The sequence below is a fragment of the Lytechinus variegatus genome, chromosome 11 (assembly GCF_018143015.1).
Source record: "Lytechinus variegatus isolate NC3 chromosome 11, Lvar_3.0, whole genome shotgun sequence".
NCBI classification, from domain to species: Eukaryota; Metazoa; Echinodermata; class Echinoidea; order Temnopleuroida; family Toxopneustidae; genus Lytechinus; species Lytechinus variegatus.
In genome coordinates, this window is record NC_054750.1 from 7,461,215 (window position 1) to 7,601,991 (window position 140,777).

Genomic DNA, 140,777 nt, shown 5'->3' on the forward strand with positions numbered 1-140,777 from the left:
GTCCAGCGTGATAGTGGTATAAAAACATATTGGATTTCATATTATTCCTATGGTAGTCACATCCCAATGATATGAAAAAAAATAAATAAAGATTAAAGGCAAAGTCTACCTAACTTCAATTAATTTCAATCTAATAATATCTAGACCAAGCAGAACTTCGCAGCAAACTTCATGAATTTTTTTTACAGGCATTACCGTTTACTAGTAATCCACAGGTTACTGATATTTTAAAGCGAAAATCAAACGTTCAATATTAAAGAAAAGATTGGTATGCTCTTGCCCCGGCGGGTAACCCCCCCCCCCCTCTCAAAAAAACCTTTTTTTTAGTAGCGTGTGATTTAGTCTGATGATCTGAGTATTCATCATATTCATAGACCAAGTACATCATGTACATACAGACCTATTACGTGAATATAAACAATAGTGGCTGCTACAGACGGTTGACATCATCTACGATCTTGATCTACTATTTTGCATTTCAGATGAGAATTGTATAAAATAGAAATCCGTACTGATGTTGAAATGACATCGCACTGAGATCATAACGTAAACCGCGTAGAAAAAGGATGAAAATAAGAAGAGAAGAAATACAAAGAGCTAATGAGCATTAAACAGTCCAGATTTTGTTCAATGAAAACTCATTTGCACATTGGTTAAAGGTGAGATAAGAATGATAAAAAATGGGATCCTTATCGGGATTAAAAGTGCTTTATACAAAATTATAGGCCATCACAAGCCACATTATAAACTTATGGGAAAAAACGATGGAAATAGTACATTGATGCAAATTCAGTGACATGAAAATATTACAGAAAGGAAATATTTTGAATAATATGAGAGATTATGTATATTTTGGGAGATGGTGCAACATTCAAAAATTTGAGCCAATTTCATACATGAAATATCTATTAGATTGTTATGGAATGAATGTGATTTAAAGTCTCATATAATCACGATAAACCAATAAAATTGTAAAGTTTGTGGGAAATATTACTGCCCTTACTCTCCTCTTTTTTAATGATTTTATGTCATCCCCTTACTTCGACAAGAAATTGATGCCCCTTCCTTTCAGGTCGATTTGGCGCCAAATTGATCTCAAGTGGATCAATATTGTGCCATTAAGGACAAGTCCACCCCAACAAAAACTTAAATGCATTTTAAAGTTTCGCTTATTTTCAACAAAATAGTTATATGAACGAGCCAGTTACATCCAAATGAGAGAGTTGATGACATCACTCGCTCACTATTTCTTTTGTATTTTAATATATGAAATATTTTTATTTTCTCGTCATTGTCATGTGAAACGAAGTTTCATTCCTCCCTGATCACGTGGAATTCCATTATTTTAACATTTTGTGCTTCAGGCAAGGAGGTCCTAATCGTCAAATTTGTAAAAATTAAAATTTTGTTAAATTCAAACAATAAAAAAAAAAAATAGTGAGTGACATCATCGAATCTCTCATTTGGATGCAACTGGCTCGTTCATATGACTATTTTGTTGAAAATAAGCGAAACTTTGAAATGTCATAAGTTTCTTATAGTTTCCGGCTTATTTTACATCCGATTTGGATGAAATTTTCAGCATTGTGCTTGTCTGATTTTTCTTTATTGATTCAAGTCAACATTTTTCTGAGGTGGACTTGACCATTAAGTTCAAGGTCAGTTGATTATTTTTGCGCCCCCGTGTTAAACTTCCATTCTGCTCACCCTTAAAGGTTAAGATTTTAAAAATTCAGATTTGTTTCCTTTCCTCCCTCTCTCTATCTCCTTCTTCCTCCTCTCCCTATCTTTAGATTTCGTTTCTAGTCTATCTTTATTTTTTTCGTTTAAGTAATTTCCTTCCCCCTTTCCTCATTCTTCTTGTCTTTTTTTCTCTCTCCCCCCATTCTATTTAATTCTTTCTCTCTACCTCTCCCTACGATCCGTTCCTCTTCTTTTCTCTATCTTTTCTTTTTATTTATTTCTCATCTCTCTTTATTACCCTTCCGCATTCCCTTCTCATTTTCTCTCTTTCTCCCCATTTCTAGTGCCCCTTCACTTACCCCGGTGGGGAGCATGGCCCCCAAAAGCCCCCCCCCCTCCCCTCCCAGTCTCCCCTGGATACACGCAAAAATAAGAAGACTGAGGAGGATGGGACAGAATTAGAAGTTATAGAAAATGTAGAAGTAGTACAGAAGAAGTAGTAGTAGTAGTGGTGGTAGTAGGTAGTAGTAGAAGTAGTAGTAGTAGTAGTAGAAGTAGTAGTAGTAGTAGTAGTATAGTAGCAGTAGTAGTAGTAGTAGTAGTCGTGGTGAAAATATAAATCCTAATTTTAGTATTTTGAAGAAGAATAAGAAATACAAGGAGTAGCAGTAAAAAAAGGGATAACATACAAGAAGTAGTAGTAGTAGTAGAAGTAGTAGTAGTTGTTGTTGTAGTAATAGTAGTAGAAGTAGTAGTAGTAGTAGTAGTAGTAGTAGTAGTAATTGGTAGTAGTAGTATTAGTAGTAGTAGTAGTGAAAATATAAATCCTTCTAATTTTAGTATTTGAAGAAGAATAAGAAATACAAGGAGTAGCAGTAAAAAAGGGATATCTTAGGTCTAGGACTCTATCATTTACATTGCCTGACATATGTACATCCATGTATTTTGTTTTATTATCCGATAGAAATTGAAACTTAAAGCCAAAATTGTAATCATATACCTTTCCATAATGGAAATTACCGTTTGCGTCTATGTGAAGCCTTGATCCTTCCAATAAAGGTAAAGTATGGACCTTTACCTTCAGTTGTGTAGCAAGCTCTTGAGCGAACTGTTGGGTTACCTCACATCCCAGCAGTCCGACCGAATGAATATCCCCCTTTGTGGATTTCAAGACATGGGCCAGCTTGCTTGCTCCACCAGCGTTGCTAAACAGTCCATACCCCGTCTGGGGAGTCGAATGTTCAAGAAGCAATACCTCATTGTTTTGCTTTAGTATTTTCATAGCTTTTCCCGCCGCACTATCACAAAATGCTGATTTAGATGTGATTTTAACCCACTTTCCTTCCATTTGAAGACGATCCGCGATAACAGCAGCGCGTTGTGTCTCCCATGCATGTTTGGTTGATTCGGTGACACTGACTGTGCTACCGGTGCGGGCATTCGGATTGTCGGCTCGGTTACTATTCCACTTCCATTTGCCAAAGGTGCTGCTTTGTTGAGGAGGCACTATTAGCTTCCCTGTGCCGACTTGTTTGTAAGCCTGATACTCCATCGAATCTTTCGGTAGTGTCTTGACTTCTTGAGCAGTCAGTCCAGTTTGTTCGTACAACCGCTGCTGGGCTTTAAGTTTAGCGGCGTTCTGCCCTGCAGTTACACCCGTGGTTATCCCCTGCAGGAGCCCCTGTCCAAGAATATCCCCAAAATCTGGCAGAGGGACAAAAACATCCTTCTCGTCCTTCTTTGAATAGATTGCATAAGATTTACGAGTCTTGTTGTCACATCTGATCTCGACAAATCTATATCCGGCAGCCTCCATCTTTCGTCTTGTAGCTCCAGAATTGATTTCTTTCGAGATCAATCCAGATCCAATACCTGCAATTGTTCCCGAAGCTACGGCCAATGTGGCAGCTCGTTTTACACCGATTGTTCCTGCATTCACTAAAGAACCTGTGCCCTTCACAGTCCCAAGGGTCAAGAGCGAAATACCAACATTGAGTCCCACATTGCCCCACTCCTCTCCATGATCTATTCTCTCCTGCTCCGGACTCAATTCCTCACCGAAATCTTTTCTGATTTCGTTTTCAACCAGTTTGCCCGTGTAGGGTATGATCCCACCGCTACTCACAGCACCTTTAGCTAGTCCAACTGCAGTTTCTTTTCCCAACTTGTCCCCTTCCCCTTCTTTCGCACCTTTATCGATGACTTTGTTCATGCCTGCAGCACCTTCATTGAGGGCACCTGAAACTGGATTAGGGATACCAAGGGTAGCAATCTGGACACCAATACCCCCGACTTGGCATGCGGCAGACATCGTTGTAGCTCCAAGTTTTTCCCCCTTTTCACCAGCTTTTTCAATTAAGTTGGAAGCGAGTTCAGTTTGACCGACCATAGCGGTGGCCCCGGAAGCAACAGAGTCCCACAGTTTGACCAGCAGTTCCAAGAACGCTGTCATCCGCCCAGTTCCTCCATCTATCTCTCGCTCGTTCAGGGTTTCCAGTGACAGCATCACCGAGTGACTGAACACTTCTCACTACTTCATCTAAGATTGGAATTTTAAACATGTTCCCCTGGTAGTTTATACCGAATTCAGATCTAACAAATATCTGCGTAGGGCTACGAATTTGTGACAAATTGGAAGCTTATATCTGGATATATATATAGTTTTCTATTCGATCGAGCGAATAGTCACAAAGACTGTCTATTGAAAGGACCAATTCATTATTCAAACGGGGGGGGGGGGTTAATGGTTGGTGTATTCTATTATATCATTTACATCCCTGACCACTTTGCACCATCATTACGCTCTTTATTGTCAAGTAGAATTAATGAAATTGTAATGGGTATATGGATCACTGAAGTATTCTGTAACATTACATAATATTATTGCAGAAGAAGACGAGTTTTAATGTTACAGAATACTTGAGTGATCATTACCCATTACAATTTACCCTGTCCGTTCTCCACTTACCAGACTTATCCCTTCCTCACCACGCAAGAAATAACATGTACTTACTTATTCTGTAATTCTTGCACAAAATGCCCCTCTCTCTCGCACAGCCTTATGCATTGGAACTAAACATTTTCTGGAATAGATGTCTACATTACATTCAAATTAAGTACAGCTCTATACTCTGTGGGTCTCAGAAACGGATGGAGGATACAGAAGAATAATAATAAAAATGCCAAGATCATGTACTTCTTTATCTAATAAATGACCCCCAAAATTTCAAAATGGAAGCGCCCAACTTGATACATTGTTGCTTCATTTTCTGATTGGCTATACAAGAGGCGGAGCTCCCTGTTAAACCGCCCCTTGAGTGCAACTTACTTTATGCCGTTCAAAAGCATGACTGCAGTTTAACCCGAAAGAGAAAGCAATTTTAGAGCCCAAATACAAGTGTTATTTTATTGATGCACTCGACCCACTTAAAAAGTTTGTTGTACTCGCCTAATATTTTTTTCCGAGGTGACACAATATTGAAAATATTGGACGACTAGAAGGGGAATCCCCGAAGTTTGTACAGCAGAGTCAGAGTCCCAGGGCGGGAGGGTAAGTTAAAAATTATTTGCTAAAATTGTCTGTATAAACAATAATCATAATACTGGATGTCCCATTTTTCGGTCAATACAAGGAAATATAGGACTCGCTTTGCAAAATATTGGACTCGTCTTCGACTCGTCCAATATTTATGCAAAGCTCGTCCAATACTTCCTTGTATTAACCTCAAGGCCATCCAATATTATATAAAGGTGTTCCTTTACAAAGAAAATCCCAACAATTATAGTACCAGTTCCTGAGAAATACTTGTACTTTTTTGCCATTTTCCCCAAATAAATGCATCCACAATCTCGATGATACGGATGGAACGCATATAAATGAATTTCGATCACGGAATGGGTTCATGTGATAGGTGTATATGGCATGAACATGATGAAAATACAGTTTTTCACAATCATGAAATGTTACTCCTTTTAGGTGAAGCTTGCAGCCTCGCAAGTTAAAGCTGGATTTTTCATGGCATATTAATTTAGAGTTTAATTCATTAAAAAAAATCTTCCCTATCAAATTTTTTTTTGGAAAATTGGGGTTTTGGGTATTTATAGCTCTAGTCCACTGTATGACCGAACTGGTGACGGGCGACAATTGCTTCGGAGTTATTTTATAAGATACAGGCCTATGGGTAGGGTTAGATTGAAATGGGGTTTTATGAAGGTATAGGCCCATATTCTGAAGTCAGGTTTAACTTAGACCACGGTCTAACACTGTGCTAAAATTATGGGAAGCCAAAAGTGTCAAAATTTTTATTAAGTTGTATGTTTCTTATGCTTACTGTGCTCTTTCCTGATTCATCGATGGTGAATACAATCATCTATTTATACTTCCTAGGCAATTATGAATGATTTGAGAGCCAAATTGAGCTGAAATATGATATCTCTACTGTTAGTGATTTGTGTAACAATTGGCTGTCCATACTTAAATCACAACTTTAAACCTGAGTTTAAGTTAAACCTGACTTCAGAATACGCGCCTTAGGGTTGAAGTTGGTTATTCCATCCGCGCATGTGTGTAATTAACAGCGGACCAATTGTCGTCTAAGCAAACTGTCACCGCTTGGACTACCCACATGTTCGCCGTCTGAACACACTCTTAATCAATGGACAAGTCCACCCCTAGAAAAGGTTGATTTGAATAAAAGAAGAAAAATCCAACAAGCATATTAATGAAAATTTCATCAAAATCGGATGTAAAAAAGGAGAAAGTTATGACATTTCAAGTTATGCTTAATTTCATAAAACAATTATATGCACATCCTGGTCAGTATGCAAATGATGAGATTGATGACGTCATCCACTCCATCCACTAGAGGTCGTGTGGTCTAGTGGTTAAAGCATATGGATCAGCCAAGTTATTTATTGTCAAGTCCTTATTTTCAAATCTGGAAAAAATTAAATAATGTATAATGAAAGAAAAAGAAACAAAACATATGTTGGGTGGATGACATCATAGACTGTCTCATTTTGCATGCCCCTGAATGGTGCATATCACTGTTTGGTGAGAAATAAACGAAACTTCAAAAAGGTCATAACTTTCTTCTCTATTTATTCAAATCGACATTTTTCTGGGGTGGACTTTAAAGGCGAATGAAACCCTTAGAGCATTTTAGCTTGCATGAAAACAGAAAAGGGGAAAGAAACCAGTCAATGAAAGTTTTAGAAATATTAAACAAATAACAAGACAGTTATGAGCGTTGAATGTTGAGATTACTAAGACCTGAGGATATCATGTCAGTGACAACGCGACCAACATGTATGATATCACATAATTCAACTCCTCAATTATGTTACTATATTTTACTTAAATAGTCTATTTTATCGATTGTATTCACAGATTGGGTGCATTTTTCATGGGATAACATGTAATAGATGTTCCATAAAATACATTATGGACAACATTCGTACTGTCATTGCAATGGCCATGAATATGTGTTCTCGGACCCGTTGCAGAAAGAGTTGCGTTTGAACGCAAGCCAAAAAATCAATCGCAATTAATGTGCGCTGTTGATTGGTTGAAAATCAAGTTGCGCCTAAATTTTTAGAGTTGCGATTGAATGCAACTCTTTCTGCAACCGGCCCATGGGGTATATATATTTTCGGTGCGCCAATGGGAAAGTTCTACTTCTGTGACACAAAATTTCAGTCGCATTGCCAATGTGAAGATGTCCACACCAAACATGTTCTGAAAGGTCAAGTCCACCTCAGAAAAATTTTGATTTTAATCAATAGAGAAAAATCAGACAAGCACAATGCTGAAAATTTCATCAAAATCGGATGTAAAATAAGAAAGTTATGACATTTCAAAGTTTCGCTTATTTTTAATAAAATAGTTATATGAACGAGCCAGTTACATCCAAATGAGAGAGTTGATGATGTTACTCACTCACTATTTCTTTTGTTTTTATTGTCTGAATTATACAATATTTCATTTTATTACGAATTTGACGATTAGGACCTCCTTGCCTGAAGCACAAAATGTTAAAATAATGGAATTTCACGTGTTCAGGGAAGAATGAAACTTCATTACACATGTTAATGACGAGAAAATAAAAATATTTCATGTTTCATATACTAAAATACAAAAGAAATAGTGAGTGAGTGATGTCATCAGTTCCCTCATTTGCATACCGACCGAGATGTGCAAATAACTGTTTTGTGAAAATAAGACCAAACGTTAAAATGTCATAACTTTCTCAATTTACATCCGATTTTGATGAAATTTTCAGCGTTATGCTTGTTGAATTTTTCTTTTTTATTCAAATCAAGTTTTTGTTGGGGTGGACTTGTCCTTTAATAAAGAGAAGATGACAGGAACAGGATGCCAATATGTAGCAGGCGAGATTTAAGTGGGTGAAGTAGGTTGAGGGTTCACACGTCAACAGAACATTTAGCTCCGGTCCCCGCATTCTTTCTTCCTGAGCGAATGATCACTTATATACGTATGAAGTCCAGAACGGACAGTATTAGTATTCATTCAGTAAAAAACTGACCCATCAATCATTTTTCATGAAGTCCAGAACGGACAAATTAATCATAAATTCTAAAAATTAATCAACTTTCGGCTATCAATCATGTCATCAACCCTCGATCAGTAAACCAATTCATAAATCAATTTCATCAATCTAATATATAGTCACTCACTATTCAGCTATTTCCAATGAATTATTTCATAAATCAATCAAAATCAGTCATTTTTTTAGTATTAATTCAATTAAAAAAAACTGACCCATCAATCATCTGTTACTCGGACGTAGAGTTTTGATTACATCCAGGAAGTGAGAGGGTGTGTGCGTTCATGAGAGAAAGAAAGAGAGAGAGAGGGGGAGGGATGAGTACATATGACTTGTAAAAGAACAAAAAAAATAATGTCCTGTTAAAGGAGAATGAAACCCTTGGAATAAATTAACTTATATGAAAAGAGAAAAATCTATGAAACGAATCAATGAAAGTATTTAGATAAAGTGAACAAATAACAAGAAGTTAGGATCCTTAAAAATGTGAAATCACTAATGCTATGCTATGGGACCCCCCCCCCCTCCCATTGACAATGCGACCGAGGTTTGTGATGCAACGGAAGTACAACTCTCCCCTCTATGCACTGAAATGTACCTCCACAAGTCAATTTTCCCTCATTATATACAGTAAACCTCTCCATGCTATATTTCCATGATATATTATATGAAACTTCTATTAGATTACATTACATAGCTTATAAAAAAAAATTTACTCACAATTTGCGCTCGCATTAATAGTCAAAAATATATTAACTAATGCATCCTATTTATAATTACAAAAAGTGTCCAGTTTTCAGGCCATAATATCATCAAATTTCGCGCCCTCATTAGGCATTAATGAATAAGATATTAATTCAATAATTGTCATTTTTTTCATCTCGCGCTTAGCGCAAGAGGAATAGGAAGTGCTTGAAATATAGAGCTGAAATTGACTCTTTTTTCAGATCAGAATATCAAATAGTTTGAGCTCGCGCTTCGCGCTCGCTTTGATTTTCATGATAAAAGATTATTTAGAATGGCTGGATTCTAGGTCTAAATATGAAACACGCGCGCACGTTTATTCAGATATTCAACTTGTTCTCTATTTATATCATTATCCAGTTCAGATCACAAAAAACGAAACAAAAAATCTGCTCGCACTATTTGTGCTCGCATTGTTCATGTAGGAAGATGCCCTATTATTCATTCTTTTCATGATTTACAAATCATTAATGAAGTGTCCCGTTTTTATGTCTAAATCTCGATCGGGTGTGTATGTGTTTATGTGAGAAAGAAAGAGAGAGAGAGGGAGGGATGAGTACATAGGCGGATCCAGCTTTTGGCGAAAGGGGGGGCGCACTGCCGAGCGGCGCACATATTTTTGCACTTCACCGGCGCCATAAAAGAAAATGTTGAAAAAGAAAAAGGGGTAATGCCTGACCCTGTCAAAACACGCACACACACACACACACACACATGCATATATATATATATGACTCATATCATATAGATATACATGACTCATGAGATAGAGATACATATTTCACCGACAAATTAATGCGAGCGCGAAGCGCGAGCTGAAATTTTTAAAGTATACTGACCTGAAAACAGGAAAAAGGTGCCTGTTTAGGACTGTTTGTAGTAACTCATGAGGAGGATACATATCTCACTACACAGATAATGCGAGTGCCGAGGGCGAGCTGAAATTTACTTATATTCTGACCAGAAAGCTTGATATTCTAAGCATTCTTGGTACCAATGATTAAGATGGGTATCTAAAAAAAATGCGAGCGCGAAGCGCGAGCTTAAAATTTTGATATTTCGATCTGAAAACATTACAGTTTAATGTACGTTTTAATAAAGAACAAGATTATATCCAACAAAAGATTATTGCAAATCGAAGCGGGAGTTCTTTTGAGGTTCAGAACTAAAAACGGGACATTCTATTCACCTATTTAATCATGAAAAGTATGGGGTTTTGCTACAGAAATGATGCGAGCGCGAAGCGCGAGCTGAAAATTTTTATGTTCCAATCTGATAATTTGAGCACGATTTTTAATAAAGAACGAGTTGTGTAGCTCAATCTCGTTTGCTGATTTCTGTGTAACATTACCATCTTATTGTTTTTGCACATGCGGAATTATTGGGGGAGGGCAAAACGATCATTCTTGGCCGCGGCGCCGATCTAGATTTGGTTAGCAATAGGCCCTTCTTCATTATTCTACCGGCGCTTATTTATTGAAATCAGGGGACGCTGATCATTCTTGACCGGCGCCGATTTAAATTTAGGTGGCGCCGGTTAAGACAAAGGCAGCGCCGATTTGTCTTGACCGGCGCCGATTTAAACAAGTAGTACTGATTATTTTTACCGACGTTACGTAAGATTCAGGCAGCGGCAATCCATAATCGACTGGCGCCGATCTAGAACCAGGAGGCGCCGATTATTCTTGACTGGCGCCGATTTTTAACCAGGTGGTGCTGATTATTCTTGACCAGCCCCGATTTAGATATAGGTGGCGCTGATTATCCTTGATCGGCGCCGGTTAAGAACTCAGGCAGCGCCGATTTTTCTTTACCGGCGCCGATTTATAACCAGATGATGCCGATTGTTCTTGTCCAGCGTCGATTTAGATTTAGGTGGCGCTAATTATCCTTGATCGGCGCCGGTTAAGACTCTGGCAGTGCCGATTTTTCTTGACTGGCGCCGATTTATAACTAAATAGCGCTGATTATTCTTGTCCGGCGCCGATTTAGATTAAGGTGGCGCTGATTATTCTTGATTGGCGCCAGTTATATGCAGGCAGCGCACTGCTACCGGCGAAGTTGTTGGGAAAAGGGTAGTTAAAAGAAAAAATAAGGAAGATGATATGATTACGCTTTGCTGGGGATAGTCTTTCCTTTACTGTTGCTGTTATATCAGTGTATAATTTTTTTTTAAGCAGCACCTTTTCCCTTTCTTTCCTTTATTTTTAATTTTTCAAGCGGCGCCTATTCTTTCTTTTACTTTTTTTTATTTTCTTTATTTTGAGCGGCGCCTTCGGCGCCGCTCAAATATTAGGGGGGGCGCGCGCACCCTGCGCACCCCCCCTGGATCCGCCAATGGATGAGTACATGACTTATAAAAGAACAAGAATAATAACGTTTTTTAAAGGAGAATGAAACCCCTGGAATAAATTAACTTCTATGAAAAGAGAAAAAAATTATGAAACAAATCAATGAAAGTGTTTAGATAAAGTGAACAAATAACAAGAAGTTAGGATCATTAAAAATGTGAAATCACTAATGCTACATGGGACCCCCCCCCCCCCCCATTGACAATGCGACCGAGGTTTGTGATGTAACGGAAGTACAACTCTCCCCTCTATGCACTGAAATGTACCTCCAAAAGTCAATTTTTCCTCATTCTATACATGCTCTATTTCCATGATATATTATATGAAACCTTTATTAGACCCTCCCATGAAAAAAAAACACCTGATCTATGCATGCATCAAATGTCAATTTAATAACTCAAGAAATCGAAACTGATCACAATTGATCGTTTCAATTTTTCCTAACACCTTTAACTTTGCAAGTTCCAAAGGACTCGCCTCTCTCTCTCTTAAAAAAAATGGAAAGCTTATTCCTCGCGTAGCTTCTGAAGGTTTCTATGGCGAAGAAGAATAGTGCAGTAGGTTTCACGGAACCCCATATATGTTATTCCTCCAGATACTATCTTATACCTCCCCAGTCTATGGAATCTTAAAAGTGCCACCGTGATGTTGAGATAATGATCTTGGGAAGTCGACATCTTGATAGCAAAAGATCAGATGACGAGATCCTGGATCTCATCATGTCAACATCTTTTAGAAGAGATGATGAGATGACAAGATCCAGGATCTCATCTTGTCAATATCTTTTAGAAGAGATTATCAGATGACAAGAGCCAGGATCTCATCATGTCGACATCTTTTAAAAGAGATTATCAGATGACAAGAGCAAGGATCTCGTCATGTCGACATCTTTTAGAAGAGATGATCAGATGACAAGAGCCAGGATCTCATCATGTCGACATCTTTTAAAAGAGATTATCAGATGACAAGAGCAAGGATCTCGTCATGTCGACATCTTTTAGAAGAAATGGTCAGATGACAAGATCTTCGATCCATGATCATGTCATCTAATCATCTCTCCTTAAAGATGTAGACATGACGAGTTACGAGATCATATGACATCTGATCATCTCTTCCACTGGATGTAGACATGATGAGATCCAGGATCTTGTCATCTCATCATCTCTTCTACAAGATGTCAACATGATGAGATCCGGGATCTTGTAATCTCATCATCTCTTCTAAAAGATGTTGACATGATGAGATCCGGGATCTTGTCATCTCATCATCTCTTCTAAAAGATGTTGACATGATGAGATCCGGGATCTTGTCATCTCATCATCTCTTCTAAAAGATGTTGACATGATGAGATTCGGGATCTTGTCATCTCATCATCTCTTCTTAAAGATGTCGACATGATGAGATCCGGGATCTCGTCATCTTATCTTTTGCTATCAAGATGTCGACTTCCCGAGATAATTATCTCAACATCTCGGTGGCACTTTTAAGCTTCCATACCAATTTAATGTTCATACCCTTTATGTGAGTGAACAGTGCTCATTTAAACTTCAATAGTTTCCCAACTTTTTTGTGTCATTTAAAGGTCGAGTTTATCAGGGAAGTGTCATTTATATTTTATAGAAATAAGATAAGTTCTTTTCTTGCAACCCTCTTTCAGTTTTAGTTTCGCTTGAAGGAGAACAATTCATATTATTTTTGAATCGGTAAAGCGTAATCAACTGAAAAGAAATGACATTTTGTTTCGTGAATAGAGCGGTATGCTATTATCCATGCAGGAATTAGCTCTAGTTTCGTTTCATTTTGTTTTCAAATAAGTAGAACAAAGGTGTCAAATTTTGAATTACTGACTTGCGACCAACTGCAAAAATATTTCGCATTCGTGAAGGAAAGGCATGCCAATTACCATGCTTGTACAGATTTTATTTTCAGTTTCAGTTTTTTTTCCATTGTTTACAGAACAGTGACTTGGGCAAGATATTTAGTTTTGATTGTTTGTTATATTCATTTATTTTTAGATTGGAAAAAAAAATAGATTAAAACGAATTGAAACTGGAACTAAAATCAAAAGAGTTACATGATACCCGATATTCAGCACTCTTTAGTGATCTTAATGAAATACACATCGGCTTTGAGATAATGTTGATTCGTTTGGGCACGAATCAAATTTTCCATTAATTCGACATTACTGTTTGATTCAACCAATGGTAAACATAAAAGCATAATACTCTATAAAGAGTACAGTATAATGCAGTCTTTTGAGATCTGAATTACAACGTCTAATCAATTCCTTGAATGCATTGTGCGCTAAGCTATTACATGTTTGAAGAAACCGAATGATAACGAGAGAGACGTAGCTGGCGATGTTTAGTTTCCTTTTATTGGTGCGAGTGTTAAGCCATGCATGCTAGCATTTATCAGACCTATACAAACACACCCGAACATAATTAAATAACTTGAATGGAAATAAGGCTTGAATAAGACTTTTACATATTGATCAAGTTATTTTGATTTGAAGTATAAAATACAAAACATGGGATGATCAACGTCAGATATCCAATTGCAAAGAGAAAAGTGATCCTACCCTGTTTTCTTTATATATTTGTTTTTATTTTTTGTTTACTTTATTATTTTTTTATTATTTCACTTTGGCTGACATGTCATTTTCTGTGCACAAGGTCTATTTTTAGGGTCGTCAAAATAATTTTATTATAATTATATTTTTCAATCATTTTATGCATGCCAAGCACCCTCACCTTTTAAAATCTATTGACATCAAATCGAAAGTATTACAAGCAGAATTTAGTTTTATATAAAAGTACACACATATTCAAATCATAATAAACAGTACTATAGTTAAAAAAAAAAAAACTTCCTCGTTGGTCCATGGTATATCATCAGGAAAAAGGCAAACTCGTTAATAACAGCTTTAGCAGGCTTTTGCGGTGATTACGCGAATTTATCAAAATTCCTATGTTAAAAATATATGCTCTTTTGCATGCAAGTAAATCATTACGTTAGATTCGTGTTCACACGGTATCAAAATAAAAGTTAAGATTAAGACTGAACTGTCATTTTCTGATCACTAAATAAACAAATGGTGATTGTCACTGCACCGTCTTCTAATGAAGATGTGAAAGTACTGGGGCCCGTTTCATATAGAGTTACAGTTTGTAACTTTACTATTAACTGTAAGTTGTAACTCTTTATGAAATGGGCTCTATAGGGTTCCGTCTTATACAGAATTACGATTGATCCGATCAACAATATGGAAAGCCGGCAACGTCAAAATGTAGAATGCATGTTTGCTAATATTGTTTTTATAACTATGATGTGTATTATACATGCATCGTTTCCTTGACAATTCAGTGTGATCCTCTTCGTTTACAAAGGACATTGCGCAAATTTCCTGTAAGCAAGCTTGGCCAGGGCCCTGGGTCATGGGAACAATTATTTTAGCTGGGGTGGGGCTGGTTAGGAAGAAAAAAATTACAAGCAAGAAAAAAAAAGGATTTTTATAGTAAAATAAAGGGGAATTGAGGGGATTTTTTGGTAATCAAGAACAGAATGAGTATCTAAACATTTTATGCGAGAGCTTAGCGCGAGCTGAAAACTTTTGATATTCTGACCCAAAACCTGAGATTCTAAAGCACTTTTTGTGAACATGAATGGAATGGGTATTTATCTAAACATTGATGCAAGCGCAAGGTCCGAGCTGAAAAATATTGATATTCTGACCTAAAAAGAATGGGTATCTAAGTAATCAGTTTATGCGAGCTGAAAATTACTGTTTTTACAAGCCAAAACTGGACATTCCAAGCACTTTTGTGACCATTAACAAGATGGTTATTTGTCTAAACATTTCATGCGAGCGCGAAGCAGGAGCTAAATTTTTTTGATATTCTGACCCAAACCTTAAGATTCTAAAGCAGTTTTGGGGCCATGAACAGGATGGTTATCTATCAAAAATAATTGATGGGAGCGCGAAGCACAAGCTGAAATTATTTGGTATTCTGACCTAAAATTTGGAAATTGTAAGCACTTTTGGTAATCATGGTAATCATGAACAGAATAGCTATGTACCTAAACATTTTATGCGAGCGGGAAGCGCGAGCTGAAAATTTGATATTCTGACCTAAACCTTGAGATTCTGAAGCTCTTTTTGCGACCATGAACGCGATTGGTATCTAGATGCCAGCGCGAAGCGAGCAGAAAAATTGATATTCTGACCCAAAAGCTCGGATTCTAAGCACTTTTTGAATGGATGGTCATTTAAATAAACAATCGATGCGATCGAGGAGCGAGATAAAAAAGAGTGATAATCTGACTTGAAACGGTAACATTTGAATTACTGCATTATGAAGGAAATTAAATAAATCCCGTTCGCCCTGGGAAGCATGGGTGCAGAGCCGCCGCCAAGATGTTTTTTTTAAATTGGGTTCTAATTAATTAAGGAGAGATTTTACCTAAATCTCCTTCATTTTGGAGCGAAAAAAATTTGTTTTTTGGTTGTCAAGTTTTTCTGAACAAAATCGCATTGGGAATGAGTTTCAAATTTGTGTATTTTCCTAAGTAAAAACTGCCATTGTTGACTATTCTATATAATAATAAAAATAATAATAATATGTCCATTTATATAGCGCAGTTACTATGTGCATAATAATCAACTGCGCTTTGATACTTGGTGTCATTATTACCCCGGCTGTAGCTGAGCCGCCATACTAATAGGCGCTAAAGCGTTCAAGGAAAAATCCTACCGGGTACCCATTCACCTCTCCTGGGTCGAGTGCAGCACAATGTGGATAAATTTCTTGCTGAAGAAAATTATGCCATGGCTGGGATCCGAACCCACGACCCTCTTTTTCAAAGTTCGGAAACTAATCCACTGGGCCACAACGCTCCACGTATAGGTTTTGATATTTCTTGTTTCAGTTGTTCAGTTTACTTGTTATCTTTTTCTTCTTCTTTTCTTTCTTTTTTTCTTTTTTTTCTTCCTTCCTTCCTTCCTTTTTTTTTCTTTCTTTCTCTCTTTTGTTTTAGGGGGTACTGTCCCCTACTCCTGAAATTTAGGCGGGACTTGTCCCCCCCCCCTTGCCCCCCACCCCGCTTCTGCCGCCTATGCTCTTCCTGAGGGCGAGATGAAGCTTGTCGATATTTCATTCTGAAAAGGGGAACAATTTAATCAGGAATTCATGAAATGTTTCTGTTCTGTTCTGTTTATGTTTCTGTTTCTGTTTGTGGTAACTCCCGTAGAAACTCGGCAGGACAGCCTTTTTTGCTTGGAAACATTTTACGTGTAGGTTAATCAGCGATAGTGGCTGACATTAATAGACAACAGATATCACTCTTGGGCCTCTTTATCAAAGTGGAGACAATGGCAGAGTTGGGATTCGAACTCACAACCTTGCAATTATGAGTCCAATGCTCAAACCACTGGACCACACGACCTGTTATTTTCTCAATAATAATTATTAATCTAATATGTCTAATGAGAGCGTGGAATATTTTGATTTCAAGGCCTGAAAACTGGAAATTTAAAGCAATTTATTATAAATATCATAGCATGTACATGGGTTGATATATAATGCGAGCGCAAATCGCGAAATACGTATAATTGATATAGAGGTTATACCGGGGGGGGGGGGCACTCAGTATATATTGCATTGTGGGTATGTGCCGCGGAGGGGCCCCCATTTTTACACTCAAATTTCCGTTCCAAGGCATAGCATTTTTGTCTTCTTGAAAAAAAGAACAAAGAAAGCCGCTCCAAGGCATAGCATTTTCTTCTTATCGAGAAAAAAAAAAGAGAAGAAAGAAATCCGCTCCAAAGCTTCGCACATTTTTCGTCACGCCGTTCCGGTCGCATTGATCCGCTACAATTTTGGTGAAAATCGGCCGCAGAACACCGTCCGACAATTGCCTCTGCGCGAGCGCACCTGGCGGCCGTGCCGCCTGGCTGGCCGCATCGAATCCATGACACATGCTCCGGCGACGATTGCTCCGGTGACAAATGCTCCCCAAAATGCGACATTTGGTCCGCGACATTTGCTCCTCGACATTTGCTCCGCCGACATTTGCTCCGCCGACATTTGCTCCGCCGATATTTGCTCCGCCGACTGTTGCTCCGCCGAAATTTGCTCCGCCGACTGTTGCTCCGCCGACATTTGCTCCGCCGACAGTTGCTCCGCCGACAGTTGCTCCGCCGACAGTTACTCCGCCGACAGTTGCTCCACCGACAATTGCTCCACATTTAGCGACAAATGCTCCGGCGACAAATGCTACCTGAACGACACATGCTCCGGCGACAATTGCTCCGCCAATATTTGCTCCGCATGTAGGGACAAATGCTCCGCCAATAATTGCTCCGTCCACAATTGCTCCATCGACAGTTTCTCGGCATGTTGCTTTAAAAAATAAATATAAGACCTAAAAAAATACCTGCGACAAATGCTCCTCGAATAACAATTGCTCTGCTCACGATTGCTCTACCGACAGTTACTAGGCCTAAAAGAAGACAAGACACTTGCTCTGACGAAAATATTTGTTACATCCTTTTGCGTTACATACTTTTTTGTATTGTTTTGTTTTTCCATTCAAGTTGTTGTGCCACTTTATATCATAGGCGGATCCAGGGGCGAGGGGCCCGGGTCCCCCCTATTGGCGGAGCAAAAAAAAGAGAATAAGGGGGAAAAGAAGAAAAAAAAACAGGGAAAAGAGAGAAAAAAGAAGAGGAAGACAAGTGAAAGACTTGGAAAATAAAAAGAATCTTTCATATTTCACTATATAAAATTTTCGCTCGCACTTCGTGCTCGCATTGCCTGTTTGATTTTCATAATTATCTTGTTCAATATGGAGCTTAAATATCACGTTTGGAAGTCAATATGTAAAAGATATTTCGCCGCGGATATCGAACTTTCATTATTTTGTTTGATTTACAAATTGATTGTTTTAAAGTGATTTTAAAAAATGTTAGTTTTACGATCTGAACATTAATATTTTCTTCTCGTGCTGCACGCTTGCAAATGTTAACTTATCAGTTACCTTTATTAATTTCGTGTATTCCATACAGTTTTCAAAGTATCCCTTTGCAGGTCTGATAGTCAAAACGTATCAGCTAGCGCTGCACGCTCGCATTTTTATTGGCAAGTAATGTATGTCTCAATATTGATTATACAACAAGCTTCTTAAAATCCACATTTTGTGATAGTCTATCAAAAGTTTCGGCTCGCGATTTGCGCTTGCATTAATTGTTAAAATGTGTTCACTCATTCATCTTATTCATAATTACCAAAGTTCTTGAAATGTCCGGTTTTCAGGCCATGATTTCGTGCCCTACTTAGGCATATTAGCTTAAGAGATAGGAGAAGATGGGAGAGGTTGTAAAAGAAATAAGGAACAGAAGTCATGAATGTAGAGAGAGAAAAAAAAAAATTAGTACAGGAGGAGAGAGGGACGGGGGAGAAAGTGGTTTTCAAGGAAAGAAAGGGAGAAATAATCGAGATAAAAGTGCTGATGGGAAATTTAAGTTCAGCCAAACTATTTCTTTTCGCTGAGCAATTCAATTAGGAATGTTAAAAAAGTATAGAATAATGATAAAAACCATACAGCTTTGGAAAAGAAGCGTTGTTAGTTTTACAAAAAAAAAAAATTCAGTGGATAGCATTTCGGCAGAGCTATTATCAGAGGAGCATTTGTCCCTACATGCGGAGCAAATGTCGGCGGAGCAACTGTCCCTACATGCGGAGCAAATATTGGCGGAGCAATTGTCGCCGGAGCATGTGTCGTTCGGTAGCATTTATCGCCGGAGCATTTGTCGCTAAATGTGGAGCAATTGTCTGTGGGGCAACTGTCGACGGAGCAAGTGTCGAGGAGCAAATGTCGCGGAGCAAATGTCGCATTTTGGGGAGCATTTGTTACCGGAGCAATCGTCGGCGGAGCATGTGTCGGGTTACCGGCCGCATCATACACGTATACCCGTTCCATAGGGATGCATACGCACTCACACGCTGGCGATCCGTTCCAAGGACCCCCGTTTTCACAAACATTTGTAGTTCCGAAGCCCGTTACGAGGACCCTCCTTTTTACGATAAGCCCGCTCCGAGGCCCCCGTTTTTTTGTCTCGCCCGCTGCAAACCTCCACCACTTTTTTGGTCGAGTGCCCCCCCCCGGGGTTATACATGAACCAACCAATCACAATGCGAGCGCGAAACGCTAGCTGATATGCCTACGTTTAGGCAATCACACCTCTTAAGGGGATATTTTATAACTTTATGGAATACACGAAGGTATACTTAGCTACTTAACTACTACTACAACCAGTGGCGTACCGTGGGTCACGGCATTGGGGGGGGGGGCACCAGCAAAAATTTTGAGTCACCTAGTGTGCGCGCGAAGCGCGCTCAGTTGCTAGGTATGCTGACCTAATAGAGACATTTTAAGGACAGTGTCATTAAGCGGATATGTCACTGATCACATAATGCGAGCGCGAAGCGCGAGCTGAAAATTTTTGATATTCAGACCTAAAAATGGACATTATAAGCAAATTTTTGTAATCATGATAAGTACCTGTCTCGCTAAACAAACAATGCGAGCGCGAAGCGCGAGCAGAAATTTTCGTATATATTGACCCCAAACGGACATTTAAGGACTATATTTTAGGAATCTATTAAGAGTATACAAATCTCACCATAGTAATCTAATGCCAGTGCCAAGCGCTTGCTGATTTTCTTAGAATTATGTGAATCCAAACGCATACAGTGTAAAGCACTTGTAGTCATTGTAATCATGATTAACATGTGCATCTCACTAATCAAATATTGCGAGCGCGAAGTGCGAGCTGAAATTTTTGTATATATTGACCCCAAACATGGATATTTTAAGGACTATTTTTAAAAAGAATCCATTAAGAGTACACATATTTCACCATAGTCATCTATTGCCAGTGCCAAGCGCATGCTGGTTTTGTTAGATTTACACTTAAATAGACATACTTTTTTTAGTCATTGTAGTCACGATTATCATACCCATCTCACTAGTCAAATATTTCGAGCGCGAAGCGCGAGCTGAAAAATAAGGAAATTCACACCTGAAGAGGGGCATTCTAAGGCTTGTTTGTAGGAATTCACGTAGACCATGCGTATTTCACTAACCAAATGATGCGAGCGCAAGCTGAAATTTTGATATTCAGATTTTAGGAAATCATGAAGAGCAGACATATCTCGCTAATCCACTAATGCGAACGTAAGCACGGACGGGAATGTTTTATAAAATAATATGTCACTACATAAAACAATAATAATTCGAAGTGCGAGGAAATATATTTGGTGTATGTTGACTTGAAAATGGAGGTTTTAGTACAACAGGATTCTATATCTCGTTAAACCGGCAATGCGAGTATAAGGAACAATGGAGACATAGACCCTGAGCAAATTATGTTTCATAAAGTTATATATTTTTTTATTGTTATGTAATATAACATAACATAATTATAATATAACATAATTAACAATAATTTCTTCCTTCCCATTACGTTTCTTTCACTTTCTCCCTCTTTTTCTCTTTTTCCCCGTTTTTTTTTTTTGGGGGGGCCAGCCGATTGGGGGGGCACGTGCCCCCCATGCCCCCCCCCGTAGTTACGCCACTGACTACAACTGAGCAAAAACTGTGGTGTAACCGGTGTACATAGAGGACCACATATATTTTACACTGGTGTTAAATTGGTGGTGTTAGTTTTACACCTAAAGGTGTTAGTACAACATATATGGTTGTTACATTTACACTCTTTGGTGTTATGTTCAATCTCTAGGGTGTTATTTTAACACCGCAGGGTGTGGTCCTCTGTTAACACCAGTTGGTGTCAGTTTTAACAGGTTTTACAGTGTAGTACTACTACTACTACTACTACTACTACTACTACTACTACTACTACTACTACTACTACTACTACTACTTCTACTACTACTTCTATTATTATTTCCCCTGATGGAATTTGGTCATTCAACCTACGTATGCTAGCGCTACAGCCAGCACAACCTTTGCTCTGTAGCTACTAGCAGCGCGGGCGCATAGTGCTGCACGCACACATAGTATTCGTGATTGCAGGAGTTCACGCCCAGCAAGTTCCTGATAATGTTTACTTTTTGTCACGCGACCTGAGGATAAATCCGATAACGTAAGTTTTTCCGTTGTTGATGCACTGAGTGATATGCTATGTTGAACTGGTGAAGTCTAATTAGATCTCAGTTAATGTTAATAGTACGGTAATATGACAACTTCCTTCTCGCTTGACCTCTGCGTTGCTCTTTCGGCTGCGGAGCCCGCTGGTGGTGACTGCCAGCGCCAGGGCCAGCGGGGCCGGGGTGGCATCGATCGTGAACTGGGAATGCGGCAGCAAGGGTCAGTTCCAGGTAGACTCTACAGCAGTCAGACAGACACTGTATATTATTGACTAACTTTACGTTAGATCTAATGTAATGTAGATAACATGAGTCATGAATTGTGATATAATGGTAATTGTTTGTGAATGTCATCATAGCAGTTCACTAATTCACATCAATGATCAATGATCAAGTTCGATATGCCCTCCACTTTTCCGAGCATCGCAATCTGTGTGCATGGTGTGTGCGTATACTGCAAACCGGCTTCAAATCACCAATTTTTAAACGTTAACAAGCAGTAGAGGCGCTGGTCCAAAAATTGAGATTGTCCCAGAATACAAGGATATCCTCATAAGGACGAATAGTGTCTTGATATTGAAATTGAGACTGTCCTTGTGTATGGAGATGTTTTTTTTTTTTTTTCACTTACCCCTACGGGACAAAGACATCAATTACGGGATTTGAGAGTGCTAAAAACAGATTCAGTGACCTCGATTCCCCCGAGTTTACCTTCTATTTTTCATGACTTACCGTCTTCGAATCTTCTTATGAAACCTGATATGTTTACATTTACTAGCGCACTTGATTGGTGTCGGCACTTAACAGATGAATGAACTTTACTAGATTTCTTGTGTGAAGAAATCTTTAAAATCTGAGACAGTCCCTGTAAACTGGAACGATCCCAATTTTCTGACCAGCGCCAGGCGCGTAGTCAGAGGGGGGCTGTGGGGGCGGTCGCCCCCCCAAAAAAAGAAGGGAAAAAGAGAGGAGAAAAGGAAAAGGGAAGGAAGGGAAGGGAAGAAAGGTAGCTTTGTGTTTTTTCCATTTTATTCTTTTTTTTTCTCAAAAGAGAAACTCCTTCATTCTCGCTCTGTATTTTTATATGAATTTTGATTCCGCGCTGTGCGCGGTTAAATGACAATGTTGAAGTTCTCCATTGTTTCCCCCACCCTTCTAACCCTATTTTCCACCTCAGCTATATGTGTTTCTTGCCAGTTAAAGTTCAAATGTATATTGGGCATGGATTTAAAGTAATGTTAGGCCGAAGTATAGTTACCCTTTTTTTTTTATTGATCACGCAACTTCTGGTTGGGTCGGCTCCAGGCGGGTAAAATCTTTATATCAGTTTCTGCCGTCACCTCCATAAAGTCAACTTCTGCTTTTCAGCTCATTACTAAACAACCATAATTTTGGGGCAAACAGGTTCCTAATTTAAAAAGAGGAAGGTATAAAATTTGTGTCATTTTGAATAAAAAAAGTACAATATTTTTTATCAAATTCTATTAAATTTCATGTCATTTCCCTGCACATTCATCTCCTGTCCTGTTATGTGCCCTCAGTTTTAAATTTTGAATGATTTACGTTTCTTGATTCAAAATGAAGCGCTTCAGGATAAGTCATAGAAATTAGGCATCCTTTTTTATATGATTTCAATAAATCACAGAAGTTTCAACTTTTTGCGCACTATTTTCCTTGTAATGAGGTTCAATAATCGTAGAAAATCAATTGAAATAGAGCCGATGGGGTACAAGATACCTGCATTTGATGAAACGTCCGCCCTTTGAAATGTCAGAGTTTCATTGCTTTGCACGGGAAGGAATATCTTCCTCCCGACAAACACATTTCTTCTCTTCTGTTTTGCGAGTTAAAGATATGCGCTGTCGCTAAATTGTTTGTAATCAATTCTGATCTTTCCAAGAGAAGTATTCAATATATCTTTGAGAATACCCTTTTCTTGGGACCCTTTCCATGGAAAAAAAATGATAAAACGCTTTAGCTTCCGCGCTTTGCGCGGGGTTATTAGTATTTTAATTTCCTCCATTGTATTCCTTTTTTGTGCGTTCACAATCACTTTGAAAACAAGGTTCAAAACCGTCAACTGAATTGGAGCTGATATAGGTACTAGAGACAAGAGAGATGGCTCCTTTTCATTTTAATTTATGAATCACCAAAAGCTTCGCGCTTCGTGCGGGATGGGGAAACTCCACCTCCCTGCACCCACCCCCTAGGGAGCGCGCTTCGCGCGCTCCGTAAGTGTTGGCACGCTTCGCGTGCATTTACCACCCCCTCCAAAATGAAATCCTGGCTACGCGGTTGACCAGCTCCTCTATTGACAAGAAAGAGCACAGAGTGAGTCTGTGTCCGATAGTAAGTTTAGTCACTGTAGAGTACGCTTAATGTCTTTTTTTTATACGACATACCGGTATTGCCTTTTTTAACCAAAAAGTGACACAGTTTGTCACTTGTTTTTTAGGGTGAGTATCATTCGGGTAGGTGTAGCGGGGCGTAGCGGTAGTGAAGTGTAGTGGAGCCTCCATGAACCATCACCTGAGGTGAATTTACTGTACATATCCAGCTACATGTACATGTAGCAAGATGCACTTGTAAGTTGTTCTTCACCTCGACGTCATCATTCAAATTCTCAGACATCGCATCGATTGGCTTCACCATAATTTTGATATGGACTGAAGTAAGCTACCAAAATTATGCGAACATGCAATAAACAAACTGGTGAACTGCCGCAGGCAAATCTTTTGGTTGCTTAATTCAGTCCATATCAAATTACTGCGAAGCCAAGCGAAGTAATGTCTGACTGAGAATTTGAATGATAATGTCAAGATCGAAGCCTAGGATTAATAGGATTAATAGGATTAATGTTATTAATTCTATATGTGATGTAGTATTTATTACTTCTTGTACAACTCAGATACCAAGATGGATTTCTTGAATAAGCCTGTTGCAGAGGTGTGGAGGGCAACTAAAAGAACCTTGGCAGAAATAATGGACAGCAATGAAGGTGCGAGGAGCCCTGGTACATCCATGCAGCGGAGCAGTTATGATCAGGAAATGAAGAGGGATTCGGAACCGTCTGGCTCATCTTCAAGGTCACCAAACTCCGGCAGAAAATCCAGGTCAAGTTTTGGTTACATCAAAGGGCGCCGTCGATCTCATGAAGGCAATCTGAACATGGAAGACCATGTAACAGAACGAGAGAATAGACCCATGGATTGCAATGAGGGAACAGAAATGGGAAGTGGTCAGCAGAGTGCATCAAATGATTCTTTAGACTTTGCAGAGGTCCAGACGAGCCCCCCGCAGCCAGTGATGCCCAAGATCAAAGGCAAGGACAAACAGAGAGAGGACAGAGAGAGGACCAAGACAGCTTGGACCAAATTCAGGTTAGGCTACCTGGGTAAGAATTCAAGTTCAACCGATGTGGATGATGGTGAGGTAGGTAGTGCAGAGAAGTCATCAGTTTTGCCCTCACTCATGGACAAGTCCTCACCAACATATAGTAGTCCAGGAAAGACTAAGCCATCAAGTAGGACTTCAAGAAGGTCCCGTGGGGAAATTAACACCAAAGGTTTTGATTTCCGATCTCGCTTTCGCAGCAATTCTAGTGACCGGGCGACAATGAGGAGGAGGGAGCGTGAAGAGAGGGAAAGGACAAGACGGTCATCATATTCCAGATCAACATCCTTTGATGCCAATGACGAGGTTGAGGATGAGGGAAATACTGCCAGTGATGACGCAGGAGATGACCAGTCCGAGAAGGTCAAAACCAAGCTGCTCTCCATGTGGAACAATGTGAAGTATGGTAGGTACTAGTGCTTTTTGCTAGCTATTCAGTGCTTGTTGACACTTGCATGGTTTTCAATGAATATTTGATATATAATAGCACAGATGCGAGGATTGCTGGTGGGTGTTTCATGAAGATGATTCTAAAATTATGAACGGCTTTATTCACAACTGGAACATGTCAGGTGCTTAGTCAACTAAATTGGGATATACATATAATACTTTCAGAATGGAAGGCGTCACTAGTTGTGTGTAAGGTCATTCATTACATACGAAAAGATTTATGACTCACCCACAGGTCTTTGTGATAGTAGGGTGTTTTTTCGCATCGCAACACAGAACACAGTCAGGAACACAATAAATGTATTGAAAATGGAAGTCAAATCACAATGAACACAGCTGGGAGGTCTTTGTCAAATATTGGTGAATCGGAACAGCAGTTTTGGAGCTGATGAAAAATTGCTAATCTGTTGTTTTTCCAGAATCCAAGGTGAATCTGCTGTTTTGATTCATCCGTAGAGACTTCTTAGTTTGTCTTTGTTAATATGACTTGCATTTGACAATGTATTTTCAGTATCAGTATGTTCTTGAAAGTGTTCTGCATCACAGTGCAAAAACTCTCTATTGTCGGTTCATAAAGACAATGCTGATAGCATTTGGATAGTTCAACATCAATGGGCATCTACCCCATCATGACAGTACCCCATCTTCGTGCAAAATGTCTGGATGAAAGTGAAATCAGTATTGAATCGCACATTAATAATCTCTATTCGAGCATTGTAAAGTGCCAAGTTTGCAGGATTCACTATCAAAGTTCTTTTTTTTCCATTCACCTTCTGGTGAATATCCCTTAAGGAGCATCCTTTCAAGTGATGTTAATTGCTGTGTAGATCAAGTTTTATATGACACCAATTTTTGCAGGTGTCAAATACAATTGTGGGAAAGATTGAAGATGCACAACCTACCTAAATTGCTAAAATTCTATTAAGATTAGAGAAATAAACAAAAGAAATAAATTTGCAACAGAAAGGTGTCATCAATTGTGTTTTTCCCTCATCGAGCATAATGTACTTTGTTATGTACGTAACTTGTTAGTGACAAGATGTGCTAAATTCACTTTTACATACATTTACATGGCCCATGTGAACTTTGAAAATTAACCATTTTGCCTTTGAAATACATGTACTGTAACTCATTCATAATACATAATTCTGCATGGATCATTTCATTTTTACACCAAAGTTATCTTTTTGACCCAAAACATTTTTGTTAAAAACTTTAAATGCCATTTCAGTTTTGTAGACTAGAGAGAGCTTTACTATATCTAAACATATATCTAAACATATTGAGGGAGTGACATCTCTATATTTTTTCTCATGTTGTGCCTACCCACCACACAATTCAGCACCATAAATGTACAAGTGTTCAAGGGGGAAAAATGAAGACCTGTACTTCTAAACTAATTGTCCCCATTTGAAAAAATGTCAAACTTGTTCAGGATTTGAGCATTTCCGTATGTACCTTTGTACAGACTCAGATTGTATTGTTTTGGTAAGTCAGTGCAATTATTTTGATCATTGGCTTTCCCTACACTCATCCACTCCAAGCTCCTATATATACTGTCAGGTAAAAGTAGTGAGTCACAAGAGAAGGGCTCTACCCCATGACTATCCTGGTTGCAAAGATCCTTCCGATATAGACCTATTCTCGTCTAGTTATGACCTTGACTTGCTCCATGCAGTTCACTCGTCTACAAGATGCAGCCTATTAATGCTTGTCAACAACTCAAGAGAATTGTTGGTTGGGTTGGCTCCTTGTAGGTAATTTGCAAGACAGAGTCCTTGAAAATAATTTGAGAGTTGATTTAAACTTCCCAAGTACAAGCACATGTTTCAAGGACAACATCCTTTATGTTCCCACCAATTCTGAACAGTATTGTCTTATTGGACATTTCATCTTTGATGGCCCACAGATTGAGTACTGTATTGCAGATCGAAATATATTCTGCAATCTTGTTCATTGTAACATTACCTCAAAGTTAGATCATTCACTATCTATGAAATAGAAAGATGTGTTTTTAGAGTGAATAGAATGACTTTGATAGAACAAGTGCCTCAACGATACTGACAGAAGGAGCAACATATCATGCAAGACGTGAGGTCAAAGTTTTGAGGAAGATTAAAAAAGCGATCCAATGATATGTGTACATGTACAGTATACGATGTGATTCACATGAATAATGTAGAGAGCATCCCCAACCCACTTTGGAATTACATGTACATGTGTGTCCCAACAGCTGTATACATGTAGATATGAAAGCATTTCGGTTACACAAAAACATGCAGGCACTACATGTATGTCTGTGTTATGGGACAGAGCCAAAAGTCACATCACCACAACAGGATGGAATTTGATGAATTTCATCATAATCATTTAGTTGCCATGGCAATATCACTTTGTTAGCTCCATGGGACAAGATTGCCAGACATGTTTGCTTGTTCTTATTGAGGTTAATTGCAATAAGGACTGATCTTTGCAGTGAAGGGAAAATACATCCCCACTCCTTTGTCAAGTACGTTGTATGCTATATGTTTCTGTCTGATTTTGTTATAAAGCTTGTACATGTATAATAAAGTCTGTCTGGTTCTTTATTGGTGCTATAGCGCATGTTTGACCCTGTTCACAGTTAATGTAGTAGTACATGTACTTCCTGAACTGGCTCCAAATAAAACCAATTCAGTAGGAATAGGTTCAGCATGACTGAAAACTCTAGATAGTCTCAGCGATCTTGTAGATCTGTCTTGTCAGTTGTTTTATAATTGGTACAGTAATCTAAACTGCTTTGCTTTGTGAACCAGTTTACTTTGCATTTTTCTGTACCAAAAATCATTCTTGAGGTGATCTTTATAAGTATGTGTAGGCCTATGTTATCATGTACATTTAGGCTTACATGTATGTCTAACAATGTATAATTTTGATTGATGTGCCAAGCTCTGACCCCTATGCCCAGCACTAGAGTATTCTGTACAGTACAGGACATGTAAGCCTTTGGCTAATGGCTATGCTGCATTGGATTCCTACAATTTACTTTCAACTCAGAAGAGTTACCACCGACAAGTTCACTCAGAGAATATATTGAAGGACAGTCTTCAAATCTTCCCTTGTCTGACTATTCTACCATGATTGAATGCTAATAATGGGATTTTGACTGGTGGTTGAACACTATTGTTCCAACTTGTATGGAGAGTACCCCCGGGGGACCACTTCCATTGACGAGTGGATACCATGCGCGACCATGGGGTCTCGAAAAGCACCCTAAACACGTAATTTCCATATTCTGAAAATGCACCCCTTAACAAGTATTGGCGTGTGAAACCCTACCCTTAACAAGTATTGGAAACAAAACGATACTCTTGGCAAATATTCCCTGAAATGAACCCCTAAACAAGTACAGGAATGTTTTATTGTTACGGGTCCTTTGGTTGTCGGCTTTACCTTATTTGGTTAAGTACGACCCCACCTTCCTCGCGCAAATAGGACTCTAAACACGTAGTGTTGGGGCAAAAAAGACATCCTTTATAAAACATTTTAATTTTGTTTTATCATCCCCGCAAATTCGACCCTCAACACGTAATTTTCCTAGCGAAATAGATACCCTTTTTTCATTATTTTTGTGTTTTTGACACCCTTTTCACGTTACGTACGTAACGTGCCCTATCGTGAAAAGGACATCCTTTTTACGTGTTTTTTTGGTCGCGCATGGTATCCACTCGTCAATGTAAGTGGCCCCCCCGGGAGAGTACCATGTACTGTACAATCAGGGAGTTCTCTACTCCTGCAACTCCCATGTTCATGTACATTACATACTTACTAGGACTATCTAGGGCTACTTACATGTACATGTATTACATCCTGAATTTACAGGGGGGGGATTATAATTTTCTTGTCTTTTACCCTGTTGAAGCTTTTGTTTCTTTTTTCCTTGATAATTTTATATGTACAGCACATTGAAGGGATTAGGAATTGCTTCTTATACATAATTTATTTATCAAAATCATCAATATTTCTATAATGTATTTACATCAACTTGTATTTAAGTGTGATTGAAGGCTAGACCTCAGAAAAGATCAAGCTCATGGAATAACATCCCATATGATTCCCATTCAATCATGCAGTATATTAATGTACATGTAAATGATATATTGCTACAAATATTGCCATTATTTTTAATATCAATTACCCTTTATATTTAATTGTTTTTTTTTTCACATTCATGAAGGCCTTCACCATTGTGCATTTTAACAACATAATTCAGGAATATTGGATTTATAAAATCAATATTATATGTACATGTAGTACGATGATACACCAGTCGTTGGACAGCACTTTATCAGAAGAAGAATAAGAATAGGCCTACACATTAAATCACAAAAAAATATAGTAATATTGATGGTAAGCTACATATGATACGCAAGGAAGCAAATCAATACAATGTTGGGCATACAGTATGAAGTGTGAATTATGTTACCTTGAGCCACGGATTAATCAATTCTTAATTTGTAAACAACTTGTTGAAACTCTGCTAGTTAACCTGCTGAAAACTAGGGCAGCATATATTTTATCTCAGCTGCAAAAATTATAAATAGAAACAAAAATCAGGATTAGAAACATGATAACGAGGAAAAGTAATGATGTACATGCACATGCTTTACCTTGGCAAGTCAAGGAAGTTTAGTGTGTAATTTTGGATTTATTTGTCCATTTTGAACTTGGTATCATGTCCCTTTAAAAAGTTGAAAGTTGGGGTAGGACTATTGTTGATTTACTGGGAAATAATATTTAAAAGGTATTGGAAAAGTGTAACCAATTTCATTATATAAAAGAAATTCACATATTTGTTACATATTTCCCCAGTTTTTGTCTAGCCTGCATAGCAGAGCGTGACTATAGGCTAAGCGCCGCTTTTTCTGTGGCCCGGCGGCATCATCTACATTGAAATCTTAACCAAGGTTAAACTTTTGAAATGTCATCTTAATTTAGAAAGTATAGTTTATGAAATTTGAACACATAAGGGTAATCAAGTATTACTGAATATCCTGCCTGATTTTCAGGTCACATGACCAAGGTGAAAGGTCAGTTTAGGGTCAGTGAACTTAAAAGTTCAGGATGCAGTTCATGAATTAACAAGATTCTTATTAAGAGAATGAAAGTAAATACTGGTATTTTAAAATTAAAATGTAGATAATGATTAATTATATATTAAGATTTTGATTAAGTGAGTAGTAAATATATGAAATTATTAGATGAGTAGAATCGATAAAAGGGAAAAATGGGGGGAAATAGATGCTCTTTATGTATTTGTCTCGCCTGAACAAATTTCAGCAGAGACCTAGTGAGTCTGTTGGTCTGTTACAAAAATGTTCAAGTTTTTATTGGAATTGCTCCCATTTTTTTTTGCGCAAGTATTTTCATACTCATATATGATCCTTGGGTAGTACCACATGTGTGCCCATGAGGATGATGGGGTCAAAGGTCATCTACATGTAGTGTCAAAAGGTCAAATGATATGAGGTTACAACCTTAAAAAAAAGGATGGACATAAATGTCCTTGAAGTTTTTGTTCAAATACATGTACCTCTCATTGCTTTATTTCTTCATCAATTTTAATCACACCTGGCTCAGATGATCCTTGGGTAATACCACATGTGTGCCCATGAGGATGATGGGGTCATAGGTCATCTAGGGGTCAAAAGGTGAAGTTTTGCTCAAATTTCATTTATTTCTTTATTTCTGCATCAATGCACTTGGTACAAATGATCTTTAGGTTCATGTTATAGGACATGTGTGTTCATCAGGAAGATAAGGTCAAAGGTCATCTAGGGGTCAAAAGATCATACTGTATTGCATATGAAATCAGGCTAGACTTTTGGTTAGCAAACCACCGTGTATTTAAATGAATGAAACTAATGGATGAAAATAAATAATGAAAAGATAAAAACAGTACCGGTACATATAAGATATTTTGCAGTTGAGATGAATAAATACTTACATGTACAGTGTGAATTAATTTCAAATGGATCGTCTTGATTAATTAAAAAATAGAAAATTAGTACAGTAAAAAGAACACCCCTCAGAAAATATATGATGATGTTGTTGCAAATTACATTTTAGGAATTTAAGTTTTGAAGTAACTTTTAGGTGTGCAAATACATGTTATAGAGGCTGGATGTAGGCTCACACATTCAGAGCAACGTGTTTATAACTCCTAACTGATTGAGCCATTATGACTAGCTCTGACTAGTAAATTGGATAATTACGATGAAACCTAGTTCTAGATCGTTTTTTTTTCTTGTTAAATCCAGATCAGGGATATGAATCATCTCTCTATGAAATTGATGGCATTCCCCCATTCTGGGTTGAAGTGGGCTTGTTGTATTACCAAAGGGCAGAGTATGATTGTTGATTGGTAGTAATGAGCAATCATAAAGGTTTAGAGATCTAATGATGGTGAATAATGAGCTTCCTCGTATTTACTGTGTCAAAAAATCTACGTATAGGCCTGAAAAGTATAATACATGTAGTGTGATGAACCAATTTTTTTCATGGCAGATGAAATATTGTACAACGCCTACATTGTACTTAGCTTGTTGTAGGTGAGCAAATGGGAGACTGAATGTCTAAAGCATCCTGGTTTATTCATGTTATGTAATATTGCACACCATGCTGGTTTGTGACTATTGAAAATAAGTATATATCTGTTGTAATTTGTAAGTGTTGGTAAAATATTGGACACTAATACTGCTTGGATTATGGCATTATTTCCCTAAATGAATTTGTATTTTTTTTTATTCCAACTCTTTAGGATGGACAGTAAAAACCAAGACCAATTTCAGTATCCACAAACCGATATGGTTCCTTGGCAAGTGCTACCACCAAAGGCCTGAAGGTTTGTACCCTATCTTAATAGTTTTGCTGCAAAGCGTTACATGATGAACTTTGTTGATATTCAGATGTTTTCTAAATGTACAATGACAGCTTCAAGATTTTATAAATGCTAGGGCCATGAGGGGACCCAGAAAGATTATTGTTGACAGACACCAAAAGTTACATCATGCCCCCAAATAATACATATTGGTATACCTATACATTTGCTATGTTCCAAAATATATATGACAAGTAAAAAGGATAGATCAAGAACATGTATTAAAAGTGCTTCATCATCCATTTTATCTGTCACTTTGTAGTATGTGATCAGCATATGTTTGACATATGACTTTATTTGACACCTTCCTTTGGCAGCTTGCCTTCTATTTAATTCAAGCTACACATGCATGAGAAACAAATATTGCAGTGAATAATGGTCACCTATAAAACATGTTGCTGAATCCATGGAAAAGAAGATTTGCTCAATGATACAAAGTTCAGTATTTTTACAAAGCCCTTTTGCCTAAATCATTTATACAAATAAATACTGCAAATGTCATTATATTTTTTTTGCCTGATGCATAATGTTGACAATGGATATGTGAAGCGATGAAATCCCTGATATTCTATGGCATACATTTGTTTATAATTTGTTTATGTTGTACTCTCATACCTGGAGAGGGGGTCAATAGAGTGAATAAAATCTTATCTTTATAAGGCCAGGTCACACCGCTTGAATTTTCTTGGAGCATTCCTTGAATGGTAGGGAGAGGGGGCTGAATTTTGACAATGCTCATCACAGTGCAGTTGAAAGGAAGCGATCGTTGGTTTACATGTAGCTGTGATGTGAGCATTGATAGAGCGGCGTTTTGCGCATGTGGGCATTGGCTCGGCGGGGGATTAAAGTTGGTTTAGCAGCATACCACTTTTGAATATGGAGCTGAACGGATCTCTTTGATAGAAGTTCTGATAGATTTCAAAAGGGCTCCTTTTCCATTTCCCCTCGTATGTATAGCCAAATGCTGGTCCCGCCCCGACACCTCCATACCAACGCCAAACCAAAGTTCATTACCGCAATGGATCGCTGCTTCAACACCCGACACCGTTCGAACAATCCCTTGTCCACTCGTAAAATGCTTACAACTGCACCACCAAAGTTTGTGCAATGATTAATCACCACCCGGGTCAAGCTGGCAAAGCAGTGGTGACCAGCATTCAAGAATTTTGCATTGGCCTAGCGGACCCAAGCGTCCATGAACTTGCATCTAGCCGTGCAAAACGTTGACTGGGCTTTGTTGGAGCGGTGGTGAACTTTGCCGGAACAGAAAATTGCCCGCTCCTCATCGCTCGCAAGATTTTGTGCATCTCAAAACTTTTGGAGCGGTAGGAGGGACCATCAGCGGTGGCCGAACGTATATGGCATAACGGAAGCCAACTTCTTCTAAACGGTGGTGAACTGTAACAAGCAGTGATGACTTTTTTTCACCGCTCCAGGAACGCTCCAACAAAGTTCTGGCGGTGTGACCAGGCCTTTATTTGGGATATAATATATGGGGAAATATTATAATTTTACAAAATGATTCTACAGATGAAAAATAATGCATCTAAAATCTTGATTGATGGTGTGAAACAAAAAAATTCTGGATATACCTAACTATAAAAAGGACACTTTGAACACAGACAAGTATCTTACAAGTTTACTGATTGAATAGAAAGGTACCGGTACACACAAAGATCACATTCTTAAATTTTCAGCACATTTCATGCATACAAAGTGGTGTTGTACATGTAAATTATTAAAGGACAAGTCCACCCCAACAAAAACTTGATTTGAATAAAAAGAGAAAAATTCAACAAGCATAACACTGAAAATTTCATCAAAATCGGATGTAAAATAAGAAAGTTATGGCATTTTAAAGTTTCGCTTTTTTTCAACAAAATAGTTATATGAACGAGCCAGTTACATCCAAATGAGAGAGTTGATGACATCACTATTTCTTTTGTATTTATTATATGAAATATGAATATTTTTATTTTCTCGTCATTGTCATGTGAAATGAAGTTTCATTCCTCCCTGAACACGTGGAATTCCATTATTTTAACATTTTGTGTTTGAGGCAATGAGGTCCTAATCATCAAATTCGTAAAAATTGAAAAATTGTATAATTCAAACAATAAAAAACAAATGAAATAGTGAGTGAGTGACGTCATCGACTCTCTCATTTGGACGTAACTGGCTCGTTCATATAACTATTTTGTTGAAAATAAGCGAAACTTTGAAATGTCATAACTTTCTTATTTTACATCCGATTTTGATGAAATTTTCAGCATTATGCTTGTCTGATTTTTCTCTATTGATTCAAATCAACATTTTTCTGAGGTGGACTTGACCTTTAAGAAAGAAAAATTACACAAATGTATTTTTATTCTGATCTGGTCACCCGGTCAAAATAAACATATTTTTATTTCATATTAATTATCAACATCATAACAGTTTAAGAACATATATAGCAGTTAATGATCAGGAACAATAACAGCCACTTCTGGGGGGATTTACCAAAATTTGCAGTGGTTTTATGTGTTGTAAAGTGTTGCCATTGTTTCTCTGGTGTATGTTGGCAAGTTGTTTGCCGTTGTCTTGCTGCAGTACTCTGATTCCTCCATAGGAGTATTCAGACTGACTCGGAAGTTCAAGTATACCAGGGCCTTGTCTTACAAAGAGTTACGATTGATCTGATCAATTGTAACTCTATGGAAATCCATCAGTGTCATAATTTTTTCTACGAAAAATATGCACAATGAACTTTGTACATGTACATGTATGCAAAGAGAAGGGCAGTGAATTTTTAAGAAAACAATGAATGCATGAATATACATCATAGCTTGAAAATATTTTGAACAAACATGCATAATAGATGTTGACGTTGCTGGCCGTCCGTAGTTGCGATTGATCAGATCACTTGTAATTCTTTGTAAGACGGGGCTCTGGTATTCTCTGATCTGAAAGTCTATCGTGATCTACACCGATCAGAAAATTCCTGGTATTAATTGAAGTGTGAAGCAAATTACTTGTATTATCCTGAAATGAAGGAACTGCTAAAAAGTAGGTATGTGTCAAAATTACAACAACTTTCGCAGGGATTTTGCGAAGTCACAGGTTTTCTTGCAGTGTGAAAGCAAATTGCGAGTACTTTCTCCGCCCAGCGAGTAGTAAGGTACAGGGCTGGGACTCAGGGTTGAGAACTGAGAACTTTCCCCCCGAATCGGTCTGCTCTGGGTTGGGTCGATTGGGTGAATGTGGAAATAATTGTCAAGTATTTTTTAGCCTGAAAAGGTCCATTATTTATTAAATGAGTATTCTGATGATCGAGTCGGTCTGAATATATATATACCACAAAATTTCAGAAGAATCTTCTGTGTACACCGGAAGTGTTTTCCTCCTGTCTGTATGCTGGCTACCCTTTTTTGTCTCCTTGTCCAAATTACATGAGTTTGTATGTTTTTCTTGTCTGGTAAATTGCAAATACTACAAAAAATAGATAATAATGTATTCATGGAAAAACATTGATGGTTTAACCTATTAAAGCCTATTCCGGGAAAGGTTGGTTTGGTTCTCAGGAATTTTTTGAACATTGGTTTCACTTCCTTTTCTTTCTTGTCATTATTATCCTGTTTAATAATTTTAATTATTCACATTTTTAGCGATTATCAACAGGACTATCGATAAAGACGTCATCGACGATAACAGCCCTATTGGATTCACATACATGTCAGTGAATGGGGATTGGTGTACTATTTTTATTTCCAGGGCGCTGTTCAGCATTTTGTTATGTTTGATTTATCCCTGATACGTACATGTACATACAATTTACAGTTTCCTGACTGAGATCAATATCAGCAAATCACCTCCAGATTGAATTGTACGCTGTGGCTAGAAATCACATTATGTAAAATGATAATCTGCTTTACAAAGTAGCGTACAGCCCATTTCATGCATGTACCAAAAAAATGATGAATGTCGTTCACAAAAGATAATTTGTTTTGCATGTAAAACTTTCTTTTCATTTCTTTATATCTTGTTTTTCACTATTACATTTTGTAATTAATTTGGGTACATGTAGCCTGTGTACAACTCTTGTATGTAGAGTACAAGTTGAACACTGTTCACTTCCCATATGATATTGGTGTAGTATTGTAGACCTGCTCATGAGAACCAGATGTTTGAGGTTTACTCATTTCCTCTAAACTTGGTGACTGAGAACTGACATATTATAGGGATAGCTTTGACTCACGGTGTACAGTAGTAGTATACAGACATACCTTTATTATGGCCACTGAGTGTCAGGATTAAAGACTATTACCTCCATATTCTTTATTGTTTTCAATAAATTAAAACAAAAATCTCAACTTGGTACATGTAGCAAGACTGATGGTAAGGACAACTTCATACATGTACACAGTTTTGTTGGTATAAATGAAAGCCAATGCAGGCTCTAAAATTTTATAGTATACTCAACAAAAAAAAGTAAGTCCCTGTTGAAGAAACATTCATGATTTCCGAACCACTAGGAGTTTTTTAATTTTTCATGAGCATGTAAGTAATTTTATAATATGCATGCCCTCTGGGTGAATATTACAGACATAGTTCTTCATGCCCCAGTGAGCAATGCTAGATAAATTGTCACTTTTTACATGTCACGAGCCTGATATCATGACTTTGATTGCATTTTATTGGAACAAATTCCACATTCTCACCATGAAAATGTTCAGAAGGCTTGTAAAAGGTACTTCCTGAAGACGGTCCAACTTTATTGCCAAATTTCATTGTTGAATAACCATGACTCAAAATTTGCTAGAATTTGATTTTCTACACATTTCTATGGGTAAAAATTATGTATATGATGACATTTATTTGTGGGAAGAGTATCTTCAATAATATTCATCATTTCATGGTTCAGTGGACATTACACTGTAAATAAAAAAAATTGTGATTTTCAAATTTCCTATTAAGCAAATATTATTCTGTTTTGAGCATAGAAATCATCTCATCAACTTTTTTTTGGGGGGGGGTTTGCTTGGAATATTGCTACAGATATTTGTCATTAACCTTCTTGCATAGTTCATTTGACTACCGGTAGATTTATGTGAAAATCCTGATGTCTAGTGCTTTAGTGATCACAAAATATTCGAAAATTAGGCAAATGATAAGAAAGTTCTAGGCCTTGGCCCCACTCTGTTCCACATTGAATGATTATTTTGGTGTGCATGCCTTTTGGATAGTGACTCTCTGAAGTCATACATGTATGGGTGCGAAGTTTCATGAAAATCTGGGTGCGAAGTTTCATGAAAATGTGTGGTCAGAAGTAACAAAAATCGTCCATGACACAAACCCTCACTCCACTTTTGTTAAAATTTTGATTTCCCCTCTAGTCTCATGGACATATTGTACAATATGAGTGCATAAAGAATAAGTAGCCCCTTATTCATTATGGTGGAATTTTTTTTTAAATGTCTACAGTAATATCTTTTGGCAGTACATGTAGACCTATAATGTTTATCAATGGTCAACCTATGGGTAGAATTCTGAGCAAAAATGAAATTTGATGTTTTATGGATGAGTGAGCACCCATCAAAGGGGGAAAAATGGCAATTTCAAAGTCACAGACTCATTTTCAAGGGTTGCAGAATTAATATTGGGGCAAATTCTGTTTCAACTGTGACTTCATTGCTGTTGCTGTAATCATCCATTATTTTATCACCACACACTATCTCTAAACTTTTTACAGTTAAGTGAGGATAGTTGAAAACTGAGGAATGAAAACTCTTTATATTGTGTTGCATTCTTTTCTAACAATTTCTCATGATCAGTTGAATTTATTGACAAATCAGTGGTGGATCGGAATTTGAATGGGGAGGGGGGGCCAAAACATTTGCCAAATTGAACATTTTTTTTTCAAGTCATAGAGGGCACTACCGTACACCCCATATGATGATACGTCACAAAAGAAAAATATTGCTCACTGAAACATGAACATACATGTACATTATTGTTTGGAGTGGTTAGAAGATAGATTGTAAAACAGCATATGGGCAATTCCACGGTTACTCATGTTACATTTGGAGACACCTTGACTAATACTTCGAGCTGTATTGATAGGAACTAAACATCTCCTTATCACAACAAAGTACACAGTCTGACTATCCTTTGTATAAAAACAAAACTTGGGAAATTCTGTTATGCTCCTGGCAAATCTTTGGAATGTGTCGGTTACTCACGTTACATGATTTGGACATGCATAAAATGAAAAGTCGACATAAGTGAAAAGTCTCCTCATACATTGTACAAGGCTTTTATGAAAGTTGATTATATCCATTTCAAAGAAGTATATTAGGGAGACAAACTTTGTATATAATTTAAAAAATAAAGAACACATGGTTTTTACTTGGGGTGCAGATAATATGGTTACTCACGTTACGGTTACTCACGTTACATTTTGTCCATGTATGGTTAACAACACACATGTCATTAAAAATTCAATAATGTGTGTAAAATTCATTGCTAGGAACATCTAAAAGAGATTTTATACCAAAAATTGGAACAATTGGAGCTTTATTAGGGAGTAGGAGGGAAAAGTATGATTTCGCTTACTAATTATGCATAAATTAGCATAATCGCTTAATACCAATTTGCATGAAATAAATTACTGTATAGTATTGTAGATTATGTCCAAGACAACCTGCACACAAATTTTCGGCGTGATCGTGCGGCCAATGGCCGAGATCTCAAGGGGGGCCTGGGAGCCCCCCGCCCCTTCCCCCACCCCCCGGGCCATATCAACTCCCAAAATACCCCGGCCTAGATAGGGTTACAGGTAAGGGCATTCAATGTGTTGTTCAAACACTCTTTAAAGTTTGGTTAATCAAAACCAAGTCTTACTAATGCACTCTCGCATTGTGAATACTTCTACTAATATTCAATTTTTTTGTGTGATTGTATGACCACTGATATTTTGATGAACAAAGAGTCGCATCAAAGAGATGTACCCTCATTTTGCTTTTAATTAATCAAAAATAACTTCACAACTAACCATGAGACTTAAAACTTGACATCCCACAGAAAATGTTACCGAACTGAATAATTTTTACTGGTTACATTACATGATGGTTATTCACGTTACAAAGTTACTCACGTTACAGTTTTTCTTCATCAATTTTATAAAGAAATTGTACTATTTAATGATTTTGATAGTCATCACTGTGTCAAAGATTGTTTGAAGGAAGAGAACTTAAAATCCCACCAATTAACTGTGAAGAATTTTTCTCTCAGAAAACAAAGTCAGTTTTTTCGGTTACTCACGTTACATCACCTGAGCAGGTTGCAATATTTATTTTTGAATGAGTACTACAAATTTACTTGAAAAGCGGTTGTGTATTTTAAGTAATTTGACTCTTCTAAACTTCAGAAATATATAAAGTGGTATGTTGTTGCAACAGCAAAATGGCAATAAGGCATATTTCATTTTTCACTATTTTTCTTGTATTTTGGTACACAATGGAAGACACAACTTTTGACCATTTTTTTCCAAAGTATACATATGAAAATAAACTTTTTATGTCTTGTTCCTGAAACTATCATGTATGAAGGACTTAAAGTATTAAAAAATTCAAGAAAAATATTGAATTTGAATTTTCAAGCTCATGTCCACCAACCTGTGGAATTGCCCATATGCATCATAAAATTGGCCAAAAATAAACTTCACCCAGCTCTTCTACACAATCCAGAAAATGACTTTTGTTACTTTCAAAAAATGGTCATGTTTACTTTGATTACTCATGCATGACTCAATCGATCAATCTCATTTTTTCACAGGAGTTGCTTAATGAGTGTAGAAAACCGTCTGCGAAATATTATTTCTCAAAATTATTGCATTCATAAGTTACAGCATTTTGATTTTAAAGGGGGGGGACTAATACTTTTTTATTGAGTATATTTTGGGTAATTATGAAGGCCATTGTTATATCTAGGGCACATTTTGTATATGATATGGTGAAATGATAAAAAAGAGCACCAGAAAAATATTTCAAGCCAATGAGAGGGACATTGAGGCCAATCAACAGGCTATTCAATGCCATGACTTTGGATGGCCTTGAAAGTCAATAGCTCAAGCAAATTAGGTGGAAATATCTAGTATAAAGTAATATGAAATTAAAGAAATGCACTTCATATTTTATTTTTATAATTCATATTGTAACGATGCTTAGTTTTTTAATTCAAAATTTCTATTCATTAATTTTATAAAATGTTGAATGAATTGCAAGAGCAATAAGTTATTCAAAAGATTCAACATAGATGCCTATTTTTAGATATAGTATTTCTCTCATGTTCATCATTCAGAAATATTCTTGTGAGCCAAAAATTGTTTAAAAAATTTCTGGCAAAAGGGCTTGATATTTCATCATGCACACAAGTTGTCTTGTGTCAAACTGAGTATTAAAGATCAATGCATTTTCACTTGTCACTTGTGAATTGCTTGCCGCAGTTGACTCCCACTCGTCATGAGAATTGTTTTGTAAAGTCCGAGACTGGTTGATCATTTCCTTTCTCTGTTCAGTGTGGATGAGTGGGCTTTAGTTACTCATCCAACTTCCTATATCTTTATAGGCCATTGACATATTCATCTCGCACCTTCAACAGTAGTTCAGATGGATCGAGTACTTGAACTCATTATGTAACTTCAGTATTACATGATATAAACACATGTATTTCCTGTATTGTGTGCATATCCACATTCCACATTCACTGAGTTCTATGTCCATGTAACAGGTTGACAATAGTCTACTGTGAAGACCCTTCAATCGAGTTAAGGGGTCTGAATGCAAAGCCTACATAATGACTTGTGTACTGATATATGCTAGTCTTTGTGTGAAGACTATTCCTGTTATTGATAACCTTTATCACTAGTCTTGTCGAAAATAGCATGTTTTTTGCCACTTACAGATATCGATTACCTTTCTTTCATTGTTGATAATACCTGCTATTATGTAGGGACATGACAGTGATTTTCTGAGGCTGCGGAAAACGGACGGCATTCACAGAAACGGCCTTTCGAAAGTGGCTTTCAAACAGAAAATCCCAGAAAACTTATTTTTCCACAAAAATGCACTGGACAGCAACAGAAATTACTCCAAAATCTTAACAAAATATGAATACTTACTAACAACATGATCTCACTTCACTATAATCATGACAATCCAAACGTCGTGAATGCACTTGACTCCATTCGATCGTATTACATTTACAAGCAGCGCAAGCTTAATATTAGTGACCAACTAGTGTAGAAGGCAGCACACGGCCATGTGTTGCTACCATCTACGTTCGAAGATGTACAGCACGATATCAAAATGGCGTATAGGCGGAAGTCTGACTGCTCAGAACAAGGTCCAAAAAGCCCCAAAATTATCAATAAAACTTCCCTAAACCCTAAAATAATGCTAATAACGTGAAAGATGAGGATATATTTATGCTAAATATGTTTATTAAAAGATGTTATGCGATCGTCTACATTCGATGAACGCAGATTTTAAAGCAATCTTGGTACAGTGGCAGATACAAATTTTGACCAACGCGAGTATTGTGACATCGCTAATCCATATTGATTATGTTCTTTTGTCGATAGTCATACATATATATCAGTAAGAAAATTTTAGGGATATATCGACAGAGAATTCTCCTACCGATAACAGCACTGGTAAAGACCCACTTGTTGATAAAAGTTTCAATCAGGGTCTGTGCCTGCAGAGTAGGTGAATAAATGTATACATAAATATTTTCTCAATGAAGTCCAGACAAGAACCAAGCAACATGTTAGGTTAATTTACAACCATGCATTGCATATTGGCAAGTGAACATTTGATTTAAAGTTACTTTTGCCGGCCATAACTCCATGAATTTGATTTGGCCGTTGACCATCATTACCGTTATCATTGTATGGCCAAGTTACAAAGTAATGTTTGTGCAACAGGCCCCTTTGTTGATTTTGTTTCAAGATGAAATCAGTTATTTTGATAGTTGCTACTTTTATTGATATTTTGTATTGGCGATAATTTTAAAGGTTATCATCTTAAGTGTTTAATATTATCTACATTTGGCCATTGCCCATTCTATCGTCCAGATCCAGACCCAGAACGACCACCAGGAATGGATTCCGTCCGCTCCATGGTGATCGAGATGTTCAAGCAAGACTTCAGCTCCCGTCTGTGGATGACCTATCGTAGGGAATTCCCCACCCTAGCGGGGTCTAACTTTACCAGTGACTGTGGGTGGGGCTGTATGCTGAGGAGCGGTCAGATGCTACTTGCCCATAGTCTTATACTACATTTTCTAGGCAGGGGTGAGTTGATACAGTATTTGAATCTTCTCTCTATTACGTGAAATGTAACACAATTATGGTAAATTTTCATTCATGAATAGTACTGTGGTAAGTGCTGATCAAAATAAAGTTTACCATAGATGTCACCATAGACAGAAAATTTTACCATAAGAAGAATAAGTTTAATACAACAGAAACATGAAATGAAAATCATCATATTTGATAGTTCTCATTGATTTCTTGCATTTATCCCTCCCCCACCCCACACTTATTTGTCAGTGTCGGGGGGGGGGGGGTAATGCACAGCTCTTTGGGTCACTTTGTCCCTGAAATGTTCAAAACATCGGTGGAATATAAATTAGCCCTAGAAAATTCCCATTCATTGGAGGGTTAGAGATTTATGCAGGACAGTGTAGGTTGTTTTAAAGTAGCCCTAAAAAATTGAAAAAACAAAATAAGATTTGGCCGGGCCTGAAGTAAAAAAACTAATACTCGGGCTAGAATTGCATAAAAGTGTGTGATATTACTGTTTAAGATTTGAAAGCAGAGTTCTGAATGAATGTCTTTGGCCCGTATTCTGAAGTCGGGTTGAACTTAAAGTCAGGTTTAAAGTTGTGGTTTAAGTATGGATAGCCAGTTGTTACATAAATCACTAACTGTAGAGATATCATATTTCAGCTCATTTGGCTCTTAAATCATTCATAATTGTGTGGGAAGTATAAATAGATGATTGACTTCTCAATCGATGAATCAGGAAAGAGCACAGTAAACAGAAGAAACATACAACTTAATAAAAATTGTGACACTTTTGGCTATCCATAATTTTAGCACAGAGTTAGACCAAGGTCTAAGTTAAACCTGATTTCAGAATACGGGCCTTTGAGTTTGCAGCTTCCTGGGCACCATCATAACCCTGGGTCAAGAAAGAGCACTTTTGGATAAGTGCCTTGCATCAAGATAGAGGTGTGGCACCATACATGTAGCTCAAATCTTGACAAGTACATGACTCTGTGCAACTTCTTCATGCCCTTCAGTCAAACATTCTGGACAAGGATATCTCACTCTTCCACTGGAACTTGCCTAATTGGGGAAGCACGTCGTTTGATTCTCTTTTCAATGAGAAATATGCCGAGTGTTCAAGTCACATGCTTCCACCTCGGTCTCTTGGGAAAACTCAACCACCTTTTTTAAGCATGACCTTCCAGCGCAAGATCCCAAGAATTGCGCAGCGAAAACATCGTGAATCATGCTCCCATTTCCTCACTTCAGGAAGCTATTGATGTTAGTGTGTGGGAAGACCCTTTTCCTTCATTATTTCCCAGTTTACTTTCATATTTACAATGTGTAGGCATGCACATGGTGTGTATTGGAGCACCTGTACTGCATGTGTATGACCTCTATTAAGTCTCCGTGATTGCCCGGAAGACTCAATGAAGTTAACACATAAAACAACATTTAACTTCTTCTTAGTTTTTAAATTGATTAACTCCTTTGCTTTGGGCTTAATTGAGAAAACTCTCACTGCTTTTTGAGCGTTCCCCCTAAATACTATCACATTATAGTGCAACATTGTGCCAGTATTTATAGAAGTTATTGTACACCTAGCACTGAACTTGGAATAATATTGCTGTATTTTAACAATGATTGTAGTATTTTTAACTCCTGAATTACTGTCATAATAAACTTTTTTATTATTATGCAGGATGGAACATATACAAACCACAAACTCAAGAGATGCTCCAGTTCCATCGTCAGATTGTCCGTTGGTTTGGTGACCAGCCGCTGGACATGAGTCCTTTCTCTGTCCATCGGTTGGTGGGTATCGGTCAGACTAACGGGAAGAAGGTCGGTGACTGGTACGGTCCTTCATCAGTTGCGCACATCTTGAAGTAAGTAGATCGGTATTGCTGATTGAACTACAGTTACTGCTTCTTCTACTATCTGTTTGGTCTCAACCCAAATGGTCTTATTCTCCTTTGTCTCCGTCCAGGGAAGCGTTTCATCAACATTTTCGTCCACTTTCCTTGATTCTGATTGGCTGAAAAGCACCATGGTACAGTTACCATGGTAACTGTCGGATAAGACATGACTTGTCGGATAAAACGTCTGACAAGTCCTTTCATGAAACGCTCCCCCGTTTAACATTTTGGTCTCATTACCATTTGTCCAATTCTGGTTCTAAAGGCAGATTACTCATTTTTGTCTCATGTCTTTAATTGGTCTGTCAGTCTGTATATGTGTGTTGAAATGACCTGCTTATGAATTTCGTTTTCATTTCAAAAAATGAAAAGAAGTAGATAAAGGGGAAATAAGACCAACTGGGCATTGGCATAAATGAGAATTAGTCTCATTAGGTATTAGACCAAGTGTTGTGTAGACCAAACAGTAATTAGGCCAGATTGATTGTAAAATGAATGGGTTTAGTCCATGTGATATTAGACTATCTGTAAAGTAGACCAACTGCTTGTAGACCATTGAAGTTTAAGTAAACTAGTAAATCTAAAGAGAATAATAAAAAATAATATACAATTTGTATAGTGCATGTATCCACCTTACTAAGTGCTCAAGGCTTGCCTATATTATCCCGGCTATAAAACTAGTCTACCGAATCTGGTGTGCACAGCTTCTTGAGGAATTTCTTCCTCCCAATACCCATTTACCTCACCTGGGTTGAGTGCAGCACAATGTGGGTAGATTTCTTGCTGAAGGCCATGGCTTGGAATCGATCCCACTTTCTTCAGATTGGAAGACGAGTCTTAACCAGTAGACCACGACGCTCCCATGAAGTGTAAATGTGACAACAGCATTTCATGTAACGATTTGCCAGTGATTTTAAAGTGACATCTGAAATGATGAGAAGTGTCCTTTAGTACATCACATTGCACCTTTGTGTGTGCCCAGTAGCCTACCTTAGAGGGGCAGAGTCGAGTCAAATCACAATGGATTAGTGATCATTTATTTTTCAAAAGAATCCCACCAAGTTCTGAGGTGAAAATGAAATATTTTACATAAAATACAGAAGAAATAAAAGTATGTGATGTCATTAGCTCTCGCTTTTGCACATCCCTGCCAATGTGCACGTCACAGTTTTGTATTAACATGCAAAACTCTGAAATACCATAAAATTGTTGTTTTACTTCCCATCTCATTGTTATGCTTGATTTATTTTCCTTTATTTATATCAATTTATTAATTTATTTATTATTTGGTTGGTTGATTGATTTATTATTTATTTATTTATTTATTTGTTTTTTTGTTTGTTCGTTCGTTCATATGTTTGTTTGTTTATTTATTTCTTCATTCATTTATCCATCCATCCATTTATTTATTTTATATATATATATTTTTTTGGGGGGGGGGGTTGGTTGGCTTGACCTAAAGTGGTTGCTGTGCTATGCCTGTATAATCCTTGGAGTGGTTTGTACAGAAAGATGAACTTGATATAAATCTATAAAACAGGCTGTTATTGTTATTACTCACAAAATTGGAATTGTTGGTAGAAATGATTGGGAACGTTTTAGGTTGAACCATATTAAAGAGAGGTGTAATGGTTTGAAAGTACAGTGTAACTTTGACCTTGATATGTCCTCTCGATAATGAAAGGAGAAGGAAGCCCTTCCCAAGGGCTGAACTGACCCACTGATTGATACAGTGTGTACAGGAACAGGTACATGTTTCTCTTCTATAATAGCAACCAGCAGGTTGTACACCCGAAAATATAATAATAATAATACGGGTAGAGGCTACTGTACAAGTCCTGCTTTCGGTGGTCATTGCGCTTCAAGAATGTAAACATACGCATGAACAATAATGGAAATAGAATATAAACTAAAATTCTCATGGTCATACTACACTCATATATCCTAATGTCTGATTGTTTTATCTATTTTTATTAGTGTGTATACATATATCACCTGCCTCTTTGAGTATTCAGAATGTACAGTATGGGACGTGTAATCGCATGATATTCTTAACTTATTGGCATTTAATTTGCTGAGATTGTTTGAATATAAGTAATAGATAGTGACATTCATGGTGTAGAAGTAATTGTGCATAGTTTTGTGTAGTGTAGTCACAAAGAAAATTTGATGTACAGTTCACCTATGATTAAAAAGTAATTTTGATATGGAATATTTTTGTGAAAATAAATTTTAATGTACATTGTAAACATTACATCAACCTATCGATACATTTCACAATACCGTTAACCTGTGAAACAGATAACATGTACAATAGTTTCAACACATGGTCAGTATTCATTCAGTTTCTATAAAACAAAATTGTGAATATGATTTTATCAGACAGAAACTGATTGTGCTCGATTGCATACACATCCTGTGAAAATGATAATTCAAAGATCCGTAATAGTAGATTACCTCATCAGGGTTTGTTCTTTTGAATGTCATTCTCTGCAGGTCTGTTTATGAGGCATATGTGTGTATATGATGTACATCATTGGTGGATATACATGTAGAAAAAAGAATACCTTGAAAAAAGTATCAGAGTATCATTGTACAAGTAAATGCTAACAGTTTGGGATTCATTTCATTTATTTCAATTTCCAACATTTACATTTTTCTTTATACAATAATCATTATAATATAGAACATATAATCAATAAAACATAGCATTTTTTTACGTAAAATAATATAATCACGATTATCATATTTAGCAGCTTGGAAATGGAGGAGGCTGCTTAAAAAGCGGAGCTTGTAGTATGGTGCAGCCTCCTAAAAACAGATGTTGTAGATATCTGTTCTGTTTTTTAAATTAAAAAAAAGACTCTTTCTATAAGCAGTCATACTTGTCTCTTTGCCATCTTGAGTTATTCCCTGAAAAATTAAAGAAAAAACACATGTACAGGAATAATATTTCTCATGATAAAGGGAAATAGTATGTGATTACATATTAAGGGTTTGTCAGTCCTTTCTTCCTTTAAAAGGGGAAGTTTACCCTGGATACCATTTGTTGTAAAAATAGCAAAAAAAATATTGATGAAAAATATTGGTGAGAGTTTGAGGAAAATCCAATAAAAATTAAGATAGTTATTACAATTCAAAATTTGGGATTTGCGAGGTCATAATTGAGCAGTAGTCACATTATATATTTCATGTAAATTTCAATTTTTCAATGGTTTGTGGTGACTTTTTTTTAGAAATTGGTGTGAAATTATTTGTCTATTGATATACAAAAGGTACAGTAAAAACCTTTTTCAATTATCTGAGAAAATTACATTTCATTGATTTTTTTTTAATCATTCACTATGTAGGAATGCTGCTCGCAGATGACATCACAAATTAAATGATTAAGCCTTCGGCAATATGTTTTATTATTTCTTCTGTTTTTTGCAATAAACTTTTGTCAGGGTGAACTTCCCCTTTGATAATTTTTTTTTGCAGAGATTGTTCTAATATATTTATATATATCCTCTGAGATGCATGTGATTTCAAGTAATTTTATATTGCTGTACAGGGTTAAAAGTGTCCGAAATATATCTGATAGAAGATTTTTAAAAATTACTTTCAGTAACTCATCATGGCAAGACTCATGCATACATGTATAGTTTGGACAATGTATTGTCAATGAAGTATTGTTGTTATTTGTAGTTTTGATTACTATTCAGCTGCTCATCTCCCTTTATAAACAAATAGAAGACAGGGATTCGATCTACAATGTGTAGGCCTAAAACTATTCTGATAACTTTGACAAAATGGTATCTGTTTGTACCGTGATAACAGTACTCCAGCTTGGACTCTTATGCGAGTAAAGTAGCTTCAGTATTCCCTGACCCATTTTATTGCTATTAGCACAGAATAATAGCTTTAGTGGACCAAATCTATGACCCCATTCTCATTACCGCCCTAAAACTGGAAACTATATAAAGTGTCATGAGAACGGTCGAAGCGATCTTCCAAACCATTTCGGAAAACCACCTCACGGTGTAGTTTTCAAGATTGCTTTGCCTCGTTAAACTGGTTTTATCGTTAATGAGGACACAACCATTCTTAGGGAATAGACCTTCGCACATTTTAAGCAGGCTACTCCACACACTGTGTATAGAATGTCTATGCTGCTGATTTGAATATCACATGAAACATGTAACCCCACTAAGAGCATTCACATAGCAACAAGACCACTTTATGTGCAGTGGTTTTGGAAACCACTTTCGTCTGATCAAATGGGAATGCTAGCAATGTGATCTTCCAAACTGGTTTCCTAAACCGGTTTCCAGAAATTGGAAAGTAATATGAAAACGGTGTCTATGTGACTTGTATTGACCATTTCTTACCACCGGCAGTAATACTGATATAGTATAGTCCTAGATCATATACATGTACATAGTACAGTGTATGTGGTAAAGTACACTGAACAAGTTTAATATTGGTCCAGATGTCCAGATTTGACCAAACTGTCGCACAACCAATATTGACCAACCTTAATCAATGCTATAGTGTGAGAGCACCTTATGGTATCTTATTATTTCAGTGATCATTATTTTAACTAATGATTTATTACAATATTGATTTATTCCATATATTTCAGGGAAGCTATGGATTCTGCTGATGAACTCAACCCACTTTTAGGAGAAGTCTGTATCTATGTGGCACAGGACTGCACAGGTCTGTATTACTTGATTAACCCATACAGTACCGGTATTAACTAGTTTGCAACCCTGCATCTGTTGATTCCAGTGTCCAGGCAAAAGCCCATGAACCCAACCTTTATACTTTATAATATAACTGACACAAGTTGAAAAAAAGGGTCTAAGCTTTGAAATAGTTTGTCATTTGTCAATGTTTTTTGTGATTTATATTGAAAACATTAATAACTCTTTGGTTTCATTTTTTTCTGGCATGCACTGTAATTAACAAATATTGCAAGGGCAAGGAGAGCACATTTGATCAATCAAACATTTAAAAGAAAATAGCTAATCAAATGTACAGTATACAGTATGGCAAGTTCCCCTAACGCTGCGTAGTCCCCCTTGTCTGCGCATACTCGTATCTGCGCGATTAAACTAAAAGAAGATACACGACGACCACAGACTTTACACATGCTATATATAGAAAGATATTCATTTAATATCTGACACAAAATTAATGAATTTTGGGCATTTCACGTGAAGGCCTCAAAATGCAGCCTTTTTCATCAAGATCCATGAATTGTATGCAAAGTGAATGGGTGCGCAGAAATGGGGTACCATTTTTTGTTCAAACTAAAAATGACCGCCCGAGGTGTTTTTTCAAGAAAATCATATATTTCTTTCAAAATTTTTATGAGATATTTGGTAATCTTTCTCATAATGAGGAAAATTATCAACTGAAAGATTTTGTGAAATAAAAAGTAATTCATGTTGAATCTTAACTCAATTCATTAGGTGCGCAGACTTGGAGATCACCATCATACCTAAATATAATAATGTATAAGTGCTGCAATTCAAGTGACACCATGTGACTCAAGTGATGAGGAAAATAACGGCTAAATATATTGTAATATAAGAATATTGTAGGGGGAAATGGTGTTTATTGAGAGGAGAATGGAGTGTTGTTGTGGCTAAGATTACATTACATTTAACTAACTTTACTCATTTGATTTATTACCAGTGCTCAGTTGGTAGTGATATCAGATAGAATTACCTGGATTTTATTTGAATGAAAAAGCTGGTACATAATTGTACATGTATGAAAAAAAAATATCTCAGGGAGTCATCAGCATTTTATTATTCTGACTGGGAAAGAAATGGTTGATCTATTTTCCAGTGAATCTTTTATGTTCTGAAATCAATCCAAGATATCATAATGATAATATTGTGTAAAAAATAATGTATGGCTTTGTCATACTTGAAGAATTTCTTTAACCATGATAGAAGATCAGGAAGGGATGTTTTACCCCATGACTTTTTTTACTTTTTTAAATATGTTTTACACATGGGGAGGGGTAATTATAAAAGATCCAGTATGTTTATTCTTCTTGCCTGGGGTCCACATGCAAAAACAAGGGTAACAGCAGGGAATTGTGAGGGAGGGATTCCATCCCCCTTCTCAGCTGTGATGGGTCCTGATAACCAATGATATTGCAAAATTGAATGTGTACAAATCATCTCGTATTTCTTCTTCATTGTACTGAACAAAATATTTATATTTTTGTCCACAAATTTTCTTTAAAATTTTAGGAGTTTTCAAAACTTGGTAGAGTACTACATGAAGATTTTTTTTTTAAAATGGACTTAAAACTTTATTCATTTGTGTTTTTAATCTCTTTTCACAGTATACAAGCAGGATGTGATTGATCTGTGCAGAAGTAAATCCAAAAAGAGACTGCAACCCGTGTACAGAGACATACCATCATCAGAGGATAGTTCCCCTGTACGTTGTAAAACCAGTCCAAACATGGTCCCAACATACATCCCTGGGGTACACCATGAACACTTACAAGGGAGCATTCCACGTGTCACCAAAGATCAAAGGCAGAGTACTTCCGGTTTGGATATGGGGACCAGGGTTGGGTCAAGGTTGGCCAAAAGTCATGAGAGGGTGTTAAGCATGTACTCCGGACCAGGTAGGAGTGAGACATCATCGAGGTCCAGTTCCAATGGATACAATTCACACAGCAATGTCACAAGTACTAGCAGTCTAAAGGATGTACCAAGTCCTCAAGACCCAAATGTGCACAGACTAGATGCCAAAAGTAGTTTAAGCAGCCAAGGATACAGCACTAGCTTACCTGCGAGGACAGGTGTAGGTCTTTGTCCAGAACTCTCAAAGACTAGTAGTGATGACAGATTGAGTATGGAAGATGGATTCGCTCCTAATATTTGTACTGCCAGTGACCTGAAAGAGGATGAGAGAACAAAAGATTCTGCCCAAGCTAGTGTTGAGATGAAGGATGTGTCAGAAATATCAAACATTGAGGACGAGGATGTCTTTGGTTCAAGTGAAGAGGAAGTGAGGACTAGAACTCCAAATTATCTTTATGCAAGCTCTCCTCTCTCGCATCAATCAACGTCAGAGAGTTCCTCAAGATCAGAAACTTCTTCCGATGAGAGTGTCCCCAAAAGTTTGCATCCCCAACCACCCCCAAACCCCACAGGTATGGACCCTAAGAGCAATGTTACCGATGATGATGTATCCGTTGGAGACGTAGGAGAGCCTCCTGTCCAACCGTCCAGGTCAAGGACTAGCACATCAGCAGAGGGCGACAAACCTTGGTGTGCTGTCATTATCTTGATTCCAGTGAGGTTAGGTGGTGATGAGGTGAACCCTGTTTACATCAGACCAATCCAATCACTATTCACTCTTGAGAGCTGCCTAGGTATCATCGGTGGAAAACCGAAACACTCACTCTATTTTGTTGGATTTCAAGGTAGGGATGAAGTTACTCTCTTGGCTATAGATTCCTATTGTATCAGTACAAAATTATCATGGTTATAGTACAACTTTTTACCATATACACTATGGCTAATCATAATGGGAAGGTACATGTATGTTTCTCGCATTCATCCCTAAAATATTTCTATTCAATATCATACTTGAGTTCAAACATCGTCTACACAGAATTTCAAACCTTGTTGCAGACGTTATTTAGCTGATTTTTGCAATTTATTCTAACAAAATTTACGCAAAATACATCTTGATTTGTTAACAAATTTTTGTGCTTGCAAGTTAATGCCTCAGTGTAGTAATTTGTATTTGGCAATTTCTCATTATGTGTGAAAAAATAAATTCTATTCATAAACATTTAATCATAAGAATATCTGTTCGGTTAAAGTCAAACTATTTGTGAATCTCTTTGCTGTATGCTGGATGAGCATCACATCCTTGGATGTTTTCCCTTCTTGAGCCTCTACTTTCTATAAAATCACATACAAAGGCAATGGTTCAGAGGATTCATATATTAAAGATAATAGATCCCAGGAACTCAAGAGGGTGCTGTTGGACTGTTTTGTCATGATGCTGTACTCACTGCCATTGTAGTTTGCATGCAGCTGTTCATACTCTAGTGGCAAAGAACAGGAACCATATACGCTGCTTTTGGCTACATCGGCGTTAGCCCAAACACTGCTGATGCCACTTCACACAATAGAGCAAAGCATACGCGAACTAAGAATTTTCAGTGTTAGGACATTCAGAACATGGCATCTGCATGAAGCGACGTATAACATTTGTGTCTATTTTCAATTCGTGCTGTCTGCAGCGTACATGCCGGGGGGGGGGGGCACTCGGTATAATGTATGGTGGGTAAGTGCTGTGGAGAGGACCCCCATTTTTACACTCAAATTTCCATTCCAAAGCACAGCATTTTTCAGCATTTTTTGTTACGCCGTCCTGGCTGTATTGATTGAAAAATGGCATGAAGAATGCTGTCTAACCATTGCCTCTGTGGGAGCCTGTGCCGCCGGGCTAGCTGCATGTACATATGCCTGTTCCATAGGGATGCATACGCACTCACACGAAGGCGAACCATTCCAAGGACCCTCGTTTTCACAAACATTTGTAGTTGTGAAGCCCATTACGATGTACCTCCTTTTTACAATAAGCTGTTCCAAAGCCCCCAATTTTAGTCTCGCCCGCAGCACATATCTACCAATTTTGTGGTTTAGTGCCCCCCCCCCCCCCCCCCCCCCCGGTACATGCACATCCAATAATTCCCTCTTGACTCCCAAGAGATATTACCAGTAAAGATTCAATTGAAATAATTCACCCGTCTGTTTTGGTTTTGTAATACCATCTCTTTACATGTGCTTTGTTTACAGAGGAGAAGTTAATTCATCTGGACCCTCATTATTGTCAACAGGTGGTGGATATGAAGACTAGGGACTTCCCTTTATGGGTAGGTACATCATTGACACCCATTCCCCTCCCAGGGTTTAATTCCCTTAATTAGATATATATCCATTTTCATGTCCTGCAAATATATATAATCAAGTCTGTAGCTAAATGTGAGGGGTGAGAGAGGGGGGGGGGGTCAATCGAACCCCATAAAATTTCCAAAAGCAGGAAAAAAATAATGGAGTTGAAGGAGAAGTGAAGGAATCAAAATCCATGGTTTCTTTCAGGAGAATGATATCTCATGAAATACAAGTGATCAGAAAAGTCCTGGGTCTTTGCAATAATGAAGGGTAATTTGTAGTTGGATTCTTTTTGTTGTGGGGGGGGGGGGTGGTGTTGGTGGGGTGATTTCTTTGGGGTGGGAGGGGCTAGCAAGAATATTTCATTACAATGAACATCAGTTGTTGTTTGTTACATCCCATAGGACATTGTTGCTGGCATACATGTACCTGACTACATGTATTGTATTTTTCATGCTTATGGGATGATTGGGATAGGAGTCTGCACATCGTCTGAACAAAAGTCCCATGTGTTTGTTTTTGTGTGGGATTACGAATCAGGATGTGTGGTATTAGCTGGCATACAACTAATCTCATGTGACAGTAAGAGATGAGTTGTATTAGACGGAGGACGGGAGGATACAGTTTGGGAGAGGGTGAGGGTTAAAGGGAAAGAGGGAGGAGGAGGATGGAGGGATGGGAGGGAGATAGAGAAAGAGGAGAGAGAGGTTACATGTACATTAACGAGAAGAAAAAACATTGTCAATGCTAAAATAGCAGCTCTTCGACATGTTTTTAGGTATTTTACTATATTAGATGTAAATTCAAACTTGTGTCAGAATAAAATAGGATTGATATTATTTTTAATTTCCATTTTTTACTCTAACAATGTAAAGGCTCTGTCACATCGTTCTGTGCACATTCTGCCGTGTGACTTGCGGATAATTATTTTTGTAACCTGCAAGTCACCCGCATTGACAGTATCTCGCACGTATCTCACAAGCGATTGCCCGTAGAAGCACACGCAAGTCCATGCAGAAAATTTTTGAACATGCTCAAGACTTTGTTGCGGGTGAGTTGAGGGTAATCACCTGCAACTCACCTGCAAGTCTGGCACACACTAAGATGTGACTTGACCTTAAACTTAGTTAAGAAGAAAAAAAGGTTTTTGATGTGGGGGAGGGGAGGGGAGGGGTAGACAGATGTATGTAGATAGAGGGGGGGTAGGAAATGTTTACATGACAGGTAATTGGATAGAAGAGGAGGAGGAGCAAGAGAGAGAGAGTGAAGGAAGGGAAGGTTTGCAGGATATGGTTGTGCAGTAGGAGGGTAGAGCTAGACATGAAAATTGAAAGATAACATCAGTAAACATAACGTGATAGACTGATTGATCATCAGGGAATGATGATGATCCAAATTAAACTCCAGAGTAATACTGTGGTTTGGTGAATCCAGACTCTTGTGATGGATAATGATCTAGTGTTTCCTAGATCCATTAATAGCACACTCTGCTGACTATTGTAATGGTAGGTGGTTTCAAACCGCCTTGATCACAAGAAACCCCATTAAATTTCGAGAACTTTTTCATGCTGTAAATTGCCTGGTAGTTATTTCCTCATTCACACTGTCCCGAAAATACTCTTTGGGGAAAATTCCCAAACTTGTGAGTATGCGCAGTATGGTCTAAAATAAACGGGTCACATAACTATCCAGAAATGCACAGAGATCATCAAAGGGCATCTAAAACAATGAATTTCAGTTACCTTGGTTTAATTTAGAGCATTATATCCTAGTGGATTAGCCTCTAGACTTTGAAACAGAGGGTCATGGGTTACAATCCCAGCTATGGCGTAGTTTCCTTCAGCAAAAAAAAATATCCACTTTGTGCTGCATTCGACCCAGCTGAGATAAATGGGTACGCGGGAGGAATTAAATCCTTGAAATGCATGTGCACTGTAGGTAATTATGGCAACCAAGCTAAAGCCGGGTTTATAATATCCAAGTCCTTTGGGAGTCGAATACAAAGAGACGTTATGATCATAATGTGCTTTGTCCTGTACAAGAATTGTTCATTGTTAATCTTATTAATTTGAATCCTGCATTCTGTTGTATGAAGATTTTCTTTTAAATTCAGAAATGTCTCAAGTTTGTAGGAAAACAAATAATATGTTACAATCTAAAATTTATTTCTATCTATATGACACATTTTGGTAGTAGATCATTGGTCACTGTTTTTTTCCATAGTGTATTGGGATGAAATACGAAAAGCTGGGACCAAGGACCCCTTTATTTTATCCCTTTATTCAATTGCATCCAACTTTTGACCAAAAAAAATTATATGTTTCTGATTGATGTGAAATTAATTCAAATTTTGTTTCTGGAGTTTTTTTTCCCATTAGATCTAATAAAGACAAGGAAAGAAATTTTTAAAAAAATCTTTTTTTAGAGGGGGAGGGGGCCGTTTTTTATTTTCCTTTTTTGGTGATTGCTGAAATTTTGGGGCTATCTCTTATTCCATATATGCTACTTTGTCTCTCAGCAAGCAATTTAACAATAAATGAAAATATTATTTTACTGGCTAAAGTAGAATATTGATTTTTCTAACTATTGTATATTGTTCGTGACAAATTTTGCTGCAACTCTTAAAAAAAGTGGTCTCCCCTAAGTATAAAATTTAGGGAATTTTTCAGGCAATTGCAAAACCGCCTGTTGCCCTTATGTATCTTCTAGGCCGTTTTCCAGAGTACGGTTTGTACTACTATAGCCCTCATAGAGTCTGTCATTAGGTTGTAGAGGGTATGACTCAATCCATTCTCTCCTATGTCCAACCTCCTTCCTGCATGTTTTCATATTCAAAGAGGAAATTACTTGAGGATGTCATGATATGAGTATAGTGCTTGAAACTCATCGTTGCTGTGCCTGGTTTGTACTTCATTTTGGATCTTGCTGATGTGTTCCTGTTGAAGACATGCTGACAATTCATTTTTAAATGTCAACTGTAGCGGTATAGAGACCCCAAAACCCATTAAAAATTCAGTGGTTGTAATACACGTCGGGCGTGGAACCAGGTGGCAGGGAGTGTGGGTGCACGCTGTAGAATTGAAAAATGTAACGATGCAGGTAATAGATTACCTTCATTGCGTACCCCACAAATGAGCAATTACTTTTCTTTCTCTTTATAGATATTTTTAATTTTGTTTGTTAATTTTTGTTGCTTGTCACAATTTTTAAAAGATGATATGCCCTTAATTTGTGAATGATGACCCTCTTTGCTTGTCAAATTTTGCAGACATTTTCACTCCCCATGAAAATCCGATTCTGGATCCGCGCCTGCATGTACATTATGAAATAATCCCATTCTGGCAACAACAACAAAACCAGGCATTGGACAGATATGACAGTGCAAATCTGTATACCCTTCAGCCATTGTGCGCCAGTGACACTCATTTCTTTGTTATGTTATGTATTTTTTGTTTGTTATTCTGCTGTTACATGTTGCAGAGCGAGTCAGAAGGGGTTAACTTGATAATTGATTAATTGAAGGCTGGTCAGTTATATTATGTGCTCCGCAAAGTCAACTTTCCACAGCGTCCAGTTACATGTAATCATGTCTATGACACACGCCCCCTTCCCACTGATTATTTCCTGTTGGAGCATTTTGGTATTTGTCTTTATATTGAAGAATGGGGTGGAGCGGTATAGTTCGCTTTTTAGAGTATTCTCTTTCCATGATATATTCATTGTAGTGTCCTACTCAACTTAAAATAGTTTTATTTACTAATATAAACACAATATATAAAGGTGGTTACATTTCTATTCCCTATTAACATTTCAAGCTACATAAACATGCAAATAATGCAATCATTAAAGATGATGATCATTTTTAATTGTATTATCTAGTGCATTTTTAGGTCAGTTCCTATTCAGATCATGCACTGTTGGTCCCATGTGAGCAAGTGTACCCAATTTCTTTTTAGTGATATGGGCTATTCCAGGAATCATTGACTTTAGCCCATCATGAAATGGTTTGCAATATGAACATAAAGTTCTTACAGGGGGTAAAATGGGGCATTTTGCAATGTGGAAAAGTCTTGTAGGAGAGTTCACATTTGAAATGTAACCACATTCTCATGCAGCACTTGCAAAATGCAGATATGTACGTCGAGTACTCATTCAAATTTTCCACAGTTTGCTGCACTTAGACCAGGTGAAGTTAATGGGTTATTGGTAGGAATTTAGTCCTGGAAATGCTAGTGCACTTGTAAAAAGCTTCCTGGGGTAAAGCCAGGGTAATCGTATCCCAGTCCTTTGAAAGTACCAACAGATGTTTAATGGTACATCAACTAAATAACATGGAACTTACGTGCAGCTCTGAGTCACTCTTAACTTTGAAAGTGCTCCCAGTATTTTCATGTGGTAATACTACTAACCTTGTACCTAACTTTCTATTTTTCAGTCCTTCCATTGTATGTCACCGCGTAAGATGAGCATCTCTAAGATGGATCCTAGCTGTACCATTGGTTTCTATATAAGGACGGAGGAACAGTTTGAACAACTATGCAGAGAACTTCCAACGGTAAGCTTGAAATGAACCCTTTGAGTACCGAATCATGTGATTCCCATAGATTTTGTAAAGGGGCTACCTGGTTCTACATGTTGAAGGCTACCAGTTAAAGATAAATTTTTCAATTTTTCAATTTTATTTATTTCACTTCCATCAAACAAAAACAAATTGTATACCATATATATAAAAATAAGTATTTGTATCCATTGCAAAGAAACAAAAATAATAATACATATGTTGTGAAAAAAAAACTTACACGATTTGGGCAACACATTGGAGGTTTTAAATACCGTAAGTAACGGTGTATAAACCGCACCCCCCATTTTCGGATGAAAAAAAAAAAAAAAAAATCATCAAAAAAAAAAAAAAAGAAATCATCAAAAAAAAGTCATTAAACTGACTTCCTATCTCTAATATGCATATTTAAGAAAGAGTCAATAGCCAAAAATGTAAAAAAAATATATTAAAGTATTACTGATAAAAAAAATGATGGGAAATCAGCGCTTCGTCACTTATTCTGCAAGTTGCCGATATTATTGGCCAACCTCACACACACGCATATGGTACCGGTGTTCGTTGCAAGTACCGATACCAGCACCAGCATCAACATGGGGGCTCACCCATTCAAAAAGATCGTTCATACCATATTTCCTGCATCACAGCCCCACCTTTGCTTTAAGAATTCTGTCTAGCATTCAATGTCTAAACATGATTTTCAGACACGGGAATATGGGAAGGTTCAAGATACGAGAAATTTGCGATTTACTTCAGGTGTTTTTCTTGTCTGCTTTGAACCACTACCGGCGGTAGTTCTCAGTACGAGTGTGGCGGTATCTTACAGACAGCAAATAGGAAAAAAAATATGCTAGTACCGGTATACTGTGTTTTCAATGGGAGCTCTGGGTGGGAATAAAATGAATACCGGTAATAATAAAAAAAAAGTCGGAAGGAATGAAGACGGGGATTGAAAATTGATTTTAAGATGATGGGTGATAGAGAGAAATGAAGGAAACGCAAATGAAAGATATTGGATTTTAAAACACAGAGAAAAAAAAGTAACGTGGGGAAATGATAAAGAGAAGAAATTTAAGAACAAGAATGAAATGAAGAGAGATAAGAGTTCGAGATAAATAATTTTTCTTTCTTTCTTTCTTGCTTTAAAAAAAAATGAAAAAAAAAGAGGAAATGGACAAAAGAATGAAGAGGAAAATTATAGATTGATTTTAAGATGAGGAATGACAAAGAAAAAATGAAGAAAAGGCAAATGAAGAAATTGCAGTTTAAAACAGAGAAAAAAGGTCACGTGGGGAATAAGAGAGAAGAAATATAAGATTTTAAGGGAAAGAATGAGACGTAAAGAGATAGGAGATCGATATAAATTTTTTTTTTTTCTTTCTTGCATATTAAGAAAATAAAAAAAATAAATGAAGAAAGAAATGATAAAGAGGGAAATTGGAGATTGATTTTTAGATGAGGAATGACAAAGAAAAAAGAGAAGGCAAATGAAAGAAAGAGAGAAAAATAGAAACAAAAAGGGTAGAGTGGAGAAATGATAAAGAGAACAAAGATAGAATGAAATGAAGAGATGGAAATACCGTTAATACTTTTCTTTTTTCCGTAATAAGAAAATAGAATTTAAAAAAAGGATGTAAAAATACCAGTAGAGGGGAATAAATAAAGAAAAAAGATGGAAATTGTAGATTGATTTTTAGAAGATCGAGAGAGGAATGAAGAGAAGGCAAATGGAAGAAATTGGAGATAAAAACACAGAATAAAATAAAAAATGAGGAGATGAAAAAAGAGGGTCGTGATGGAGACAAATCATTATTTCTTTCTTGTATATTTGTGGCCCTGAAAAGGGCCGTTTTGATTATGTTTATCTCTAGCTCAGAAGCCAAAGAAGTCTTCCTCGTCAGAGGAGTTTTCAAATACGGCACGCAGCTCATCCGAGTCGGAGTCATCATCCTCATCGACTAGCTCTTCCTCTTCCCAGATGACGTCATCCTCTGTTCCGTCGAGACTATTCGATATGCAGCATTTCAGGAATGAGCGTCGTATGATTTCTGCAGAGATGCTGTTCCATGCTTCCAGGACCCATCTGCACACCGTCTGCAGATCTGCCTTCCTCTGTCGACCAGACTTGGTGAAGGACTTCTCCCCCTCTTTCATCCAAGCAGACCATCGCTGACGAAGAGCATCTTTGAATGGCTTGTTGATGCTGACGTCGAGGGGCTGGAGCAGAGATGTCATACCACCCGGTATGATAACAAGATCGGTGTTCTTGGCGGCAAGAAGGGCCTTTGTCTCTTCCGTCTTGTGACACCGAAAGGCGTCGAGAACGAGCATGCTGCGTCTCTTGGTGATGCCACCGACTCTCGACCAGACCGTCTTCACCCAGTCTTCGGTGATGTCCTGATCAAACCAGCCTTTCGCCTGGGCCCTAACGAGGATTCCCGCCGGGAACTTCTCTTTGGGAAGAGTCTTCCGCTTGAAGACGATATACGGAGGGAGTTTGCCGCCGTCAGCTGTACAGGCCAGCATCACTGTAAATCGGTCTTTTTCGTTCCCAGTGCTGATGATGTTGACCGACTTCTCCCCTTTGCTGGTAATAGTAGACCCCCTAGGAAGGTCAAATGTGAGTGGCGTCTGATCGGCGTTCCCGATGCGACTGAGTGGGTAATCGTGGAGCCGTCGTCTGTTAATAACAAATCGCTGGAAGTTTGTTATTTTGCTGTCGAAATCGTCAGGGAGTTTTTGGGAGATGTGGGTTCGTCGCCGCATTGAGAGGTTGTGGCGGGCCATGAATCGATGAGCCCACATCTTAGACCCAGTGAAGTCATCAATCCCGTCAGCCTCAGCTATGCACCTTCCTTTGATGCACAGCTCCACGGTTGATAGAGCGTGGCCCTCACTACGCCTCTCTTTGACCCAGTCGATGACCTTCTCCTCCAGCTCCGGCAATCTAGCTGCCTTCCCCCTCATCGCCTTCTTTGTTCTCGGCATCGCCTTCAAAGCATCGCTGTTAGATCGCCATCGCCTGATGACAGACTCGTCCACACCGTGGTGTCGCTCTGCTGCCCGGTTACCAAACTCTTCTGCATACCGGCAGACAGAGAGTTTGAATGCTGCGGTGAAAGAACGTCTCTGAGGCATTTTTGTTGAGGGTAGTACGAGTGTTCAAAGCTGTGCTTGACTGCAGGCTTGAGCTGGAGGGTAGTACGATTGATCGTCTCTGCTTGACCTCTGGCTTGAGCTGGATACCGGGTAGTACGAGAGATTGTACTCTGCTGAAATTTGGTAAACTACTTTTACATATGTCCTGTATGCTTACGTGGGGGAAAGCAGTACCGTAGCTGCGCGGGTACACGCCTAATGCATGCGCGCATCGAACCAATACGGCCGGTAAGTTCTAAAGTGACTGTGAAAATTCACATTACCGAAAATTATCAATAAAATACCTTTCAAGCTTAAATAAGTTTCCTATTCCTTGCATAATCATAAAATACATTGGAATAAAAGAATGTTAGATTACCGGTAAAAAAGCATATGCATTTAATTTCATAATAATTTTTTTTTGCCACCCTTTGTTCGGCCGTCGTCGAATATACTTACTGGTGTAACAAACATGACGTCACGCACACATCGCGTGCGATCCGGCACTCAAAGAATATAAGAAAAGCATAGAAATTCTATTTCTTGATAAATGTCTTTTATGAGAACACCTAAAGTATACTTCATAACACGACAAACATCTCAAAGATTATTTTTTACATATATCATATCAATTTGAAATAATTTTGTGGGATGATAGCAACATACCGGTAACTTGACTGCAAGATATTTTAAGTTCAATTCACATTTGTACTCTTGTAGACATGACCCGTTCATGAATTAAAGAAATTATTAAGACTGATCGGTAATATGAATTTTATTCTTCTAAGTTTATAGACTCTCCATGTTTGATCATCTTTGTATTTTCACAAATTTATCAACACACTCAGTACATATTTGATTTCTTCTCTCATCACATCTCAGTTGTTTTCAAGATTTATTTATTTTTTATTGAAACACATCATGATTTATATTTCATCATCTGTTTACGCCACGGTACACTTGCACACACATACTGTCTCATTTTATTCATCCAATATACCATATGCAACTCATGCATTGGTTGTCATTAGCAATGTACATTTACATTTGTCACATCAAAATTTAAGGCATTTAGAACATCTCATAATATAGTATGCCCCCGACCCCTCGTTAAAATTTTTTACTGGTATACGAATACCGTAAGTACGGTATATGCTACCAGCCTCCCAATAAAATTCACAATTGGTGGAGAGAATCACAGGTTTCTGGGTCAGATCCTGAAAGAAAGAAGAGAAAGTATGGCATGTTTCGCATCTACCAGTAGTTATTCAGATTGAAACTCCAAATAATTTCTAAAAGTGCAACTGAATTACGATCATATACAAGAATAAAGTCTGGGAATATGAACGAATAAAAGGGACAATGAAGATGCACATTGCAAAAAATGCTTGTTCATAACGCCATTAGGCCTTCTTTTTCTGTTCCAAAATTTGCTTAATGCGTGACAGAAAACATCAAAATAATAATACAGGTAATCAATAAATGAATCAAATTGAAATTATGACATGAAGTTCATGAAACTTTCTTCCGTTTACCTCCCTCATGGCACAAAATTGTCAAATAATACCAATAACTTGTCAAATATTATAACAGCCACGGAAAGGTAAAGCGCCAGCTTACGTTGACGTTGCGATAAACATTACACATGCGTGTCTTATTCGGCTAGCCGCACCGCGCTGTTCGGTCGATTGTGGTCTGAACTTTGCCGCGTTGACCTAAATGCAACATACAAAGACAAAGTCACACCACTCAAAATGTCAGTTTCATGAAGGTAGGTGCGTTTGTTACCGTAATCAAACTTTGAGGGACATTTACGGTAGATACCGGTATGCGGTAGTCATAGTTGCTTCCCTTTTATACCCGCGGATCATGCCCCTCTAAACGGCATTGCCCCAAGCGGCTACGCTCGGCCACCCGACGCGAGTTGTAAACTGGTACGTCGGGCCGGGCCGAGATTGGCTTGGCTCAGAGTCCTATCACCGTGTATAAACCGCACCCCCGACTTTGATTCTGTCCCGCCGTGAAAAAGGTGCGGTTTATACACCGTTACTTACGGTAAAGTATAATATTTTTCAATAGAAATTAAATTAAGATGGAAATAGAGGGACCCACTAAAAAGCAATGCTTGTACAATGTGGGCCCCTCAAAAATAGATAACAAAACCAATAACAGAGTACAAATACAGACATATGTAATCAAATGAGAAAAAAAAATAAATGAGAGAGAAATAATACTCACAAAATATGAAATACGAAGATATCAAAAAATAAAGTTTGTATAGGACAAAACAACCCGTCCTAAAATATATCCACCCTTCCCACCCCCCCCCCCAAAAAAAAAAAAAAAGAGAAAGGGGAGAATGCCCTGAGAAGATGGATGGGTGCTGCTAAACGTAGGTAGAACACATGCCATCGTGGACTCAAGCAAACTGGATTCAATGTGTATAAAAGGAGAAAAAAATATATAAAATGACCTGGAAAGAATAAAATGCGCGAAAAATGTGATTGATGCCGTAAATAAATAAGCGGTAGGAAGGCGGATAAGCGGACAGGAAAGAGAAAAAAGATGAGAGGATAGACACAAATAATATATGAGGTTAAAAACCGAGCACAATTGGGAAGGACTTGTGTCAGATTTTTTTTTTTCAATTAAAAAAAAAGGGATGATTTATGTTTTAATTATAGTCTTTATAGTAAAAATGATGACTAACCTCTTGACAGAGATGATGAATAAGATTTAATTTGAGGATACATTATAAGATTTTAATAGAGATAATTTGAATTTAGTCTTAAAAGAGTTCAAAGATTTTGCAGTTCTTATATCATTATGAAGTGAGTTCCATAACTTCGGTCCCTCATATATAAATGTGTTCTGAGCCAGCAAAGTTCTTAGAAGTGGTAAATGGAATTCACCCAATCGCCTTGTTGGATAGTTATGAATGGATTGATTTTTTGGAAACATTGAATGAAATACATTTGGGAGGTTGTTATTGTTATAATTGTACATAAACTGACCGAGATTGAACAAATACAAGTCTTTAATTTTCAATATTTTATGTTCCAAAAATAATGGGTCAGTATGAGACAAATATGCTTTGTGACATATGACACGAAGAGACTTCTTTTGTAATAGGAGTAATTTGTCTAAGAGTGTTTGATGTGTGTTGCCCCACGCTAAAATTCCATAATTTAAATAAGGTAATATAAGGGATGAATATAATGTAAGCAGGGACGATAATGGTAAACAAAATTTAAGCTTGTTAATTATACCAATGTTGCGTGAAATAGTTTTACATATGTTATCTATGTGGAATTTCCATGAGAGCTTATTATCGACTGTTATTCCAAGAAACTTAATATGGGATACATTTTCCAATACCAGTTGTGGTAACGTTCTCAAAATGAGTTTGAATGGAATCCAATAAAATTATCACCCAAGTGTTTGTATTTATGAATGAAAAATGTGTGCCAAGTGGACCTTGGAAGAAAATGCATAATTGCTGAGAAATTAAGCATGGAATTCCCTCAAATGTCGGGTATTTTTCTGTGCCATATTAATACACTGTCCCACATATGCTTTTCTGTGTTAGTGATCATCAAAATTATCGGTTTTGAGCCAAGACTTCATGATTTCACAAACATAATTTTACATCAATGTACCAGATCTAGATATATGATAATATAGTGACAATTAATATTGATTATAAAGACTTTCTCATGAATATCATTGTTTGCTGCAACTACGATATTTTTTTATTATTTTTGGTAAATAAACTTCTTTTTTTTAAACCTATAGAAATTTACTTTTAACATAATTGTACAACAATAGTTGGGTCATGCATATCCAGAGGCCAGAAACTCCCACATAAAAGTACTTCTGAAAGAAATTGTATCAGAGAATTTCATTTACAAACAAGATAAAAAGAGCTCATAATAGAATTAATATCCTCACAAAGTAATAGTATACCGGTAATCACTGTATGTGTTTCGATTTGAGTGCCACAGATAATTAAGGGCCCTTGGACTTTTGAAACTGAAAATTTCATAAATCAAACTTCAAGTGGAGTGAGAGATGAAAGTTTGTGGATTACATTGTATATTTTCAAGGAAAAGAACATATTTAATCAAGATGATAAGTGTTAGGAAGGAAGCATGTGTATCCAATGACATCGTTGAAGGAATTGTCACATGCTAATTGTAAGGGGAATTCCTTACTAATAATTATTGGATGAGTCATCGATTAGAGGCACACCTCTTCTGTTTTTTATTTCTTTTTATCTATTTCTATATTGTCTTTTATCAGGCTAACTTTTTTCATCAACTTCACACCTTTCTCTCTTCCTTTATAGATTTATTCATCCTTTCTCAATTTCTATTTTTTTTTAAATCATCCTTGAGCTCCATAATTAATATCTATTTGGCAAAATGAAGACAATACAAGGAATACAATGATACAAAATACATGTTTCCTCTAACCATTGTTATATGAAAAAGGGGGAAATTCTTTTTTTTTTCTTTTAGTCTCTCCCCTCCTACCACTCCCCTCCCCACCTCTCTTTGTGTATCACATACCCTTTTTCACTCCTTTATATAAATATATATATATGTATATTTATATAAAGGAGAAAGAAGAGAGTCAAGGAGGTATATATATATATATATATACCTCCTTGACTCTCTTCTTTCTCTCCCCCTCTGTCTTTCCCTTACTCTCTTTCAGTCATGCCACCTATTCAGATATAATTTCTCCACTCATCCCTTGCATTCTTTCTTTCCTCCTTATCTATTCTTTCTCCCTCTCTCTCTTTCTGTTTGAAACACCCATCTTTTTCACTCCCACTTTACTGCCTTCCACCCTGTTCGTTAAGGCTCTCTCTTTCTCTTTCTTCTTCTCTCCCTTTCTCTGTCTTTGCCTTCCCCTCGTTCAATCATGCCTTCATTGAAATATAATTTCTTTCCCTGTTCGAGAGTAACAAGGGCAATAACCCATAGCTAATTCCTTGTGACAACTGAGTTTGCGAGATATAGAAAATCTACATCCTGTAAAAATCAAGTCGTATCCAGCTAATATAGATTACTTCTTAATAATCCTTTCTTTATTCATCTTCCCCAGGTTGTATCACCCCTCGGCTCTCATGCTAGTGACTACCCCATGTTTATTGTTAGAGATGGACGATGCGGGGACTGGCAGAACAGGAACACCAACACTAACCGACCCGAGAGGTACCTTAGGGTGCGTCATGTTGATGAGAATGGGAGACTCATCGCCCCCGTCAAGGAATCTGAAGACTTTGTCCTTCTTGATAGCTAGGGGTTATACCCAAGATTAGTAAGATCACAAGGCATGAAGAGAGTCGGAACAAGAATATCAACAATAAAGAGTAGAAAGATGTATGTACCTCAAGGTGGGTCATGTTGATAAGAATGGGAGACTCATCAAGGAATCTGAAGACTTTGTCTTGTTAAATAGCCAGAGGTCACAAGGGATTGTTGTGGGTATAACTATAATCAAATCAAGAACATCATGAGAATAGAAGAAGACTCACCGCCTCTGTCATAGAATCCGAAGACTTTGTTCTTTGAGATCAACCACAAAGAACTAGTGTAAGAAAGCTATTTCTTGGATTGCTAGTGATGCTGCGGTAGAGGACTTCAAGCCTATAATGAAATCTGAGGACTAAGCCGTTCTTGGAATCAGCTGAATGTGATGCGGCAAACCCAAGATAAATACAGGCTATGTCTTGGCAATGCAAATTATTGACTCTTTAGGGAGGCTTCAGGTTTGGTACTGTAAGCTGAGATTGGTGTTTATGCAAAGCCCAGGGTGTAAGTCTCAGAAGTCCAAAATACATGTCTGTCCCAATTAGAAGAGTGTTGAATTGAAAATCCCACCACTTTAGAATCAGTTGTCTAATGAGTTTTTTTTTTTCATCATCAGTTGGTAATCATTTCTTATCTATCTGGTGTTTGTGCCAAAACAGAATGGTGTAAAACTTTTCTGATGTGGACAGCTGGATATTTCGAGTTGTTGTATTATCACTCTGTTTTGTTTTTGACAGTGCACACTACCAGGGGTGTGAGGGTTAAACTTTTCTAATGTCACATTTTTCTTTTGATTTTTCACTTCAGCTTATTCCAGCTTTTCTCTTTGTGAAAGTATGGGAGATCTGTCAATTCCAGCTATTTTTCAACGTTCTTAGGCTTTTTTCCCCCCACCTCATTTTATCTTTTTTTATCTGTGATCTCTCACACCCCAGCACTACACAAACACCACCCACAACACCTAACTTGAAATAAATCTGGTGTTTGTATAATCTTTCAAAACGGTCAAGTCCACAGCACCAAGTTGATTTGAAGAAAAGAGAAAAATCATACAGGTGTTAATTCAATTTAAAAAAAAAACCCCATCAATATCAATTGTGAATTTTAAGATGAAAGGGTATTTTTCTGTTTTTGCTGAGTTTCCTAAAAGGCAATATGTAAATGAGGGAACTGATGACATCACTTGCAACCATTGGCCCAAATTCATAAAAGTATCTTTGAATCCTTGGTCAGCTACCATGGTTTAAGTCTCTCTTTTTTGTTTTCATTTTTACAGTTTCCTGTACACACAACATTGTTCTTAATTTTTAAAGTTTATTTTACTCAAGTTGTACAAATTGTGTTTTTTAATGATCTGTTCATTTAAAAGTCCCTCACTCAACTTACATATTTGTTTATTCAAGACAATATTTTTTTTAATTAGTTGTAGAAAGTACTACTAGGCCAAAATTGTATACTTATTGGTTCTTACTGTAGTTTTCAATTTGGATATTTTCACATTGTCCTTAATTTTCCTGAGATGGCAGTATTGTACAAGGACACATTTTCATGAGATCTCAGGCATTATGTCTGCTGCTATTTTCCACTGCCATGCTATGTACTTACATACATATACCCTTGTTATGTACATTGTGTATATAAAATCTTGTTATCTATTTTGTTTTATTCTGTTTTTTGTGTGTCTTCTAATATTTTTTATTTTCAAAAAAAGTGTGATGTCATTATGATTTGTGAAAGTACTTATTTCCCATGATCTTGCTGTTTCTATGAACAATTATTTTAAAAAAAAAACATTCTCTCAATTTATTTATATGGGTAGAAATAGAATTCATTGAAATTGTGTCCTAGTATTTTCGAGAGATGCATGTGATTAATATTGCTCTTTAAAAAATGGAAAATTATAAACCCATTTTAATATTTTCAATGCTACATGTATGTCTACCCACAACAGTCTAAAATCATATTTCAATCATATTCTCTGTTGATTATTAACATTGCAAAAAAGACATGTACTATACACATTAACTTTTGAAACAGATTTGATTGGAATTCATTTAAAGTGTTTTTTTTTAATAGAATCAAGTATCAATGCAAGTGAGTTTATATCCATGCTTCCAACACAGTAATGATGATGATTATCATATTATTATGCTATTTTAGATAACCAGCATAAATGACAGTATTTTAGTATTTATCATATGATTTTTTTTTCAAAATTGACTGAAAATGTGGATAATGATTGAAATTTTATTGTACATTGTATTGACTAGAAGATGGGTGTTCCATAAAGCTGTTTGTGAATTGCATATGAATTAGGATTGGATGGAAAATATCCTATTATTGAAACATAGTAACTATTATCTAATGATTCAGTAATGGCAACAATACAGATTTGATTTACAGCAACAAATCCACTCTACAAAATACTTAAGTTTATTAAATTGTGGTCAGTAGTCTGGGTCTTTAATATTGAAAATCATTGTTTTGACTAAAAATCTTATCTATTGATAAATGTTTAACTTTGGCTGAACGAAAAAAAAAATCATCTAATACCATATTCAAGTTGTCATTAAAGTCATTCATATCTAAAAAGGTTTAAGAAACTTTTATGAACCCTTTCCACAGAAATGATATTCATGTTTACTTTCATGTGCTCCTATTTGTAAAATGTGTGAATATGAAGTAAGTATCTACATGTATGAAATAAGATGTTGGAATTATACATGTGTGTACAGTATGACATGGAATTATTTTGATTGCATTATGTTTCAAAGTTGTGGAGGAGGAGGTATCAGTAATGGTGTATAAATCTTGAATGTGTACTTATCTTTCCTCCACAAAGTGTTTCGAACGAGCAAATTTATTTTAGATATTTCTTTGTTCCATTTTATCACAGAAAGAATTTTTATTTTATTATCTTAATGTACAAAATAGTTTATCCAAAATTTGATTGTGTACTATCTTTTTTGTATATTATGTCAAGGTTCTTGTTTAAAGAGTGCTTATATTTAGTTATAAAATGAAACATTTTTAGTTAGTTTGTTTTTAATTGATTATGGGATTGTGCAGTTTAGAATTGAATGTAAACAATATACTGTATTTTTTGTTTTAATATGTGGGATATTAGGTGGAATTTTAATTATTGTAATGAGTTATCTGGGTACTTATAGAATTGTTCTTCAAAGTCAATGGTGCCAATATGACCATGGTTACGTTCAACTAAATGCTCTGTAATATACAAGAAAAAGAATATAGAATTACCTAGTCCGTATCCATGAATTTCAACTCGCTCTCATTGTTTTTAGATAAATTTTCTTTCGTTTACTGAAATATCTGTGCATGAAATTTCATTCATTATGAAAGCTAACAATCTATCTTTAGAATGAAATATATCAAATTTAAATGATATAATTTATTTAATGTATGTATATTTTGTTGATGATCATCATTACTGAATTATATGTTTTATTATCTCTGTATTCTATTACTTGCTCTATTGAAGCTCGTAGTTAAAGGTAAAGTCCACCTCAGAAAAATGTTGATTTTAATCAAAAGAGAAAAATCAGACAAGCACAATGCTGAAAATTTCATCAAAATCGGATTTAAAATAAGAAAGTTATGACATTTCAAAGTTTCGCTTATTTTCAACAAAATAGTTATATGAACGAGCCAGTTACATCCAAATGAGAGAGTCGATGATGGCACTCACTCACTATTTCTTTTGTTTTTTATTGTTTGAATCATTCAATATTTCAAGTTTTACGAATTTGACAAGTAGGACCTCCTTGCCTGAAGCATAAAATTTTAAAATAATGGAATTCCACGTGTTTAGGGAGGAATGAAACTTCATTTTACATGACAATGACAAGAAAATCAAAATATTTCATATTTCATATAATAAAATACAAAAGAAATAGTGAGTGAGTGATGTCATAAACTCTCTCATTTGGATGTAACTGGCTCGTTCATATAACTATTTTGCTGAAAATAAGCGAAACTTTAAAATGCCATAACTTTCTTATTTTACATCCGATTTTGATGAAATTTTAAGTGTTGTGCTTGTTGAATTTTTCTCTTTTTATTCAAATCAAGTTTTTGTTGGGGTGGACTTGTCCTTTAAAGAATATAATGTTCCCCATGCATATGAGTCTGCTGGACTTGTCCAATGTAAATTTAGTCAATTTTGCTAAGTATGGTAATCACATATTTGTGAACACAGTATTAATGTAGGTCTGTATCAAACAGCATTATGAGGTTGAAATTAAGGGATTGCTTGTAATATGGTTTCCACTGCCACATTTCAGGAACTATGAGGTTCCTGTATAAGTGATGGGACAATAGATTCCCATGATATTTTCAATCGGGAACTCCGGTGACATCTCTGTACAGATATGACAATGGCAAGTTATAGTAGTTTTATGTTTCAAATTTTATACATCATCACTTTATGATTGCAATGATTATACAGTGAAATTTGTATTTAGACACCACCTGAGAGAGACAGGATTTAAACAGGGAAAAATTTACATGGGGGCTGGGGGCAATTTAGCCCCGAAATGCTCAAAAAAGCCCTGGAAACTAAAAAAAAAGGTAGCCCTGGAAAATCCCCATTCATTGCAATGTTAATGCTCATCCAATGTTGAAGATTTAGGCAATAAGTTGTGAAAAGCAAGACCCCAAAAATAAAATTTAAAAATATTACTCAATTTTGCCTGGACAGGAATACATGTTATTATAAGCAGAAAAAAAATCATAGACAGGTTTTTGTATTGTGTCAATAGTGAATTATGTTCCAGGTACCCAAACTTGCATTGTTTCTGAACAAGTGACCCTCAAAGTGATCTGGACAAGTCTGACTGTACTTCCTTTCACATGCAGGCTCTGACATTTATTTTCATCTGAATCAGAATCTGTTTACAATATACATGTAGATCCTCATTAGCGATTTTTTAATGCGGAAGCTCTTAGACAGCACAATATAATGAGAAGCAATTATATCCTATGAAATGGTATCAATTTTATTGTATGATGGTAAATATACACCATTAAGTTATTCTTCATTTTATGTTTTTATTTGATTTATGTCCTGATTTCACGTTGAGATGCTTGATTGGGTTTTAAGTTAGGCTTACAACTTCACAGTGAGTTTTTAAGAGTGCTATATCTTCCAAGTAAGCACCCCCTTCCCATTCATGCATGCAGGTGCAGTTTTCAGCATCTGTTTTTGTGCTGTGATGGGCAAAAGCAGTATGAGGATTTCAGGTATATTCAACCCTTCATTTTGGAGAAAAAATTCAAAAGATTTGTGGCAAGGAAGATTGGCTGTTGTAGAACATGTATGGAGAGGATGACTGTTCTTTAACTACTTTCTAGGGAGATGTCTTTGATAGTGGTCCTATTCCATCTATCCCCTGCCAAATGTTGCTATGTATTTTTTTTTCTCAATGAAAAAAAAGTCAAATATCAGAGCCTGTCTGGAAAGATTTTGTTCCTATTTTGATAGGCTCAGGTGGTTGATAAAATGTGTGGTTGAAGAGGTTGTCATACCTCGGTCTTACAAGAGATAAAATTAGTCCGATCATCCTCAACTGTATGAAATTCCCTCAATATCATAAGTTTCTCTACAGGAAATTTGCTCAATGTCCTTTGTAAACAGAGAGAAGCACACTGCATTTTAAAGAAAACAATGAATGTATAGGCATTGAGTGATCTGGGGCCCGTCTTTCAAAGAGTTGCGATTGATACGATCAATCGCAACTAGGGAAAGCCAGCAAAATCAACATGAAATACATGTTTGTTCAAAAAAAAATTCTAGATATGAGTGTATATCCATAAAGTCATTGATTTCTTGACAATTTGGTGTATTTTCATTTGTTTACAAAGGACATTTTGCAAATTTCCTGTAGAAAAATTATGAGACTGACGGATTTCCACAGAGTTACGATTGATTGGATCAATGGTAACTCTTTGTAAGACAGGCCCACATCAACCTCAACTGCATGGAAATCCTCCATCGTCACTGTGTTTCCTACAGGAAATTGCACAATGTCCTCCCTCAACAAAACAAGCACACTGAAATTTCAAGTAGATGATGAATTTATACATCACATCTCAGAAATATTTTGAACCAACATGCATTTTAAGACGTCGGCATTGCTGACTTTCCATATTTGTGGTTAATAGGATCAATCACAACTCTTTGTAAGATGTTGGCCTGGATCTGGCATGCATATTGCAAGCCATTTCATCATATAATCCTCTTTTTTTATAACAGGAATTGCCATTTGTTGGTATAAAAAATTTGATTAAATGATGAAACACTGACTAATGATTTGTAAGTCCACATAATGTGTAACGGCCGTTTTAAGGTAAACATTCCCAGGTTTCAAAAGGGGGCTATTGGATAATTTTTTTGCATGCTGTTCTCCTGCAATCTTCATTACGAAGATCATAACTGTAATTTGCATGCACCTGTCATCAGCCAGTTGCACATGCTCAGTACACAGGGGCGGATCCAGCCTTCACCAATGGGGGGCTGGGCCTCTCGGGCCCCCCCCCCTTGGATCCGCCTATGGTACATATACGCTGTGCTGCTATTGGCTACATCGGCACTGGCTCAAACCTCTCCTGACGTCAAGGATCTTTGAACAGCAGTCAAAGCATACGAGAACTGAGAGTCATCAAGGTTTGAGCATTCAGAACGTGGCATTTGCGTAAGCATCGTACTCAACGGGCAGTTGGCGCAACATGCAGGGCTCACTGGGAATGTATACCTTGGGTGGGGGAGTCAAATATATTGCTGTACACATGTGTGACCCAAAAAAAAGTTTAAAGGGGTGTTTTTCAGTTTTGGACGTGGGCCGCGCTTACACTCGTTAGGGGTATCAAAACACTGATTTTTAAAAAAGGAGTGGTTTTGAAAGGGGCCAAAATGTGTAAATGAAGCCTGTGAAAAACTTGTTTATGGGGTGTTTGGAAATAATTTAGTCACGCATGTGTACAGCAATACATTTGACTGGCTCCCCAGGTGTATACCTTTCATATTTTTTAGATAATTTATCAAGGCAGGACTTGAATTTGTGTACAAAAAAAGGTATTGGTACCTTAACATCATAATTTCAGTCATAGAAAGCAACATTTTAATGTACAATATTAGTTATTCTTGATGATTTTTTTTCTCCACTTTTATCTATTAGGTCAAAATGTCTTCCCTGTCTGGGTATTGTATGAGAAAAGATATGTTTTATAGTTTCATTCACTAAAATGAAATGCAAGTCCTATAAAGAGAAAATTGTATATACCCTCTCAAACATTGTACAACGATGTTATATCTTCTCAAATTTGACAATAGACAAATGTATTCAAAGTGGGTAGTACTTCAACAAAAGTAAATACGAAGGGTTCAATTCAAAAGCACAGGATTGATATTGGATCATTGAAAACGGTTCCTCATGAGCGATATTAATAGTATTTTTAACAAAATCCCTGCTCCAGATTTTCCTTTTAATCATTTTAATACCATTCAAGCATACTGGTATCCATTTATTCTAAATGTGCATTTTGTCACGGTCTTGTTACGGTAGTATGATTTAGAGTGGCAAGTGATTAGAGATATAAGGAACCTATACATTCCAATGTCTTAATGTAGTTCATTTTGAGATGTACATGTATATTGTTGATGTGTGTATATAGAAAGATGTCTATGGATAAATCATATATAACTGTTGTTATCTGCAGTTGTCACTAGTTGAATGTAGAATATAAATAGAGCATAAATATGAATATGAATATAAAGAAAGAAATATGTCTTTGTAATGCTTGTTTTCAATTGAATAGCAAAAACTACAACCCCCCCCCCTTTCAAAAAACATGTACCATAACTTTAAAACAAATTTCTGTAGACTCCAGCTCACATTCTTTGCGAGCTCCATCTCATCGGGGGTAACAAAATCAATTTCAGCGAATTCATTTATAATTGAAAATAATTTTTATCTATCAAATCATGTATGCCATGTGAGTTACCTAATCATATATATATATATATATATGCAAAAAAGAGAGGCAAATTTCTAAAAGTCACAAAGGAAACCGTGGTGGACTTTGTGATATAGAATAACTATATTTCTGGTGCATTTAAAGTGCTACAAATCTGTCGTTTGACACCCCCCCCCCTAACACCTATTTGTGTGTGAGAGAGAGGGGGGGGGGGATGGAGAGAGAAAGATAGAGGGGGGATGACAACAGACAAGCAAAGTAGTCTGTTGATATAGAATGAGAATGATGAAGAGAGAGATACAAAGAGTGACAAACAGAAATAGACAACCTGCCATGTAATGGCAAAAGTATCCGTTTGCTACCAAAAACACTATTTTTTTTGGGGGGGGGGGGGGTTTGGCTTTTCTATATTCCTTGAATTTGTTTCTGATTTATATAGCATTGAATTATGTTTGAATGGAAGTGAAATAAAGAATTGAATTGAAAATTATGGGGGGAAAAGAAGTGACCATATAAATTATGATTGCAATATATAATTATGGTTCATCTTATTTGCTAGTGTAATTTGGCATAGACACTGGCTAGGATAATAGCCCGATAATTTATGTCTAGCCCTCTCCATCAGAGATGAAATGAGAAACAAAAATATTTACAGTTTACTGGACCGGACTTGTTGTTCTGGGGTGGTATTCTGAAGTCATTTTATCTTTAAAATATTTTATTTTATCTCTTAAAATGAAATTGGTATTCTGAGATGAGATTTTATCTCTCAGATAAAATTTTAGATTTTATCTTGCGTATAAATTTTATCTTGCGTATCTACAGATGATACGCAACAGAACAATGCCTGCGTACACATACCCATCGCGAATCTGGGGTGGTATTCTGAGATCCATTTTATCTCGGATAAAATAAAATATTTTATCTCCGTTAAAATCAGTGAAATAAAATACCCTTAAAATCTCTCCGAATTGGTATTCTGAGAACCATTTTATCTTCTTTTTATCTCTGTAAGACACACCTATTTTTTAATCAATATCCAATTAAAAACGCGCTTTTATAGCTCTCGCATATCACTCAACCAAATAAAATTCATTCCGCCAGGAGGTGTGGCAAAGGGGCCAGATTGCGTCAATTTATTGACTTCAAATACGCTTGCACTATACGCTTGCGCGTCTTTACGGAGATTTCTTTTTAACAAAAAAGACAATGCTCTTATCTTTTTTCGAAGTCTATATCGCATCTTTTCAAACATCATTTCAAAGACAATATTAGTAAAGAAAAGTCTTATGAAATACTCTCTGATTGTACAGGAACAACGTTAAGGTGTTATTCTCAATAAGTATATAACTTTTCTTCATTTTCATGTCACCATTTGGGGTTAATTCACCTAGAAATACCGGTGAAATCAACGTCGCAGAGATAAAATAGCCTCTACCCTCTTTTAAATTTATTTTATTTTTTCTTCAAAGTAACATGGGCGCAAGCAAATCATCTGCGTTGCAATGGCCAGATACGCGATGGGTATGTGTACGCAGGCATTGTTCTGTTGCGTATCATTCGTAGATACGCAAGATAAAATTCATACGCAAGATAAAATCTACAATTTTATCTGAGAGATAAAATCTCATCTCAGAATACCAATTTCATTTTAAGAGATAAAATAAAATATTTTAAAGATAAAATGACCTCAGAATACCACCCCTGGTCACAGCAACGCAGATGATGTGCTTGCGCCCATGTTACTTTGAAGGAAAAATAAAATAAACTTAAAAGAGGGTAGAGGCTATTTTATCTCTGCGACGTTGATTTCACCAATATTTCTAGGTGAATTAACCCCAAATGGTGACATGAAAATGAAGAAAAATTATATATTTATTGAGAATAACACCTTAACGTTGTTCCTGTACAATCAGAGAGTATTTCATAAGACTTTTCTTGACTAATATTGTCTTTGAAATGATGCTTGAAAAGATGCGATAAAGACTTCGAAAAAAGATGAGAGTATTGTCCTTTTTGTTAAAAAGAAATCTCCGTAATACGTGTAAGCGTATAGTGCAAGCGTATTTGAAGTCAATAAATTGACGCAATCTCACCCCTTTGCCACACCTCCTGGCGGAATGGATTTTAATTGGTTGAGTGATATGAGAGAGCTATAAAAGCGCGTTTCTAATTGGATATTGATTAAAAAATAGGTGTGTCTTACAGAGATAAAATGAAGATAAAATGGTTCTCAGAATACCAATTCGGAGAGATTTTAAGGGTATTTTATCTCATTGATTTTAACGGAGATAAAATATTTTATTTTATCTGAGATAAAATGGATCTCAGAATACCACCCCTGAATAATAAAAAGACCTTAATGTCAATATTTTTATGAAACATTTTATTCTTTTATATATAGTTTATATCCTTCTGTCACTGGTGTTGCAACGAGACCCTCTGGCTCCATTGGCCACCTAAAAAATTGGGTGTCGATAGGTATGGGCATAGGCGGCGGAAGCGGGGGGGACGGGGGGGACGGGGGGGACGTGTCCCCCCCTAAATTTGAGGAGGGGGGGACGGTCCCCCCCTAAATTTGTTGTTGATAACCTTTTTTTTTTTTTTTTTTTTTTTTTTTTTTTTTTTTTTTTTTTTGCTTGTCAATTTATTTTCCTACGTCCCCCCTAAAATTTTTGGGTTGAGAACCTTTTTTTTTTTTTGCTTGTCAAAATAATTTTGGTTGTCCCCTCCTAAAATTTTTGGCTTCCGCCGCCAATGGGTATGGGGGGTGCTGACACAAATATATTTGATTTTTGTTTATAGTGTAGAGGAGATGGGGTGCCAGTGGCAAAATGAGCCGAAATTCTAAGGGATCGATATGCGTTTTTTCCTTTAAAAACCTTTAAGTGAGTGAAGTGTGGAAAAAAAATGTTAGAAATTTTTGATAGAAATATCTTATTATTGACATAATATTTTTACAGGAATGCATGTTCTATCTCTTCTTTTCCTTTCCTTCTCCCTTTTTTTTCCTTGGTCGTAGAACTTTTGGATGTCCATGGCCCCCTAAGTCCCATCATTACGTCACTGTTGGGATAATCCTTGAGACTGAAGTTTTAAGTACATCTTGACTTTATTTTCATAGGTACTTCGTAGGGCCGCTAGAGCATTCATCAGAAATGCGAGCGCGAAGATCAAGCTCTGTTTCCAGGACTCTTGTCGGTTTTCACGGATCTTTCTGAAACATAAATGTTTTATTGCATTTCATCCAGGAATTCTTTTGTTTCTCCATCTGTTTCTTACAGTTTCCGAAATGAACAATAAACAAGAAAAAAAATCGATGGTGCATACGATAATCACAACTACATGCCACATAATTCATCAAAATTATAATAATGTTCTACCGTAAATTACTTGGGTGATGATAATAGTATAATACAGGCCATCGATCTACCGAAATATGTATATAATGTTTATTTATTCATTTTTTTTTTTTGGGGGGGGGCATCACCCGGGATCGACACCAATAATAAAAGAAAGGCCAAATATGTTTACTGCTCAACAGGCTGCTCAGAACAGGCCGACAAATATTTCACTTCTTGTTTGTATTGGATGTCATATGACAAAAGGCCCTGTGTGCAGTGCTATATACCACAAAGGTCATGAGGTCATAGGCGGCGGAAGCGGGGAGGGGGGGGGGGAACGGGGGGAACGTGTCCCCCCTAAATTTTAGGTGAGGGGGGACGGTCCCCCCTAAAAAAAATTTTGATAACCTTTTTTTTTATGCTTGTCAATTTTTTTCCTGCGTCCCCCTAAATTCACGTAGACCCCCCTTGAAACGTGTGTTGTCCCCCCCCCCTAAATTTAGGTTGATGACCTTTTTTTTTTTGCTTGTCCAAAATTTTTGGTTAGCAACTCATAAAAAAAAAACTTTTGGGGGGGCGCTTGTCCAATTTTTTAACTGTGTCCATCCCAAAATTTCAGGTGGACACCCCCTAAATTTTTTGTCTTCCGCCGCCAATGCATGGGGTCATGGGTGGGTCCGACATGCCAGCTAGACCGTTTCTTTTCCCTCGGAAAAAAGTTGTCAGATCTGACAACTATCCTTTATTCTGATTGGCCGAGAAGCACGCAGTTCCTATTGGGCAACAAAACTGTCGGATAAAACAGGACTAGTCGGATTGTCGGGTTTAAAACGTCAAGCGAGTCCTTATTTCATGAAACGTACGCTCCACAAAATTAATCCCAATTAACCAAAAAGAAATAAATAGAAACTGTTTTAAAAAGGTCAAAAAGGAAATTACCAGGGAAAATGTGGGCATGTTACCATGATAACTGATCGACAAGTTTGTAGATTGTTCTTGCTGCCCATTGGTCAAAAGTTTGTTGGCGTGCGCTCTCTCAAGCATGTCGTAAACAACACTCCACGCGATAACTTCACCAGCACCAGCAGAGGGTTCATCCGGTGTATCCACGAATTCCTTCTATTCGGAATTCCCCAGCAGCTCGAGCAGCTTGAGCTCTCCTTTCAACGTACTTCGCTGTTCGCTCCACCATGCGACTGAATCGGCCAATCAAACATTCGGTCCCAATTCTATATGCTGATTGAGTAAAAAACATTAATTTTATTTGTATTAAAGGGATTAAAAGAAGTTAATTTGAAAACAGAAAAACCAAAAAAAATGATAAATTTAATATGCTTTTATCGGCTAAGAAAAAGGTAAAAATTCGTTGTCAACTCTCAAAAGAAAACTTCAGTCCAGTCAGGGCGATGTGCGGCTAGCCGGCGTTCGTTCGGGCAGAGCAGAAACTTGGGCTTGGGCTTTTTACACATACGCAAACACTTATTTGTCACTCACTTCTTCCTCTTTCAAAAAACGGCTCATCATCTGATCATCACTTCCAAAATAAATGTGGTGGTACAAAGGGAGGGGTTACTTTGGTTCCGGCTTTGGTTGCATTCGGGGCAGTGCGAACTGGCTGAGGATTGCCCCCATGCGTTAGATCATTGGTACCGAGTACAATATTACAGAGTTCTTTGTTGGGCGAACCGCTCTAAGCGCAAGCGCATGATCGGATAGCTATAGAGAACCACATGTTTAGCTAGCTGCGCAATATTGATCGCACTTTGACACTTGACTGAACTCATCCTGAATAATTGCACATGCGATGATTAATATCTTGGATTTTTGAGAGGGAATCATTTTGTGAGGCTTTACATGAGTTTTATTTAGCTTGAAATAGTTCATAATAACAAGATGTCAGAAGACTGGGATGCCCCTTCGTCGTCGGTAAGTTTTCTCGTGATTACCCAAGGCCCAACCAAACAAATTTGCACTCGTTTTTCAGTGTGCTGGTGTGTAGCGTTGAAAGTTAACTGTGTGTGTGGTCTCTGACTATGGCCATGCTGCTGTGACTGTGTGAGTGTGAATATGAATCATGAAGTGATGATGCTTCTGTAGTTGAATTTAAGTTACAAACGTACATTGTATCTGTAGACTTTAGGCTTATCTTGCAATATGGAGATCCATTTTGTTAATGTTAAATTTAATGGATCAAAACTGTCTGCTCAGGCCAAGGCAGGTAATGGGGGGGGGGGGAGGATGGGTAACCCACGGAGGGGACCCCCATTTTTACACTCAAATTTCCTTTCCAAGGCATAGCATTTGGCATGCCAAGCATTTTTATCTTAAGTTATTGAGAAAAAGAACAAAGAAAGCGGCTCCAATGCATAGCATTTTCTTCTCATTGAGAAAAAAGAAGAAAGAAATCCGCTCCAAAGCTTCGCATGCATTTCATTACACCGTTCCGGTCACATTGATCCGCTACAATGAGCTGCGATTTTGGTAAAAAGCGGCCGCAGAGCAGTGTCCAACCATCGCCTCTGCGCGAGTGCACCCAGCCCAGCGACCGTACCCCGGGCTAGCTGCATGCACGTACATGTATGCCCGTTCCATGGGGATGCATATGCACTCCCAGGCAGGCGACCTTTTCCAAGGACCCCGTTTTCGCAAATTTGTAGTTCTGAAGCCTGTTCCAAGGACCCTCCATTTTACAATAAGCCCGCTCCAAGGCCCCCGTTTTTTGTCTCGCCCCTGGCACACCCCTACCACTTTTTTGGTCGAGTACCCCCCCCCCTTGGGCAATGGCAGAAGCAGAAGAGGAGCCACTGCCTCTGGCATGCACTGATTCCAACCAATTACCAAGTCGTTGAGCATTGCCAATTAATTGAATTATACCATTGCGTTGGAGTTGTAAATTTAAATGTCTTCTACGTCTTGACTTGCGCATGCATGGGCATGATTGACCCTGGGAGCTCCGGCCCGCTTCCAATAAGTATATAAACTGAATTAAATAAAATTAATATGAAAAATGAATTGATGAAAAATGAAACAAAAATCAAGAAAGGAATGTGGCGCTTGTTTTAATTTAATGCCATCTAATTTTCATCTAAAATCGGCTAGAAAAGCAAGGAATCAAGTTTTTAGAAGAAATAGAGAGGAAAACAAACCTGGTCCATCACCTTTACAAGTTTCAATCCTGCCTCAATTTAAGGGTAATCACTCCTCCAATACTGTTCACAGACACAGCTTTGTCCTCTGTCATTGTGCATTGATTATTATTGGCACAGGCCTAATTATTCATCACCTACAATGAATGGGAGCTTATTTGACTTTCTTCTTACAATAAAGCTACCTTGTAGCTTACTGCTCCTTATTCCATTTCAAAGGGCAGAAATTGAGAACATGGTATGATTACATGAAAAGAGGTATTAAGGGGGTGCAGTTATGTATGTGGAGTTGCTGATCTGGATTGAAGAAGGGGTAATTGTCTGACAATTAAACAGCAATCCCTCCATTTCAGTGTGGACCTACTGTGATTTCAGGGAAGGAATAAATTAGAGAATTATGAGGGTAGGATTAGAGTGGTGGTCTACATGTACTGGGATAACAGAAACAGGACTAAATTAAAGGTCAAGTCCACACCAGAAAAATGGTTATTTGAATCTATTGATAGTGAAAAATCAATTGGGCATATTGCTGGAAATTTCATCAAATCGGATGTAATATTGGAAAGTTATGACATTATAAAGTTGCACTTATTTTTTACAAGACACTTTGATATTATGCACAACTCAGTGACATTGCAAATAATAAGATTCTTTTTTTTAATTAAGTGAAATTGTAAAATGTCATAACTTTTATTTTTTCATCCGATTTTGACGAAACTTTCAGTGTTATGCTTGTTGTATTTTCCCCTTTTGAGTCAAATCAACTTTTAATTTGGGTGGACTTGTCCTTTAAGGCATGTTTCCATATTCTTGTCTAGAAATTTGCTTTGACTGCTAAAGGTGAATATTTACCTGTAATTGGCATTTCCACAAGCATTTATTCAGGGTTCTCACAGTCATGGAAAATCCTGGAAAAATTTGTGGTTAGGGAAAAGTCAGGGAATTAAGAAAATTTATGAAAAGTCATGGAATTGTGTTCGAGATAATTTTAAATTATGGGTTTTGGTGAAACAAAAATGGTGCTCTGTTCAGAAACAGCCCATACAGATGTTCATGTCATGAGTAAGATAGTGGGTGGAGCGGTTGGCTGTGAGGGGAGGTGGAGGTCATCATAACGTGTCTGATTTTGGAAAATGTGCCAGAAAGGAAGTCATAGAAAGCAGCAATTTAGTCATGGAATTCTGTTTTCAAATTTTATGTAGGAACCCTGTTATTGATCAGGAATGACTTCTGTGCACAATTGCATGAAGGAGAATGCATAATTTTTTTTGTTTGATTTATTGATATATTTATCAGCAATATTCAGATAGTAAGAAAGGTTTAAGAAAGTGTAGAAAAGATCAATTTGATGCATTCCACATGGTTTCAGTGCTGTAAATTGTAAACAAAGGTCTTGCGGATGGAAGGAACACATAATATGTAGAATTTTGAACTAATGACAGTGATTAAAAGATGAGATGGATCCAATAAACTTCTCATTGAATAAACTTTAAAAACATTTGATCGTTTATTCTATCGCAGCTCAAATTTTTCCTTTTCTGTCCATATTTTGTTTTTACAGGGTGGTACCAGCTTTGAAAAGAAAAGTTATGGTAAGGATTCTTCAAGCTTATCACTCACAAAATGATTTAGTTGTTTTCAGTTCTTAGTTTCAATTGTAAATTTGTTATGTTCAGGGCAAGAATGATTGTTCAAGCAATCATACAATGTTATTTTTAAATTAGGTTTTTGTCTCACCTGCATAGCAGAGTGAGACTATAGGCGTCGCTTTTCCGACTGCGGCGGCGTCAACATCAAATCTTAACCTGAGGTGAAGTTTTTGAAATGACATCATAACTTAGAAAGTATATGGACCTAGTTCATGAAACTTGGCCTTAAGGTTAATGAAGTATGACTGAACATCCTATTAGAGTTTCATGTCAAATGACCAAGGTCAAAGGTCATTTAGGGTCAATGAACTTAGACCATGTTGGAGGAATCAACATCAAAATCTTAACCTGGGGTTAAGTTTTTGAAATGTCATCATAACTTAGAAAATATATGGACCTAGTTCATGAAACTTGGACATAAGATAAATCAAGTATCACTGAACATCCTGCATGAGTTTCACATCACATGTCCAAGGTTAAAGATCATTTAGGGTCAATGAACTTTGGCCGAATGGGGGTATCTGTTGAATTCCCATCATAACTTTGAAAGTTTATGGATCTGATTCATGAAACTTGGACATAATGGTAATCAAGCATCAATGAACATTTTGTGCAAGTTTCAGGTCTCATGATTAAGGTCAAAGGTCATTTAGGGTCAATGAACTTTGGCCGAATAGGGGATATCTGTTTACCATCATAACTTTGAAAGTTTATTGGTATAGTTTGTTAAACTTGGACATTAGAGTAATCAAGTATCACTGAACATCCTGTGCGCATTTCAGGTCACATGACCAAGGTCAAAGGTCAATGAACTTTGGCCGAATTGAGGGTATCTCTTGAATTATCATCATTACTTTTAAAGTTTATGGATCTGAGTCATGAAACTTGGACATAAGAGTAATCAAGTATCACTGAACATCCTGTGCGAGTTTCAGGTCACATGATCAATGGTCAAAGGTCATGTAAGGTCAATGAACTTTGGCCATGTTGGGGTTTTTTGTTGAATAACCATCATTATCTCTAAGTTTATTGGTCTACATGTAGTTCATAAAAATGGACATAAAGGTAACCATGTATCACTGAACATCTTGTGCGAGTTAGAGTAGTTTTCAAAGTCAGCACTGCTGCTATTTTTAACCGCGTGATGCAGGTGAGACGGCCAGAGGCATTCCACGTGTTAATGTGAATACCAACTCTATTAAATTATAAACATGAATTTATTCTTTTTTTGTTCCATTGTAGGTGGATCAAGTTCAGGATTTGGATCTAAAGCCGTGAGTATACTGTGGTCACCACATTGGTAATACGATTGTAGCAGGCCTCTACAAAAATTTTTTTCGTCACTTGCCCTGTTGGGCAAGTGATGAAAAAATTTGCTTGCCCGATAGAAAAAACTGCTTGCCCGATTTTTTAAATATTTTTTTCATTATGACGGCACTACTCTTATTTTTATTAAGGTATACAAAATAACAATTGAGAATCATGTCCAGTATAAAAGAACACATTAAAAAGGATATTTTCAGCAACGTAGGCTTGAGTCTTAACGTTTATTTTGGAGGAAAAAAAATCGATATTTTATGGGCATTTAAGGTTTTAAAAAACCCTTCAACAAAAGTTGCTAATATTTCATATTTTGCATCTTTAAATCCACGAAATGGCTACCTGCTTACCATATTTCCTTAGAATTGCTTTCATTTACCGTAGTTGGAAACTATAAAGAAAGCCAGTGAAAAATGTTCAGCTCTTTATTGTTCAGCTCTTAATTAGTTGGAAACCATCAAGTCTTTACTTCATCATTTTATGATGTTGCACTCTAGAACAGGGAGTCTATAATTTTTATCTACATGTTTTCACATGCTACTTTTTTCTATTTTGAGGAATACCTGTTCACTTATTAATGAATTATTACTAACATTGTTTAATATTGTATGATTTTTGTCTCACCTGCGAAGCAAAGTGAGACTATAGGCGCCGCTTTTCCGACGGCGACGGCGGCGGCGTCAACATCAAATCTTAACCTGAGGTTAAGTTTTTGAAATGATGTCATAACTTAGAAAGTATATGGACCTAGTTAATAAAACTTGGCCATAAGGTTAATCAAGTATTACTGAACATCCTATCAGAGTTTCATGTCACATGACCAAGGTCAAAGGTCATTTAGGGTCAATGAACTTAGACCATGTTGGAGGAATCAACATCGAAATCTTAACCTGAGGTTAAGTTTTTGAAATGTCATCATAACTTAGAAAATATATGGACCTAGTTCATGAAACTTGGACATAAGGTTAATCAAGTATCACTGAACATCCTGCATGAGTTTCATGTCACATGACCAAGGTCAAAGGTCATTTAGGGTCAATGAACTTTGGCCGAATTGGGGATATCTGTTGAATTCCCATCATAACTTTGAAAGTTTATGGATCTGATTCATGAAACTTGGACATAATAGTAATCAAGCATCACTGAAAATTTTGTGCAAGTTTCAGGTCTCATGATTAAGGTCAAAGGTCATTTCGGGTCAATGAACTTTGGCCGAATCGGGGGTATCTGTTGAATTACCATCATAACTTTGAAAGTTTATGGATCTGATTCATGAAACTTGTACATAAGAGTAATCAAGTATCACTGAACATCCTGTGCGCGTTTCAGGTCACATGACCAAGGTCAAAGGTCAATGAACTTTGGCCGAATTGGGTGTATCTGTTGAATTACCATCATAACTTTGAAAGTTTATGGATCTGATTCATGAAACTTGTACATAAGAGTAATCAAGTATCACTGAACATCCTGTTCGAGTTTCAGGTCACATGATCAAGGTCAAAGGTCATGTAAGGTCAATGAACTTTGGCCATGTTGGGGTTTTTTGTTGAATAACCATCATATCTCTGTAAGTTTATTGGTCTAGTTCATAAAAAAGGGAAATAAGAGTAACCATGTATCACTGAACATCTTGTGCAAGTTAGAGTAGTATTCAAAGTGAGCACTGCTGCTATGTTGAACCGCGTGATGCAGGTGAGACGGCCAGAGGCATTCCACTTGTTAAGTAATTTTTTCACTATATGCTTAGAATCTTGGGTGTGGGTGTGTGTGTTTGTGTGGGTGTGACTGTGAGTTGAACTTTGATATAAATGAATTCAATATCTAATTTCTACTTCGCCTATTCCAGTACAATAACCTGTACTCGGCCATGTAATAAAGGCCCACATACCCTAACTTTTCCTGAAGTTCTTTGAAAACGCAGACTTCTACGAAAATTGCATTTCTCTATGGGGGAGTCTAAATTCGGTGAGAATGTATTCATTAATAACTTAAATATACATGACATTGAAGAAATCATCAAACTTTATTGGAAGTTTTGAATAATATACCCGAAATGTAAACTCTGTCTGAAACAGAAAATCACCATATTTGAGGCCTTTACTGAGCGAATTGTCCCCCAGAGCTCTGGCAGAGAGACAGAGCTCAGACTGGCTAGCTAGTATGCGCACGTGCGTGAGCCTCCCGCCGGCCTTGTAAAATAGATGGAGCTTTGTTTGATGATTTATTGTCTGATATTTACCTAATCCCCTCAAAAAGGGAAACAAATGAATTTTAAGTTATAATTAACAAATACGGCAAGTTATTTTGGATGTTAATAGGCCGTTTTGAAAAGCAAAGCCGAATGACAACTCACCAACGCGAGGTTACTCGACTCTGTGATTTATTTCCTGTGTAATTCTAATTCTTTTATCACAGAATTGTGATATCGGAAGGGGGAAAATGTGCATTAGAAATTGCACATGGTGGTATTCATAATGGACCCCTATACTACATTCAACTGTTTCCCGGACATTGCGTTGATTTTTTTTCATACCTGGTACCATGTGTATGGAAATACGTGGTACAGAAAAAATAACGCAATTTCGGAATTTGAAACTACGCGACTCGCTATTTTTTAAGGCTTATTCATGATTTTGAGTGTGGATTTTGGATGATTTATGGAAAAACGAGGTACGGTACAGAAAAAAAGACCCAACAACCACTTGCCCGATCGGGCAATTGACTTTGAGAAGTGCTTGCCCGCACGTCATTTTCACTTGCCCCGGGCAAGCGGGTTTGTCGCGCCCTGTAATTGTAGGAAGAGAAAAGCATGTTCAAAACTTAAAGGTTCATGATCACTAAAATAACACTGTTCTACATAGCTTGTCCAGAGAACATGCAAGCTCTATTTGTGACCTGGGGCTGTATTCTGAAAACGGTCTTATCTTAATTTTGTTCTTATCTATGTCACGTTCTCAAAAGGGCCGTCTGCACCATCCCGAGTTTTCAAATTAGCACGCTATTTCTGATCCGGCAAATTATCCCGATCTGAAAAATCTCGAGATTGTTTGTAATGCAGACGCAATTATCGCGCTAGTTCGTAGGATTAATCTCGAGATTGCAATCCCAAGTCAGCTCGGGGTTTATTTGCAAAATAGCGCGCTATTTACGAATTATCGCGCTAATTCGTAGGTGCAGACGCACTCGGGTTTGGACTCGGGTTAATTTATTCATGACCTTCAGTCCATAATGCAATTCGCGTTCCATTTCCGCCTTGGTCAAAACATAAACACATCGCGATTGTACCGAACGCATGCGAAAGTCAACTTTATCGCGAATAGCGTTCATCATTTCCCCAATCAGCAACGATGGTGTCCAGCCCCCCAGTGAATGGATTTTGGGAGAGACCAGACGGATGGGGAGGCGCTCATTATCGACGATGGTCATAGTCAATAACAATACTGACAGCAGTGTCGTCTTATTCCTTCGCAAAATGTGAGCAAATAGCATTTCTTTCCTCCTCTCTCTCTCTCTCCCCCTCTGTCGTTGCCTCCTCCGCCATCATATTAAACGAAGAATACTTCACTGGCTTATAGCGCGGCTGAGCTGAGAGGATTGTTGCATAACAACGGTCGAATTCGGCGAAAGTGCTAGTGAAAAGAGTACATGTACTTGATTGCATATCGCGGGAAGTTATTCAAAAGCGCGGGCCGTTGAAACTCCAAGATCGAAAGTGCGCATGCTCGGAATATCGGGCTTGTTGCCTCGCTCGAGCAAGAATCGCTCTTCGTGCGATGGTGGAGACGGGGTTTCTTGAATCTCGAGATTAATCGCGAAGAGGGCTGATCAGGCTAAAATCTCGAGATTGAGCAAACTGGGGATGGTGCAGCACCGCCTAAATTGGTATTCTGAAAACTTATCTTTTTCTTATCTTTTGTTCTTATCTTTGTTCTTATCTTGCTTTCCATCCAATGCTGAGCGCGTAAATTTATAATTCGCGTATATGATACAAAAGTGCGCTAAAAGATAAGAACAAAATGAAGATAAGTGGTATTCTGAAAACGTTCTTATCTTTTTTCTTTCTTATCTTTCATGATATTTAAGATAGCTAGAGGGTTATCACATCTCACGATGTCCGCGTTCTTTCTTGCTAAAAATGGATAGCCACTGGTAGTAACAAGTATTCCTCCCACCCTTTTTGTCTCACCTGCGAAGCAGAGTGAGACTATAGGCGCCGCTTTTCCGACGGCGACGGCGGCGGCGTCAACATCAAATCTTAACCTGAGGTTAAGTTTTTGAAATGACATCATAACTTAGAAAGTATATGGACCTAGTTAATAAAACTTGGCCATAAGGTTTATCAAGTATTACTGAACATCCTATTAGAGTTTCATGTCACATGACCAAGGTCAAAGGTCATTTAGGGTCAATGAACTTAGACCATGTTGGAGGAATCAACATCGAAATCTTAACCTGAGGTTAAGTTTTTGAAATGTCATCATAACTTAGAAAATATATGGACCTAGTTCATGAAACTTGGACATAAGGTTAATCAAGTATCACTGAACATCCTGCATGAGTTTCACGTCACATGACCAAGGTCAAAGGTCATTTAGGGTCAATGAACTTTGGCCAAATTGGGGATATCTGTCGAATTCCCATCATAACTTTGAAAGTTTATGGATCTGATTCATGAAACTTGGACATAATAGTAATCAAGCATCACTGAACTTTTTGTGCAAGTTTCAGGTCACATGATCAAGGTCAAAGGTCATTTAGGGTCAATGAACTTTGGCCGAATTGGGGATATCTGTTGAATTCCCATCATAACTTTGAAAGTTTATGGATCTGATTCATGAAACTTGGACATAATAGTAATCAAGCATCACTGAACATTTTGTGCAAGTTTCAGGTCTCATGATTAAGGTCAAAGGTCATTTAGGGTCAATGAACTTTGGCCGAATCGGGGGTATCTGTTGAATTCCCATCATAACTTTGAAAGTTTATGGATCTGATTCATGAAACTTGGACATAATAGTAATCAAGCATCACTGAACATTTTGTGCAAGTTTCAGGTCACATGATCAAGGTCAAAGGTCATTTAGGGTCAATGAACTTTGGCCGAATTGGGGATATCTGTTGAATTCCCATCATAACTTTGAAAGTTTATGGATCTGATTCATGAAACTTGGACATAATAGTAATCAAGCATCACTGAACATTTTGTGCAAGTTTCAGGTCTCATGATTAAGGTCAAAGGTCATTTAGGGTCAATGAACTTTGGCCGAATCGGGGGTATCTGTTGAATTACCATCATAACTTTGAAAGTTTATTGGTCTAGTTCATTAAACTTGGACATAAGAGTAACCATGTATCACTGAACATCTTGTGCGAGTTAGAGTAGTTTTCAAAGTCAGCACTGCTGCTATATTGAACCGCGTGATGCAGGTGAGACGGCCAGAGGCATTCCACTTGTTTTCATTCACCCTTTATTTTGCCCGTCTCTTTTTTCTATCCCTTTTTTTCTTTTTTTTTTCTTTCTTTATTTCATTTATTTATTTTCGCTTTTTCTTCCTTTCTTTCTGTTTGTCTTTTTTTCCTTTCTTTCATTCTTCATTTTGTTTTATTCTTTTGAATCTTTTAACTTCTTCCTTATTTTTCTTTTGCGTTATTTTATTAATTTTTCCTTTTTTTTTATTGAATATATTTCCATTAAAAACAAATAACAATACATATAAAATGATACATGTGAATTGATAAATGAAAAACGGGAGGATGGGCCTACACAGCAGCATCAATCCCATGATTGGGAGGGGTCCTACCTTTTTTGTCTCACCTGCGAAGCAAAGTGAGACTATAGGCGCCGCTTTTCCGACGGCGGCGTCAACATCAAATCTTAACCTGAGGTTAAGTTTTTGAAATGACGTCATAACTTAGAAAGTATATGGACCTAGTTAATAAAACTTGGCCATAAGGTTAATCAAGTATTACTGAACATTCTATTAGAGTTTCATGTCACATGACCAAGGTCAAAGGTCATTTAGGGTCAATGAACTTAGACCATGTTGGAGGATTCAACATCGAAATCTTAACCTGAGGTTAAGTTTTTGAAATGTCATCATAACTTAGAAAATATGTGGACCTAGTTCATGAAACTTGGACATAAGGTTAATCAAGTATCACTGAACATCCTGCATGAGTTTCACGTCACATGACCAAGGTCAAAGGTCATTTAGGGTCAATGAACTTTGGCCGAATTGGGGATATCTGTTGAATTCCCATCATAACTTTGAAAGTTTATGGATCTGATTCATGAAACTTGGACATAATAGTAATCAAGCATCACTGAAAATTTTGTGCAAGTTTCAGGTCTCATGATTAAGGTCAAAGGTCATTTAGGGTCAATGAACTTTGGCCGAATCAGGGGTATCTGTTGAATTACCATCATAACTTTGAAAGTTTATTGGTCTAGTACATTAAACTTGGACATTAGAGTAATCAAGTATCACTGAACATCCTGTGCGCGTTTCAGGTCACATGACCAAGGTCAAAGGTCAATGAACTTTGGCCGAATTGGGTGTATCTGTTGAATTACCATCATAACTTTGAAAGTTTATGGATCTGATTCATGAAACTTGTACATAAGAGTAATCAAGTATCACTGAACATCCTAGTTTCAGGTCACATGATTAAGGTCAAAGGTCATGTAAGGTCAATGAACTTTGGCCATGTTGGGGTTTTTTGTTGAATAACCATCATATCTCTGTAAGTTTATTGGTCTAGTTCATAAAAAGTGGACATAAGAGTAACCATGTATCACTGAACATCTTGTGCGAGTTAGAGTAGTATTCAAAGTCAGCACTGCTGCTATATTGAACCGTGTGATGCAGGCGAGACGGCCAGAGGCATTCCACTTGTTTTATTTTCCCTTTACGATTTTTTTTCCTTTTTTCTTTACTAAGTTTTTATTTTCTTTCCCCTTTTTTCTCTTTCTTTCTGTTTTTCTTTTCCTTTCATCCTTCACTTTATGTATTTTTAAAAATCTTTTTATTTCTTCATTCTTTTTCTATCTTTCATTCATTCTTTCCTCTTTATATTTTTTGTTTTTTATTTATTCATTTTATGTGTTCCTTTTTTCTTTCTTTCCTCCTTCCCTTAATTTTCAATTTTTTTCCCTTCATTATTTTTTTCTTTTTTCTTTCTCATAATTTCTTTCATTTTATTTTTGGGGTTCTTTTTTTTTCTTTTTTGCGCTCGTTCATTTGCTCTTTCATTCTTTTTATTTCTGCTTTATGACACTAAATGTGTGCCTTTTTTCTGACTACATTCTTTATTCTAATTTATTTTTTTGCCCATTCTCATTTCGTTCGTTCTTTATTTACTCTTCTATTAATTTCTAAAAATCTTTTTCTTTATTCTTTCCATTTATCTTTTTTCGTTTCTTTTCATTCATTCTTCATTATTTAGTTTTCAATTTTGCTTCAATATTCCTTTCATCTTTTACAGGGTTGGCGGATTTAAATCACGTTGATTTAAATCGTGATTTAAATCGCGATTTAAATCACCATGATTTTTTTAAAAAAATCATTGATTTAAATCACTTCCATTGAAACATGTACAAATCATGGACAAAGTATTTGTTCAATGCAGTTTTAATTCTTCAAGTCAACTGAAAAAACTTTGAATTAACTTTATATCAATAAAAGATCAACAAAGTCTTCATATCTACTTAAAACAAATTAAAATCAAATTAATAAAATCAGGTAATTCCTTAAAAACTACAGATGTATGTTGTCAATAGGTACTCATTTTTTGTAAATTATGTCGAGTTTTTCTTCTGAAATTTTACATTCTTTGTCAGTTATTATTAGTCAATTTCTTTCCTAACATAAAGTTTTCACATAATCCAACTTTTCAGAGAGCAGTTTGTAAAAAAGATATATAATATATAAAAGTCAATGAGAAAAGGTTTGTTGGCAGTTTTCCAGTTTTGATCCTTCGCCTACACATAACTACTTCTGTCATGTAAAATAAAAAAATGATACCTGCATGTAATCAACATATTTAACATGCCTCTTATTTCGTATTGTTACATTTATCATACATTTGATGTTTTAAATAACATAATTATAAAAATCACATTAACATAATGTAGTACAGTCATAAGCTTTCTCATAAACCTTTTAAGTCACTGCAGCCCATTTTATGTTCAGTGCTACAAATAATGGAAGTTTTGTATCTGCATGTAATAATGGAAAGAGCTCTATAACAACAATTTGCAAAACTCAGAATAAACATTTAACACTGCATTTTAATGTTAAGATGCAGGTACTTCAGTTACAATCATTGGCAGTTGTAAGCTGTGTCTCATTTAAAATAAAATACTTCTTTTTGTAATACATATGTTGTAATTTAAGCAGTTTTGCAGTTTTTATCCTTTAAGTTAAAAGTAAGTAGATTCTTTTTCATACTTCATGGATCAAACAGATTTTTTTTGTAGAGAATATGGGAATGAAAATTGTAGATTAATGTAAAAAAAAATCACAGTAACAAAATGTAGTATAGTCACCCTTTGACTAAGCTATCTCCTATATTGTTCTCCAAAACTGAGAGTTTTGCATCTATATCTGTAGCAAGAGAAGAGCTTTTTATCAAAAAGATCCTAAACATATACAGTTGTAGTCTCTCTTTGACTATTGTAAAGCTGTGACTAATTGAAAAAAAATCATTGATTTGAATTATTTCTCTTACAATATACATGAATACTAGTAATTGGCAAAGGGTTTGTTGGCAGTTTTGATAAGGGATTTTTTCTCTTGGATTTTTTAAATATTTGAATGAAAAATCCCAGAGGGGAATTTTCTCTACTCACTGGGAATTCCCTATGGAATATTCCTTCATAGGCCTATGTATGATAGAATTAAGTTCAGATACATGATTCCTCAAATTTATTTTTAATTGTCCATTTTTACTGGATTTTAATTACAAAATATGTGGTTAAGAACAATATTAGGGGTGAAATGTATAACATCAATATTGATGTCATTGTAAGAGTAAGGGGGGGGGATAATTACCCTTTTTTTCGAAGGAACTTTTAAAAAATCAAAAAAATCTGATTTAAATAAAAAAAATCTGATTTAAATCAAATAAATCCGATTTTTTTTATTTTTTTTAAAAAATCAAAAAAATCGCCAACCCTGATCTTTTATTTTCTCTCTCTTTATCTCTTTCTTTATTTCTTTGTTTCATTTTCCCCTTTTCTCTCTCTTTTTACATATTTTTGTTCCTTCTTTTTTTTAACTTGGCTTTCATTCGTTTTTTCTGACTTTTTTTTTGTTCTTTATTCCTTCATTTTATCCTTTTTAATCTTTTTAATTTGTCCTTTTTTGTTTTTTTTTTCCTTTAAGTTTCTTTCCTTTTCCTTTATTTTTCCTTCAATTTTTTATTCCTCTTTTTATCATTGATTATCATTCTATTTATTCCTCCTTTTTCTTTCTTGTATTCTTTCCTTTTTTATTTCTTTTGATTTTTTTTTTTTAAGTTCTTTTTGCTTGCTTTCTTTCATTTACCTTTTCTTTCTTTCATTGTTTTTTGCTTTGATCCTTTTATTTTTTAAATTTCTGCTACCTACTTACTTTCTTTCTTCCTGCTTTCTTATTCATAACTGCTTTCTTTACCTTTTTTTCTTTACTTTCTTTCTTTATTTTGTGCACGTGTCTCGAAATAATAATCAGTCATTGCGTATAAAATGCCTATTTCGCGCAATGCGCCAGAAACAGTGTACACGCAGCGCCCATGATATTCTCTTCACAAATAAGGAACGCTTCTATTGGTTAAACTGCCAATATAAAGCGCATTTTGATTGGTAATATCTTAAAAATGGGCGTGTTGAAGATAAGAAGGAGGCAGTCCTTACAGAGATAAGAACGCGTTCAGAAGATTTTCAGAATACCGATTTGCAATGATTTTAGCGTCTTCTTATCTCATTGAGATAAGAACGTTTTCAGAATACCACCCCAGGACTAGTCTATTTACACTTAAAATCAATAAGTGGGACTAAAAACAAGTCCAGCATTTTACTTTCTAATGACGATTGCATGTGAAATTTTAGGGACCTTCAGTGCTGAATAGTGCCTTTAGGCTGGGAATGTAAGTGCCTACAAAGTAGACTGACTGGAGAGGTCATCTGTTTGGAGTCGGTCAGTATAACCTTGAACCTGTGGACCTAAGAAGCCTGAAATGAAATGTGTCATACCTACATGTACTCTTAGTATTTGGAGAGTGGGTTGATTAAACCAAGTCAGAGCTTCACAATTTGGTACCCCAAATGCCCACTTTTCATGGATAAGCACCAATCAAAGTCTTACTTTTATCCCCCCCCCCCTGCCTGCACGGAATTGCAGCTCATAATGAACGTACATGTATAACTCATTTCTTACTCTGCAATATATCTTGTCATCCATGTTATTTTGTGGGTGATCGACTATTTATGAAAGCAAATATCGACTAGAACTATTTGTGACGGCATTCAAAATTCATTCTTTTTACAGTGGACTTCAATAGCAATAATGTCTTGCCAAATATTTATCCACTTTGGATAATCTATTACAAAAAGAAAGAAGAAGAAACCCAGAGCTATTGTTCAGAAAATTCACACGAGTTAGTTCCCTATGAATCTGCTGGTAGAGCTTACTTTTTATTATGGATGGGGGAAGTTTGTGGCAAAGCTTATAAACAAGTTCAAGGTCAAATAGCTTTATTGAGCTATATCGCTTATCAGTGTTTGAACACAGGCAATTGCACAGTATATGTTGCTCATTTTCATTAGCTGGGGTGCATTTTTTTTTTTTTAATAATCACTATTAAAATGAATGATATTTTAAAATTAAAAAAAGATAAAATCACTGGTACGAAATATCTCTATTTTATTGAAATACATTAAATGATATGAATTACCTGCTATTCTCATTAGTTAATCTCCGTCTGTTGTCATAATTTGATAAACATTCAATGGAATATGTATTTTCATGAACAACAAAAGGTAGCCTTCTTCAAATGCTCGCACAATGTGATTCATATCTATCAATTTGGAATAGACTATGTAACACAAACCCCAATACCCCATTCAGAAATTTCCAATTCTGAGAGAATTGAACATATGTATTTCTTATTTCAGAATGGATTTGGCATTGGAGTTGGACGAGGCCGAGGAAGGGGTCGTGGGTTCCAATCCTTTGCAGAGCAAGGTGGTGTTGGTGGTCTGACCAACGGTACGACTAACAGTACCAGTAATGGAGGAGATAGTGGGTGGAACGATTCCCCTTCTAATGGTACCAGTAGCAGTCCTTGGGATGATAGCAGTAGTAGTGGAGCTGGCAAGCGTAGCTTTGAGAGCAAGAGTAGCTTTGGTGGTGGAGGCGGCGGAGGACGGGGTGAGTATAATTTTCTTATCTGTTGGATCAATTTTTGATTGACGGAGGGATCATATTACAGGCTACATGCTAGTCAATTCTCTTGGGACCACAAGAATCTGATTAATTACAATTTTTGTCTCGCTTGCATAGTAGAGCCAGACTATAGACGTTACTTTTTCGACGTCACTTTTTCGACGTCAGCGGTGTCGTCAGCATTGAAATCTTAACCTTGGGTTAAGACTTTGAAATGCACAATTTTGTATAATTGTAACAAAATGCTGTAAAACCATATGCTGATTAGTCATTCCTTTGTCATACTTTCATTTTTTAACAGGTGGTCGAGATAGAGGTGGACGTAGTTTTGGAGATTCTGAAAATGGAGGAGGAGGACGTAGTTTCGGCAGACGTAAGAATTTCCCTTTTAGCTCATTCGGCCCGAAGGGCAAGATGAGCTTATTTCTTGGTATTTTATTGTCCTCATGTGGATTTTTAGAATGAGACAATGTAGTCATGATCTTGCTTCATTTCCATTCTGCCAACGCAACCATTTGCTTATCTTTTATTATTTTGTTCCTTTATTGATCAGGCATCTGTAGAATCTGTAGAATATTGATATCTTCCATTTGCTCTTGAAAATAGTACTATAATAGCTTGTCATATTATAGTCATGTTTCACTATTTGCTCTTTCAGAAAGACATTTGCATTCCTTATGATTTTGCTTGACATTTGCAATCTTTATTACCTTGCATCAGTGATATGGACAAAAATTATTTTTATTTTTGTCGTGTAAATTCACCCGTGCTTCAGAGCTAGAGTTCAAGGAAATAAATAGGGATGTAGTCGAGGATGGCTTCGAGCTGAGTCGCTTGTACAAAGTCTTATAAGAAAAGGATTTATTCAACAGCCTGACTCGCAACTCCAAGCCTCAACTCCATGTCTGGTTAAAAAAATTATCAAAAAGAAAAGATTTGATTAACCCTAAAACTGCCACGGCCATTCCACTGCAAGAGATTTTCTACCATGCCGCTTGCTGACTTTTCACTCTAAAGTCGTGCGCACCTTTTGAGACCAAATTCACGATGCCTGGGTATGCAGTTAAAAAATTATGCAACATAGTGCATGTCAGACCCAAAATTGCTCCAAACCGTGATTTTGTGTAAACAGTCAATTTAAATTGAATTTTTTCACTGTATTCATAAAGAATATGGTACAATCGATTAATTTCAGTAAATGAACATAAGATTAATATCTTTAAGATATTAATCTTAAGATATTAATCTTATGTTCATGTACTGAAATTAATCGATTGTACCATAATTATGCTTTAATGCTTTAAAAAGTTTCTGCTATAAATTTGGCAAAAGATAAACAAAAGGTCAGAAGACAAACAAATTCTTAAAACAATAAAATACAGAACTTCGTTTTCAAACCAGGATTTTTTCATTTGTAATTGGTAATAATGGTATAAAGAATATTTACACTAATAATTTGCATGAGCTTTTTATATCGAATTAAAGCAAAAAGTATGATTTAAGCACATACCATGATTAATTCATACTAAAAAAATTGAAAACGGAAAAATTAACCATACAGTCTTTCAGATTGCATCCCTGAACAGTGCAGTATTGTATGATAAAAAAATTGAAAAGCAGGGATTATGCTTTCACTTCCTTGCAAACCTGCTGGTCTTAGAATATTAATTTCATATGGTCATTTGAAAACTTGCTCCTTTCTCTGCATTGTGTGTAAACTAAGTGTGCATAGTGGTATTGCTCATTCTTCATGCATTTCGTAACAAACTTTTTGCAGTTAATCCTACAATGCTTCATCTCACCTAGTGTTGCACTCAAACCGAATTCAATTTGAGATTGATCTTTTTCCTTTCTCTTAATTGCACAATTTGGTATTACTCTCGGTTTGAGTGTGATCTTAATCTATTGCAACTCTTTGTAGGACAAATCCATGGTGTGTATCTTTTTTCCGCTCTATGATTTTCAAACCTTGCATTTATCCTTTCATCCCTATTTATCCCCCCCCCCTTCTCTTCTTTATAACCTTGATCTTTATCTGGGTGTCTTTGTTGCACTGCATGTTACATAACATATATATATTTAGGTGAGGGAGGTGGTGGTGGTAGCAGTGGTGGTGACCGAGCTTGTTATAATTGCGGTGAAACGGGTCACATGTCGAGAGAATGTCCTACCAAAGAATCAGGTTTGTTCAATTACTCGTTAAGATTGACTGTTCCTCAGAAAGGATGTAAAGTGTTGGGTCCATCTGCAGAAGAATAACATCCTATGCATATGGTGCATTAACAGTATATGATTAATATCAGAGAAGCCACAAGGGGAAGACTGAAACGCTGGGATTTGTGCCCTCAGTCGTTGAGTAAGCAGACAGTCGCGTGTCTTCATTTGGAGTTGTGTACAAAATACATATGAGGGAAATGGTGGAGGGATGTAGGAATAGACGATTATTAGGTTTTAGGATTTTTTTCTGCATTTTTTTTCTAAAATTAGAAATGAATATATCTTAGAGGTTTTAGGAAAAGAAAAGGAATTATCCACATGTGCTGCCCTTGTACCCTCTCCCAAACCCCCTCTCTCAATTTCCCCATATGTTTGATATACAGCCGCGTGTTGATGTGCGAAGGGTTACTTTATGCTAGTGTGAACCCTTCCCCATGAGCAAAATCTTTTTTTTTTAAATGCCGAAGTGTCCAGTCTTCCCCTTGTTCTGTCTTTGTTAATATTCAAATGTTCCTTGTGCAATTAGGGTGACGGTAAAGGGTGGGTTCGATAGAGGGGGCTGAGATCAAACTACTCTTCCAATTCCAACTTGATTTCCATCATTTTCCCTTTTTATGTTGTAGATGGCAGTTATCAGTTGCAATAACCCTTGTTAGTGAAAATCACTCTTACAATGAATTAAATCCCTTTTTTTATATCTGCAAGGGAGAGGCACCATAAGATTGTCTTTGATTGGGTTTAAAAAGCTTAACAAGTACAAATGGTTGTTGAATGCTTGTGAAGGTGGAATGAGGTAGGGGGCAGGGCAACTTTTAGATCAAGGTCAATTAGCCACCGTCAAAGTGTATTCTGGGGTTGAAGGGTAGGCAGTTTCTGAGTTTCCAGTGGCTTTATCACTATCAGGAAATATCAGGAGAGCTCATATTGCACACTTTATCTTTCATACTATTATAGGTGGAGGTGGTGGTGACAGGGCTTGTTATAGTTGTGGTGAAACGGGTCACATGTCTAGAGAATGTCCCACAAAATCGTCAGGTTTGTTCAATTATTCGTTAAGATCGACTGTTCCTCAGAAAGGATGTTAAGTGATGGGTCCCCTCTAGAGAAGTATCACTTCCTGTGCATGTGGTGAATTAAACAGTATATGATTAATATCCCAATGTTCCTTGTGTAATTTACACTATAGAGTTCGAGTGATGGTAAAGGGAGGGGTTCGAGGGAGGGACCTAAGATCAAACTACTCTCCTTTCAATTCCAACCTATTTACATTGCCATCATATTCCTTTTCTATGTCGTACACAGGAGGTATCTGTTGCAATAATGCTTGTTAGTGAAAATCACTCTTATAATGAATTAAATGTCACTTTTTTTTATATCTGCAAGGAAGAGGTACTGTAAGATAGTCCTTGATTCGGTTGAAAAAGCTTAAGTACAAATGGTTGTTGAATGCTTGTAAAGTTGGAATGAGGTAGGGGGCAGGGCAACTTTTAGATCAAGGTCAATTAGCCACAGTCAAAGTGTATTCTGGGGTTGAAGGGAAGGCAGTTTCTGAGTTTCCAGTGGCTTTATCACTATCAGGAAATATCAGGAGAGCTCATATTGCACACTTTATCTTTCATACTATTATAGGTGGAGGTGGTGGTGACAGGGCTTGTTATAGTTGTGGTGAAACGGGTCACATGTCTAGAGAATGTCCCACAAAATCATCAGGTTTGTTCAATTATTCGTTAAGACCGACTGTTCCTCAGAAAGGATGTTAAGTGATGGGTCCCTCTAGAGAAGTATCACTTCCTGTGCATGTGGTGAATTAAACAGTATATGATTAATATCCCAATGTTCCTTGTGTAATTTACACTATAGAGTTCGAGTGATGGTAAAGGGAGGGGTTCGAGGGAGGGACCTATTAAGATCAAACTACTCTCCTTTCAATTCCAACCTATTTACATTGCCATCATATTCCTTTTCTATGTCGTACACAGGAGGTATCTGTTGCAATAATGCTTGTTAGTGAAAATCACTCTTATAATGAATTAAATCTCTTTTTTTTTATATCTGCAAGGAAGAGGTACTGTAAGATAGTCCTTGATTCGGTTGAAAAAGCTTAAGTACAAATGGTTGTTGAATGCTTGTAAAGTTGGAATGAGGTAGGGGGCAGGGCAACTTTTAGATCAAGGTCAATTAGCCACAGTCAAAGTGTATTCTGGGGTTGAAGGGAAGGCAGTTTCTGAGTTTCCAGTGGCTTTATCACTATCAGGAAATATCAGGAGAGCTCATATTGCACACTTTATCTTTCATACTATTATAGGTGGAGGTGGTGGTGACAGGGCTTGTTATAGTTGTGGTGAAACGGGTCACATGTCTAGAGAATGTCCCACAAAATCGTCAGGTTTGTTCAATTCAACTGTTCCTCAGAAAGGATGTTAAGTGATGGGTCCCCTCTAGAGAAGTATCACTTCCTGTGCATGTGGTGAATTAAACAGTATATGATTAATATCCCAATGTTCCTTGTGTAATTTACACTATAGAGTTTGAGTGATGGTAATGGGAGGGGTTCGAGGGAGGGACCTATTAAGATCAAACTACTCTCCTTTCAATTCCATCCTATTTACATTGCCATCATATTCCTTTTCTATGTCATACACTGGAGGAATCAGCTGCAATCACTCTTTGTGAAAACCATATTACAATGAATTCAATTTCACTTTGCTTTTATTTGCAAGGTAGAGGTACTATTGCTATATGATTGTCCTTGATTGGTTGAAGAAGCTTAACAAGTACAATTAGTCGTTGAATACTTGTAAAGATGTGAAGAGAGAGAGAAGGGGGGGGCAGGGCAGCTATTGGTTCAAGGTCAATTAGCCACACAAAGTGTATTCTGGGGTTGAAGGGGGGAGGGTAGGGCAGTCTCTGCTTTTCGTGTGGCTTTATCACTATCAGGAAATCTCATATTCCACTTATGTCATTCTATGACAGGTGGAGGTGGTAGTGACCGAGCTTGTTACAATTGCGGTGAAACGGGTCACATGTCGAGAGAATGTCCTACCAAAGAATCAGGTTTGTTCAATTACATGCTAAGATCGACTGTTCCTCAGAAAGGATTGAAAGTGATGGATCCATCTGCAGAAGAATAACTTCCTGTGCATATGATGCATTAACAGTATATGATTAATATCCCAATTTTCCTTGTGTAATTTACACTTAGAGTTCGAGTGCTGGTAAAGGGAGGGGTTCGAGGGAGGGACCTAAGATCAAACTACTCTCCTTTCAATTTCAACATTGCCATCATATTCCTTTTCTATGTCGTACACAGGAGGTATCTGTTGCAATAATGCTTCTTAGTGGAAATTACTCTTACAATGATTTCAATTTCACTTTGCTTTATATCCGCAAGGAATAGGTACTATATAATTGTCCTTGATTGGCTTGATAAAGCTTAACAAGTACAAATGGTTGTTGAATGCTTGTAGGTGGGATGGGGGGGGGGGTAGGGTAACTATTGGATTAATTACATAAAGTGTAGTCCAGAGTTGAAGGGAAGGGGGTGGGGCAAGCAGTCATAATTTCCTGTGGCTTTATCACTATCTGGAAATACAGGAAATTTCATATTGCTCTGATGTCTTTCATTTAATTACAGGTGGTGGAGGTGGCGGTGGTGGTGGTGGTGGTGGTGGGAATTGCTTTAGATGTGGAGAATCAGGCCACTTCGCCAAGGAGTGCCCCAATCCAGATACAAGAAGTAATGTAGTGGAATAATGAGAAAATAAAAAATTTTAAGTTAAATTATAAGTTTATTATAAGTTAATTACTTCTTTCAAATGGACATCTAATTTTGCGATTGATTTTGAGATGGTCAGAAAATTATATTTCACCCATTATTCTTATGTTTTTTCTTTTTTTTTCTCTTTTAATCATTTGACTTGTGTGATGTGTGTTATAATGCTTTCTATTTAATCAACACCATCCTTCTCATCTATCACTGACGTAGTTTTTGCTTTCGCTTCATTTATATTAAATTCACCCTGTTCCGCATACCTTTGTATTCTATTAACTACATTCTTCAAATTTTTCTGATATCCAAAATATATAAATACCAATTACTGTTTATATGATGAGTTGTAAAACTTGAAACATGTACTGTTAATTTTTTTTTCTTTGTATTTGTCTCCAAGTTTATATTGTATCATTCTTTTGGAATTGTACCCATGTTAAACAAATTTTGTTATTTCTCTTTTTTGTTTCTGTATTTTCTACTTCTGCAGCTGAAGGTGAAGGTGGAGAAGGTGAGTTAATCTGATATATTTGTTAATCTGTTTAATTTGTTAATTTGTGCATGGTGAAAAATGAAGCTAGATGGGGATATTTGGCACAGACCCGGTGTGTGTTTCATAAAGCTGTTCGTAAGTGAAGAGCAACTTTAAGAAAGACTGGTGATCCTTTCTTGTGGCAAATGGTATATTCAATGGCGATGGTTTAGCGCGTAAGAAAGGTTACCAGTCATTCTTAAAGTCGCTCTTATCTTACGAACAGCTTTATGAAATGGCCCCCTGTTGCATAAAACTTGCTATCATGCTTATACCATGGAAAGTATAAGCAACAGCCGATCAAAATTAAGGATTTCCACATAAATTCAACCCTATAAATTTTGATGGCTCGATGGAATCGTGGTTAGAAGAAAGTGTTATTTTACTAGGTATTGCCCTATTATTTCTCTGGTTACACTTTGTAATTCCGAAGATTCTTTATTCCAAAGGTTTGCATTCCGAAACACATAAATTGCCTATACCTCGATGTTTGTAATCCGAAAATGTAAAAGGGTACCTTAAAGGTATTGTTTAAATTTGTGAGCAGCCAATTTAAAAAATTCTCAAACCAAGATGAAACATGTGTACAAGTGCATGTATTAGAAGTGATAAACCCTGAAAACAACCATTATTGAGAATGAAAAGCTAAAACTGCAAGGCAAACCCCGATTTTGTAAATAGGTGTCTTATAGACACCTAAATAGTACACATAAGTGTATGGGATGAAATTAAGATGGTGTTTCCAGTCACTTTATATTTCAATTTTTGAAGCACTAAACATTTTTGAACGCAATTTTTTCTGTGCTTCATTTTTGGAACATATCACAGACACAGGTGACAAGTGTGACCTTCTAGCTAAGATTTTTTAAAAGTCAAACCAATGTTAACCAATCACTTTAATCCGAACATTTATGGTGTATTCCGAAGGTTCGAGAATCCGAAATAGGGTTCGATGTTCCGAAGGTTCGTTAATCCGAAAATGAAATAAGGTTCATTGTTCGGAAGGTTTGTTTATCCGAAAACTAAATAAGGTTCGTTGTTCTGAAGGTTCGTTAGTCCGAAAATGAAATAAGGTTCGTTAATCATTTCGTTTTCGGACTAACGAACCTTCGGAATTACGAACCTTCGGAAATACGAACCTTCGGAATAACAAACCTTCGGAATTACGAATGTATGCTTTTTCTCCTACATTGAGAGCACAAGTGATAAGAGTGATTTTTCAAAATCAGCCTTAATATTACCATCTGAAAATCTCCTTATGGGATATACAGACATAAAATCAATTCAATTCAATCTTTATTTCGCAAATGAAATAAAAAATGCAAAGTAAAATCGAATGTGAGTTGATACAATATCAATTGCTTGGGTTTCCACGAAGGTTGTAAAAAATGCCTATACGGCTAGATCGCCAAAACATTGTAAAACACAACATAAATATATAGATAAGTAAAAAGAATAAATGGATTGATTTGTTTATTTACAGCCAAGCCACCTGCGTCTACCTATATCCCTCCTCCCCCTTCCGAAGAAGAAGAACAGATATACATGAGCACGCAGCAGGGTATCAACTTCAACAGGTATGATGATATCCCGGTAGAAGTCAGCGGTCGGGACGGGCCCAAACATATACGATCATTCGAGGAGGCGGGGCTAGACGAGACGGTGTTGGAAAACGTACGCAAGGCCCGTTATGCCAAGCCGACACCTGTACAGAAGTACGCTATACCGATCATCGGTGCTGGTCTTGACCTCATGGCATGCGCCCAAACGGGTTCCGGGAAGACGGTGAGTTTACTTCATTTCATATGAACCTGTTTACTATTCACACTTTGCAGTCTGTGAGAATAATGGGAGCATTTCACGGAAGGACTTGATGGACGTTTTATTCGACAAGACCCATTTTATCCGACAGTTGCCATAGTAACCGTGTTCTCACCCAGTCAAAACCAAGGAAAGTTGTCAAGACAAACATGTGTTGAAACACTCCCCAAGTTTTCAATTTCTGAGGTGTTTCACATTTTGAAACTGTTATACAATTTTTGGCCAAATTTTAGAACACAACAAGGCTATAAGATGTATATTGTCATATGATTAATATCCATTTCAACTTATATCTCTTTAGACTTTTCCCATGAAACTGGTTGCATCACACTTAGCTACCTACTTTAAGGTTACAGTGCACCTGTGTATTCTTTTGTACTTTAGAAATAGGAAGCTGCATGAATTAATTTGTCTTTCCACTCTTGAAAAGTTCTTTGAGATGGGTTTAGCCGTTGTCTACGAAAACCAGTTGGTCTGTTAACCCTATCTAGGCCGGGGGGGGGCCTCGGAGGCCCCCCCTCAACGAATCACGCGATATTTTCGCCGTGCGAAATTTTTTGACCGCACCGCTCGCTGACTTTTTACTTTCAAGTCTTGCGCAACTTTTGAGACTAATTTTGCGTCACCCGGGTACGTGGTTCCGAAATTACGCAACATTATGTAAGTGCATGTCAAACCGAAAATTGCTCAAAAACGTGATTTCGTGTACAAAGTCAAGGCAAATTGTGTTTCCAACCAAAATTCATAAATGTATGATTATTTTAGTTTTGCTAGTCTATATGTATTAATTTTATGCTTTTTATGATCACAGAAGAGTCCCCAAAAATTTCATTGAAAAAACAATGAAAAACAAAAGGTCCAAAAAACAAGGAAATACATAAGAAATTGCAAAAAACAATATAATACATTAGAAAATGATTTGATATCACAATTTTTTTCATGTACACTTGCTAAGGACACCACAAAGAGTTTCTATACCAAAAATTAGTACATTTGGAGATTTATTTAGGGAGTTAGAGGAAAAAGTATGATTTCGCATACTAATTACGCATAAATTAGCATAATCGCTTAATAGCGATTTGCATGAAATAAATTTCTATACAGTCTTGTAGATTATGCCCCAGGCAACCTGCGTGCCAATTTTTGGCGCGATCGCGCGCTCGACGGCCGAGATTCTAGGGGGGGGGCCTGGGAGGCCCCCCCCCCTGGCCATAGGAACTCCCAAAATACCCCGGCCTAGATAGGGTTAAGTAAGCTGATGGAAATTTGAGAATACATTGATTAGTCAATGTAGCAATGTTTACCAATATATTTCATATTCTATCAGGACCCTCAACTCTGTGCAGCATTAACGTCACAATGGTGAAATAAATGATAACAATCTCAATGACACTGTACGACCATTTCATTTCCATCCAGGCGGCCTTCCTCCTCCCTATCATTACCAACATGATCACTCAATCGGGCTGCGTCAGTTGCTTCAGCGTGGTTCAAGAACCTCTTGCACTCATCGTGTCGCCTACCCGCGAGCTTGCCAGCCAGATCCAGAACGAGGCACGCAAGTTCTGCCGCAACACCAGCCTACGACCCGTGGTGATCTACGGTGGCACCAGCGTTTCGCATCAGACCAGGGAAGTTCAGAATGGATGTTCAATTCTCGTTGCAACACCTGGACGTATGCATGATTTCATTGGCAGAGGACATGTAAGTTGGATCAGCTCAATATACAGTCGGCAGCTTAGATTGTACAGAATTCAATGCCATTTCCAGGCCAGCCTTTTTTCCGGTTAGGGTGCAAGAGCTCAATCAAAACGACACCCTTATATGAGTGTTATGCAATTAATATGTATGAGAAGAACTTGGGGCAGACATGAACCACAGAAGTTAGAAGTTGAACGGATCATGACCAGGGACACATTTCTTAAAGAAAAGTAACCTAACAGTTTTTGTAAAGCATGCCATCATGTTCTGTTTTAATGGCTCATCAGCTGATCAAACTGAAGTTTTCCATGGTAGTTCACAAGCTTGCCATGATTATTAGTCTTTTTTCCCTTATAAATGCTAGAGTGTGTAACAGTAATTCAGCTACTAAAGGACTTCTGGGGAAAGACATATTAGGCACTATTTTTCTTTCTTAAAGGTCAAGTCCACCCCAGAAAAATGTTGACGTGAATAAAAAGAGAAAAATTTAACAAGCATAACACTGAAAGTTTCATCAAAATCGGATGTAAAATCAGAAAGTTATGACATTTCTAAGTTTTACTGATATTTCACGAAACAGTTAAATGCACAACTCAGCAACATGCCAATGCGAGAGTCGATGATGTCCATCACTCACTATTTCTTTTGTTTTTTATTGTTTGAATCATACAATATTTCAATTCTTACAGATTTAACATGAAGGAACTAACTTTGCTGAACCATAAAATATTAAAAGAATGGAAATACCACATGTTCATGGAGGAATAAAACTTTGTTTCATAGAACAATGAGGAGAAAATTATATAATGAAATAATGAGTGAGTGATGTCATCAGTCCCCTCCTTTGCATACCGACCAGGGTGTACATATAACTGTTTTGTGAAATTAAGTGAAACTTAAAAATGTCATAACATTCTTATCTTGCACCCAATTTTAAAGAAATTTTCAGTTTTTTACTTTAATAGTTGATTTTTCTCTTTTTATTCGAATCAACTTTTATTAGGGGTGGACTTTTCCTTTAATGTTGTTTAATGCCCTAGTTGGCAGTTATCATGTACACCATGTAACAATATTTATGCATTTGTTTTGGGTTGTTTTCCCTGTTCCTGTAGATTGGCCTAGGTAAACTGAAGTATCTGATCCTTGACGAGGCTGACCGCATGGTGGACATGGGCTTTGGTCCCGAGATCCAGAAGCTCATTGACCACCCGCACATGCCTCCGAAGGGTGAGCGTCAGACCCTGATGTTCAGTGCCACCTTCCCCCCTGAGATCCAGGAGAAGGCTGGGATGTACCTCAACGACTATCTCTTCTTGACTGTCGGCAGGGTAGGAGGAGCTGCCTCTGACATCGAGCAGAGGGTGCTCTCAGTCAAGCAGTATGAGAAGCGGGAGAAGCTGATGGAGATCCTCAGGGATCAAAATGGTAGGTTTTGTTGTTACTAGTATATTTTCCTGTCCGGGGGAGAGTAGGAGCCAGTGGAGGAAATATATAAGGGCTGCGGTTGATGTCGCCCTCTCTGACAACCTAAATTGCCCCTAAAATTTTCAAAACAGAATGATTTTGGAGCGACCATCTTTTTAAAAATTGGTCAAGGATCTGACACAAGCATAATTGTGGATGGTAATACATCTGAGAGATGTTCTGGATGTGCGTGGGAATAGTACCGATGGCAGGTACACGCATGGACCTACTACAACTGGACATTCGATAAATCCCCTGCTTTGGACCTAAGACCGTCACCGCTAATCCTTTTATAAACAGAGTTTTGGCAGCTGACGCCCATCAAGCCGGTCGTAAAACACGCTGTCACTGATGGACAGCGGAAATCAATTGTGCGCTGCTCCTACACATTGCGATGTTCGTTCACTTTATTAAAAGCAACACACAGCAGCGAACGTTAGCGCTATGAAAATGATCGCAGAAACAAGAAAACAGGCATGCATAAACATATTTTTAATTAATCTATTGGTTGGATAGCTTAACTAAGCTAGTTGTACAGACTGTTTCACCCGAAGGCTCATCAGCGACTGATTAGTATGAAGAACTCAATTTTTTGAGACAGAATAAAGTATACAGAGCATGTGCATTAGGGTATAACATTGGATTGACAGAGCATGTAACTATGAAAGGGGTTACTGAAGGGGTACATGTGTATTGTTTATTACAGAAGGGGTACTTAGGGGTCATTACCACATGGTTACAAGTGGGGGGGGGGGTGGACTATCCATATCCAGCAAGGAGGAACTTTTTCTTATATCTACAGGTAGACATGAGTTCAGTTCGAGAGTTCAAATTGTGGTTTTTGTTTGCAGTGATGATGAAGTATTTCTCCCATAGGCAGAGGTTGCAGCGTTTTGTGAGTGGAGAGTGGGATTGTGCATGGCGTACGATTCTCCAGGATATCTTGTGGGGTGTGCCCTCATCTTTCAGTTTCCAAATATGCTTACTGAGCTCGGTACTGTGCCTCTTCTCTTTATAATAATAATAATTAAGACTTATATCGCGCCAAATCCACTCTGTAGAGTGCTCAAGGCACTTTTTAGGAAATTATAAAAGAAATTAAGAAGAATTGAACAGAAATGTTTTGAGGAAATTTTTGAAAGTTTCAGAAGTCAAGCACTGTTTGATGTTATGAGGGAGGCTGTTCCATAGTTTCGAGGATGAGTAAACAAATGATCTTTCACCCCAAGTTTTGGAAACTTTGGGGGTAACAAGAGAATTGGAAAGGGAGGAACGTAAGGATCTTGAAGGGGTATAACTTTTGATCAGTGAAATAAGGTACTGGGGAGATGAGCCATGAACACAATGAAAAGTTAACAACAAAATCTTGAACATAATACGCTGTTTTACAGGGAGCCAATGTAAGGATCTTAAAATAGGAGTAATGTGAGTGCGCCTGGTGGATAGAGAAACGATGCGAGCGGCAGCATTTTGAAGTTTCTGAACTTTCACTAACTGATTCTGGGGTAGATTAAACAATAGGGAATTTCCAAAATCAAGACGGGACGAAATTAAAGCGTGAACCAATTTTTCTGTGGCCGGTCGAGACAAGTTATTCCTAATAAAACCAATATTTCGCAATTGGTAGCCAACTGATCTACAAATAAAAGAAATGTGATTCGACATTGTCATGTGAGAATCAAAAACTATACCCAGATTGCGACAAGAACTTGACAAATTTACAGTGAGACCAGAAAATGAAATGGAGTCGATGTGGATTTTACTAAGCTGTACTTTGGAGCCAAAAAGAAGAAATTCACATTTGGTTGGATTCAACTTAAGAGAGTGAGAAGTCAGCCAGTTGTGAACATCAACCATGCAACATTCAAGACGATGGATGGAACTTTCTGCAGCTTGTTGATTCGAATTAAAAGAAATCATGAGTTGGATGTCGTCTGCATAAATATGGTATTTTATGTTATGTTTCAACAGAACTTGTCGCAATCCGGATAAATAAATCGAAAAGAGAGTTGGCCCTCCCACAGAACCCTGTGGTACTCCACAAGAGAGAGGCAAAGCATCAGATTTATAACCGTTGATACAAACAATCTGAGAGTGAAATGACAGATAAGATTGAAACCACTTGTATGCCTCACCCTTAACACCGAGTGAACTAAGTGTGTTCAAAAGGATAGTGTGGTTTACCGTGTCGAAGGCAGAGGACAAGTCTAACAGCAAAAGAGCTGTGGTGTTCCCTTTATCCATACTTTGTAAGATATAATTAGACGTAGTGTTTCTACACTATGATTAGACCCATAACCTGACTGGAAAGGATCGAGCAAATCATTATCTGAAAGGTAATCGGAAAATTGAGAGAACACAATCCTTTCAAGAATCTTGAACAAAAATGGTAAGTTTGAAACTGGGCAGTAGTTATGGAGGGAGTTTTGGTCCAGGGAGGGTTTTTTTTTTAACAGTGGGGTAATGAGAGCAACTTTCAGAGAGGGAGGAATGTATGCCTGTTCTATACTCATATTAATTAGATGTGAGAGAATTGGAGCAACAGAAGGGGAACAATCCTTAAGTAATCTAGTGGGAATGGGATCTGACTGACATGACTTGGGAGGAAGTTTACGTAAAAGTAACATGATCTCGTCAGGAGTGGTAGGTTGGATAGTGTCAAAGGAGGAGGAAGTGAGTTGGCTGTGTGGAGACTCATCTGGTGCTAAGCTGTCGCAGATCATCTTGACTTTGGTCTGGAAGAAGTGAAGGAAAGTAGATGCCATTTGCGAGCTGTCAGAGTGGGAAGGAAGAGGTGATGATTGTCGACGATTCAGCAGCCGATTAGCCACAGAAAAAAGTTTTTTAGAGTCGTCGTGACAGTCTTCAACGATAGCCACATAATAGGAACGCTTTACCCTCTTCACAAGGGAATTGACAAGGTCACGCTGGGCAGAGAAGAGTTCCCGGTGGATATGAAGTGAAGACTGTCGCCATTGCCTCTCCAGCCTTCTTTGTTTTTTCTTCTGAGAGCGGATGTTATCATTATACCATGGAGAGTCAACATGAATCCGTACTTTCCTTTCTTTCGGGGGTGCATGAATATCGAGAATCCTTCCCAGTTCAGAGTTATAACGATGTACAGTGGTGTCAACACAAAAATCTGCACTCTCTGTCCTAGGCCCGTTTTGAAAGTCCATTTTTGATGCACGTGTACACGGCGTGTTTTTCGGTCGTGTACACGTTGTAAACACTGTGAGAGCGAGTTCTGTTTTCATCTCGACACGGACCCGCATCAATATGTCATAAAAAGGGGTCTATATAGCCTAAGTCACGGTTTTAAAGCTTACCTGAGAAGTTTGAAGTATCAATCCACAAAAATTGGTGCAAATTAAAAGTTTACTCGGCTTAGCAGCGCATTAAATTAATAAAGAATGCAAAAGAAAATCAGTGCAGGGCCCTAGCTATCGCCGACGCGCGGTGGATGCGCATTTTGTATACTGTACTGTACATGCATGCACAGATCGCTGCAGAATAAGTGTAACTGAAGTTATCGATTAATTTTCATTATTATGTTGCCAATTTGAAGAGCGTTTGTTTGTAGGCTTGTGTGCGAGCGTATAACACGTAAGTTGTAGCGATGATCGCTATCGCAATTGGTGATTCTCAAATTGACTCTGAGTGTGATTGAGCAACGCTTTCGAGCTTTTGAGACCGGAGCAGACCCATTTCGTGCCGATTTCGTGGTACAAAAACGTGAGTCTCCAGAAAGAATGTGGATTAAATTGGCGATTTTGGAAGTGAACTCACTCTGGATTAATTGAAATATGTTGACATATTAGTAATTAAAACATGTGCAGTGTCTGAGAACAAAGATTTAATGTGAGGCTGTGAGCTTGTTTATGCAGATGCTACCGTGTACACGGTGATGGAATTTAGTACACGTGCACTGACTTGACCGTGCGTGTACACGTGTACACGTGTACCCGAAACGGGCCTACTCTGTCCCAGGAGCAATGATGTCACATTTAGTGATGTCGTTCGCAAAAGTCACCCTATCGATGTTGTTGATGTTGCGACTGATTATAGTGGACTGGGACCGACTCGGCTTGGGAAAGTTGACCTTCCATAAGATGGCAGAGTGGTCTGAGATGCCAGGTATGACTCGAGGCTTCGATAAGAGAGCTCGATCATCAGAGTCCCTAACCATGACAACATCAAGGATGTGACCTCTGTCGTGTGTTGGAGTATCAACTAGTTGAGAGATGGCGTGACCGCTAATTAGATCATTAAACTTCTGTGTGTTGGGTGAAGAGTTATTGTCTAGGTGAATGTTCAGGTCGCCAGTGATGATAAAAGGTGGAGTTCGATATATGCTTCTATCCAGGAAATCAGAGAATTCATCTAGGAATCTGGAAAAGCTATGTCCACCAGGAGGCCTGTAAATTACAGAGATGTCCATGCAATTAACATCGTTGGAGATGGTTGCGGATAGACATTCAAAACTGTTGAAATTTTCATGCGGCTTGGTGACAACGTGAAGACTGTTCTTGTAAAGAAAAGCCACTCCACCGCCACGCCCAGAGACCCTTGGACAATGCTTGAAAGTGTAGGAGTCAGGACACACGTCACCTATGACCGCATCGTCATCTGAAGTCAGCCATGTCTCACACAGACAAAATCTAATTTGTGATCTATAACAAAATCTTGAAGAATAGTAGCTTTATTACGTAGTGACCGGGAATTAATGCTGGCAAATTTAAGATGCCCCTTAAAGAGGCATCGTCCTCCTCTCTTGCCCCGATGGGTCCTCCGCCTTCGACAAAGTCTACTGATCCCGAGAGACACCAACCGGTCCCATACAATGGGATTATCTTCTCGCCATCTTCTCGTGGAACAACTATCCCTTATATTAAGGGCATGAAGTGTCTGACTATCATATGTAAAATGTGAAGTAAAAGTATCAGCTGAAAGGTTGGATCCACTAGAAGGCCCAGGGTTAGGGGTTGATGTCTCCCGAGATCAGTAGCAAAATGCGAAATCTGGAAAGAGAATTAGCATACCGCTGAATGGGTATACCAACATATTTGTGCTTTCCATTTGGATCAGGTTTAACAGCATTACATGTACATGTACCAGTAGTATAATGAACAAGTTCAGTTGTGAAAGACACAATACAAATGGATACAATAGATGCTAAGGCTGTCAGCCTAGCCAATTTCATTGTGAAAGTGCGCACAGCCGTACACTGTACCCTATGCAGTACAAGAAATGGTCAACATGCATGTGAAGATGGCTACTTACTTACAACACAGTAATGCAGTGGTGAAATCAAAAATAGCAAATATACGAAAAAATATAGCAAGAAATGAGACAAAAATTGTCTAGTATGTTCCTGGAGTCGTACACAAAGACATCAAATAGCAATAAAGGTAAAACATATGCTTGAACAATACAAATTAAGATAGAAACTAAGAGCTCTGTGGGAAGGCATCCACCAGGCGCACTCAACCCCCCCCCAAAAAAAAAAAAATGATGCTTTGTGAGATGCATGTCTGGTTTTGAATGTGGTGGCGGTCTGTCCGATGTAGGATTTTTCATTGTGGGGGTGGTAACTTTGGCTTCATAATCATGTTTTTTGTTGTGCTTCGTAGATTAAGCTATCCAACCAATAGATTATTTATACTCAGCTCCTACACAGTCGAGCACTATTAGATATTGCAGTATATCACTACTTACTTGCTTACCTAAACGTATTTTTACGTACATTGCTAACAACTGCTCACAAAATGCGTTGACGTCACCGTGCAGATCAGAATATCTATAGAAAAAAAGCAGTAAATATTCGGAGAAATGTCTGGAAAGACTTAAAAAATGCATCTTTTTTTTTACATTATTGATGTCATTAGTGTGTGGGTAACTCACTTGTCGATTTTCGTTGCGTTCCTGTGATTGATGGCCCCACCCCCCTTCATTTTAGGGCTAAGAAGCAGGAGAAGCTGATGGAGACTTTGAGGGATCAGACATGTAGGTTTGGGTAGTATCTTTTTCTTGATTTGGGGAGGATAGGAGGAGGAGCTGCCTCTGACATCGAGCAGAGGGTTCCCTCAGTCAGGCAATCCTAAAGGGATCGTAACGATAGGTTTGGATAGTATCTCTCCTTGACTTGGGCGACTGTATATCATAAATCGATCGTTATCTTCACGGTTGAATTCTCATCTTTTTCAGAGGATGATCGTACCTTGGTGTTTGTTGAGACGAAGAGGAATGCAGATTTCTTGGCTACTCTTCTGAGTCAGTCTGACTTCCATGCTACAAGTATACATGGGTAAGTCTTTCATCATTTTATTAGATTTTTTAAAAAGGTGATAAAATTTTTAATGAATTTATTTAGAAACTTATTTCCTAAAAGAAACATGATACACATCTGATTCAAGGCATAGCACTTAACCCTAAAATGCTGAGGGAGATGAATCAACCCCCCCCGACATTTTCTCCAACCATTCCGCTGCAAGAAATTTTTCAACCACACCGCTCGCTGATTTTTACTTTGAAGTCTTTGCATATTTTGTGACCAAATTTATGTTGCCCGGGTTTGCGATTTGAAAATTATGCAACATTATGAAAGTGCATGTCGGACACAAAATTGCTCCAAAACGTGATTTTGTGTGTAAAGTCAATGCTTCAAAAAGATTCTACTTAAAATTTTGTCAAAAATAACAGATGTTGAAAAACAAGGAAATATATAAGAAATTTACAAAATCAAAAAATACATAAGAAATTAAGTTTCAAACCAGGATTTTTGTCTCGCCTGCATAGGCTGGAGCCGGCACTTTTCCGACGGCGATGGCTTCAACATCAAATTTCAACCTAGGATTATGTTTTTGAAATATCATTACCTAGAAAGTATATGGATCTAGGTTATGAAAATTGGACATAAGGGTTATCAAGTATTATACAACTCCCAAGAATGTTCTGTAATCTGATTGGTCCAAATGGGATCACATTGATATCCAGCAAATTGTACTATGGCATCCAAAATGCATTATCATCCTACACTGACGTCGTACCAAATGCACTATCCTGCGCTCTGATGTCAGAGTGCAGGATAGGGCGAGGTCTGGAATTATCTAGAATTTAGAGGTCTGGAATTATCTAGAATTTAGATCAAATGTAGCATTTGGGGCAACTCAGTAACATGGGGAGGGGGTTTGTATAAAACAAATGATGCACGCATTCTTGTGCATAGAGGACCCAACTAATTTTGATTTGATTTGATTTTATTGTTTACTTCTGCAATTACATCATTCGTATATAATACATTTTCCATAACATAACAAACATAGTATATTGAGAAATTTTTTTGGCATGAATCATAACTAAGTGTACTAAAATTATCATTACAAACAAAACTGATCTCATACCAAATTAGTTAACATTAACAATTTGCAGGAGAAGGATTGTCATAAGCAGATTGCTTGAAAAAATGACAACCCCAGTGCTCTGTGCTCGACTCGCCAAATGGATATACCGCACTCGGTCCTGCGGACCTTGGTGCGGTATATCCATTTGCTCTTCTCTCACATGACACGCGTTCATTATTTGGCTCTGCATGCACACACCTAGAGTTTCAGGTCACATGACCAAGGTCATTTAGAGTCAATTAACTTAGACCATGTTGGGGTACCGTAAGTAACGGTGTATTAACCGCACCCCCAACTTTGGACTAAAATTTATAAAAAAAAAATCTCACATTTACATCCATATGTATAAGAAACAAAATCTAAGTTTTTAAGATTTCAAAGTATCCAAAGAGATTACCGGTATGCAGAAATATGCTGTTCTTGATCAATTCATCTACAAATGTTAGAAAGAAAGAACGGTCCCGACAATATTGGCAACTTACACACTCGCTCACCTCACAGTCACAGTGTACACACACAGCACTGCCATTACATTGCAAACTACGATACAGTACAAGTCATGCCAGTACATCTTATCAAATTATGATCTGTGTCTTTCCCAGCGTAGGAGGAAGAAACATTCACATTTCTAATTGCGTCACAATCTCACAATCACTTTCAGAAATTTGATGTCTTAGCATGAATTTTGGATACGAGATTATAGGAAGGTTCAAGAAACAAAGAAATTGGCAATTTTTCCAGTTGTTTTTTACGGCTTCGTGCCGTCTCTCTCATGCGTGGTTTACATGGTATCTTATGAAAAGCAAACAGGAAGGAAAAAAACAAGCTGGCGCGAAACGGGACTTTGAATAGCGCCAGCTTAAGTCGCACTATAACCACATTACAACGCAATCTCTAAGCTCACTCAACTCTCGCTCAGTGGTGACAAAATTTTACCGAGTATGCTTGGCGTCTCTTTTAAATTAGCCAGGGAACTTCACTACTTTGAATCGAGAATAAAGTCAAAATTAGTGTCATGAAGGTGGGTGCGTTTGTTATGGACAACATTTAATTAATATTGCAATAATCGCTTCCCATTACCCGCGGCTCATACCCCTCTAAACGACATTGCCTGGGCGGCTACGCCCGGCCACTCGATGTGTTGTGAACTGGCAGACATCGTACATGTACGGGAGGGGTTATGGCGGGCTGGCTCAGACCCGTCACCGTGTATAAACCGCACCCCCGACTTTTGCTTCTACCCCGCCGAGAAAAAGGTGCGGTTAATACACCGTTACTTACGGTAATCGTTGAATTGCCATCAAAATTTTGAAAGTTTGATTTGAGTTCATGAAATGTGGACATATGGGTAATCAAATATCACTGATCATCTTGCACAAGTCTTAGGTCACATGATCAAATTCAAATGTCATTTATGGTCAATGAACGTATTATTTGATATGAATTGTGTGTTTTTTTGTGAATAATTATTTGATAGTTGTTTTCAAAGTCAGCACTGTTGCTATATTGAATCTTGTAATACAGGCGAGACTGCCAGAGGTGCTCCATTTCGTTTGTAATTGTTAGCAGTGGTATAAAGAATATATACACCAAAAATTTGAATTCTATGAGCTTATTATTGCGAACTAGAGCAAATAGTTTGATTTACGCATAAATAGCATAATTCATTAAAATAGTCTGATGATTTCTGACAATTTAACCATACAGCCTTGTAGATTACATCTCACACTATTACCATGCCAATTTCATGGCGTTGTTCTTGTTTCTTTATTTCTATATCAATTATGTTCACGCTTGGTACAAATGATCCTTAGGAATTTACCACATGTGTGTCTTTGAAGACGATGGGGTCAGAGGTTGTCTTGGGGTCAAAAGGTCAACTTATTCTCATTTCTTTATTTCTACATGAATTATGTTCACACTTGGTACAAATGAACCTTGGATATTACCATACTTGTTTTCTTGAGAATGTTAAAGTCAAAGGTCATCTAGGGGTCAAAAGATCATATCGCATATTTTTCTAATTGCAAAATCAGGCGAGAATCGTGGTTCACGAACCATCTTGTTCTTAATCTGTTCAAATCATATTTTCTGCCTGGAGTACCCCTTTAATCAGCACAAGATTAATTGTGATGTGTACTACTTTAATCTAAGTAATTTGAATGGGACAACCAATCACAGAGGTGGAGAATTTGCCATTACTATTAAAAAAGTGATAATATTGAAAATATATTCTAGTGCTCCATTTCAATCCTCCAATAGTTAGATATTACCTTCCAGTTGTGTGATGGATGCTCTAGCAACTGAGCCAGCACTCTGGTTGGCTATAAATGGTAGCTTAAACAGTTTTCTTAATCATAAGAGGATGATGATAGAGCATAGAAAACATAAGATATATACAATGTAATAATTTTTTCTACAATTTTGGCTTTCCATACTTACAGCTTCTAGTTAGACCATGGCTTAAGTAAAACGGGACTTTAGAATACGTTCCTTGGAGACAAAAACATCAATATCTGAAGCTTATTACATGAGATTGAACACAAAGATTGAATAGTGAGAATCTCTCCAAAGAGTTAGCTCAGTTGGTAAAGCATCTGCCTGTCAAACCAAAGGTTGTCGGTTTGAGCCCACCCCGGTCAGATGACCGAGTCCTGCTGTGTGTGTAAACATGTCTCTCAGATAGGACGTCAAATGGATTTCCCATGTAGAGGAAAGTTGCCACCCTTGCACGTTAAGAACCCACTGCACCATTCGTATAAGAGTAGGGGGAAACCCAAGTGTAGTGGTCCGCCTGCACCCTCAATTAGTTAAATCGGGAAAAGAGACCTGCAGGTCCAGAGCCATTAATAAAGAAAGTTGGGCTAACCAGATTTCAATAGGTTGCCAACAACATGGCACAAAATGTGTTGTTAGGCAAGTCCAATTCAAAAGAAATTGCACCATATTGGTAACCCATTGAAACCGGGTTGGCTGAACTCTCTGTGTGGGTCAGAGTGAATGTGATTCAGTTCGCTTTTTGCCTCCCAGGTAATAGCAAACGAATATTAATTTTTGATCCATTATTTACTCCCCCAGTGACCGTCAACAGCAGGAGCGTGAAGAAGCTTTGCGAGATTTCAAGATCGGCCGTGCACCAATCCTCGTTGCTACGTCAGTTGCCGCCAGAGGTCTCGACATCCCAAAGGTCAAGCATGTTGTCAACTATGACCTGCCTAGCGACATTGACGAGTATGTGCATCGTATTGGGCGTACCGGTCGTGTCGGAAACACTGGAAGATCGACTAGCTTCTATGATGCTGACAAGGATGCTAGTATTGCCAGGGCTCTTATCAAGATCTTGGCTGATGTAAGTCACTTCATAACAAATATGCTGAGCTTATCCCATTTTCACCATAATATTTGATAATACTGACATAGGAAGCCTAGGATTAAGAAACTATGAAGTATAAATTGATAGATGTGGCTCAGAATACCAACATAAATACACCAAAACTTTTATAACATTACTAGAAATACTTCATTCATTTATCAGAATTAATAATTTATAATCTACCTTGATTCTTAGTAAATACATTTCTATCGATTTCAACAAAATACATCTAACAGAGGGTCAAATTGCTTACATTAATGCTTAAAAATCTTTGAAGATTTCACAAGAAAACTTTATTTTATATGTTGTTTAATTATAAAAAGAGTAAAATTAATACAAAAATAGTAGTGTAGATTTGTAGAGCACACCATCCAAAGACATTCATGGCATCAACTCAGCATCAGATCTCTTTATCAGGGCTCCACACTAACTTTTTTTCTTGGTGGCCCGACCGGTCCACCAAAATTATAAATTTCATATTCTTGGTGGTTTGAAAAGCATATTTGGTGGCGCTAAAACAATGAAAAACATTACAATTTATCAAAACTTTGGTAGCCCAACTGGGCCACCAATTGGAGGGCTTTTACAGAATTTTGGTGGCCCGACTTGCATTTTTGGTTGCCCCGGGCCACCGGGCCACTGCTAATGTCGAGCCCTGTCTTTATAATAAGCTACAAATATAAGCTAATGTACTTTTCAAACGTAATGTAAATAATGCCATTGGGATTTACGATTTCAGCTGTAAGGCATATTATTGTGATGGATATGTAATTCGTGTTGTTTGCCATACAGGCTTCTCAAGATGTACCCGAGTTCCTAGAGGAGGCAGCTGATTCAGCTATTGGAACATACCATGGTAATGCCGGTGGAAGCTTTGGAGGCCGTGACACCAGAAAGGTACACAGAACCCCTATGTTATGGTTTTTGTCTCGCCTGCATAGCAGACTATAGGCATCGGTGCATTGGTTTTCCGACTGAGGGGGCGGCGTCGTCAACATGAAATCTTAAGTTTTTGAAATGACATCATAACTTAGGAATTATATTGACCTAGTTCATGAAACTTGGGCATAAGGGTAATCAAGTATTACTGAACATCCTGCCTTAGTTTCAGGTCACATGATGAAGGTCAAAGGTCATTTAGGGTCAATGAACTTAGACTTTGTTAGGGAATCAATATATTACAAAATCTTAACCTAAAGTTAAGTTTTTGAAATGCCATCTTTAATTCGAAAGTATATGGATCTAATTCATGAAACTTACACATAAGGGTAATGAAAAATTACTTAATATCCTACCTGAGTTTCAGGTCACATGACCATGGTCAAAGGTCATTGAGGGTCAATTTACTTTGGGCATGTTGGGGGTATTTGTTGATTTTCAATCATAACCTTTAATGTTTATGGAGCTAGTTCATAAAACTTGGACATAAGATTAATCAAGTATCACTGAACATCCTGTGCAAATTCCAGGTCACATGACCAAGGTCAAAGGTCATTTAGGGTCAATGAACTTTGGCCATGTTGGGGGTATTTGTTGAATAACCGTCTTAACTTTGAAAGTTTATGGATCTAGTTCATAAAACTTGGACATAAAAGTAATCAGAACATCCTGTGTTTCAGGTCTCGTGACCAAGGTCATTTAGGGTCAATGAACTTTGGCCATGTTGTACCTAATTGTTGAATTGTCATCATAACTGAAAGTTTATGGATATAGTTAAAGGACAAGTCCACCCCAACCAAAGTTGATTTTAATAAAAAGAGAAAAATCCAACAAGCATAACACAATAAATGAAATACATTTGAAAATAAATGCAATGTTGAAATTTGTTGAAAGTATATTTGATCAGATTCCTATAGAGTCTGTACCAAAAATTAGCATTCTATGGGGTATTATTTAGTTAGGGAAAACTTGATTTTACGCAGAAATTAGCATAATTATATAGCAATTAGATTTTTCGCAGAATTTGATCTTATAGTTTTGTAGAATATGCCATGGGTAATGCGTGTGCCAATTTTCGTCAAGATCGCAGAATCGACGACCGAGATCATAAGATTAATAAGGGTGTCAAAAACACTAAAATGATGAAAAAAGGGTATATATTTCGATAGGAAAACTACATGTTTACAGTCCAATTTGCGAGGGTATAAAAGCCTAAAATAAAGGATGTACTTTTTGCGCCATCACTACATGTTAAGGGTCCGATTTGAGCGAGGTAAGTGGGGCGGTACAAAACCCAATGAAAGTAAAGGTAAAGCTGACATCCATGATCACGTCCATGATATAACAACTAAGATATTGTACTTGTTTAGGGGGGTTAATTCACGGAATACTTGTCAAGGGTACTGTTTTGTTTCCAATACTCGTTAAGGGTAGGGTTACACACGCCAATACTTGTTAGGAGTGCATTTTCAGAACATGGAAAATACTTGTTTAGGGTGTCAATGTAAGTTCCCCCCTCCCGGATTGCATTTATGATTGATTAAAGAGTGTTAGTGAGTCATATAATGAAGAGGGAGAGTGTTCCAAATCCTCAGAGCACATATAGCAAACGCTGCATCAACATAGCAACTATGGATTCGAGGATCTTGAGTAAGTCGAAGGTGGATAATGAGAGATAAAGAGAAGAAGAAAATGTCCCTGCTCTTTCACAAGATTTGTGTCATAGAATCATGCAAATTCTGATTACTATTTCATTAGAAGCATAAAGATTGACATGAATAAAAACTTGGGCACCTTTCTATTATTGTTTTTTTTTTTTACAGTTTGGTGGACGTGGAGGTGGAGGAGGAGGAGGAGGGGGCGGCAGTAGTTTCGGTGGAAACTCCGGAGGAGATGAGTGGGGATCTGGAGGAGGAGGAGACGGCGGAGGAACTGTGGATGAATCATGGGATTAGGCTGCCATGGTGATCGGAAGATTATCTCCCAAGTTTGATAAATGCGTTGATCAGGAGGAGACATTCAAATGAGATTCTTTCCCAAAGAGGACATTTATTCATAAACATTTGTGTTAAGCAGTGATGTGAAAGAGAACAATTCATTTGGACATGTTCGATCCTGAAAGGGCAGCCACCAGCCGAATCAGAAAGTGTAAAGCAAGGAGGATTAGAGCTCTTTGTTTGGAATATTGCATCAGAATATTCCCCCAGACTTGTTCACAAAAAAGGATGTAAGCAAATCTTTCTAAAAGTACAAAACTTGTATCATGTGTTTGTGCCTCTGCACTGTTTATTAGTGTTTCATCTTTTACATCGTTGACAGTTTTGTCCATTTTTTTTGTATGACGGCCCATATGTTGGTGAGTGATGGAGGAAAAACTCCATGGCATGGACCTATTGCATTCATTTTTGTCTCACCTGCGAAGCAAAGTGAGACTATAGGCGCCGCTTTTCCGACGGCGACGGCGGCGGCGGCGGCGTCAACATCAAATCTTAACCTGAGGTTAAGTTTTTGAAATGACGTCATAACTTAGAAAGTATATGGACCTAGTTAATAAAACTTGGCCATAAGGTTAATCAAGTATTACTGAACATCCTATTAGAGTTTCATGTCACATGACCAAGGTCAAAGGTCATTTAGGGTCAATGAACTTAGACCATGTTGGAGGAATCAACATCGAAATCTTAACCTGAGGTTAAGTTTTTGAAATGTCATCATAACTTAGAAAATATATGGACCTAGTTCATGAAACTTGGACATTAGGTTAATCAAGTATCACTGAACATCCTACATGAGTTTCACGTCACATGACCAAGGTCAAAGGTCATTTAGGGTCAATGAACTTTGGCCGAATTGGGGATATCTGTTGAATTCCCATCATAACTTTGAAAGTTTATGGATCTGATTCATGAAACTTGGACACAATAGTAATCAAGCATCACTGAAAATTTTGTGCAAGTTTCAGGTCTCATGATCAAGGTCAAAGGTCATTTAGGGTCAATGAACTTTTGCCGAATCAGGGGTATCTGTTGAATTACCATCATAACTTTGAAAGTTTATTGGTCTAGTTCATTAAACTTGGACATTAGAGTAATCAAGTATCACTGAACATCCTGTGCGCGTTTCAGGTCACATGACCAAGGTCAAAGGTCAATGAACTTTGGCCGAATTGGGTGTATCTGTTGAATTACCATCATAACTTTGAAAGTTTATGGATCTGATTCATGAAACTTGTACATAAGAGTAATCAAGTATCACTGAACATCCTGTTCGAGTTTCAGGTCACATGATCAAGGTCAAAGGTCATGTAAGGTCAATGAACTTTGGCCATGTTGGGGTTTTTTGTTGAATAACCATCATATCTCTGTAAGTTTATTGGTCTAGTTCATAAAAAGTGGACATAAGAGTAATCATGTATCACTGAACATCTTGTGCGAGTTAGAGTAGTATTCAAAGTCAGCACTGCTGCTATATTGAACCGCGTGATGCAGGTGAGACGGCCAGAGGCATTCCACTTGTTATTTTTAAAAGTTGATTTTTTTTTACAGTATTAGTGATCATTTATCTAATGAATGGGTTGAAACCAGTTGTTTGAATAAGAATGTATGTTCAGAATAAGGCTTTTGAAAGCAGTTACAGCTAGAATATGAAATTCATGATGATTTTGTAGACTTTTGTAAAGTGTAGACTTTACTACGGATCTATGGAATACAGCTCATATAGTGTATTATTACCCTCATTGTCAGTCACTGATATTAGCAAAAGTATTTGCTGCATGTAGTAAATCCATTATCAAGAAGCTTAATATACAGATGATATTAAGAAAGAGGTTGACTCTCTAATTAGTTGACTCTCTAATTAGTAATAAATTGTTTCTTTATTTTATTGTAGACTATGCATGCTGACATTGATCATTGGATATTAACGCATATGCGATATATCTTATAAGAAGTGCATTAGGTTTCACCATAATTATAACCTTGATATTTGTATTCTTTAAAAGTACCAAATTAGTTTCATCACTTTCATATAAGTATTACAACTACTGTTTATCAACATTTTCATTAGATTAGTATAGAACAATAGCTGATCATCGATTATAACCTTTCATATTGTTTAACTTTTATGTTTTTAAATCATGTTACATTATTTTTATATGACACTAGGGTAGATTCTTGTTATGTTTTATGTTACCCATATTGTTTGTCCTCTCAATGTACCATGAGACAAAAGTACAATGAGAAACGGAAGTGACTGTTGGACTGCGTCAAAGGATCAGACTGGTCAGTGCACTGTGGTTGCTGACTGATCATTAAAAGACCAAAGAAAAATAGATTGACTAGGAGCAAAGTGATAAGCCCAAACCACCACCACGGTAGTATTAAAATGAAATCCGTCCAAACCTAGGAAGTATGCGTGTGTTGGAAAATAACCAGGGGGTTCCCCAAATGAGAACATCATTTATGATTGGGCTGTTCTTTTGTAACCCTTGTTGATTAGTAGATGGGTTATGGAAGAACTTGGAAGAAACTTGTTGGTAAGGCCATTCTGTTTTCTCTAAATGTTTATGACCTAGAGATTGCAACACCAGTGAGTTTTCAAACTAGATGGTAGGTATGTGGGCAGTCGAAATTGAGTGCATAGTGTGTTTCAAGTCCACAGTGACGCCATTTTCTGACTCGCCTTGCACCTACCGTTTTCATTTTGAAAACTTCTTTCATCAGTTCTCCAAGCCCAATTTGAGAGGCAGAAAGGTATTGCTGACATTACTGCCTTTCTGCTTCTCAAAAGATGCCTTCAAATGAGGAACACATCAAATACTTTCTTGGGTTACCTTGAATCCAGTCTTTCCACAGAAACTCAGTGGAGCAACTGGAAATGCCAATGCCTTGTCTTCCTTAGTGCGGCTTCCTCTGGAATCGTCAATGTGTGTTTGTTCATCAAAGTACCTCCTCTACTTTTGCCAATTGTTTTTCTCTTTAAGTGCCATATGTGGATTTGCCGTTAAGCAGCTGCAGCTACGTCCTCTACACATGGATATTGTTTGCGTGATGTGTGAAGCAGTGTGTCAGGTTCTTTGGGTATATACATGATCTTGGTTGATACTGCTTTGCTTGGACAGTATTGGTCATGGGAATGAATTTACTTTGAAGTGAATCTTATGACTGGTGTTGAGCGATGATATGGGTAATGAGATTTGTAATGGTGACTGTCCCAAACAATTTTTGCCTGTTACTTAAATTTTTCTGTAATCTTAAAATGTTCTAGATTTCTCAAATGGAGGTGTTCTGACACTTTCTTAGGTTAGGGGCTCCATACCATTCCTTCCAGGATAAGAGTTAATTCTTGGGGAATGTCCTTGTGGTGTATGCAACTCAGCCATTCCTTCTTTGATATCTCAGGGAAATATGTAGTAGTGGTGACTAACTTTTCATAATCAACCCATGTGTTCATTATGCATGGATGTGTGGATTGGCAGTCTCAACCATTCATTGAATAAAGACTTTCAGGTTCGTCATCTTTAGAACTGTGTCCATGATGCAGAATTCGTATTAACCTGTCCTTGCGCTTTATACATTATTTTTGTTTTGTTGTACTTCCATAATGCCCTTCGCGGGTTTGTGGATCTTGTATGTTTGCTGGTGTTGGCCAGAATAGAAACGTACACCTCGTCCTTGTAGAATTCTCAACAATGGATGTGAGATTCGTACATAGTATTTCTTGGTCATTTTTGCATGTTTTTTTTTTTCATTGTGCATCATTAGAGTCTTCGAATCTGGATTGTATTACTTTCCTAGATTGCTGGACTTTCAGTGTGGCATAATGGACTGTAATGTAACAGGATTTCAGGTTTTCTGCAAAGAGGAAGTAGAAGTAGAATTTCTGAAATACTTACACAATGAAAATAAGTTTAGTGTGCTATTGTATTGTAACAGTACTTGCCTTTATGGTTATAAGGCTGAATATAGTCTTTACATTTTGTTCCTAAGTGCCAAATAATTAGTAGATCATACTTTGAAAAAGAGGGGTTAATTAAGCTAAGTCTGTCCTTGTAAGAAGCGGCTCCTTGCTTTCTTTTTAGGTAGACCGTGGGTGTATAATTTCATGGGTTCAATGGTTTCGCCTTGACAGCATTTGCAATTAAGGTTTCACCAATGAGGAACATGTAATCCCATTTTATTGGAATTAGTGGAGGTCATTTTATGAAGTTCTTCAATGTTATCCTTGAGTTCCAATTATTTTATTTCAACAATATCCAACCAGTTAGTCCATTGATATGTGACATTCGAAAAAACAAGAAATTTGTGTAGGTGTACCCAAGAAGTGATGGAACATCATAAGATGCTTCCTTGAAATCAGGATTTATTCATTCTAACCTCCGATATGGAAGATTTGGTGGATGACATGAATCTTATGAAAGATGCATGTTATCCGGCAGATCAAATTCCACTCAAATCTTTAGAACTCTTGGCCCGTCACACTGTGACAGAGGTGGCAGTCTCCAGACTTGATATCATTGAAACCTTGCTACTTTTTTTGCCCATTGAGTCAAACTGATGGGCATGCCTGCTGCAAGCAATTGAAGAAAGAAAACTAAATCGTTATTTGGTTTCCGTGATGTATCACGCACCTACATTGTAAATTACAAGATACGTTGGTGTCTTGTAGCCTGAAGTTGAGATTATCTTGTTTTGGCGAAATTTTTTTAAACATCTGAAGACAGAATTTCATTTTTAATCAATATCTTCTGTGAGAGCATAGGTCCTTTGATATCTCCTTTGTCTGGGGTTCTAACTGATTGAGTTAGCATTGGATGGTGACTCTTTGTGAAGATCTGATAATGAAGACGGTTAGATCTTGTTGGTGTCATCCAGAAGATACCTTTACATTTCGGGAGGATGGACAAGAGGTCGAGTTGAAGCAACGCTGTTATTGATGAAAGAAACTGCATGGTACCACTTGTCCAAGTCTAGAGGATTCAGAGACTTGGTTTTAGAAGATCCTGGACCTGACATGTGAAGTCGGGTCTGGGAAGAGGAACTGTCAACTAGGAAAAGGCAGCAGCCCAAGTGTAGGAGTCTTTGTCCTCAGAGATGAATTGGAAATTCACATTATTTTCTAGATTTTGGCCATGGAAGATCCTGGACCTGACAAGTGAAGTCAGGTTAGGGGAAAGGCAGCAGTCCAAGTCTAGGATGAATTTGAAAGGAATATCCATGGACAATCCTGGACCTGACAAGTGAAGTCAGGTTTGGGGAAAGGCAGCAGTCCAAGTCTAGGATGAATTTGAAAGGAATATCCGTGGACAATCCTGGACCTGACATGGTGAAGTCAGGTCTGGAAGAAGGAAGCATCATCATAAAAAGGCAGCATGTATAGGACGGTCTAAAGAAACCCCCTCGTCTCATTCTTGCCCATGGGCCTACCATGGTATAGAGGGACAGGGGGCCAGGAGTGGTGGAAATTCTTCCAGTAATATCAATCTGGAAGAATTTACAGAAAATGGGCTAGAAGAAGTGGAAACCTGTGTTAATGAAAAGATTATCTTATCCTCGTGTGGAGAATATATCTATACTGGTCGCAATCCCTTGTGAATGAACAAACTGAAACGCGAGGATCTGTATAATAAAAGAGTATCTGCCGAAGTTATTCATTCAGCAGTACATGTTATGCTAGGAATGTTGAAAAGTACTGTTAGTTGTAAACTTGGATTAGTAAATTGGTCCTAATGGTAGTAGGGGATTGACATTATTACCAGTTATCGATCCTTGGCAGGTAGAATAAGTTGGGAATCTAAGCAGCTGAACAATTGCCTACGGTACCTTACCAAAAGTCTGAGCAGGGTCTTTTTGCTGGAATCCTGCCAGTGCCTGTTAGAGCAGGATGGAAAGGCACCAAGCTTCTTTCACAGGGACTTTGGTCTATGATGAATGAGAGGGTTGATGAAAAGGGATTTCCTGTGAAAGATTTTGGTAGAGTGCCTAGGTACATGTAGGTCATAAGCAGATCAGAGTTGGTTGTCAAATGATTTAATGAGATAGACGCATATTCTTTACTTAAGTGGATATTAGTTACTCTTATATCATTCCAGTTTATCCTAAAGAGTAATTTGCCTCTAAAAGTTTTCAGAAAAAAAATGTAATTTGAACCTATAAGCCTGTATACTGTGATTTGGTTCGCATCGCGTTGAAGAGTTGTCAAAAGTTTTGACATAAAATAAATAAAAATGCATTTGCATTGAAGAAATTTTTGCTTTTATTTTGGTTTCAGTCCTTTCAAGTGAGAAAGAGCAGGCAAGAGAATCGAGATGTTTGAAAGGGAGGGGTGGGGTGGTAGAAGAGAGAGATAGGGTGTGTGTGTGTATGCAAGTGAGAGAGAAATAATGTGTGTGGGTTTGAATGGGGGGGGGGAACACAGAGAGAGTGTGTGTTGTGTCTTTGTGTGATGGATGGAGGGGAGCGGGAGGGGTTAGGGTCTTCTAATTCAAGATAGACGGGTGTGATGGAGAGTGTATGGCGAGTTGGAGCCAGGGAGGAGGGGCAAGAGGTCTTTGGGAAAAGCCGGGTTACAGGAGTTAGAAGAAAATAAGAGCGGCATATTCTTATTGCTCTATTTGTGTACCTTAGAGAGAGGGGGGGGGGGGGGGTGCGTGATCCGTGATGGGTTAGGGGAATATATTATATTGGTGTAATCGTTTACCTCGAAAATCAGAAGAATAATACCCCCCCCCCCGGGCCATATACACCCCCTTGAATTAACATTTATTCGAACTAAAACTAGTTCGCTATACACTAGATATGTCCTTGAATGAAAAAAAATTCATTCATTCGGAAAGCTACAAAAGAAATGTAGTTTTGTTTGGTTTGACACTATGGGTATTACAGACGGCTGTTGTAAGCTACGGAGTCTGGGACCACCCTACTTTATTTTCACAAATCTTACTACAATATTTGTGACGCCCCTCGTAAAATGAAAATTAAAATACGACGAAGTCAAATATAGTGACTTTTAGTCAATTTCGACACCTTGTTTAAAGCTACTATTAGAGCCGTCAAGGTCGGAGTTGGTTAAAAGTGACGATGTCATGACTTTTATTCTGTCAAAACAGGAAAGGAAAATAAGGTTTGTCATGTGTGTTGGCGATGTGTTGTTAAAAGCTATCGATATCGAAAACAAAATGAGCAAAAATGGTTTGCACCCCCTCATCTCCCTCTTCTTCCGTATCTTATATTATTTCTTTTTCATTGTCAAAAATTAAAGAAAAAAACTATGTTTCTCATTTTTTGTTTGCGATGTCTTGTTAAAAGCTATCGATATCGAAAACATAAAGAATTAACAATAAAAAAGGGGGCGTCGTGGTCTAGTGGTTATGACTAGCATCTTTCAATCTGGGGTCATGCGTCCGATTCCCAGCCTTAACACCTAACAAGGTGGATACGTGCGCTAAATCCTATTTTTTTAAATTATTTTTTCTGCCTTTCCACTTCCTAAATTTTTCTTTACCCCTCTCCTTTTCACTAGACCTACTTAAAATCATTGGGGTTCGGTCGTCAGCTGTTCCTTCAGCAAGAAATTAACCCACATTGTGCTGCACCCAATCCAGGTGAGGTAAATGGGTATGTAGAATAGGTTTAGCAGAGGTAACATCATGAATATAGGAGCGCCTTGAACACCTAACAAGGTGGATACGTGCGCTAAATCCTATTTTATTAATAATTTCTTCTGCCTTTCCTCTTTACCTAAATTTTCCTTTACCTCTCCCCTTTTCACTAGACCTACTTAAAATTATTGGGGATGGCCGTCAGCTGTTGCCCCTTATGCGTAAGAAAGAATGGATTCTCTGTAAATCTGCACCATTTTTTGTCTTCTAAATTGATACGTGTTCATCACAATCCTGTTTTTTTTATCACCGATGAAGTAACAGCGAAGTCAAAACTATAGTGGCGGATTCAAACAAGGGGGTGGGGGCTTTAACAAAAACTGGCAAAAAAAGTAAAAGAAAGGAAGGGTAGTCACCACTCACGGGAATAATGTACCAGTGTTTTTTTTTGTTGCTGTCTTTACAAGAAATCACCCCTCCAAAAAAATTTTAATAAAAATTGGGAAGGTGCATGGGTCCCCATTCCACCCCCCTTCTGAGATTCGCGCCTGATTCTATGTGACATCGGTAATGCAGGACGAAAATTGTGAATGACATTTTTCTTCTTTCGTTGTTACAAATCTTCTTCATTGTTCCTTCTATTTGACGTCTTGCTATAATTATCATCCCTGTTTTTCAATTCCTCCATTTATATGTGTTTTCTTTTCTTTCTTTTTAACTACATACGTGTGGGTGTGTGAACGAGCACAAATAGAAGTCCTGTGCCGTAGGCCTATAATAGAAGATGTATCGAATCATTTCGATTCATTCTCCATCCTTGTCTAGAGAGAAGCAGCATCAGATGTCAGTGCAGTGAATCTCTCAAGAAAGTCTCTTGCTTCCATCCTTCACAACAACTATTTCCATCGTAAGTTGTACCCTTATCTCTATAGACAAAGTATTATTACTGGAAGTTATTTTTCGAAATTATCGAAATCTATGTCCGTTATTTTGTGCAATGTTTACTCTTTTGGGGGTGCTTCTTTCTACAAATTCATCGTTTCGTTTCATCTGTTTCGTTTAACTTCGAAGCTAAAGGGAAAGTGAATTATACTGCATAGGGCTGATGTTTTTAGTAAACATGAGCTTAGATTGCATCCAGAGAACAGAAAAATGTAGTGAGATATTGATAAAAACTTAAAATTTGTATCTATAAAGCTTTCACAATAAATTATTCAAAAAAGGTTCCCATTTTCTTTCACGTTCAAGATGGATCGTCGAGGTGGCGGCGGATCTCGGTCTGGAGGCAACAAGAATGAAGAACTCATCGTTAAGAGTGCAGACATGTCAGACGAAGACCAGGATCTAGCCTGTGATATCGCTAAGGACGCCATGGGGAAGTTCAACGTCGAGAAGGACATCGCCGCCCATATCAAGAAAGAGTTCGATAAGACCCACGAACCGACCTGGCACTGCATCGTCGGGCGCAACTTCGGCAGCTACGTCACGCACGAAACAAAGTGTTTCATCTATTTTTACATCGGTCAGAAAGCATTCCTTCTCTTCAAGTCGGGATAGAAGTTTTAAAGACAAATTCTTATATTTCATTTAGATTAGATCAGAAATCAACATTCAAAGCGAAATTTGTTCCAGAAGTATTTATATTTTCAGATGTCACTGAGCGGGAGTTCGCGTCATTGTCAGATAAAAATAAATGATGTTTAAACTCAATTCTTGCATAAATCATAAATCATAAATGTATTGTATTCAGGAATAACATTGAATGATTTCTTTTGAGATTTTTCGCTATGAAATTATCTTCGGAGAATATTTTTTTCATTTTAAGCAAGACCTATATATCTCCCATGTATGTCATGTATGTACATGTCTATTTCCTCTGTCATAAGATGTAAATAACTCATTCTAAAATTGAGAAATATATCTCGTGGTGCTGCTATATACTGAAGACATGTTCCAGCTCAGATGAAGAAGTGTCATGAAGATTGACCTCGGTAAAACTATTAATCAATTTTAGGTCATTGTTCTATGTCACATACTCTTGATGATTTACTTTAGCCATCAAAATAATGACTGCCGTAATAATATTGTTGCCTGTATGGAAATTGTTTTAAAGATGACAATGAGCAGATGATGATTTAATGATTTGCAAAGTTGAAAATTCACCGTTATCAAAACGATGAAAGTACTGATCTTTCTGCTGCTATTTTTTGGTAACATCGTAAATGTGGGTTTGATAGTTACTATCTATCAGTTTGATCGATTATTGATTATTTTATTGACTAATTGAGTATACATGGTTGCTCGATGGAATAATTGTTTGATGATGAGGATAAATTCTAGACCCAAGATGTTGATCACAAAAACTCATAGGCATTTCAGACCTGATATTGGTACAATATGATTGATTGATTTGATGAATAAATTGATTGTTTTGTCAACTGATTTTTAATTGGTTAATGCTATTAATCTATCCTATGCTTCGTTGGTGATTGGTTGGTTGGTTGGTTGGTGGTTTGTTGGTTGGTTGGTTGGTTGTTTAGTTGGTTGTTCAGATTGATATATTTTGGTTGGTTTATTATGGTTGATTGACTGGTTGATTGATTGACTGTTTGATTGGTTGTTTGGTTGGTTGGTTGGATAGTTGGTTGGTTGGTTGATTGTTTGGTTGGTTAATTGATGGATTGATTGATTGATTGATTAGTTAAAGAAATAAATTGAATTAGTTTTGTCATGACGAGATAGATCTTGAGATGTATTTCTCATCGCGTCTACGAAATTTATTTGAAGAATGGATGGTTAGTTATATGTTTTATCGAGTTGTTGGTTAGTTGAATGGTTGGTTGAGTGGATGGGTGGTTGGTTAGTTCGTTGATTTGTTTGACGGTTAGATGATTGGTTAGTTAGATGGTTAGGTGTTTGGTTGGTAATGTGGTTGTCTGAGTGGTTGGTTGGTTGGTTGGATGATTAGTTATTTTGTCATATGGTTATTGTGATGGTTAGTTGGTCTGTTGGTTATTTTGATAGTTTGTTGGTTAAGATGCTTTGTTGGATAATTGGTTGGCCAGTTTTGTGGTTGATTGTTTGGTACATGGTTATTTGGATGGCTAGTTTTGTTGTTTTTTTTTAGTTAGAGGCTTGGTTGGTTGGTTGGTTGGTTGAATGGGTTGTCAATTTCATGGTTGAATAATGGTTTTGTTGGTTATTTAGATAGTTAGATGCTTGCTTTGTTGTTTGGTTGGTTACTTGAATGATTGGCTGGTACTGTTGGGTGCTTTGCTGATAAGTTGGTTGGTAGCTCAGATGGTTGGTAATTCATATGACTGGGTGAGTGCATTGGTTAAAATGGCTGGTTGGTTTGATGACTGATTGACTAGTTGGTTAGATAATTGTATACTTGAAATAAATATTTGATCAAGTTGATTAGTCAATCCAGTAAGTTCTACTTATTGATTCGCAGTTAGGACAATATGATTGGTATTTAGATATGATTATATAGGCATAGGGACTTGATCATAAAATAAATATATAGAGTTGAAAGAGAGAAAGCTATATGAAAACAAGAACTCCACAGAATATTCATTCAATTTGGATTTCCCTTTCTTGACGATTGATAAGTATATGCGTAAAATATGCTGGAAAATATCATGCTGCATAATATCATCTCTCAATCGTCATGGAAATTTGAATACAATGACCCTCCAGTCCTACCTCCCCCTAGTTTTCGATATCTAATGTTGTATGCGTGTATACTCCCGGACCCCTTCTTACAAGGAGTTGTGATTGATCCCACTTCCCTCACTGATCCAATCAACATCAACTAAATGGATATCTATGGAGATTTGCACATCGGGGCCCAAAGCAGGCCACCCTAAATAAATTCCATAAAGATGATACACATCTAGGCACTGGAAATATCTTTCTCACGATACACCCGATTTGAGAAATGCCTCACACCTAGGCTGACCTAGCACACAATAATGGTTAAAAGCTACTGAGTCAACTAAATAAAAAGGGAATCATCAATGAAAAAACTGCATGCAGCGCAAAGAAATGAAATACGGCGTTAGAATAAACAGCTCCTTGAACGTTATTGCATTGACAAGACGCCAAGGTCCTTTATTCATAACACCACGTTACAACTTTGGGTATATACTACATGTTTTAATCAATATATTGCTGGCTTGTTACAACCTCCATGCATGCCGGGTGGGGTGTAAATACAGTAAGACTTACATTGTTTTGTTAAAAGCTACGAGAGAAATGGCCTTCTTTCATTTTTTTTGTCTTATTTTTGTTTTGGTGAGAACGTTCAAATAAACCACATTACATCCTCAAGACGTAGTGTTGAGAGTTCATTGATGACCTGTCAACGTCTTACGAAAATATTGAAGAATATGAAAATGATAACAATTATTGGTTGATGGTAGATGGTGCTGCTGCCATGGGCGGAAGTATGTCCCCAAATGTAGGGGGGCAAGGGGCTGGAAACTTTGACAAACAAAAAAAGGGGGGAAGAAAAAGGTTTTCACCAAAATTTAAGGTCATTCAGTCCAAAATACATGTATTATTTCAATTGGGAATGATGTATTTTTCTCCATCATGAAAGACCCAAAATAGTAGGGGGGACATTTGATATTGTCTCCCCCTACTATATTTGGTAGGGGGAACGCGTCCCCCCTGTCCCCCTGGGATTTCCGCCCATTGCTCCTGCTAATGATAATGAGGGGTGAGGGGAGGAAGATGATGAATAATCAAATGTGGAGGGGAGGGGGATATAGTTAATTACGATGGTGATGAGGATGATGATGATGATGATGGTGATGGTGAGGAGAATGAGAACGATAATGATGATGACGACGAGATTGATGATGGTAGTGATGATGATGATGATAATGAGGAGGAGGAGGATGATGATGATCGTGATGATGATATGATGAAGATGGTGGTGGTGGTGGTGGTGGAGGACAAAGAGATGGTGGTGTATGTCTAATGGTAATGGAGATACGAAAGTGATGGTGTGGTGGTGGTGAATATTATCATAATTCAATATTATTATGATGATGACCACAACGACAATTATGATGAAAATGATGATGAAATTCGGTGCAGATTTGAGATAGGGAATATACTACCCGTATCGTTTTAGAATGATAAGGGGGTGGCTACAAAATAAATGATTGTATGTTTATCCCCTACCCTTGATTATAACTTTTACTGTATGTCTTGATGTCCTTCATGCCTGAACAATATTTATTTTGTAATGCTTCTTTTATTCTGCCACAACCACCCCCCTTTTTTGTATAATTTTGTACATGTATTTGATTGTTTCCAATTATGGATCACTTGTAAATATTTTGATTGATTTGAGATTGATTTTATACCAATAAATACTTAAATATAAAAAAAATGTTGAAAAATTGAAATACATTTATTCTTCCTATTTAGTAAAAAAAAATGCTCGGATGATTGACTACTATAATTCTCGTGTTTTCTTTTCTCAACCTCCTTTTGTGTCTGTGGATGGATGCGTGTGTTGTTTTCGCGCGGGGAGTACGAGTACAAATTCAAAGAACAAACGTTGTTCCGACGAAGATATATAACAGAAATGTTTTGACATACCTTATGCTAATTTACCACTCTACTCTCTTCGAGATATCATCGGATTGAGTCCTCAGTTCAGCAACTGTAATTCGCTTCGATCACCCCGTGGTTCACAACATCTACATCAATCGTAAGTGAGATTTCAATGTTTTATAGTAGTCAGTTAGATCTCTTAAATTTTTTCAAGGCCAAAATGAAGCAATTTTATCTCTATCAATAGCAAATGAGATTTTTAATGTTTTTAGCAGTCAGATAAATCTTCCAATCGCATTTTTCTAGACCAAAATGAAGATTCAAGATTTATGTTTATTCAATTTTTGCAGCCAGGAAGGCTGCATTGACACTGAATTCACATTGATAAAAAACGTAAAAATTACACATGCATGAGAACAATTTCAATTACAATAAGATTACTACTAGTAATTCAATTTTACAATAATAATTCAAATTGACGATGGAGATTCAAATTTAAAATAACAATTATACTTTTGCGGTACTAATCTCAATTAGAAATAATAATTATAATTCACAATGATAATTTTAATTATAGTATCAATTTGATCATTTTTACAAGAAGCATGTCAATTTTGACTTGATTCGTACTTTTCCTGAGAACTGTTGATATAAAATTTACAATGAATATGCACATACACTGCTTTTATACTTCATTATTCCTTTTTGGGGGAATATAGATCTTGAATTTTTTGGATATCTTTTGTACAATGGCATATTTATTAATTTAGTATTTTTTATTTATAGATGAGTCGCAGTGGTCGTAGTACCTTCATGTCCGATGACAAGCGATCAGATAAAGACAAACTTGTCGTTAAGAATGCTGACATGTCTGACGAAGACCAAGAGGATGCCGTATCAGTGGCGCAGGAAGCGTTCGAGAAGTTTACCGTCGAGAAGGACATCGCCGCCCATATCAAGAAAGAATTCGATAAGACCCACGAACCGACCTGGCACTGCATCGTCGGGCGCAACTACGGCAGCTACGTCACGCACGAGAAAGGCGGTTTCATCTACTTTTACATCGGTCAGAAAGCGATCCTTCTCTTCAAATCAGGCTAGGGACAAACAAAATCAGCGAAATAGAATCAAATAGCTGGAATCATTTTAGGTGCATATATATATGTATGACTTTGGATGGAACTCTAGGTTGACGAAGATATCAACAGAAAACAGAGGTGTATGCATTCTCTTCATGTGTTTGTGAATCGCGATGTAACATCACCGATCTATATTTATTTTAATAAGTTTTTATTTTCAATTCAGATAATAAAGCATAGTTTATAATGATATAATGATAATATATATGTAACATAATATTTATATCATCTATCTCCGTTAGGGCCAATATTCCATTCATCTGCGATTCGTGGAATATTTTCCCGAACTCTTGGAATATTTCTTGTATTCCATTCTGAGCCATCCAATATAATATAATTATTGTATCACTTATTGTCTTAATTAAACAATAAGGAAATTAGAACGTATATTATATCACTGAAATTCTTGATGTGAATCGCAGTGCAAAAATCAAATTACCTATACTGTACAGAACCTAAAGAAATGGTAAACAATTCAGTGAATGGAAACAAACAAACAAAATAAATAATAAAAAAATAAAAATATGTTGATTATGTAGTCTTATATCGATACTGTTTAATTATATATAAGAAATTCTGATATTTATCATTCTCATTTTTATTACTGGTGCTGTTATTATCATTAATCAACTATTATTACTCATTATTATCTATTAACAGTCACTGTAATGTAACGAAATACAAAGAATTCGAGATCAAGCCCGAATGAAAAGAAAAATAGTTTGTTGATTTGACATGTTCAGTAAGGTACACTTTAGATATTTCATATGATTTTTATTTTGTATCTTTGTATAGATAGAATTAAGAGAAATCGCCCGAAAGGGTTTAATTAAGACATATCTATTTTGTTTGTGTTTGTTGGTTATAATTGGCTGATTAATCAAAAGGTTGATTGAATTATTCACTGATTGATTGATTGATTAATTGATTGATTGATTGATTGATTGATTGATTGATTGATTGATTGATTGATTGATTGATTGATTGATTGATTGATTGATTGATTGATTGATTGATTGGTTGGTTGTTTGGTTGGGTTGGTTGATTGGTTGTTTGGTTGGGGAGGTTGATTGGTTGGTTGGTTGATTGATTGACTGGTTGGTTGGTTGATTGGTTGGTAGATTGAATGAATGAATGATTGATTGATTGATTGATTGATTGATTGACTGATTGATTGATTGATTGATTGATTGATTGGTTGGTTGTTTGGTTGGGTTGGTTGATTGGTTGTTTGGTTGGGGAGGTTGATTGGTTGGTTGGTTGATTGATTGACTGGTTGGTTGGTTGGTTGGTTGATTGGTTGGTTGGTAGATTGAATGAATGAATGATTGATTGATTGATTGATTGATTGATTGATTGATTGAGAGAGGGAGAGTGAGAGTATAGTGAGGGAGAGCCAATATAGAAAGGGGGTAGGGGTAAATGCCCATGTGATCTTCCAAAGATTGAACAAAGGAACACAAATATTACTAATAGGGGAAAAGAAGGATAAAAGAAGAAAATTAATAAAGAGATATTCGAATCGTGTAATCTTCTGTGGCTTGTCTCATACCATCGGGTGTTCGCGTAACCAGACATTTTGAGGAAAAGTCCCTCATAATTCGCCAAATGTTAAAGGCTTTGCTCGGATGCTTCTTTCGTTCGTATCTTTTTAGAAATTTGCCTCATACGCCATGTCTGACCCCTCAGTTATTTGGCATATTACGCCACTGGGCGTCTGTTAAGATTGGTAGTCTGTATGTCTATTTCGAACAATAAATTATGGATTGGATTGGATTTAATGTCATCAATCCATGACAATTTACCAAACAAATTGCAAGGATTTAGCAATTCTGTAGATATTTTGAATGCCACAAGTAACAATATTCAACTAAATAAAAAGACATTGTCAAGAAGAACTAGACACAATGATTAACAGGCCAGCAAAATTCGTATGGTAAATACTGCCCCAAAATAAATTAATTCTATGTAAAGATTTTGTGAATAATTAAGATATTTATTCTTGTAAATAGTGTAAATATGTTCACTAAAATGATGGCAATTTTCTGCAACAGTAATAAGTAGAATTAGTAATCAGTTTGATGCACAATATTAAGATTTAGTTAAAATTGTTATTTAAACTATGATAATGACATTATTTGGGGCTGTAACCTCGATTAACATCTTGCTTTTATGTTAGCTCCAATTACCAAATGTTTTGTTTATATCTGATGTACTATTCCATGTAATTGTACCTGACAGTGATATATTTGGTAATAAAATTCAATTCAAAATCATACTATTGCATGAAATACATCATATTCTTTTTTTAATCTTAAGAAATGCAATAAAAATTTAATTGCTACTATGGAGTGAATGATTGATAGATGTTATAATTTCAATTCTCTTTGATCACGGTGAAATAAGATAAGGGTAAATTACTATGGCCTTATACGCATATTTTTCTTTCCTGAAGGGTAGGACGCATACAATTTTTTAAGAAACTCAAAAGCGAGGGAGCGAAGTGACTGAGTTTGTCATTGGGCCGATTTTGCATCTTCCTAGGTGAATTTTTAAGAATTTCATGCAAATTTTCAGTAAAAAATGTTCGTTTTCAAAATTATTGGGGGCTAACTGCCCCTGTCCCCAGCCGCTTACGGTATTTGAAATTACTTTTCATCTAATGCGAGTGCCAAGCGCTTGCTGATTTTGTTAGAATTACATCTAAACACATGAAGCACTTTTTGTAATCACTGTAATCAAATTAATCATGACTAATATACGCATCTCACTAATCAAAGATGCGCGAAGCGCGAGTTGAAAATTTGGGAAATTCAGACCTGAAGAGGGATTTTTTAAGGCTTGTTTGTAGGATTTCATGAAGACCATATGTTTTTCACTAACCAAATGATGCGATCGCAAAGCGCGAGCTGAAATTTTCATATTCAGATCAGAAAAGGGGACATTTGAAAAACTGATTTTAGGAATTCGTGAAGAGCAGACATATCTTACCAATCCACTCATGCGAAAGTAAGCAAGGACTGGAAATGTTTTACATTTAGATCTTAAAAGAGGCAATCACTAGTTAAGAAAAAAGAAGCATATGTCACTTCATAAAACAAAAAATAACTCGAAGTGCGAGGAAATATATTAGATGAATATTGACTTGAAAACGGGATGTTTTAGAACAACAGGATTATATATCTCGTTAAACAGACAATACGAGTACCAGGAACGATGAACACAGGCCCTGAGAGAATTATGTTTCATCAAGTTATGAAAAAATATTTATGTAATATAACACAATATCCTACATCATATAATATGATATGAAATAAAATAATATAATATAATGTAATATACATGTAACATATTATAATTTATAATAATTTCTTCTTCCCCATTACGTTTCTCTTCCTTTCTCCCTATTTTTTTCCTTTTCCCTGTGTTTTTGTTTTGTTTTGTTTTTTTTTTTTTGTCGCCAGCCTAGGGGGGGGGACACATGCCCCTCTTACTTACACCACTGATGTTATATAGATGACAAGAAGCAAAATGGTGTTAAAGAATAAAGCAACTTTTCACCTCAACCTTGTCAAGACATCAAGGTTTTCCATTAAAAACACACCTACCAAACAATCTGGTTCCCAAGACAGAATGTCCATACAGACAGTGTTTTTTGTTAAAAGCTACGGCTGATATGAAGGATGAATATTTGTGTTAAATATAGGTGATTATTGTTTTGTTAGAAGCTACGAAAAAGGTGACATTGGAGGTTGTTGTTGTTGTTGTTTTTCAATGCTTTTTCGTTTTTTTTTCAAAGTATCTCTTGCCATTAAAAGTGCCTACGAGCTCCCCCACCTGCATTCCAGCAAATTAAATGGGACTCTAAACCAACTAGTTTTTTTATAAGGATATTTTTTTAAGATAAGTTGATTAGTGAAAGTTTAAGCAAAATCGGACAAAGGATGAGAAATTCAAAACTTTAAGTTGTATAGGCAGTTTTACTCACAATACCCAAATGGGGATTTCTAATAAGCCGCATGGTCCCTGTGAGCATATATTACGGATAGTGTGGTCATGTGGTCTAGTGGTTAGAGCGTTGGACTCCTAATCGTAAGGTTGTAAGTTCGAATCCCCGCTCTGTCATTGTCTATACTTTGATAACAACTACGCAAAATGTTTCCTATTTATCAACTTGGCGTCATAGCACAAAAAAGCTGTCATATCGAGCTCCTACACGTGAGTTACCATGACAGGAACAGAAGTCTACAAGAATAGAAAGAATTGAATTTGACACTTAAATAAATAACACCACGTCTAGGGTGCAGACTAGACTCCAAACTCCAAACTCTATTTGTTCAGTAATTATGTTTGCATCAATATGATTTCTTTTGTTCTCTTTTTCTTTCATGCATACATTTACGCATATAAGAATAAGTCGACTATATTTCTTCATTTCCAAGGGGATCCACACTTTTACAAGCTTTGCTTTTTAGTGGATCGCCCTCATTTCCATTTATGCTCTATATTATACTGTTTTTTATATTTGTTTTACGAAGTAAGAATGCCCTTCTGCAAAATTGTACTTTATTTGTATTACTTTATATTACTTTATATTATGTTTTGAATGGAACTGAAATAAAGAATTGAATTGAACTGAATTGAATTGAATTGAAACCATCTGTAGGCCTACATGCTGAGTGAATATAGTCTGACTACTTCAGACTCTGCAATTTGCACCATGCGAATGCAAAATGTCTGTGCCAATAGACTAGTATACATGTATAGCATGACTACTCTTCTATTTGATTCTCAAAATGGCCAAAGCACCCCAATTTTCCCCTCAAACACTTTTACTCAGATTTGATTTCTTTTACGATGACAGATTTATGCGATATTCGATTACCGCACAAATAAATTAAATGTGTAAATAAGAAAAACAATCATTTAATTCCTGATATTCAATCTTGAACATCTTGTTCTTGATTTTTTCCAGACATTCATCATTCTTTATTTTTTTCACGAAGGGAGTACATGCACACAATTATGACACCAATTTTTATCATATTTTTCTCTTTGAATACTTTCCAAACAGCTGGAAAAAATGACTTTTATCAAGAAAACAAAACTGATTGTAAGATTGTTATTTTGTTATCATTAAAAAAAGCAATAGGCCTACTTGTTTTCTTTTTTTTTCACTTGCACATCCATGTCATGCGCAAAGTGATCTCTGAAACTATTACTCATGCTCATGACAAAATAAGATTTTATAACAAATCATACTCATTGATGTTTTAACAAATCTGAGATTTGCAGGGTAGGTCTACGCATACGCTTAACGACACAAACCCAGCGGCACCAAAGTTATTAAAAATATTATATTCAATTCAGAAACAAAAGTAAAAAGATAAAAATCAATGCATTATCTCAGCACATTATATGTTTTCTTTTAAGTTATTGGCCTTTGTCAACAACTACAAAAAAATCAATAAAAGTGAAAGTGATGTTAAGTCGAAAAATCAATGTATTTCTTGAAAATTGCAATATTCATTGTCTCAAGCAAAAGTGGGGGCGTGCGAAATAATTTAAAGTCCTTTCTTTATTTTTTTCCTGACAATAATACGAATACTTTCTCAGTGAGTGAATATGGGGGCGTTGTCAGTCAACTTTCAAAGTCAAACCATGTTGTTGTGGGTTATCGAGCTTGGTGTAAAGTTGACCTTGAAATAAGAAGAGGTTTCCTAGCCGAACGCCGTGGGAACACTTCAAAGGGTATTTGTCAATTCTTTTGTTTCCACCAATTGTTGCGTGGAAATTCAAAAACGTTTGTTATGGTTCAAGAAGGGCGTGTAAAAGGGCGAAAGATGAAATGAAATAGGGCCTATTGACCGTAGAGACTGATTTCTTTTATCTTTCATTTCAGTTAGAAAAT

General features: G+C 37.1%; 4 protein-coding genes across 14 annotated transcripts; all 4 read left to right on the top strand.

Moving 5' to 3' along the window:
* The first annotated feature begins 21,401 nt into the window (after window positions 1-21,401).
* Window positions 21,402-69,864, top strand: LOC121423669. Of its 2 annotated transcripts, XM_041619093.1 has the most exons (10): window positions 21,402-21,512; window positions 24,425-25,315; window positions 32,159-32,242; window positions 42,393-42,611; window positions 44,293-44,479; window positions 49,134-49,210; window positions 50,859-51,953; window positions 53,344-53,420; window positions 57,875-57,994; window positions 66,248-69,864. In XM_041619093.1, exons 2-10 carry the CDS (start codon window positions 24,433-24,435, stop codon window positions 66,443-66,445), a joined length of 2,940 nt encoding a protein of 979 aa, XP_041475027.1. In that variant the 5' UTR covers window positions 21,402-21,512; window positions 24,425-24,432; the 3' UTR covers window positions 66,446-69,864. The 2 variants fall into 2 exon arrangements, with proteins under 2 accessions (XP_041475027.1, XP_041475028.1); XM_041619094.1 differs by lacking the exon at window positions 32,159-32,242.
* Window positions 69,865-79,219: 9,355 nt separating this feature from the next.
* On the top strand, window positions 79,220-120,796 carry LOC121424246 (probable ATP-dependent RNA helicase DDX4). Of its 10 annotated transcripts, XM_041619853.1 has the most exons (19): window positions 79,222-79,721; window positions 82,503-82,533; window positions 83,833-83,864; window positions 95,066-95,321; window positions 95,638-95,709; window positions 97,420-97,518; window positions 98,508-98,588; window positions 99,183-99,263; window positions 99,859-99,939; window positions 100,527-100,607; window positions 101,188-101,289; window positions 101,813-101,833; window positions 103,338-103,639; window positions 105,095-105,379; window positions 106,489-106,801; window positions 113,048-113,147; window positions 117,322-117,592; window positions 118,409-118,513; window positions 120,379-120,796. In XM_041619853.1, exons 1-19 carry the CDS (start codon window positions 79,689-79,691, stop codon window positions 120,508-120,510), a joined length of 2,478 nt encoding a protein of 825 aa, XP_041475787.1. In that variant the 5' UTR covers window positions 79,222-79,688; the 3' UTR covers window positions 120,511-120,796. The 10 variants fall into 10 exon arrangements, with proteins under 10 accessions (XP_041475790.1, XP_041475792.1, XP_041475794.1 ...); XM_041619856.1 differs by lacking the exon at window positions 97,420-97,518 and having other exon boundaries at window positions 79,220-79,721; XM_041619858.1 differs by lacking the exon at window positions 101,188-101,289 and having other exon boundaries at window positions 79,221-79,721.
* Window positions 120,797-128,861: 8,065 nt separating this feature from the next.
* On the top strand, window positions 128,862-129,749 carry LOC121424248 (dynein light chain 1, cytoplasmic-like). Its single transcript, XM_041619865.1, has 2 exons — window positions 128,862-129,060; window positions 129,402-129,749. The coding sequence occupies exon 2, from the start codon at window positions 129,402-129,404 to the stop codon at window positions 129,708-129,710; it is 309 nt and encodes a 102-aa protein (XP_041475799.1). The 5' UTR covers window positions 128,862-129,060; the 3' UTR covers window positions 129,711-129,749.
* Window positions 129,750-133,752: 4,003 nt separating this feature from the next.
* Window positions 133,753-134,879, top strand: LOC121424247 (dynein light chain 1, cytoplasmic-like). Its single transcript, XM_041619864.1, has 2 exons — window positions 133,753-133,884; window positions 134,514-134,879. The coding sequence occupies exon 2, from the start codon at window positions 134,514-134,516 to the stop codon at window positions 134,826-134,828; it is 315 nt and encodes a 104-aa protein (XP_041475798.1). The 5' UTR covers window positions 133,753-133,884; the 3' UTR covers window positions 134,829-134,879.
* Window positions 134,880-140,777: the final 5,898 nt, after the last annotated feature.

Bases quoted from the DNA above. Each gene is read 5' to 3' on its own strand.
- LOC121423669 (XM_041619093.1), top strand. From the start codon at position 24,433: ATGGATTTCTTGAATAAGCCTGTTGCAGAGGTGTGGAGGGCAACTAAA. The intron at 51,954-53,343 runs GTAGGGATGAAG...CTTTGTTTACAG, and splicing joins CTATTTTGTTGGATTTCAAG to AGGAGAAGTTAATTCATCTG. The intron at 53,421-57,874 runs GTAGGTACATCA...TCTATTTTTCAG, and splicing joins CTAGGGACTTCCCTTTATGG to TCCTTCCATTGTATGTCACC.
- LOC121424248 (XM_041619865.1), top strand. From the start codon at position 129,402: ATGGATCGTCGAGGTGGCGGCGGATCTCGGTCTGGAGGCAACAAGAAT.
- LOC121424246 (XM_041619853.1), top strand. From the start codon at position 79,689: ATGTCAGAAGACTGGGATGCCCCTTCGTCGTCG. The intron at 95,710-97,419 runs GTAAGAATTTCC...ATATATATTTAG, and splicing joins AGGACGTAGTTTCGGCAGAC to GTGAGGGAGGTGGTGGTGGT. The intron at 113,148-117,321 runs GTAAGTCTTTCA...TTACTCCCCCAG, and splicing joins CATGCTACAAGTATACATGG to TGACCGTCAACAGCAGGAGC.
- LOC121424247 (XM_041619864.1), top strand. From the start codon at position 134,514: ATGAGTCGCAGTGGTCGTAGTACCTTCATGTCCGATGACAAGCGATCA.